The sequence below is a fragment of the Furipterus horrens genome, unplaced genomic scaffold, assembly GCF_987537825.1.
Source record: "Furipterus horrens unplaced genomic scaffold, mFurHor1.1.pri manual_scaffold_2, whole genome shotgun sequence".
In the NCBI taxonomy this organism is placed as follows: domain Eukaryota; kingdom Metazoa; phylum Chordata; class Mammalia; order Chiroptera; family Furipteridae; genus Furipterus; species Furipterus horrens.
The window spans coordinates 144,333,243-144,458,499 of NW_028327172.1; the positions used below are offsets into that span (position 1 = coordinate 144,333,243).

The window sequence follows — 125,257 nt, forward strand, 5'->3', positions numbered from 1 at the left end:
TTGTTGTTTTAGGTCTTTTTACCTTTTATGTTTCATTTTCCCTCTCTTAGCCTGGTTTTCATTCCTTGGTCTTATTATTTCTTCTTGCTCTATCCTCTCAGAATCACTTTTCCTTCTTTGATATCTCATAATTATTTTTTTCTTCTTAATCTCTTTCCACCTATATTAATCTTTGCTCATTTGCTGTGATGGATGTTTTTCTTCAATTTTGTTCCTATTTTTCACTATTTTTAAAATATTTTTTAAACCCCATATTATACCCTTCCCTTTTCTTACTTCATTTTGCCTTCTTCCTTCCCTTTTTTATTTACAATGTAAATTTTCTTTTCTTTATTTCTTCATATTGTTTATATTCCCTACTCTTATTATTTCTTCTCCCTCTACTCTCTCAAAATCATTTATCTTTCTATTAGTCATCTCATATTCATTTTTTCTTATAATAGTCTTAATCTCTTTCTACCTTTATTCATATTTGCTCATTTGTTGTTCATAGTGTGGTTGTGGGTGAGGGTTATTTTTACGGGTGTGGGTTTTGTTTCCTGGGTTGCTTTATTTGCTTCTGAAGCACCTATACAACTGCATACAAGCTATGGTGGGTGATGTAACTCTCAGCTAATCAGCCAGAGGAAAGAACCCACCAAAGAACAACCTAGCAACAACCAAAATCAAACTATAATAAGAGAACCCATATAAATGGCATAGGGCACATCCCAAGAGCACCCAGCTCAGGAGATCAAGGAGACTGCACTGCTGAGTCCCACATGTCTTCTACTGTAGAAGGCCACCCCACAAAGACAGACAGTTAAAGAAGATCAATCCAATATACAGAAAGAAACAAAAGGAGTCACCTAAAATGGGGAAACAAAGAAACAATCTCCACCTGAAAGGAGAGGAGACTCCCCAGAAAGAGGGATAAGTGAAAATGAGGCAAGAAATCTATCAGAAATAGAGTTCAAAATAATGGTTAGAAGGATGCTTGAGGAGTGTGGTGAGAAATACAAGGAACTCTATGGAAGCTACAAGGACTTACTGGGTATTGAGTGGATAAGAAAACATGACCCACATACATGTTGTCTATAAGAGACCCACCTCAGAACAAAAGATTTACACAGGCTAAAAATGAAGAGATGGAAAAAATATTCCAGCAAATAGAAATGAAGAAATATCTGGCATAAATACTTATATCAGACAAAATAGACTTCAAAACAAAGAAGGTCACTACATAATACTTAAATGGTGAGGTCCAACAAGAGGATATAACCCTTATAAACATGCACCAAACATAGGAGTACCTAAATACATAAGGAGAATTTTGGAGGACTTCAAGAAAGATATCGGCAGCAACAGAGTCATCATAGGGGATTTTAACACCCCACTATCAACAATGTATATAGCTTCCAAACAAGGACTCAACAAGGATATTGTGGCATTGAATGACACTCTAGATCAAATGGACTTAATCGATAGATACAAAACCTTTCAATAAAGGAGCAAAATATACATTCCTTTCAAATGCACATGCAATATTTTCAGAGATAGACCACATGGTAGGACACAAAACAAGCCTCAACAAATCAAGATAATTGAAATCATATCAAGCATTTTCTCAGCTTACACTGGCTTGAAACTAGAAACCAACCTCAAGGAAAAATCTCAAAAACATTCAAATATATAGAGACTGAATAACATGTTATTAAATAATGAATGGGTTAACAATGAGATTAAGAAAGAAATAAAAAAGAAGATAAAAAATCTCGAATAAATTACTTAATTCTACATCTATAAGAACTAGTGGTGTTACAGAAGGGGTTGTCTAAAAACACCCAGAGCTAGCGGCTGGGGGATGGGGAAAAGGAAGCAGCTTTCAGGATGCCTTCACATGCCTGTGGCTGGTGGCTGGTGTCTTTGTCACACAAATGGCTTGGATGTTTCCAAGGCTTCAAGGAGATGGGAGGGGTCTTGGACCGGGGGATGGTATGGAAAAAGCACTCAGAGCTGCGTGAGGTTCTGTGAATGGTCAGAACTGGGGACCATGCAGACTGCATCACAAGATGCAGTCAGGGATTTAAAAAATAAGCAGCAGACATTTTAACAGGACTGACCATGTGGTTTTGGAAAGGAAAGGCTGGGAATTCACGCAGTTCTGGATTAAAAGCTGGCAAGCCCCTTAACACAGACAAGACCTCCTCCAATCAGAGTTGAATGATTGGCAGCTACCGGTAAAGCTGAACTGTGTCTAGGAAGTAGGGAAACGGTATCTCTAATTTTTCTAAAACTAGCCTGATCTTGTAGGGGGAGGCAGAAATATGTGTTTGTGGGTGCTTTAAGGCACAGAAGACTTAACGGCAGAAATCTGCACGTAATCTAAACCTATATAACTATTAAATAAACAATTCCTTTTCTTTTCACTAAACTCTGGTATTGAGAGTTATAATTCTGGCGATGGGCAATCTGGCCCCTAACTAAACAGCCCGTGGGTTCTGTTTCAATTGGAGCAGCCCAGGGCTTCTGTAACAGTGGCATGACAACAAACAAATCCCAGAGCGAGTAGAAGGAAGGAAATAATCATGATCAGATCAGAATTAAATGACATGAAGACTAAAAAACAATTCAAAGAATCAATGAATCCAGGTGGTGGTTCTTTGAAAAGATGAACAAAATTGACAAACCTTTAACTGGACTGATCAAGAGAAAAAGAGGACCCGAATAAATAAAAATCCCCCCCCCCCAAAAAGGATGATACCATCAATACCACAGAAATACAAAAAATTTGTAAGAAATTACTATAAACAAGTATATGTGAAGAAATTGGACAAACTGGGCAAATTGGACAAGTTTCTAGAAACACAATTTTTTCAAAACTAAATCAAGAAGAAGCACAAAGCCTAAGTAGACTAATAGCAACTAGTGAAATTGAAGCAATAATCAAAAAACTATTGACACACAAAAGCCCTGGACTGGACATCTTCACAAGCATTTTTACCAAACATTTAAAGAACTAACACCTATTCTTGAATTTTTTTAGGATAGTTTGAGAAGAAGAGAGAGGGCTCCCAAACTCTTTTTATGAGGCCAGTATAATCCTATTTTCAAAACCAGATAAAGACACAACAAAGAAATAAAACTACAGGTCAATATCTCTGATGAACATGGATGCTAAAAGCCTCAACAAAATATTAGCAACCCAGATCCAGAAATATATTTAAAAATATATATACCATGATCAAGTGGGATTCATCCCAGGGATGCAAGGATGGTACAATATTTTCAAATCAATAAACATAATGCACCACATAAACCAAATGAAGGAAAAAATCACATTATTATATCAATAGATGCTGAAAAGGCATTTGATAAAATCCAGCACCCATTTATGATAGAAATACTCAGCAAAGTGGGAAATAGAGGAAGCATACGTCAACATAATAAAGACCATATATGATAAACCTACAGACAATGTCATACTCAATGGCCAAAACCTAAAAGCTTTCCCTTAAGATTAGGAAGAAAACAAGGGTGTCTGCACTCACCACTCTTATTCAACATAGTACTGGAAGCTCTAGCCACAGCAATCAGACAAGAAAAAGAAATAAAAGGAATCCAAATTGGAAAGGAGGAAGTAAAACCATTATTATTTGCAGATGACACGATAGTGTACATAGAAAACCCTATAGTCTTCACCAAAAAACTACTTGACCTAATAAGTGAATTTGGCAAAATAGTGGGATGCAGAGTCAATATTCAGAAGTTAAGGGCATTTTCGTACAGCAACAATGTAATATCAGAATTAGAACCTATGAAAAAATCCCATTTACTATAGCAATAAGAAAAATAAAGTACCTAGGAATAAATTTAACTAAGTGGTAAAAGAGCTGTACTCAGAATACTATAGAACACTGAAGAAAGAAATTAAGGAAGATACAAAAATAGTGGAAGCATGTACCATGTTTGTGGATTGGAAGAATTAACATCATCCATACTACCCAAAGCAATCTATAGATTCAATACAATCTTATTAAAATACCAATGGCACTTTCACAGGTGTAGAACAAATATTTCAAAAATTTATATGAAACCTAAAAAGACCCCAAATAGCCTCAGCAATCTTGAAAAAGAAGAACAAAGTAGGAGCGATCACAATAACTGATATACTATACTACAAGGTCACTGTAATCAAAACAGTCTGGTACTGGCATAAGAACAGACATATAGCTCAATGGAACAGGATAGAGAGCCCAGAAATAAATCGATATTTCTATAGTCAATTAATATTGGACAAATGGGCCATGAGCATACAATGGAGTAAAAATAGCCTCTTCAATAAATGGTGTTGGGAGATCTGGACAGGTATATGCAAAATAGTGAAACTAAACCACCAACTTACACCATACACCAGTATAAACTCAAAAGTATAAAAGACTTAAATATAAGTCATGACACCATAAAGTCCTAGAGGAAAACATATGCAGTAAAATTTCAGGTATGCACATAGCAATATTTTTGCAGATGTATCTCCTAGGGCAAGGGAGATAAAGGAAAAGATAAACAAATGTGACTACATCAAATTAAAATGCTTCTGCATGACTAAAGAAACCATCATCAAAATGAAAAGGGAACAAATTGTATGGGAGAACACATTTGCCAATGATATATCAGACAAGGGTTTGATCTCCAAAATATATAAAGAGCTCATCTGACTCAACACCTGGAAGACAAACAATTCAATTAAAATTTGGGCAGAGGACCTGAGCAAACACTTCTCCAAAGACGACATACTGAGGGTCCATTGGCATATGAAAGAATGCTCAACATCACTAGCCATCAGAGAGATGCAAATAAAAACCACAATGAGATATCATCTCACACCAGTCAGACTGACCATCATTAACAAATCAACAAACAAGTGCTGGTGAGGATGCAGAGAAAAGGGAATCCTAGTGCATTGTTGGTGGGATTGCAGACTGGTGCAGCCACTCTGGAGAACAGTATGGAATTTCCTCAAAGAACTAAAAATGGAGCTGCCTTTTGATCTAGCAGTTCTGTCACAGTTGAATGAGTAGCAGGGGGAGACATGTGTCACTCACCAACTCAACAGTCCTGGGCCTGGTCCCATAATATTGCCAGGTGTTTCAATATCACCAGAAACACTGTGTTAGTGTGGGAAGAGGAAAGTCCTCGGAATTCTATATGTCCTTCCCAGTATCTGGGAAGGAAAGCCTTTGAAATTGTTTATATCCCAAGGCCTGAAAGACAGAAAAGGGCCCATAGTGCCTAAAGGAAGAAGCCCATTAACACCTTTGGGTACTCATGCCCCAGTCCTGGAAAACTGGCACCACCTTTACCTGTCAATCAAAATGTAACTCCCTCAGCCCCATCCCGCCAGCTATATAAATCCTCAGAACAAAGGACTTGCAGTCTTGTCTATCTTGGCTCTCAGGGTGCTCTTGGCACTCTTGGTCTTCTGGCTGCAGGGTCTCTGGCAACCCTAGGGTGAGCTTGCCACCTTGGCCTTTGGCTACCTTTGTTTTTGCTCTCCCATTCAATAATAAACTTTATGTGCACACTAACTGGCTCGCTGATCTGTAATTCTTTACTGTATTGGAGTTAAGAACCAGGGTTTCTCTGTAACAGTTCTCGTCGTCGTCGGCAGCCGTCCGTCTCGAGAGACGATGGTGTAGCTTCTTAAGAGTCTATCTGCACCGCCGAGAATGGCTGTGCAGTCCGACTCGGGAGTGACACGGTATCTGTCTCCTCCCGTGTTGAATCGACATCTTGCGATGACGCTGGAGTGTCCTCTCCAGTGAAGCTGAAGCTACAGAGCCTGGGCAGGGTGATATGGAGGGTCTGCTGTTGCCCATGCAGCAGACCCCCCCTCTCTTCGCAGCTGAAGGGTCCAAGAGAAAGACGGAGTCAATACAGCTTGGCTTCAGGTGCGCCGCAGGAGTTGCCGGTGTTGACTACAACGTCAAACCGCCTTAGGGACTCCGGCTCCGGATTTTCTGTTGGGGTTTACTCCCTTAGCCTTTCCCCTGAAGAGGTATGCCGCAAGGCAGCGGAGGTTTTTTGGAATCAGAGTTTTCCTTCTCTGATGTGCCCTGACTGGAAGATCGAACCAGCGACACTTAGCTCGCAGGCCGACACTCAATCCACTGAGCCAAACCAGCCAGGTAGTAACAGTTCTACTGCTAGGAATATCCCCTAGGAATCTCAAATAACCAATTCAAAGGCACCTATGCACCCCTATGTTCATAGCAGCACTATTTACAATAGCCAAGTGCTGGAAACAGCCTAAGTGCCCATTAGTAAGTGAGTGGATCAAAAAATGGTGGTAGATTTACACAATGGAATACTATGTAGCAGAAAGAAAGAAGAAACTCCTACCTTTTGTGACAGCATGGATCGAACTGGAAAATAGTATGTCAAGTGAAATAAGCCAGTTGGTGAAAGACAAATACCATATGATCTCACCTATAAGAGGAATCTAACGAACAAAATAAACTAATGAGCAAAATCAAACCAGAAGCATTAAAACATGGACCAGACTGACAGTGACCAGAGGGAAAGGGAGAGGGGAAGCAGGGGAAAAGAAAAGGAAGGCACTAGACAAAAAACATATGAATGACCCACGGACATGGACAACAGTGTGGGAACTGACTGTGGGAGTAGGGGCGTGGGCTGCGCAGAGGACGGCACAGGGGAAAATTGGGGCAACTGTAATAGAATAACAATAAAAATTTTAAAAAGAAAATATCTATGAATTTACAACCATATTAAAACTCTGCACCTTGTAAAATAAATAAGATTTTAAAGAGTCCATCTTTTCAACAAAGCCTTGATTGGAATGTGCATAAAATAGTTATCACAAAATGAACTGAAAAATAATCTTAATCTAACACTAAAATCTTTCCATTCTGCAAGGTCAAACCCTTTGACTTCTATTAGCCCTTTAAAAGGCAAATGATTATAGATGATTCTAAAAAAATTGGTAATTATTGATAGGAAAAAATTAGGTTTGTGAACCACTTTTATTTGTTTTTCCTGAAAACTTGCCAGACAGTAAGTTCTCACTTTTATCCACCTTCATGGTTACCTTCAGAGTAGCTCTCTCCATAGCAACTGAAAACTTCGCTGGGCTCAAATAATCTGTTTCAGCTCCCAGCGCACAGTCAAAGAATTTTAAAAACAGAGGACTTTGCAACCACAAAATACTCTCTGAGATTTAAAAGGCCACAGAGCTCCAGATAAATAATCATTTGTCTTTCTTCTGAAGGTAAGCCTTGGGTTTAAAAATGTTTGTATCATATTCTGTCATTTTTTAAATGCTAACCCAAGAATCTTAAATTCCTTAAAAAAAAAAAAACCCATAAAATTAAGCCCAGTATATTGTTCCTACCCTACAGTCACTATTAGTTCATCTCTGGGCCGAGATTTGATATGCTGTCAACATTATGCATTCCTTCTCTTTCTCCTTCTCCTTCATCTTCTTTTTGACAGGAAGTAGGATTTATTGGTGGGTATGAAGTGGGGACTGAGACTCTAAAATTTTGCATTTCTTAAGCAATTGTTTGTAGAGATTAATTTCTTTTTTCCAGAAAGCTGATTAGCTCTAAAGTTGTCCTGTCACCCCTTTATTGACTACTGAGTATGTGGATTTATCACAGCTCATGAGGTCTTGAAGTTCTCTCTCTCTTTCTCTTAAAATTCTCACCTGAGGATATGTTTTTTATCGATTTGAGAGAGAAAGAGAGAAAGGTGGGGAGAGAAAGGCCGAGACAGAGGGAGACAGAGAGACATAGGTGTGATGAGGGGGAACACTTACCGGTTGCCTCCCATATGCACCTTGAACCAGGGATCTAACCTGCAAGATAGGCATGTGCCCTGATGGCAATCAGACCTGTGACCTTGTGATTTACAGGATGCTGCTCACACTGAGTCACCTGACCAGGGCTCTTGATTCTAAAATATTTGCACTTTTAATAAACTAAAATATAAAAACTGACCAGTGTTTTCTGAATGTTACTGTTTTTCTTCTGGTATCTTTCTTTGTCTAAAACCTGACATGACATTGCTAATTTATTAAAATTTATTTTCTCTTGTTTTATTTACTTATTTCAGTGATAGGAACCACAAACCACTGAGAGTTTAACTTAACAAGGAGATAAGTGTTTCCTGTCCCGGGTCCTATGACTTATACCACCAGCATGATGAACAGAGAAACTAACTCTTAATTTTTGACTCTAGGTTTAGTTTAGAGAGAGGCAATATAACAAAATTCTTGGCTTTCCTACAGTTTGAAAGTCTACAGCCATGATAGTTTTTGGCCACTTGGGGTTATAAATAACCTACAGACCCCTTGTTGTTTGGAAACAGCTTGTCATTGCAAATCAGCTTAGCCACCCAATTAATGAATCCTTTCAAAAATGTTGCAGGCACAATAATTAAAGCCTTTATTTTCCCCTTTCACCGCAGCACTTCCTTTGGTTACCATTTCACACTGTGAACACTAATCCACCTACTCCATCAAAGACAGGCGCAAGGTTAAGGAAGAGTGGAAATGCACTTCTGGACAAGGCTTTCGGTATTCTGCCTGCCATTGTTACTTCTCTTCAGCCTTGTTCCCACTACTGAGACAGAAAATTCCTCCACCCAGGACCTCAGCAGCACTTGGAGTCCTGGCCAACTGACGGAAGTACTCCGAGTTCTCTCTTCTGGTGACCACCCACCCCTGAACAACTCAAGAAGCCTCATCAAAACACTGTTAGAGAAAACTGGCTGCCCACGGAGGATAAATGGAATTCAAGGAGACTGCAATCTGGTTAGTGCCATAGAATGAGATCAGGTGCCAGGGCAAGTTCGAAAGAGAGCAATGCATTCTCTTGCCATTTACTTCGGTAAAGCACAATCAAGGCGAACCTTCCGGTAGCCAAGTGCGCAGTGCACTGTGTGGCATAATAACTCACATATTTGGGAGACTAAAAGTCATTCTGCATTCTGCATATAGCATTTAAAGACAGGGAATATTTTCTCTTTAAAAAGGGCAATGTTTCGTAAGCCTTTCTACTCCAACCCTTCCACAGGTTGGGAGGTAGTGACTTGTGAGCGTGAATGTAGTTTTCTCTTCTTTCTGACTTATTGGTTCCTTTTGTGAGTTTGCAGTGAACTTGGACCTGAGAGGTTAGACGGATGCTATTTCTGAGGCATAAAAATAGTGATCAGATATTTGTCTAGTGTTGAATTTTTAAGTCCCTTTTTCCTGGGTATCAATGGCATTTTCTAGTATTTTGCATGGTGGGTAATGAATTGGATAATCATCTTAAAAATAAGAAATCTGAGCTGGGAATGGAGGTGCCACGAGTGAAGCTAAAATGAGACCCAGGGCTCCTGAGTTCCAGTTCCCAGCGTTTCCCTAGTCTACCAAGTGACTCAGACTCCGGCCGCCTGTCAGCACCACCCAGGCGGGTTTCACACAGTACCCGTGTGGGGGCTTCCTCTTCCAGAGATTGAGGTTACCCTTGCCAAGGATGGAATTTAAAAAAATTTCTTCAGGCCACTTTAATGTAAAATCAGCATTAATATGAAGTCAGAATGTCTCTGTTAGGGCAGGTGGATGGCACGGTCGGGGGATTGACAGGAGCAGCACAAAAGTAAGAACCCCTGTTTTATAATGACCACAAACAGAAACACGCTTCACCAGTCCTTTCCTGACTGATGAGATTTTTCCGAATGAACCCACAAATAAATAAATAAATGAAGATGCAAAAAAAAAAAATTGATAAGAGAAGCAAGTAAGTGCCCCCCAAAATAAATTTTGGCAGACTTTCTCAATCCTGCTTGGTTCTAGGGGAAACATTTCTGACTAAGTATTTTGTTTTTTTCATGACAGAAGGGTCTTGCTCATAGAGTTTTTCTCTGCTCTACACAAACAATAAATAATTCAATAATTAATACTATTCCCAAGGGTTCCCAGAGAAAACATGTGTTCTAATAGGCAACTCATCTGTGATGACATTAATTTATATATATAGTAACATAAGACTTCCCAGTGGAAATAACTAGGAGTCATAACTTATTAATGTCCTCTGAGAATTTGCTTCAGGGAAATGTTCTCTAATGATACGATGTGCCTTATTAAGGTCGGTTGAATATTAGGTTAGCTTTGGGGAATGTAAATATGCAAAATTGTTCTCCAGTTTGGTGGGGAGGAGGAGTTGTTTTGTATTTTTTATTTTCTGTGACATTATTGAGAATTTGGCCAAGTCAGCTTCCGTTTGAATTAGTTCCATTCCTAGGAAGTGAAACACTGTCTCTAATGGTTTTACCCTCTTGCTGCTATTTCTTTTTCTCTTTGGAAGAGACTGAGCTTAAAAAAGAAAAAAAGGGAAAAAGGCAAACCTCAGATTAACTGGCTCAGAGGACTGCAGTTCACCTGAATCACCATACGCAAGGAGCCACGGCATTTCCCCATGTCATTGATAATGTGTCAAAATGAAACTGTCCTGCTGATTTTGCAGACACCCATGTCCTGGTGCAAATCACGGGACTTCAGTTGCCATTCAATATATTTTTTTTGCCTTTTCAAGGACTTTGTCCACTGAGAGGCAGCATTTGTATTAGAAATTTCATAGTGGAAAGAGGGCAAAAGGGTGAATTCATATTCCCAAATGTCTGAAAAAAGAGGAAAGTGGGGATGAAAAAAGAGTTCACCATTTTATTTTGGGTCCCAATAAAAAAAGGAAGTGTTTTAAAAAGCAATCTGAAGCATTTGAGAGCACTGTGCATTTAAAAATAAATTTATTCAAGCTGCAGCCTTTGAAAATGGGTAGTCTTGTCTGATCAGGCTTTTTTTTTTTTCTCAATAAGAAGGGTTAGAATGGAATTGTAATGAATTTAATGAGGGATTAAGTAACTCCAAAAGAATAAATTCCACTTCAGTAATAATGAGAACCATGACCCTGCATGGGTTCCAGGTGTGGTGAAGGGAAATGAACCTGGTGGTGTCTGGAGTCAGCTAGCAGTGTTCTGGCACCTTCTAGCTGTTAAGACTTGAACAATTTCAACTTTCTCCTCCATATGCCAGGTAGAGAGTCCTTCCTCAGGCTGCTTTTTGTGAGTGGCCGTGTTTGAATGAGCTTGGATACAGCTTGTCCCCTTACATTTCCTGTACCTCAGGGAAATGTCCAATCCTCCTTTCCCAGGGACACTGGAGCAGTGTTTGCAAAGTACCTGCAGTGCTGCTGAGACATTCCTTAGCATCACCCTCCTGCTGGTCCCCAGCCCCCCTCAACTGTCCCAGGGGCTTGGGAGTTTCTAACCTAAATCTGCAGGTGATTCTCAGACCAATTCCGGGAAGACAACCACTGCTTTAAGGTTCTGCATTTAATTCACACCCCTCCCTGCATTTGTCACAACTGTCAGGCGAAAAGTGCAAAAAGCATCAAGCTTTATCTTGTTTATCTAGCAAGTTTATCCTAACTCTTCTCAGTTAAGACTTCTTTTTGGCAGTCAGAAATGCCACTAAATGGAGAACAGACCCACACAAAGTTAGTGCCTGCCATCAGCTGACATCCATCCTGATCTTTGGGAGAAATTTGAAATACAATTCCCCTCTTGTATTTTACAGTCAATTGTGAGTAACCCACTCCACCTCCTGTCCCCACCAAAAAAACAAAAAAGCAAAACCTTATAAAAAGCTAAGAATTTAAAAAAGGTCAGTGGGTTTACTCATTATCCCAAATCAAATTCTAAATATCTTTTGGTCTAAAACCCTTAAAGTGTATCCTGCAGGTTTGGCAACTGCTTTGTTCATGTAGAAGAAGAAAGATTTCATGTAGCCTTTGTCTTCGAAGCTCTCATTTGGCAGACATAAACACTGAGTGAAGCTGGAGTGCTGTGGAAAATTACTACCCAGTATCTGAGTGGTCCATTTAGCATAGTAAAGAGGGCTTCTCACATTTTAACTAGCCTTTTCCCAAAGTTTATAAAAATTTTAAAACTAATTCCCAGAAACTGTGCTCTCCATCCCCAAACTTTATCCTGCACCTGACGAGATTAAAAGAGAAATATTCCTGAATGAGCCTATTCTTCTTAACAAAAGAGATATTACACTAGAGTCAGAGCTTTGGGCAGATCTTGATGCATATGAGGTGCCAGTGTTTGCAAAATTTTACTAAACATTCTCTCCCAAACTCACCTGAGCCTCTGCCAAAAGTTTAGCTAAAACTAGTGGTGATGAGCTGAAAATTCTCATCCCCTCACAACCCCCTCCTCATGGTGCTTTTTGTCATGCCCATGCTCAGAGAACTGACGTTTTCATACATCAGCTCTTCTGATGTGCCCTACAGACTTTGTCCCTCAAGCTACTGCCTTCTGAATTAAGGCGACTTGTTGAAGATCAAATATCATAAAAGAGCACTAAGTTTTCAGCCCATAGTCATTTAATTCATAGTCAAGCTTCTTTTCAGCAGGTCTCAAAAAATTAAAGTAAGGGGTAGGTAACATTGTTTATTCAAGATGACCAGAATCTCTAATCAGACAAAACGAGCTTCTTCAACAGCTATTTATAACTTTTCAAAGTCAGATACCAATTTACTTTACAGGGTGGATGGTTTTTACAGACCATTTCTGGAGAGAACATCTGCAGGGTTGCAGGTCTTATGCTGTTTGTTCTCTGCTGTCCCATGCCATATCCAACAGTAGAAAGAGACAAAGCAAGGGTATTGAGGAGGAACAGTAAATGGACTGGAGTCTCAGGCACCTCAGATGGGATGAAGGGTAGACACATGTGCATAATCTGGTGGCCTCATAGACGTCCTGTTTCTCTTGTTCTTGATGCTCTTCTTCCTACCTACTTGGCTCCATTAAACAATCTGAACAGCACTTGGAAGTCTATGAACATGACCTCATTTAACCCTCTGGTCAACCCTTTTGGGCTCAGGACTTGTATGTCTTGGTGCCTTCAGTCTGAGGCTGGTGCCCTGTAATGGTGCTTCAGTGATTCTGGAAGAATTCTCAGGAGCTCCCCAGCTGTCTCTCAAGAAAGGGAGCTCTGTCGTGCTGGGAGAACTTCCTCTCAACAATCCCTGTGTCTATCTTTTCCTCAATGTTCCACCACATTTCCTGAAACACCTTCTTTTGCCAGATTAGATAAGCCAGGTGTCTGTCTATAGGCCGTGATATGAATAAAGCATCATGGAAATATTTTTAGCAATTCTCTTTGGTAGGATGAAAGAGAGGCCGATGACATTCATGCACTCCATTTTCATACTTCCTAAGTGCCATGCATTGTGCTACATGCGAAGACTGAACTGTGCACAAAGCAGACAAAATCCAGCCTAAATAGACCAGCTGTCATCAATGGGAGAGAGAAAGAAACACATAGACAATGTAATTTTAGATTCCTAGTGCTGTGAAGAAAATAAAAAATGGTGTGTGTCAGATCTGCCACTAGTTGCATGTGACTCGTGGACACTTGATATGTGGCCCATCTGAACTGAGATATGCCAGTCAGTTTAGAATACACACCAGATTTTAAAGATTTAGTGTGACAAAAAGAACGTTAAATAGCTCATTGATAATTAAATTTTTTTGATTATTAATACATGTTGAAATGATTGTATCTTGCACATAGAAGTTTCAATAAATTATAGTATTAAAATTAATTTCACCAGTTCCTTTTTACTTTTCAAAATGTGACTACTAGAAAATTTAAAATGATATGTGTGGCTCACATTTGTAGCTTGCATTCTATTCCTATTGAAGAGCGCTGTGCTGGAGAACGTGGGATGGTGGTGTGGGCTTTCAACTTTGGACGGCGTGTGCTGGAGGCATCCGTCAGGAGCTGACATTTAAACTGAGATCAGAGAATTGAGCGGAACGAGAAGACCTGAAGGGCATTGGGAAAAAGCTTGGTGGAATTGGCAAAATATCACAGGGGCAGAAGTTTGGTGAGAAAGGTGGAGAGAAGCTAAGATGAAGAAGGGAGGTTAGGCAGGAGCAAGACCAAAGAGAAACTTAGAAAGAACTTGAATATTATTCTAAGTGCAATGGGGCATTGCTTTCAAAGCCAAAAAGTCAGCTGGTTGTGTTCAAGGTAGCAAATGAACAACTCGTGGCACTATATTTGGAGATAGAGGGACCCCTCTTAGGGAATAAAAACTTTCTGGGAGGGCATCATGTTATGTAAAAGTCCAACTAGGACTTTCTTATCTGAATCTGGCTATTGGGCCTTTTACAGAGTGGGGGGTCCCCAAAAATCCTGCGGGTTGGGGGAGGGGGAGAAGGGAACAGCTTTTAAGATGCCTTTGCATAACTATGGCTAGTAGCTAGTGTCTTAGTTATGCAAATGGCTTTGGTTCTTCCAAGGCCCCAAGGGGGTAGAAGGGCTTTTGACCAGGAAATGGTGTTGAAAGAGCATATAGAGCCTGTGCAAGGTTCTGTGAATAGTCAGAACTGGTTACCATGTCCACTGCATCAGGGATTTAAAAATAGGTGGCAGGCATTTTGGCAAGAAAAACTCTATGCTGCTTTGAAAGAGAGAATACCATGTGGCTTTGAAAGGGCAAAGAGAGATGTGTGATCCAGTGCAACATGGCACATGTTTTCCTGGACTGTTATACGGAGGCTGATGATATCGTACCCCAGATCCTGAAAGCCATGGCTGACAAATAAGGAATGGGAAACTTCTGGAAATGTTTTTGGCTTCTAGCCTTTTGGGGAGCAAGGGAAGTGCTGGATCCTGTGGGAGAACAGGGCTCTGAGCTGAAGTGCTCACTGCCCTCCCCAGGTTGGAATATTGTAAATAAAGACCTGTTTCCCTTGACAATAGTTGCTGGGTTGTACACCAAGGCACCATGTGAAAGAACCCCCTTTCTCTCTGTAACAGGCCTACTCACTTTTCCTTCCTTTTGATACAGTTATAAGCAGTGAAAACTGGTTATTATTGTCATAGGACTATTTGTTAAGCTTTGTTTCTGTTTCTGTCTTTGTTTTTTGCTTTTTTCCTCCCTAGTGCTTTGAACCAGATGCCCTGTTGCTAATAGCTGGAGGGGATTTTGAAGATCAGCTCAGAGAGGAAGTGGTCCAGAGAGTTTCTCTTCTCCTCCTCTATTACATTATTCACCAGGAGGAGATCTGTTCTTCAAAGCTCAACATGAGTAATAAGGAGTATAAATTTTACCTACACAGCCTGCTCAGCCTCAGGCAGAATGAAGACTCTTATTTCCTTTCACAGAACGAGACAGAAGATATCTTGGCATTGACCAGGCAGCACTTTGACACTTCTAGAAGCCAGGTAAGGAGGGCAAAATTGCTAACTGGCTCTGCTACTAAGACACAGTCTTGGAGCCTTTCATCAATTACTTATTCCTAAGATATTCAAGGACTTCTAAGAGAGGTAAGTATTTGGGGTTTTTAGATATGATGTTAAGAGACAAAATTAAAAAATCTGAGTCTAAAATGGGAAATGCAGTGACTAATTGTTGTAAGATGAGTTTGAGCCAGAAGTTGGGTGGGTGATTAGGTGGGCGGGCAAGCAAGATAACAGACAGGGCAGCTGTCTTCTTCTGAGCCCCACCAACCCCCAACACACACATTGAGCATGAAAGTAAGTGTGGCTTACAGCTTTTGATCACTCTTCAAGGACTGACTCATAGTGGTCGGGGCGCTGTGTCTATTTACCTTGCCTTCTGGCCAGGGAGGGGGAAGGCAGAACCAATTTGAGAGAGATGAATTTATTAGTTATTTCACCAAAGAAGCAGCTTGCAAAAAGCATGATTTATGAGACAGTATCTCTTTTGTGGCTTTTGATTCATGCTGCATATGTTCAGAAGTCCCTTCAAGAGCTTTTCTTTTCTCACAGTTCCTGCTGGTAGGGAACGGGTCCCTGCTCTCTTGTTGCCTTCATTACTATCCCAGCAAAAGCTGGCCTTACAATTCCCTCTTTTCTTTCCTCTTTGCAGCATTAAATTGCAGCAGATAAAGTTCTCTGATCATAAGAAAGTTTTTTAAAAGCATATTTTCTGAAAGAACTAATTGAGGAGCCACTGCCACATTTTGAAGAGTGCAAGCAAACATGTTTTTTTTTTCTTGAAATATTCATTGGTATGTGTCTTAGTTGACTTGAGCTGCTATAACAAAAATACTATAAACTGAAGGACTATGAACAACAGAAATTTATTTCTCACAGTTTTGGATGGGAAGAAGTCCAAGATCAAGGAGCTGGGCATATTAAGTGTCTGGTGAGGACCTCTTTCTAGTTCATAGATGCCATCTTTATATTGTATCCTCACATAATGGAAGGGCCAGGAGCTCTCTGTGGTCCTTTGTATAAGGGCACTAATCCCATTCATGAGGGCTCCACCCTCATGACTTAATCATTTCCCAAAGGCCCCATCTGCTAATACCATCCCCTTGGGGATTAGGATTTCAACATATGAATTTGGGGGGAACACAAACGTTCAGACTATAGTAACATATATAAGTGAATTTTATTTTTGGCCTCAATTCTGTCTTTCAGGAGCCCAAAGGTATTAGTATAATCATGCTGCAGCTTAATGGCCAGCAAATATGTCTCAAATTTGTTATAAGTGTGTTTAATTTCTTTTATTATTGGCAGAACAAATGGAAGAAACATTTTACTAAGGACTTTGTGAACGTCACTTTAGTAACAAATTCATGAATCTCAAAATTTGGCTATATGTTTTTGTTTTTATTTCCAATCACAAAAGCAGGGTTTCTTTATATAATTCAATATTTTTGCTTAACTAAGGAAGTGTTCCTATATATAATTTCTTTACTGCAATATCTATATAATTCAGGATTGATTCAAATTATCCACTAGGATTTTAATCATCCTTCTGTTATTGCTTTTGATGCAGATTAAATGGAAATGGAAACCCGGAACTTAAAAATCAGGTCATATATGTATATTTAATACAGATTTCTGGTTGTCCAACACATACTGCATATACCTGGGTTTCCTAGTGTTCAGGAGATTAAACATTTCTAGAAAAGACTAAAATACTTCAATATTATGTGTAGACCTACTTTATTCATCTATTTAGTGAAGGAAAAGTTGAGCTCTTATTGAATCATAACCCTTTGCTATGCCTTAGACCAATTATCTCCTGGGGCAAAGCACTGTCTCCAATTCCTGGTAAGAGTCCTTTAGCCTATTCACCTGGACTGGGATTCCTTTAGGAAGTCAGTCAATCCACACTTTTACAGGAGTCCTGTTGGCACCTCATTGCAGGATGCTGCTCTCTCCAACTAGAGGCTGTAAGGTCACAGAAGGTGCTGATAGACCAGACCCACCACTACTAGCATTTCCAGGTCTTGGTCTGCACAGGACTCAACCTTCATAGGTCAAGTCACTAATAGCTGCTCCAGGTGGGTTTTACTCAGCTCACTAATAGAAATGACTTTATACCATAGTACTCTAATCCAGTCATCCTCCCTGGTAGCCCAGAGGGTAAACATTTCTCCATTTCTTCATTCTCTTTTGTCCAACTACTCTGTTTTACCTTCCTGACTCAATCTTTAATGCTCACCTCTCTCTCTGTTCTTTCCATGGTGTGCTGTTTCCATGATGGACGAACAGGGATCTGTACAGTTCTGCACTGGCTCTGCCTCTTATATGGAGACCAGTATTATGACCACATCCTAAGGACTTTAGGGATGGTAATGGTGTTTAATTCTTTTCTTCAATGTCAGTTTAAGACTGTTACTCTTTACAATCTTCATGGAGAAAGCACACCTCTATGAGGGTCATACTATCTGTTGTTTCAGCTGGTTGTTTTCATCCATGAAACATCTAGCTACTTCTTCAAATTTATCAAAAGTTTGGTTACTGATTTAGCCTTTCAGTCTGCTCTCCACCACAGCTATGAATATGTTCTTGCCAAACTTGGCAATTACAAACTTAAAAAAACAACAACCAAATGACACTTTTCACTCCTTGTCCTATGTCACAAGAGTATGACAGATACAATAATCTTCTCTTGATTCTTATTTTGATGAACCTACTTTCTCCTTTTTCCTTATAAATGAGCTTCTCTCTCATACTTTATTTCCATACATTTTCTCAATAATCTATGTTCTGCTTTGTGCTCTCTCACTTTTGTCCAGTCCTGCCTCCACGAAACTGTCTTTTATTCATTGATTTCTGTCATCCTATATTTCATGTTTTTTCTATTTCTATCAATCCATATCTCCTAGTTTTCTTCTCACTTGTCTAGCTGGTCTGTATCAGGTTTCTCTGGAGAATACACTTGATCTGACATCCCTTAAATCTTGTGTCCTCCATGGCCCTGTTTTTCCTCTGCTCACTCTACACGCTCTTGCTGAGTGGTATGCTCTCACAGCCTCATGCACAACTACATACTGATTGCTTTCAATTCTGCTGCTGGCCCAGGTATTTCTTTTGAGCCATAGACTCATATATGCACCAATCTGGCAGAAATATCCATTTGGTTATCTCCCTGGCACTGGAAACCCAATATTAAAATTAAGGCTTATTTTTATTCTTTAACCTGTCCTTTCCTTGGTGTTGCTTATGTAGGTCTTGAAACAGCCTTTACTTTGGCTTGTATAACACTGCACATTCCTGGTTTTCTTTCTCTCTTCCTCTCTCTGGCCCCCATTTTCACCTGGGCAGGCTCTAGTTTCTCTGGGCTCCTTAAGACCTATCTCAGTCCCCTGTCATTCTGTATGTATTCTTAAGGCTAGGTCACCTATACACATTGACAACTCACAGGAGTGTATCTCCATTCCAGAATTCTCCTCTGGATTCTAGACCCATGTATCCTATAGCTGCATCCTTTTTAAAGGCTATTATAAAGATCAAGGTCATAAGTTAACCTGGCCACCTGTTAGTGGATGGCATCACCATCCAGTCAGTTGCTCAACTAGAAATTTAGTTTTCTAACTAGAAATTTAGCTTTCTAAATTTCTTTCCCTTTCACATCTAATCCATCTCTAAGTCCTACTGCTACTACCTTCTGAAGATATCCTTAACCTGTTGACTTTTCTCAATTACCACCACTACCATCTTCTACCTGGACTATTGCAAAAGCCTCTTAACTGTATGACTAGTAATCACTGAGTCTCTTTCCAATCTTTTTATTCTCCACCATGTGGCCAGAGTGGATTTATCAAAACAAAAACCCAGTCGTATAACCCCCATTCCAATCCCTTGCTCAAAATTGTCCTTTGGCTTCCTGTTGATTTTAGGCTAAGAGGTAAACTTTATTATCTTCCAACAGACCTTCAGCTTTCACCATGCTCCCCTCACCCTACCTGCTGCATCTGTTACCCTCCTTCTAGCCCTTCATATTTGCCATCCTCCCTCCTGCCCCAGAAGCTTTGTCCACACTGTTCCTTTGCCTGGAATATTCCTTCCTCTAACTCCTTCAGGTCTTACCATGTGTCACAATCTTAAAGAAGAATTCCCTGATTTGCCTGACTGAAGAGAATAGCTGTCTGTTTTTACCCTCATTGTACTGTGTGCCTCCCTTCAAAGCTATGGCTACAGTTGTCATCTTATATTTGATTACATTATTATTTTATTAGCAATACTAAACTTTAAGCCCCAGGGCAAGGAATGCTTCTGGTTTTGGTCATCATTGCATTTCCATTACCTAGAAAATTAGCAGACCTATACTGGGTGTTAAGGAAAAATTTGGGGGACGGTGGATAGCATTACCATTATATAGTTGTCAAAGCCAGAAGCATGAGTTATTTTTGACTCTGCAGTCCTTCACATTTGTCTCCAAGCCTTTTAGTCCACCCTCCTTTTTTTTTAAAGTATATTTTATTGATTATGTTGTTACAGTAGTCCCCATTTTTTTCTTTGCTCCCCTCTGTCCAGTACCCCCTTCTCCTCCAGCAATTCCACCCCTCTTAGTTCTTGTCCCTGGGTTGTGCATATAAGTTCTTTGGCTTCACCCTTTCCTATATTATTCTTAACTTCCCCTTCTCTACTTTGTACTAACCAATTATGATTCTTAATCCCTGCACCATTTTCCCATCCCCCCCCCCAGCTGACCCAACCCTCCAAATCATCCCCATTCCTATGATTCTGTTCCCATTCTGGTTTTCTTAGTTGGATTTTGTTTTTATTTTTTAGATTCAGTTGTTGATAGTTGTGAGTTTGTTGTCATTTCAGTGTTCATAATTTTGATCTTCTTTCTCTTAAGTAAGTCCCTTTGAAATTTCATAGAATAATGGCTTGGTGATGATGAAGTCTTTTAGCTTTACCTTGTCTGGGAAGCACTTCATCTGCCCTTCCATTCCAAATGATAGCTTTGCTGGATAGAGCAATCTTTGCTGTAGGTCCTTGCCTCCTGTCACATTGAATACTGCTTGCCAGTCCCATCTTGCCTGCAAAGTGTCCTTTGAGAAATCAGCTGATAGTCTTATGGGCACCCCCTTATAGGCAACTCTCTGCTTCTTTCTTGCTGCTTTTAGGATTCTCTCTTTATCTTTTACCTTTGGCATTTTAATCATGATGTGTCTTGGTGTGATCCCCTCTGGATCCAGCTCGTCTGGACTCTCCATGCTTCCTGGACTTGTATGTCCATTCCCTTCACAAAATTTAGGAAGCTTTCCTCCATTATTTCTCCACATAAGTCCCCAATTTCTTGCTTTTCCTCTTCTTCTGGCATCCCTATGATTTGGATGTTGACATGTTTAGAGTTGCCCCAGAGGTTCCCAAGCCTCTCCTTATTTTTTTAAAATTCCTGTCTCCTCTCTGCACTGGTTGACTGTTTTTTTCTTCCTTATACTCTAAATCATCAACCTGAACCCTGGTTTTCTTCCCTTCACCATTGGTTTTGTGTGGATTTTCCTTCACTTCACATAGCATAGCCTTCACTTCTCCTCTTATGCGTCTGCTGTACTCAAGTATATCTGTCAAGTCTGTGAGCATCTTTATCACCAGTGTTTGGAATTCTGCATCTGTTAGGTTGTCTATGTCCTCACTTGTTAGGTTGGTTATCTTCTTGTCACTCAGTTCTCCCACTAGAACCCCGATCCACTCACTCTTTTGGGCCATACTTCTCTGTCTCCTCATCTTGACAGGTTCCTGTATTTGTTTGGCTCTGTGTCTTAGGTAGAGCCATTGCTCCTCTTATGTTGCAAGGGGCAGAGCCTTAGGGATTTGTCAGTGCAGAGCGACCTATTTCACCACATTGTGGGGCTGTATGTGGGGGAGGGGGTCTGAGAGGGAACAACGCTGCTTGCCCATCACTCACCCGTTTTCTAGGCACTTCTCCCACTTTCATATGAGATTGGTACCTCTCTAGCTGTTGCCCTGGCTGTCCTTCCCAGAGTGGGTGGGTCTGTAGACATTCTAGAATGGTGGGGGCCCTTTAAGCAAGTGGACTCTGCTGAGAGACCAGAAGTTTCTTCTTCTGTCCCAACCCGCACTGGTTTGCACTGTCAGAAGCAATGAGGCTTGATTTTCCCCTGTGCTGGGACTGTGAGCTGTGTGGTCTGGTGAGGAGCTGGGAGCGCTCCCCAGGTGTCCCTCCTGACTTTTGAAAATGTGTAACTGTGCTTTCTGCTGGCCTGCCACTGCCGCTGCTGCCACTGATGCTGCTACCATCCCACCACGTCTTCTGTACCCCCGGCTCCGCCCCTCCTACCTGTCTGGATGAGTATTTCTTATTTATATCTTTGTTTGTTGGACTTCCATGCAGTTTGGTTTTCTGGAACTTCTGGTTGTTTCTAGTTTTGAGGTAGTTGTATTCCTTCTTAGTTGTGGAGGGAAACACAGCGTGTATGTCTACGCCTCCATCTTAGCCAGAAGTCTAGTCTACATTTCCTCAAATGAATTTATTTTTTTCAACTCTAGCTCTACTGCCTTAGGTCAAGAAATATCTTGGATGCATCAATAACTTCTTAACTAGACTTCCTCTCTTTAAATTCTACCTCTGTCCATCTACTTAATACTTTGTCATCAGAATGATATTTCTACAAATTACCTTATTGTATAATTCTATTGCTTATATAATTCAGTGGTTTCCCTGGAGTCTTCAGGGAATTTTTTTCATAGCACCAAATATAAGGCAATTTTTCATCTGGATCTTGCCAGCCTACTATCAGATGTATCCTAGACACTGGTAACAACAAGAATAGTGACTGAGATTAGTTGCTTCTTTCCTGTGTCGTCGTCGTCGGCAGCCGTCCGTCTCGAGAGACGATGGTGTAGCTTCTTAAGAGTCTATCTGCACTGCCGAGAATGGCTGTGCAGTCCGACTCGGGAGTGACACGGTATCTGTCTCCTCCCGTGTTGAATCGACATCTTGCGATGACGCTGGAGTGTCCTCTCCAGTGAAGCTGAAGCTACAGAGCCTGGGCAGGGTAATATGGAGGGTCTGCTGTTGCCCATGCAGCAGACCCCCCCTCTCGTCGCAGCTGAAGGGTCCAAGGGAAAGACGGAGTCAATACAGCTTGGCTTCAGGTGCGCCGCAGGAGTTGCCGGTGTTGACTACAACGTCAAACCGCCTTAGGGACTCCGGCTCCGGATTTTCTGTCGGGGTTTACTCCCTTAGCCTTTCCCCTGAAGAGGTATGCCGCAAGGCAGCGGAGGTTTTTTGAAGTCAGAGTTTTCCTTCTCTGATGTGCCCTGACTGGAAGATCGAACCAGCGATACTTAGCTCGCAGGCCGACGCTCAATCCACTAAGCCAAACCAGCCAACTGCTATATTAGGTGCTTTACATGCACTGTCTCATCTAATCTTTATAATCTTTTTATTGGATGGCTTTGTCACTTTTTACAAATAATGAATAAGAAGGTTAGCAAAGATAATCATTTCGCCCCAGGTCACCCAGTTAGAAATAGTGGAGAAAGTATTAAAGCCTTATTTGTCTTTCCCAAGCTCTATGCTATGCAATCTGCTTTGATGATATAAAAGTCCCATCACCATCCTGGGTTTCAATCTGTTTCTGCATCCAAGAGGAGGAGTATTGAAGAACATAGGCTGTGGAGTCAGATCTGAGTGCGTACTGGGACTCTACCCTTTATTGATCAGGTGATCTGTGAAAAGAGTATCCACTGCATAGACTTATAGGATAATGAAAATACAGCATATATATAATGGACCCAGCACAATGACTGGCAATTAGTAGGCAGTCAATGAATATTAAATAAATGAACGGGGATGTAAGGCAATATCCAAACCTTTCAGATGCTCATAAGTAAAAAAAAAAAAAAAAAAAAAAAAGAAGGGAAGGGAGACAGAAAAAGTGGGTGAAAAACATCAATGTGTGGTTGCCTCTCATGTGCCTCCAACCACAACCCAGGCATGTGCCCTGACTGGGAATGAAACCAGTGACCCTTTGGTTCACAGGCCGGTGCTCAATCCACTGAGCCACACCAGCCAGGGCCAGATTCTCATAATTTAAATGAGAAAAATTGTTGTATGCATGAAAAAGGTCCTATGGAAGTTCAAAGAACACTGACACTATGCTAGCTTTGATTTGTGATCAGCACACATTGTGCTTGAGACTAAAGGCAAGTGTGAAAGGGGATGTGCTCTGTGATGATTAAAAGACAGCAGAGCCAGTGTGAAGTCAAGGTTGGGAATATAGATTTGAAAGTCATTACTGCAGGCTGTATTTGAAGCTGGAGAGAAATAATCCACCAAATGAAAGGATGTAAACAGTTAAAACAAGAGAACTCCTTGGAGAAAACACATCTTTAAGGGATATGGCAGATAAAAGAAGCAAGTATTCTCCAAATAGAGGTATCTTAGACTAGAGTGTGATGGTAGTCACATTCCCATAAATAATTCAACCCTCATTTAGATGAAGAACTATTCCTTGTCTTTGGGGAAATCCTGGAGATGTTTTAATCAAAATAACTTCAGAGATTAAAATTTTCTTCTTACTTGGTACCTGATTTTAGTGTATGGAAACCAAAATGCTGCAGAAGAAGTCTGGAATACTAAGCAGTGATGGTGCTGATGAAAATACACTTCCTCGGTTGGCAGCAACAATCATTGCTTTGTCTCTTCAAGGTGTTTGTCTGGGGCAAAGAAAATTACCTTCCCCAGACTATTTTACGGAATATATTTTTAGTTCCTTGAATAGTACAAATACTCTTCATCTATCAGGTAAGGATGTTTTTCATGAATTTAACTTCCAAGTCTCACCTACAAAATAAATTGTGCCAAAAAGAAAGACTGACACTTTTGATGACTGTATTTGTTCAGGTACATTTTATAAGACACCTCAGATGGCCTTTTAAACAAACATGCTATGATGATAATTATGTGGTGCTGAAGCAAAAACATGGACTCAGCCCATTTCAACAGTGATGCTGAAATTACGGTGTAGAGCCAAAGAGAAAGTTTTTAATGATCTGCCACAGTTACTAACTGAACACTTTCCTATTTCATACATAGTGCTGAGCCAAAGGGTTGCAAAATATATGTAGAATGATGAAATAGTAGGCCAAATGGTCCAAGAGCCTTGGTAGCAGTTTGCTTGTAACCATAAAAGTAAGTCACTTAATTTTAAATAAAAGTAACATGAAATATCTATTTTGGCTACATTCATGACTACCAGCTTTTGGGGGGCCCCAAGATGAAATGGGATGCCAGAGATAGAATTAGAACATCTGTTTTGCACATTTCTTTGTTCTTGACAAGACATTGAAAGTTAAATGACTTATTTTTCTAATCTGCATCAAAATGCCCAACTTTGCACACCAAAGAATCCTGGTGTGTTGCGTAATAGCTAGTGCTGCTGCCAAAAACTTTCTCTTGGGAAGTCACAACATAAAGGAAGACATGAATTTACCAAGGGACCAACAATACCCTCAAAATCTGGTTCTGAAAGAAGGAATTATAAACTGGTAGCCATACAGTTCAGTGTTGATCTTCCTCTGGACTTGTTTGCACAGCAAATTTAATGGCAGATATATTTTTCTACAATTCATCTGTATTTTCTGTTGAGATGAAAGTTGAAATACAATTCAACCATATTACCTAGCTGTTATCAATAGGAATGAAACTAGGGAAAGACATGTTATTCTGATAATAATTTTGATATGGGAACCAGGAGTTGAGAAATTTTAGCAATAGAGTTTCCATTTCAGGGGAAGGCATGCAAGGATTCCACTTTTCAAGTAAGGTAAAAATGTAAGCCACAGGAAGGCTTGATCACTCTAAGAAATTAGAAGAGGCGTCAGACCACAATACAGAATATAGTTAGAGGATATCTGTGCTATAAGGTCAAGGCCAGTTTTTAGATATTAATCATCATGAATCTTGGTTAAAAATGCAAATAATTGCTCATAAGAGATGTTCAATCACTGGGCAAAAATCAGCCATTTTCTCTAATCCCTTCACTTTTTTTTCACCCAATACTCCCAAACTCCCTTCCATCTGGCAATAGTCAAAATGTTCTCAGTATCTGTAAGTCTGTTTTTATTTGCTTGTTTATTATTTTGTTTTTAGATCCAATTATTGATAGATATATATTTATTGCCATTTTATTCATTTAAAAAATCTTTTTTCCTTTTAACTTTTCATGTGATTCTGGTTTGGTGGTGATTAACTCCTTTTGCTTTTTCTTGTCTGGGAAGTTCTTTATATGTCCTTTGATTCTAAAGGAGAGCTTTGCTGGGTACAGTAGTCTTGGTCGTAGGTCCTTGCTTTTCATCACTTTGAATATTTCTTGCCATTCCTTTCTGGCCTGCAAATTTTCTGCTGAGAAATCAGTTGACTCTTATGGGAGCTCCCATGTAGGTAACTAACTGCTTTTCTCTTGCTGCTTTTAAGATTCTTTGTCTTTAACCTTTTGCATTTTAATTATGATGTGTTGTGGTGTGGGTCTCTTTAGGTTCATCTTGTTTGGGACTCTCTGTACTTCTTGGAATTGTGTGTCTATTTCCTTCACCAAGTTAAGGATGTTTCTGTCATCATTTTTCAAATAGGTATTCTTTCTTTTTTTAATTGAATTTATTAGAGTGACATTGGTTAATAAATTATGTAGGTTTCAGGTTTATAATTCTATAATACATCATCTGTATATTGTATTGTGTGTTTACCAACCCCCTGCCAAATCAGCCATTTTTCATTTGAAAATTCAATTCCATTTCAGAGTCCCATTCTATTTCAGTGCAATTAGATGTTCATTCCAGGAGTCATGAAGCATTTTCTCTTAACAGTTGATTCTGAGTTACAGCTCTACTGCAACTGATTATGTTTAGGGATGGGAAAAAAGAAAGTATGTTAGTTTTGAGTATTTAAAAATTTTATTACAGAGATACTTCTTTTTCCCCAAGAGACAACAAACAGCCTTTAATAATAATAATAATAATAGAAAGAAGAAACTTGCTTTTCTAGGGAGAGTCTAATATATTTTTCTTAGCTTTTTTAGCAATGGTGAACATATCTAATCAGTGGTGTACTGATAAATGTTTAACTACTAGCTCTTTAAAGAGATTCTTAAACTAAACAAAAGTAGAAATAATAATGTAATAAACCTCCATGTGCATAGTATCTAGCCTCAAAAATTGCCATCAATTGGGACTTCCGGCCAAGATGGAGGCTTAGACGGACACGCTAGGTCTCCCTCTACAACTATAGAGGAATACAACTACTTCAAAACAAAGGATAACTAGAAATTCCAGAAAATAAAGCTACACGGAAGCCCAACATATGAAGTTATAAACCAGCGGTGCCATTTGGGCAGGTAAGAGTTAAAGAAGGCAAAGCTGTTTGCGGAGCGGCGGGGCGGGGCGGCGAAAAATCCCGGAGGCAATCAAGCCCCTGGCCTGCGCGACTCCGGAGCTGGGGAGCAGCCGCAGCATCGCCTTGAACAGTGAGGCCCAGGGGGGCGGGAGGACGGATCCCGGTCTCCTAGCTGAATAACTGTGTGAATCCATCTTGGACCCCCGCCCCCACAGAAAGCACCACAGGGCTGCGAAATAGGTCGCGGACAGGCAGGCGCCGGCCGGTCGCTGATTTGTGACGTTTACGCAGGCACTGCCCCCTGCCCCCGACAGCCGGCCCAAGAAAACAAAACGCATCTGTCAAAATGTGGCAGACAAATATAGAGATCCCGGTGGCACAACTCACCAGACAGCAGATAGAGAACCTGACAGATGAACAGATAAGAAACCTGTCAGAGGCTCAGTTCTGGGCCATTGTTATCAGGTGGCTTACAGAATTCACAAAAGAGCAGGAAAAAGATATGAAAGAAGCGAAAAACTTTCATAACGAAAGGAACAAAACCACATACGAGACAGATGGTGAGGAATCCAGAGTCCATTTCAACAAACTGGAATATGGAGAAGGAACAAGCAGTCAACCAATGCAGCGAGAGGAAATGGGAAGCAACGATGAGAGGATCAGAAACCTCTGGGACAGCTATAAAAGGCCCAACATAAGAATCATTGGTTTGCCAGAGAATGAGGAAGATGAACTAGAACTTGAAAAATTGAGTGAAAATATAATAAAGGAGAACTTCCCAGACTTGGGGAAGGGAATAGACTTGCAGGTCCAGGAAGCAAGGAGAGTTCCCAAGAGACTGGACCCAGGGAGAACCACTCCAAGACACATTATAATCAAAATGTCAAAAATTAAAGATAAAGAGAGAATCTTAAAAGCAGCAAGAGAGAAGAAAAGAATTATGTACAAAGGGGTCCCAATTAGACTATCAGCTGACTTCTCAAGGGAAACCCTACAGGCAAGAAGGGACTGGCAAGAAATATTCAAAGTAATGAAAATCCAAAACCTACAACCACGAATACTCTATCCAGCGAAATTGTCATTCAGAATAGAAGGACAGAGAAAGTGTTTCCAGGACAAAATAAAACTGAAAGAGTTCATTAGATCCAAACCACTGTTATATGAGAAGTTAAAGGGACTGGTTTAAAAAACAGAAGCTAGGGAGATGAAACAAAGGCAAACGAAACAGGCAACGAGAGTGGAAAAGGAACTGTGGGTAAGGGAAACATAGTGGGGGGAGGTCAACAGGGAGGGGGAGTGGGGAGAGGGAGGGAGATGATATAGGAATTGGGGATCATGGTAGGAGGGAATGGAATAGACGGAGAGAGGTTGGGAGGAACTGTAAGCACAACTAATGGACATAATCTAAAAGGGGGGGACAACTGGAGGGAGGGGGCCACCGGGTGGAGGGGAGCAGAGGGAAGGGAAAGTGGCACAAATGTAATATTTTAATCAATAAAACACATTAAATCTGAAAAAAAAAATTGCCATCAATTGGATAATCATATTTGCCTCCACTCTCTTCCATTACTTGATTATTTTGAAGCAAATAATCAATCTTAAATATTTCTGTATGAATCTCTCTAAAAAAGAATGTTTTAAAGCACCTTAATACCAATATTACAATATTAATGATTCCTCATAATTCTAAATATTTCCGTTAATGTTGGCATTTTTCTGATTAAATTTTTTGTTGAATCAGGATTTAAATAAAGTCCATAAAATGCAAATTGTGGGTATGTCTTTTCAGTCTCTTCGTAGATCTCATGCCTTCCCTTTCCTAAAACCACCCACCTTTTCTATTTATTACAATCTTTTCTTACAAAAAAGAGATGGGTTTATCTAGTCTGAATTTTACTGATTGCATTCTAGTCATTTGATATGTATTTCTATGCACTGTGTTTCATGTATATTGGTTATTATATGTAGAGGCTTAATTGATTTTAGGTTGTGTATTTATTTGGAGGCACTGTCTTATAGTCAGCACTAACCACCAGAAGGTACATAACATTAGGTATCTCCCTTTTTAAACAATGTTATAAGGTATTGATGATTATTACCTAGATTGATTAATTATTTAACATTTATGAAATGGTGACTAATTCATTTCTTCATTGATTGGTATAATAATTCTATAATAGGAGAAGTTTAATTCATCGCAATTTCATTTTATTGGTTGAGGCGCATGTACGGGGCAACGAATTTATGTTTTTATCACACATTGATATTTCTCTTCCTCTCTTTTTCCCTCCCTTTCCCTTTCTCTAAAAATAGATAAATAAAATAAAATATTGTAGTAACACTGGTTTGTAATTTTTTCTACCACTCATGGTAACACTTATGAAAATAGCAGAGATATTTTATTTATAAGTAAGAAGTTGGATAAATTCAAAAAAATTCACCATTATATGTAATTATTCTCTGCATCAATCAATTTGTAAAATCTGACCGAGTACCAAGGGAAATTTAACTTCAATCTATGAACTGACAATCATACCACAGTAGCATCAGAAAATAATGTCTAGTTTGTCTCTATAATCTCAACATTTAAAAAAATTTCCTTTACCTTTTCTGCATAAATACTTCAGGGAAAGAGAATTTGATTGTCTTAACTGCATTAAAGTTAAAGTTAATCTACTAAAGATGTGTAGTGCCTCAGAGGAACACGTTTTTAAAATAAGCCAGTTTCATATTTTATTTATGTTTTTATAGGGAACACTTAGAAAAAGAATTAGTTGGCCCAATGGGAGGCACTTCATTGGGGGAATTGCTTATTTCATCTTCTCCAGGAGATAAATATGGTGGAAACATCTTCATAAAACTGGTTCAGCCCCAAAGCTTAGCCAATACCTTGAGGGAATCAATGTTTATGTGATGTATGAATGTTATTTATTATTGTTCAGAATAAACCCTTTTTAATTATATCATATTTACTTAATAAAATATCTATGCTGTGGCTATGTGAAATTGTGATTTTTATGAAATTGATGTATTTTTAATTCTATGTGACACCAGTCTTTATATAAATTTTCTAGAACTAGACCAACTCCTCAACATTCTCTGGACAAAAAGTACCTGTATCAGAAAAGATAAAGTCCATCAACTTCAAAGGAAACAAAGCAATATAACAATTCATGATTGGAGTTACCCTAATCTATCTGTACCCCTGGACCGAGAGTCAGACAGTGGTCCAATTTCCTGGGATCAGGTATTGTCATTATTCCTCTTCTACCACCATTTCCTACTGTCAAAGGAAGCCCCCAGCTGTTAAAAGTTCTACAGGAGTTGTAGAAAACTTAAAGGATAATGTGTATTTTTTTTAAATGTAAAAGTTCTATGTTCTCCGAATGGTCATGTTTTTTTTCTTCTACATAAACATGAGGTTAAGATATTTAGGAGAATGATACATATTACTCTGTTCTCCCCTGAGTCTATATTGAATGCATGAATAATTAATTCAATGTACATATACCAAGACTTTTCTATGTGCCAGTCATTATTGTGGGCATCAGGGATATGGTATTGATCAGAAATAGGTATAGCTCCTATGGAGCTCACAGGGTAGTGAGAAGATACAGACATTACATAAACACTCACAATGATGAATCAAGACTTTAAATTTAGAGTAAGTTAATTTATATTAGATTACAAAAAGATTACTTTGGGCTGTGAGCAACAGAGAAATGTTTGTATAGCAGGTAGCACTGAAATGGTGTTTGAGAAAAAATGATATGTTATCTTGTAAACATATCTACATTTCTTTAAGACGTATTCCAAAATATGTTCACTAGTATAACTTGATGCTTCTTGAAAATGGGTACTATGGTCAAGTCAGTTTGGGAAATGTCTAGGGAAGTCCTTTAGTGAATAAACTTCTTTATTCTTATTGAATTGAGCATTCCTCAGACTTTGACCTTGGAATTCTTCCCTGCCCTAATCATTTAAAATGATAAGAAATTGATGTTCTATGATGATGGCTTACATTTATTGGATTCTTACTATGTACTAGACACTGTGCTATTTCACCTGCATTGCCTTATTTATTACAACTATATGAGGTTAGGTTACATTATTCCATCTTACAGATGACGAAACATAAATATGGAGCTAATAAGTAATTTCTTAAGTTCACAGAAACTGAGCATATATATGTAGTTTGCCTGCTAGCGCATTCAGTGCACTTAACAACTATGCTATTGTTTAGGAAATGTTTATTTAAATTAATAAAAACTATTTTTGTTATTTGTATCTTCGATGAGCAGTATTCTTATTGAGCAAAATTTGTATCTTAAAAGCAAAGCCCCTCACATATTTCCAACACTGCTGAATGCTGTTCCTATGAGTTATGAAAACATGATTGGACAGTGTCACATATTTTTACTATTATATACTTTAAAAAATGAATTTCTGTTAGTTTTTTCTTTCTGCTAAAAGGCATCTATTTAAATTGATCCTTTCAACACTTATTGTATTGAACTGAAGGTGACAAAAGTTGATGTCTATATTAATCCTGTTTGTTAAGTTTATTTATTTATTTTTATTTAAAATTAAAAAAAATGTATTGATTGATTGTTAAGTCTCTTTAAAAGCTTCTTCAGGTCCAAGGTTAATTTTAAAAATGTAGGTATTTCCTACATCTTCTAAGAATAGTAATAATTATTTTCTGTGCTGACTATGCAAAAAAAAAAAAAAAAAAAAACCCAAAAACCTCTTGCATAATTCTTGTCTGTACCAACATATTACTTACCATGTGACTGTTGATGAGACCCTAAGAGAGCAGACTAGGTCTGAGGATCCTTCCTATATTACTTAGACCAGTGGTTCTCCAAGTGTTGTCCCTGGACCAGCAGCATCAGCATCACCTGGCAACTAGTTATAAATGTGAGTTTTCAGAGCCTACCCCAAGATCTTCTGACTTATATACTCTGAGAGTAGAGCCCAGTACTCTGTCTTTTAATAAGGCCTTCAAGGTATTCTCAAAACTAAAGTTCAGGAATCACTGCTTTAGAATATGTTTGTAAAGTTACCATAGAAGTCTGATGATATCAACACAGTATACATATGTATTGAAGTTTTATGTAAAGGAATAAAGAAATTGTAAACATCATTGGCTGGGTAATCTAAATATTCATGTAGTATTCTTTTTTATTGAAACATATTGTGTTTAAAATACTACAGAATATAATACATTGTCTTTAAGGATATTTGTATTAGTGATTTCAGAAGAAATGTAAAACAATGACCTAAATATCACAGAATTAGCAAATGAAGATCAAGGGCACAGAGCATATAATAGAATAATCTTACTCTATGAGAAGGCATTCTAAAACTAGAACTATTCAATTTATTGACAATGAGCTGGGGAAAGATGCATGACATTCTGTTTACATTTACCTCTCCACTCTTTCACTTACCAGTCAGACATTTTCCAATAAGAATATTTATTATGGAAGATTTGTCATCAAATGTTTGCTGCTAGTTTCTTTTCTTGTTGTCAGCATTTTTAATGTTGAACTAATTTTATTTCATTAGTAACAAATGATACAGAATAGTCTTTGGTGATTTTTATTTCGATAAGGAAAAATAAATCAAGGTTCAGTTTTCTGATTTGCATTTTGTAATAGATACTTTTGGACTTCTTGTCCAGTTTCTTGCTGAGAAATGCCTTCCTCACCCACAGGAGTGAGGCCCATAGCCATGTTTAAGCAGCATGATCCTATCTTGTAGGCAAAACTGATTGAACGAGATGTATGTTTGACCCAAGAGAGACCTTCTGTGGCTTTCTGAAGCCATCAGATCTCTATTAGGACTTGTAGATCAACTCAGTCTTTGATTTGTGGCCTGAAAGTTCATTTCAGAGCTGGGACCTATATATCCATCTGTTTTCTAAAAGAGAGAGGCCAGACTGTGAAAGATAATATATATACATGCAGAGGGGAACAGAAAAAAAGAAGATAGTTGGCACCGAAAAGAGAAGCCTTTTAAATCACTGATTAAAAAAAAAAATCCTTATTGATCGTAACTAGAAATCACAAAGACATTGTACTGGGGTCTTTTCTCATTAGAAGACATCCATTTGTGCTAGTGGAATTATGTACTATTCTTATTTACATATTAGAACTTTTAATGTAATTTTTGATAAACAAAATCAGCTCTTAACACTGCTGAGAGGGACTAATGTCTTGTGGCAATTTTTAGAGACCTGTTGCATATACTGTTAGTTAATAATGCTTCTCTTTTACAAATATGTCTATACAATATAAAAATTGCAAAGATTTAGGTAAGTATCAGTAGGCAAAAGCAACAACTTTGAGTTTTTGTGGAGAAGAGTTGTCAACTGACAAATGTTGTGTTAACTAGCTGGTATGTAAATACTAAGTGATATGGCTTCATGTGTCCATTTTAGCCAGAATGGCAATTGATGGTGAGTCTGTGTGCTGAGTCTAGTACCAATGTATGTTCTTCCATACAGACTTGCTTCTCTGCTGGGCAACTGGTGGAGATATTTCTACAGAACAGACTTTCACCTATTTCTAAGGAGGACTTTAAGCAAATGAGCCCAGGAATCATCCAACAATTGCTCAGCTGCTCTTGTCAGCTACCCAAGGATCAACAAGCAAACCTGTTACCTACCACTCTGGAGAGTAAGTTCTGATTTTTCCCTCAGAGAATGGAAGCACCTAATTTGTATAATAATAACCATGAACACAGGGTATTTACTATAAACCAGGCACCGTTCTAAGCACCTTATGCTTATCAACTCATTTCATCTTCACAACAATGCTATGAACTAGATATTATCCCCATTTTACAGATGAGGAAACTAAGGCACATAGAGGTTAAGTAACTTTCCCAAGGATACACCTCTGGTAAGTGATATCGTTGTGATTCAAACCCATGGAAGCTGGCTCCAGAGTCATTATTTTCAACCACTGTGCTATGCTAGCTTTCAATGAATATTTATATTTTGTATACCATTTATGAGTACATAAAGTGAATTTTTCCCTTTTATGGGACTCAGTTTAGACCAATTTAAAAGTGCATAGCTGAGAAGTGGCATAGCATAAGAGAAGGAACATATGCAATGTTGGAATCGTAAGTTGAGTAATGGCTCTATCACCAGCCAACTCTGTGATCTTCAGCAATCTCTGTATTTCCCTGAGCCCATCTCTTTTTCTGTACAGTGGGAAAGCAGTGATGTAAAAGAAATGAAGGCACACTGAGGTAAACCAAAGAGGCTGCTTTAGAATGGGGTGACTGGTGCTGGCATCCTGGAAGTGCACTCACCTGTCTCACATTGGGTCAGCGCAGTAGGTGGGCTCTACTGTCAGGATTAAGGTTCAAATGGGATAATGTGTAAAAAACTTTTATAATTTAAAGCACTGTATGTTTAAAAGAAAAAAGAAGTTGCCCAAGAACATCCATGATGGGTAGAAAAATTTCACAGTTAAAACATGCAATCTTTAGCTCTGGATGGTGTGGCTCACTGGATTGAGCAATGGCCTGTGAACCAAAGGGTCACAGGTTTGATTCCCAGTCAGGGCGCATGCCTGGGTTGTGGGCCAGGTCCCCAGTTAGGGGAGCATAAGAGGCAACCATACATTGATGTTTCTCTCCCTCTCTCTCTTCCTTCCCCTCTCTCTAAAAATAAATAAATAAAATCTTAAAAAATAATACAATCTTTAAAATATTTTCATTGATCTAAGGGCCTTATATACATGTTTTTTCAAAACTACCTTTCTTTTTCTCTGAGATAGTCTGCAGTTGCCCATAGTAGCTGAATTGTTCGGCTACTCACTTCTAACTCACAGTGGATTCTGCAGCATCGAGGGACTCATTTAAAGATTTTAGATGAACAAAAACATGACAGGCTGAAATATCTGTAACTCCACAATTACCGAGAAGAAGAAAGCTCTATTAAAAGTGAGCAGCTAAATAATTCAGCACCTGGTGGTCAGTGATGACTCACAAATGGATGAGGCAGACAGACTATGGCACCTAGGAGCTTCCACGAACACGTTTATGTTCCCCCCATGTGGCACAGTGTCTGATACATACAGCCCACTGGGGAATGGGTTTATGAACTGAAGATCCGTGAGAAAGCTTTTATCTTTCTAATGACCTTCTAGACCCTTCTATGGAATAGTCTTCCTAAGAAAAATTCAAACAAATCACACTCACTAAAGAACCTAGGAAAACATTACTGTCTTCAATTTAAAATATTGCATTATGTAACTAAAGGGAAAGGTGTGTAGTGACTTTTTTACAGAAATATAATATTAAGAAAACATTGTTCGGTGTGATGAAATTCAATCTGTAAGCATCACCTCCAATTCCGTTTCCAGGAAAGAGTGTTATGACCATGTATAAATCAAGTTTCAGATCTATGCAAAGAAGCTGCTCATAAGTGGCTAAGAATTTAATTATTATGTTAACTTCTATTGCAATGATGAGAAAGATTTACATAGCGCCTGTCACAAGTCACCTGAATCCAATCAAGATGCAGTAAGTCAGTAGAGTTTGATGGCCACAGAGTCAGAGATTTATGGTTTTCAGGCTATCCTTGCCATATGGAAGCAGGTGAAATCTGACTCACAGAAAACCTAAAATCATCTATAAGCTCCCAATTAGGAAATGTTCTTTCTCCTCCAATCCCACACTGTAGCTGCCCTCAGAACAAAGGGGAGAAGAGAAGAAGAATCACAGAACTTGAAACTGCATTTTTGCCTTGAGAATGTCAGACCCTAATTTGTTCTCGTACATTCTTGACATTTTATAATCTTTTGTAGCTCCCCTAAAAATGTGGCAACTTTGAACTTGATTAGGCAACCAGGTGCTTGTATTAAGCTTCAGATATCTTTATGTATTACATGAGAAGAATGATGTTCTCACAGAGAATCTATGTGTGGAAAAATGAGATATGAAACTTGGTTAAATATCCCTATGGATTTAAAAAAAAATAGGTATTTTTACTAGATTAGGACAGGATAAAACTTCTAGGCAGGTGTATGATCATTCCAAACCATTTTATAATTTTTAAACCTTAATTGTGGCTGAAAACCACATGGAGTTTATAACCTTAATTACTCTTAAGTGTAGTATCTACAGTTCAGTAGTATTAAGTATTTTCACATTGTTGTGCAACAGATTTCTAGAACTTTTTCATTTTACAAAACTGAAACTCTATATCCATTGAATAACATTCATTATAATGAATTCCTAGCAGTGAGAGAATGGTGATGAGAGTGGGAAAACAAAAGTTTGAAAGTTTTCTCTGAATGCACCACCAACTCTTTTAATATTAGACTGCTATATAATCTAGAACTTATAATTCAGTAAAGGTCATTTTAGCCCTGGCCTGTTAGCTCAGTTGGTTAGAGAATCATCCTGTAGGCTCAATTCCCAGTCAGGGAACATACAAGAACCAACCAATGAATGCATAAATGAGTGGAACAACTAATCAATCTCTTTCTCTCTCTCAATAAATTTTAAAAAATTAAAAAAACAAAGGTCATCTTAAAATCACAAGCCTATTACCACTTATCAGCTAGAATCATTAATAATATCCAATGTAGAGGGTGAACATTCCAGAAAAATACAAAAATAACGAGAATAGACTATTTTCCATTGTAAGTAACTTTAAGATGATAGTTTCTTAAAATCTACAATGGATTCTAAATAGTATGATAAATTCATTGTTTGATTCAGCTTATTATTTATCTGCATGTCGTTACTCAAGGAAATGATAGTTTAATCTTGAAATTACTTTCCTTTATTATTTACAAACCAATTTGCCATGACTTGTTAGTAATTTCTAAGTAAGTAGAAAACAAGAGTATTTGCTCTGAATATCTGCAACCAAAGGAAAATGATGGTTTGAATAACTCTTTATCTCCAAATTATTTATATTTGACTTTGAAAGTCATTTTTTTCCTCTGTTAATCTTTCTTTTTCTTGTCCCCCTTCATTTCTTCTCCCCCATACATATTTTTTTGGTTTGAATAATTTAAAAAATTATAACTTCTGAATTTTTTTTATCTAGAAGCTAGAAACATAGAATAAATGTAGACGCTATAAAATATGGTTGCAATAACTCAAAAGGTAGGCTGTCCAAATTTATTGTCAACCATTACACATTCATTGATCTGTTTTTACTAACACAATCACTTATTTTAATCATTGAGAATAATTAAGACTTTTTAACTTTACAACTAATTTTGAGAACCTTTGGGAGTAAATACTCATTTTGTACACAGACATAGCTCTACCTGGGCCCAAGCTGGATGCTCCCATTGTAGCACTGCTGCCTTGCCTTCAGAAGGTTTAAATATGGTTAGATGGAAAATTTTACCAGGTTCTCTCCACAGAAGTGGTAGTTTAAAGTGAGAGAAATCAATTTCTTGCAGGTGGAAGGTAAGCTAGGCCCTTGCTTGACACAGCAGCTTTTAAATTTTATATATTTTAAAAATATAATCTTTACTGTATTTATTCCCATTACTGTTTAGTCTCCTTATGCTACCTCCCCCTCTCTAAGTCTGTTTCTGTTTTGTTTGTTAGTTCAGTAAGGTCATCAGGGTAACTTAAAAATGTTTTTTGGTAAAAATCTTTATATTTTATTAAAAATTAAAACCCTTTTACCTCTAAGAACACATAAAACAATTTTATATCCCTATCAGCTGTACTATAAGATGGATTCTTCTGTCACTTTCATGAGCTGAGTCACTCACAGAGGGTGAGGGGCACTGACCGATTGATTGCACAATCTCCTTCCAACTTAGAATATGGCTACGGCACAGTGGCTGTGACGCTGCTCACATTGGGCTCCATGCTTGGGACAATGCCGCTCCTGTTCCACAGCTGTGAGGAGAGCTACAGGCTCATTTTACAGCTGTTTGTGGGCCTGGCTGTTGGGACACTGTCTGGGGATGCCCTGCTCCACCTTATCCCTCAGGTAAGCTGCTTTTCTTCCCATTTAGATGGAGTGTTTCCAATTTCTCTTTATGTTTAGCCATTGGAAGTGTTCATGTAAAATTTCACAGCAACTTGAGTGAGTAGATCCAGTGGCCAGTATTTTCCTTGGACATGAATATTATTTCCCCAAAGCACCTGTAGGAGAAAAGAGATCACCAGTTGTTATATTCACCATGTGTTATTCTTATTTTTGAAATAATAAAAAAAAAAAAGGTAATCAGACATAGATCCCTACTAAGAAAAATTCAGGAAGCATTACTAATTACCTATAAATCAATGGCCTCTAAGACATAGCTGTGGTTTTTCTGCAGTACTCCCCAAACTCACCTGTTTCATTCTCTGCCCTTCTCTGCTGTCTTTTGTGGCCTGGTGGATTGCAGTTCCTCAACCCCCTTGCAGGCTGGATTGTTGTTGGGGTCAGCCAATGTTAGGCACAACAGAAAAGTCAGGGCAGGAGGAGAGAGTGGCAGGGTTATTTCTTCCTGTCTCCTCCTGGCTCTGGTACTTGCTCTAGAACAGTGATTTTCGACTAGTGTGCCACAAAAAATTTTAAAACATGCAACGCCTTACTATTTAGTCAGGGGCACTGACCTCTTTTCCCATAGACTGTCAAACTAAAAATGACAACAGCCAACACAATAATCATTCAAAGTTGAATGAATCAAAATTTGCCATTTGTTTTTGTCTGATTGACAAAAAATATAATTTCTGGTGTGCCACAGAATTTTAGTAATTAGTTTTTGTGTGCTGTGAGATGAAAAAAGTAGACAACCACTGCTCTAGAAGCAGTTTATTACCTACAGTCCTACAGTTCTCATGGAGGCCTCCTCCCCAGCTCTGCTACCCACTGAGCTTCAATAACATTATTTCCAACCTTTGCCTTTTCAGCCCTGAGTGCTAATGGTTTCTTGGGGGTGGCTAGTTTCTGGGTGTCTCATTATCCTGTGTTCATAACTTTGACTCTGCCTCTACCTCTGTAATAGTTCCATCATCAACCTCTCTTAGTTGATCTTGCCCAACTAAGAACGTCTAGATTTCCCTTCAGAAAAGTGTAAGCACCAGGAACTTGGCTCTTTATTGAAGGATTTTGAGGCTCCTTATTGGTTAGAAATGAAAGGACTAGGACTAGGTGCAAAAGGGTCCAGGTAGAAGGGCCTTCAGATGAGGGTGTCTGTTTCCTCTAAAAACTCTAATGATGGAGAAATGATCTGTCCTCTCACAAAGTCTGAGATGTTAAAATTTTCCACACACCTCTGGAAATTTCCTACAGGGTCACTCTTGTTGCTTAGAGTCTCAATAATTATTAGATGTTCTGAAAATTGCAAAGTGAGCGTTGGAAAAATGAAACAAACCATTATTAGTTTTAATTTCCCCTGTAATCTAATTTTCTGGAAATATTTCAAGGCTTGTTGGCTTGAGGTGGTGGCTGAGGTCTTTTCTAGGTCACTGCCATGGCTGCTGAACTGAACAGTCCCAGGATCCTGGGAACCGGCAAAGGATCTTAAGGCTTCCTGAGTCTCCCCTGGTTGGGGGTGGCATAGCTCCAGATGGCAGGCATGTATTTGGGGTGGGGGGGACTGTCAGCTGACTGCAGAGATATGTCACAGAGGGGGACTTAAAAGATTAGCTAGGTTTCATGAAATTTGGAAGGCAGTTGTTTTACTTGAGGAAAGAGATGAGAACAAAAGTTATTGGGAAGAGGAAGATGTGATATAAGGGTGGTGGAAGCCAAAAAAAATCCAGTGGTTCTGATACATGACAAGTGTTCAAAGGGCTGCAGAGAAATGAGAAAAAATGCCACGGTCATTATTCTTTTTTTTAACTAACTAAACTTGTTCAACTTAAAGAAATACATTTTATCCTGAGATTGTGGCTTTTTCCCTGTTTTGTGATATTACAATGTTCTCTGTATTGTGAAATAATGGTAATTACAAATATTAGGTGAGTTTCCTTTAATATCTTTGCCAAAAGAAAAAGTTGACTAATATATGTTGGTTTTGAGTTGTATCCATAAAATCAGTGCATCTACTCACTCATGTACTCATGTGTAAATATGTATTTACAAACATAAATATCTACAAACATATATGTATGAACATGTATACATACAATTTCTTTTTCCTAAAATATCCTAAATGTGGAAACCACTGAGCTATTTCTTAATCTGCCTTCTCCTGTGGAAGGAATATGATACGTAATGATTTACTAGCTCACAAGAAGTCATGATATCAACCAATAGAATGAGTCAACCAAAGGGATGAGTCAACTAGAGAAAAATCCCTAATGCTTTTCCTGCATCCTCTTCTGTCTCAGGTTGCTGACCATATTGCTAGGCATAGAGTATGTACTCAGTGGAAAATGTGTTTACAGCAAATTTCCTACTTCTCTGAACATTTATTAAAAGTATTGTTTAATTGCAATGGGGCCTGGGGAGAATAAAGCACAGATGAAATATATCTTTATATCTGTTCTGGATATAAAATACATTGGCTTGCTGTAAGGCACTATGTGCAAAGAGATACTTTTGAACTCCTAAAAAATTTCAGCTAAAGAACTGAGAATGTATGAAAATTTCGGCCACTTGCTGAAATAACTTTCATCTTTATTCTGTTCATAAACAGAAGCTATGTTCTTTTCTCTTGTACACATTTCATTTGGCTGTGATTAAGTCCTACAGTGAAAGCATTTATACATCGAAAAGCAAACTGGGCTTTGAATGATTTCAGGAGTTGTCATGGGGCCTTCCACAGAATGAAAGTTGAGTATGTTCAATATTGGACCTATTAATTAATATCTAAGTGATCAGAAATTATTTCTTTCACTCTCTCTCTGTCTTTTAGGTTCTTGGTTTACACAAGCAGGAAGCCTCAGAGTCTGGGCATGTCCATGAAAGCAAAGGTCACATTTGGAAACTATTGGGACTAATTGGAGGCATCCATGGATTTTTCTTGATGGAAAAATGTTTTATTTTTTTTGTGTCACCGAGTGTCAAGGTATATTTTAAATTTTATTTAATTTTTTTTGCATTAGGACTTCATAATACCCATCTTTTATTGCAAAAGTACTCATTCAAAAGTAATTGACATCTTCATGAAGTTGTCTATGTAAGGGATGAGGCCCTGATTTCCAGAATACACAGGTCATTCTGACTGGCAGCTTCCCTGTAAGTGTGGTTATTAATCTTTTAAACATCTGTTGCTGGCCTGTTAATATACATGTTACAATCTGCTATTTGACCTTCATGGCTAGTTTAGAAACAGCAGGCTACTTCATATCTGATATTGAAGGGACCCAGAGGCCTAGCTATCACTGAGTATTTTGAATATCTTTCCTAACCAAAAGCAAGCAAAAATTTTTTTGAAAATTCACAAAATTACTCATTATTTTCTATCTTAAGGGCATTTAAAAGTATAAAAACAAAAAGCTCAGGTATGGTATTTATATTATCTATCTATTTATCAATCAACTATTTAGCTTGAATCATTGCTTTTATTTGGGTCTGTATTTGACCATTTCCTATGTATATGATGAAACATAAAGCTCAGTGTGGTTAATTTATGATTTTGTTTTCTGCTCTTACACATTATCCGATAAGAAATAGTTGAACTCCTGGATGCTGTGGCTCAGTGGATTGAGCGTCGGCCTGTGAACCAAGTGTTGCTGGTTCAATTCCCAGTCAGGGCACATGACTAGGTTGCACGTCAGGTCCCCAGTTGGGGGCGCGGGTGAGAGGCAACCACACAGTGATGTTTCTCTCCCTCTCTTTCTCCTTTCCTGTCTCTCTAAAAATAAATAAATAAACAAACAAATATATAAATAAATAAATTTAAAAAAAAAAGAAATAGTTGAACTGTTTTGTGGGATGGTTGTTAAGAAGGTAAGCATTTATGAAAGACTGTAGGAGATTAAAATAAAGCAAATTTTCTTTACAAAGTCCTGAGGCTCTGTAGTCTTCTATAATTTTTTAACTTATTCTTGACTGTGCTCAGATCAAACTTTAGTAGTCTTTTAAAATGTCAGCACTTCTTTATTATCATTCCCAAGTTTATTTAAAAATTCTATTTTATGCATCTAAAAGTAGTTTTGTGGATGGGTAGGGTGCTGCTAGATGGCTAGATGTGTGATAAAAACAGATACAGCAAAATGTCACTGGTATGACCAGGAAGTGGGTATCTGAGTGTTCACATTATAGTTCTTCCAAATTTTCTGTTTTTTGAAAAATTTTTCATAATAAATATATTTTAAGCAAAATGTTGTAAAATAATTTCTGTTTTAATGAAGCAGGCTGTGTTTTGGCCTTGGGCCCAAGAGCTAGGTTGCTATAGTAATGCAAAAGTGATAAATCAAGCTTCAATCACAACACTTACTATAGAAGTTTAGGACATTAGTCTTCATGAAAGGGGTTCTAATCTCAATAAACATGAAAAAACAATAATAACTCACCACTTATATACAATAGATTAGCATTCATGGACTGAGAAAACTAAATTACAAAGCCAACCTATCAACCTTTGTGTAATCATGAGAAATTTAACCAGGATGGAAATGAATAAAATAAATTCTGAACATCCAAAATGCAGAGTGTATTTAAATTGTCCTTGTATTTGTCAGGGAACTTAAAATAACTTTAGGAACATAATTTCAAAATTTATTATATTGAGTAAAGTAAAAAGAATGCAGATATTTAAGAAGCTACAAGTGCTTTAATTGGTTAATACATTTCTGGAGATATTAATTTAGTAGTTTTAGGGTATAATACAATTTCAGTTATAATCCTTTTGGTGTCTCCATCAGAACAAAATCAGATTTAATTTTGTAGTAAATAAAAAGACAGTATAAAAACCACCACTGTTTGAGTCTTTTTTAATTCTTGAAGTTGCATTCTAAAAGCATTCTGAGTGTTCATGGTGATGCAGAGCAGTCCTTGGCTTCTCCAAGGTGCAGCATTTTAGCAAGTATTTACCACAGTGCAATTCTCCCATTACTCTTTTTCTGCCACCCATCGCTTTGGCCAATAAACAAAATGATAGATAGAACCATGGAATTGATAAATGCTGCACTTGTGTTCTTTCGGCTTCAGCACTAATTTTAAACCATCCTCATCCAGCAGGGCATGTCATTGGTTAATGGGCATGTTGGACATTCCCACCATCTTGCACTCAATTCTGAGTTAAGTGACCAGTCAGGCAGAAGCCAATCTGCTTCAACTATCCATTTGGTAGGTCACTGATCTGAACTTTTCTATTGGTTTGATTACCTTCTTTCCTTTATTCCTTGATTACTAGATAAAAATCAGTAGGATAATAGATGTAGAATCCACTCTTGAATTCCCTATATTCTTGAACATGATAAATAATTAAGAAAACTTTGCCGAGCACCTCAAAGCTGTTTTAATGCGTAGAAAGCATTTTCCATAGACACAAATCATTGCAAAACTTACCACTTTAAAACATGTATGGATTAGATTGACATACAATGCAGCAACATAATCATTTTGTTTACAAGTTTTCATGAACCAGTTACCTTTATTTAGTTTTCCATTCTGAGTAATCCTTTAGCCATGGGTCGGTGGATACAAATAAGTTAAACAAGGAATTAATGCATCTAGAAGTGGTATGTTTATTTCACAATATAGGAGAGAACTGATTCTGCCCAATGAGATTTCTCTGTTTAAGTGCTTTCTGTTACATTGAATTTTCCATATAAAATTGTCCATATGAATTCTCAAAACACAGTCTCCAATCAGGTTAAAAACAATATTCTCATTCTAATTCTCAAAGTAACAAGTAAAGGGACAAGCAAAATATGAATGTAATATGTAGTAGATAGAAAACTTGCCTCCTATAACCATGTCCTTAGGAAGGGATTTAGAGTTCAAGGATAGATTCCTGAGTAGAGATAAGTAAGCTATTCTTGAGACATTAACACAACAAAATAGAAGCCAGGCAACAGGTTGTAGATATACAGCTAATTCAGAACAAATTTCCTTTATGAAATGATTTTGAAAGCCTTATTTTGTTTATTGCTTAGATACTTCACATGTGGTTGGAAAGAAGATAACTTCAGGCTGAGATTAGTTTTAAAATCACTCTAATTCTGCCTCTATTCCTAGGGTTCAGAATCCCAAGATGTATGTAAGAAAATTTCTAATACTAACTTAATGAGTTTGGGTTGTATTTGAATATGCTGTATTACACACAATATATTCATATACTCACCATTCCTTTTGTTAGTTAAGCTGCAAGATCAACTTAAGCAAACAGAAATAATATGAACTTCAGGGATTGTTTGTTTTGTTTACTCTTTGTTCAGGCAGGAGGGGAACTCACAATCCTTTACAATCAACAAGGAATTTTGGATGTTTGCCTCTAAATTCCTTTACAGAGCGTGATATTATATAGATTTTTGGGGGGAAAAATCCTGGAATAAATATTTGAACTTCTGTCTTTTAATGGAACTAGAGAGACTTTTGATTATAATCAGGATTTTGATGTAATAAAAAAATTAAATTGCGGGGCTAGTTTCTAGACCCACCAATTTCAGGCAAGAGGCTTGTCTACCTTATCTAACCCTGTATCCTTCAGGTATTCTTCTCAGCATCCTTTTCCAAAAAAATTGCCTATCATTATATTTTTTTAATAACCTGCAAACTTTAAGTTTACTTTCAGTTTTACATTGAAAAAGATGCTTATGTCTCACATTAAATTTGTCTCATAGTCTCTATACCTTTGGGTGATAGAATTATATAAATATGATTTTAAAATAATGTGTTTAAAAGGCAGATTAAAAGTATTCTTTTCACATAATATAATAGAGTAAGAATCCAAGGCATAGGGAGGAGAAGTAACTTTCCAGAAATTGAACTATGAGTCTGTCTCTGAAATTGAACCATATAATCTTAACTCATAGATGTCAATTTCAAAATCTCACTTCCCTGTCATATGAAAGAGTGAGAAACTTTAAAAATTGATTATTTTATCTTTTCTAAGTCTGTTGGTCTTCTTTCTTAATTGGCAAGACTCTTTTACTGACTGGCAAAGCAGCAAAATCAGAGTACTATGCCATGAGAAATGAGAGGTGTTGTGTCGGCATGGGTTATTTCTCCATCCACAGTACACAATTGGCTTAAAGATCCAAAGGTGAATTCTAGATCCACAATCAGGAGAAGAGCTAAATTAGGTCAAGAATCAAGAACCAGTGTGTTCTACAACATCTGCGTTTCATAAAAGCTTACATAACGTAGGAGTCTGGGTTACAGACAGTCTCAGTAGCTCCGAGCACTCTGTGGAAGACTGGTCTATGCAACTGCTGTCTTCACCTAAACACAGACAGTGCCAAAAGCTTGCTTGCAGACTCTCAGTTCTACTTTCTAGGTTCGTCTATAAAATTTAGAAGTTCTAACATCCTCTAGAGTATTAGAACATCTTTTAAAAATTGACATAACTTCAGATGTTTCATTTTTCAATAAAAATGATAACAGTTGCTTATTTTTTATCATTTATTTTTTAATTAAAAATAGAAAGGCCCAGAAGACTCCCAGGCAGCTGAAATTCCTATAGGCAGTATGGCAGCTTCCAACAGACTATGTGAGTACTAATTTAAAACAGCTAAACATTAAATATAGAAAGTGCCATAGAAAAAGGTTATATCTGTTTTAAAATAAATGTCATAAATTTTATATTGGGTATGTATTTCATTATTAAAAGTTTTGCAATAGAATTTTTAATAAAGACTTATTTCCATCAGTCATTCAAACATAACACCCATTAATATCAACTTTACTCCATTCTTTTAAAATGTTGTTTTCCACAACTGTTTAAAACTGATCTTCTAAAAACTTCAATTAGCATAAACACAGATGTGATTACCAGAACTCCTTTAAAATCATGCTTACATGATGATTAAGCCTATCGCTTCCTATGAAGTTTGAAGACATCATTGGTATTTTTCTGTCTTCCATCACTGTCTCCTAAAAATTGATATTGTTCACAAATGTCTATCTCACTTGTGATACTGTCATTTAAAATGGTGAAGTTCAAAATGGTGGTACCTCATTATTCACATTTATTCTATAACTCATTTATTTATATAATTTTCAACCAACCTTTTCTTTCTATGACTTTCTCTATTTCTGAATGTAATTTACCAGTTTTGGGTAGGAATTTAGTTCTTTTTGCTTACATTTAGGAATAGTTCTTAGAGGTATTTTTTTGTTTTTTTTTTTTATCTGTTTTGGTTTTCATCAGTTGTTCCTGAATCTTTACCCCATTTTTCTCATTTATATTACCTTTTTGTGACACATGCTTCTCAGTATTTTAATGTTAAGAAGCTATGATGAGTTATTCCCATTCTACAATAAGTTATTGCCCAATAATAAAAATAGCTATCGTTTACTGAGCAGTTATTATATACCAAACACAATGCTAAAAACTAGACATGGATTATCTCATTTAATCTTCCTACATTTTAATAAGGTAAGAATAATTATTATTCAAACTATACAAGTAAAGAAACCAATTGTTACAAAGGATAAGTCACTACCCAAGATTACATAGCTAGTAAGCCCCAGAATTGAGGAACTAAGTAAGTGCTAATGCATCAATGATTTTTTGTGATCATTAATGATCATTAATGCATATATTCATATGTTTCCTTACATTTCATTCATTCAAGAGATGTTTGAAGATGTGCCCTGTTTCAGGCACTGATGCATAAAAGAATACAAATAAAAATGGTCTTTATCTGTAGTTTGTAATGTGGTTGGGGGTATAAATACTAATAAGAACAAACATGATTGTACCAATCACGATTCTAACTGTGTTAGATACATTGATTTCTGTAATTTATTTGATTCAAAATATGTAATTACATAGTCTGTCCAACCAATTCTGTTTTCAGGACATTGTTAGTACAATTTTTTCTTCTAAATCTTCAGTTCCAGGAAACATTTTAGAATCCTGTCACTTTGTAGACATACAATAGATACTTATTCATTTTTATTTTTGAAAGAAAGCAAGAGGCAAGAAGGATCCTCAAATTAGGAGCAAGGAGCAGATTCTAGATCAGGGAGTAATGATGGTCTTATTCAAATATTTTGTAGGCCTCATATCTTTCCACTTCAGATATCAAGGTTGGCATACAGAAAATGGTGAACAAACCCAAATTCAATTACTCAACTGCCCTTTTGCCAGGCACATATTGAATTAGCTTCAGATATTTGATTACTTGTTTCATATTACCTCACTGGTGGGGTTCAGCTTGTGTTTCAAAAGACAGGATAAAAATATCCTATCCACAGTCTGATTGAAATAAACAAAAAGCAAAATGATATTAGGTCCAGACCTTGCTCCACCATGGAAAATCTCTGGGAACTCAGAAACATGGAACTCAATATGACTACCAGGTACATATGGAAAAGTAAATATTATTGATAATTCTGTAATGAGTACATTAAAATTACCAGTACACACTTGTTTTACCTTCTGCTGAATAATTTTAAAATTATTTCAAACAATATGCATGACATGTTCCTTGTGGCTTACAGGCAAAATGTGTATTTGCCTTGTGGCTTGTTAGGTATCCATGATTTGACATTTAGAAACCTATAATCAGAGAAAATAAAATAACATAAAACAAAAATAGGCCACACTGTTTCTTAGCAGAATATAAATTGGGTAAAAATTTTCCATTTGAATATATGCTGTTAATATCAATACTACAGGTAGGCATGTAGAAATTATACCTTATTTACATCCTGCAATATTGTCCAATGTATTACTTTAAATTACTTCATTTAGAGCTTTATTTCTGAAAAGGGGCAGGAACAGCTAAGTGACCTGGTAGCAGGCTTCATTAGATTCTGAGGTCTTCCAGATTAAGCCAACAAGAACTCCCTGAATTCAATAATTTGATATTCAGTCTGTGTTTTTATGACTGTTGCCTGGAATCTTTTCATTTTTAACAAAAAATAAAATGAATTAGTAAACCACAAGAAGGATATAAGTCAGTCTTGCAGTGACCGTTCTAAATTTTAGAAGGAATATGCATGAGAAATCTTTGCAACAAAGTCAAAACAGCTATCTCCTGGCTGATTATCTGGGATGTATCTTCTGTTCATTGGACTGAAGCTACTTATTTCATGGTATGGGATATGAAATGAGTCAAATTATACCCCTCATATAAAATAGCAAACCATATTATAATATAGTCCCCCTGTGGTCTTAGATCATGTAACAGAAACCAGGAGGCAACCTCTTCCTATTTTTATTGAGTTTACAATTATTAGAATACTATGTTCAATTCTAATGGTAACAACAGCTACTACTTAGACCTGTCACACAGTATAGAACAACTGAGTAATTAATGAAGTTTTAGACTATGGCAATCGACTTTAATGGCTTTTCTAATCAAATGGTATACTTAGGTTGTTTACTGTCAATAAGTGTTTTTTATTTATTTATTTTTTATTTATTTATTCTTTGATATGCTTTATTGTTTATGCTATTACAGTTGTCCCAATTTCTTTTCCCTTTGTCTCCCTCCACCCAGTGATATCCCTCCCTCCAGTTGTCCCCTGCCTTAGTCCATGCCCATTGCTTGTGCATATAGTTCCTCTCAACATCTTCCTGTCTACTCCACTCCCTCCTACTATGCTTCTTAATTCCTGTACCATCTCCCTCCTTTTTCTTCCTATCTCCTCCCCACTGACTTCCCCACAAAATGTTCCCCATACCTATAATTCTTCTCCCACTCTCATGGCCTACTTAGTCTGCCTTTGTTTCAATTCCCTAGCTTCTGTTGTTGGTTGTTGTGATACAGTTTTCATTTTAATGTTCATAGTTTTGATCCTCCTTCTCCTAAACAAGTCCCTTTAACATCTCATATAACAGTGGTTTGGATCTGATGAATTCCTTCAGTTTTACTTTGTCCTGGAAGTGCTTTCTCTGCCCTTCTATCCTGAATGACAGCTTCACTGGATAGAGTAATCATGGTTGTAGATTTTTGCTTTTCATTACATTGAATATTTCTTGCCAGTCTCTTCTTGCCTGCAGAGTTTTTTTTGAGAAATCAGCTGAGAGTCTTATTGGGACCCCTTTGTATGTAATTCTCTTCTTCTCTCTTGCTGCTTTTAAGATTCTCTCTTGATCCTTAATTTTTGACATTTTGATTATAATGTGTCTTGGTGTGGTTCTCCCTGGGTCCAGTTTTTTTGGAACTCTCTGTGCTTCCCGGACCTGTAAGTTTATTTCCTTCCCCAAGTTCAGGAAGTTCTGCTTCATTATTTTTTCACATAATTTTTCCATTTATAGTTCTTCTTCTTCACCTTCTGGCAGCCCTCTGATTCGGATGTTGGCCTGCTTATAGCTGTCCAATAAGTTTCTGGGCCTCTCCTCATTTTCCTCACTTTTTGTTTCCTCTTTCTGCACTGCTTGACTGTTTGTTCCTACCCTATGTTCTGATTTGTTGATTTGATCCCTGGTTTTCTTGCCCTCACCACTAGTTTCGTATGTGTTTTTGTTCACTTCCGTAGGACTAGCCTTCATTCATTCCCCGTCTTGTTTAAGATCTGCTGTTAGGTCTGTAAGCATTTTTATAAGCAAAGCTCTTAACTGAGCCTCAGAAGATTTCCTATCTGCTGAACCTTTCAATTAGATATTTGCTGTCTGATCAGCTGTGTCACTGGGATCTCTATCATGATCTGTGCCATCCTGACCATTTTGTGTTTACCTTTGCTTCCTGGGCAGGGCTGTCACACCTCCTACGCTATAGGGGGAGGAGCCCCATGCACTCATCACAACTGGGTGACCCGTCTCACCACGCTGTGGCGTTTTCTGCAGGGGTGGGGGTCCAAGAAAGATTCCTGCCATTCACTCTCCGCTGAGAGACTGGGAGCCTCCTCCTCCATCCCCACCCACTCTGGGCCTCATAGTCCAAGGCAATGGAGGTCTGCCTTCCCTGGCTTTGAAATCGCAAGCTGACGGGTGAGGTCTGCAGCCATGGGTGCTCCCCAGGTGCTTCTTGCCTCCCCCTAAATATGGGTGTCTGTGCTTACTGCTGTCCCAAGCCTCCGTAGCTGCTGCTGCAGACAGCACAGCTTGAACTCTCCTCCCTGGCTTTGCCCCTCCTACCTGTCCGGACGAGCACCACTTCTTCATACGTTGGACTTCCATTTATTTTCTGGAACTTTTGGTTATTTCTGGTTTTGTGGTAGTTGTATTCCTTCTTGGTTGTGGAGGGAGATGGAGCATGTCAGTCTAGGCCTCCATCTTGGCCAGAAGTCTCCTATGTTTGTTTGCTTATGTGTCCCAGGGAGAGCTATGGCTTCTGTTATGTTGTAAGGGGCAGAGCCTTAGGGATTCATCAGTACAGGACGGCCTGTTTCACCATGTTGTGGCGCTGTCGTGGGGGAGGGGTCTGAGAAGGAACAATGCTGCTTGCCCAGCACTTGCCCTTTTTCCAGGCACTTCTGCCACTTCCGCACTGGACTGGCGCCCCTCTAGCTGCTGCCCTGGCCATCGTTTCCAGAGTGGATGGGTCTGCAGATGTTCTAGGTCCATGGCGGCCCTTTAAACAGGCAGACTCTGCTGTTTAAACTGGCAGTTTCTGCCTCCGTCCCAACCCCCACTGGTTTGTACAGTCAAAAGCAATGACGCTTGATTTTTTCCCCGTGCTGGGACAGTAAGCTATATGGTTTGGTGAGGAGCTGGGAATGCTCCCCAGGTGTCCCTCCTGACTTTTTAAAACATGTAACTATGCTTTCTGCCAGCCTGCCGCTGTTGCTGCTGCTGCCACCACCACACTTTATCCTCTGTGCCCCGGCTCTGCCCCTCCTACCTGTCTGGATGAGTATTTCTTCTTTATATCTTTGTTTGCTGGACTTCCATGCACTTGGATTTTCTGGAACTTCTGGTTGTTTCTAGTTTTGAGGTAGTTGTTTTCCTTCTTAGTTGTGGAGGGAGACGCAGCATGTCTGTCTATGCCTCCATCTTGGCCGGAAGTCCCATTAAGTGTTATTTCTGAAACACCTTTTGTATGGTCATTCAACTTCATAATTGATTATATGAACATATAGTCTTAAGTTTTTGAAAATAGAAATTTTGTGTGTTAAAAACTTGACCCAGTTATGATCTAAATTATTTAATTAATTAAACCCATTATTATCTGAATTAGTTCTTTGACTCTTCACCAGTCAGATTGTGTATATTAAGTAACAGAATCCCATGAAAACAGTTTCTCCTTATTTTGTTCAACATGTAGCTGGTCTAGTACTGAAAGTTATTTTCTGAAAGATAAGAACATTAAGTAATTGTTCCCAAGCTAACTCAGAGATCAGCAGAGTTGGAAGTGGTTCTGTGGAGGTCACAACTGGCAAGTGAATGAGACACTTTGTCAGGGTGATTAGCAAGAACCAGGCATACAATAGCAGGAAGTGTACACTAAGGACAGCCTGACTCAGAGGGGATTGTTTTTTAAAATAGACTCCATTTTAATGCAGGGAGGATTAAAATGTTTTACAAAGGTCATTGCTGGTATTTTGGGAGGTTATAACACTATTATTTTTATTTTCCTCTTTTTTTTTATTTTTTAGACAAGGTGATAAAATAGAGAATTTCATGAACAATTTAACGGTCTGAGCTGTTAAAAAAAAAGAATCAGTGACCATACATCCACACATGTTGGTTACCATATTTGCCTCTCCAAGTCATGATTTATTTTGAAAGCTGAAGTGAAGCGGGTTACTTAATCTGATGTAATTTGAGAATGTCAAAGATGGATGAGAAGGTTGGTCCTGTTTGAAGGATTCCACGAACTATTTAGTGCTCTATTAATGCTTCTCACACCTTTTTTGTTTTTTTAAGGCAAATCCATTAGCTCTTTAGCAATAATGGTATTGGTTGGGGATAGCCTGCATAATTTTGCAGATGGCCTTGTGATAGGAGCAGCTTTCTCATCTTCATCTGAATCTGGAGTAACCACGACAATTGCTATCCTGTGTCATGAAATTCCACATGAAATGGGTAAGTCTAACAGTAGAATCACTGTTTTCTGCTTGTTGAGAAAACCATAATATATTTCTAACTATGGTCTCCAAAGCTTCCTTTTCTAAAATACTATAAAAAGATGAATATTTTTCTTCCATAATTTATTTTAAAAAGCAGAAAAGAATTAGGAAAATTTCCTTTACCTTGGGATAAAATTCCATTAGCCTTATATTTCCCAGGGCCAGAAGTGACTCTTTCAATTCTGGAGAATGCTGTATGGGAGTAAGTCATTAGAGAAATTTCCTTTTAAAGAACTTTGGCAAGAACTTTTAAATCTGCATAGTATATGTGGGAAAAAACATTAAGAGGGAATTTTAGCTATTATGTCAGCAAACAGGTCAATGAGATAAAATAACATTTAAATTAAAGCCATACCATGGTTTCATCAACTGGATTTATACAAGCTATCTAAAACCAACTGTAAAATTGATATGACAGGCATATAGTAGCAGATGCACATAAGACTCTTTATCTGGATAATCTTAATAGCCCTGTAATTCAAATCCTGCCTCCCAGAAATCAAGATGAGATAGAATATACATTAATGAAACAGACCCAGAAATAGTAGAGGCTGGCCCCAGGCACACCTGTACCCTAGAGAGAAGGCTCTGGCTGTCATTCTGTCTGCTGCCATTTTCAGATGTACCTTGCCCCACCATGGGCAACCCTGTCCTCTGTGTTTAGTGTTTATTATCAGAAGTCCTATTGCCAACTTGTCCTTGACCCACCTCTCTTGAAGCATTTTATCAAAGGTCCTTCCTGAATCCATTGAAATGTATCTTGTCTGGGTGCTCTAGCCTATGGTCCTGCTTTATGCTATTATAGTAAAATCACAGAGGAGTGTGACAGTCTGTGGCAGGCCAGCAAAGACATGTTAAGACCTGTTCATAGACCACTTACACAATGGACCTAGGAAACTCAGTCTTCAGGCTGTCTTTATCGAAGTTCAGCCTCATCTTAATCCCCAAAACTAAGAAATAGAGGCTCTCAGATTCATATGCCATTCTTCTCTTGGAGGAAAGGAGAGAATATTATGTTTTCAAACCACTAAGGCCTTAAAACATTTTCTAAAGGCAAAGTTTGTTTTCCTAGTAGTCAACTTTGGCAATGATCTTAAATTCTCATACGAAGCAGTCTTCTCTTTTCCCAAAGCAGTTCCTACATAAGTAAATAATGAAAGCCCACATAATATTTACTACCTTGTGATTTTGCTTGGCAAGTTTCCAGGCAAAAATATTTAGAAATCCGGGGACAGCAAATGCTTTATTTTGCATTTATCTAAGCTGAAAATGCCACAGGACATCAGAAACTAAGGAGTATGTCAGAGTTCTCTGTATATACTATCTTTGGGAGCAGTAAAAGAAATTGAATTCTTGAAATGTAACTTCCTCATTGCATAATGAGTTAGCTATGAATCCTAGAGAAATTAGGAAAATGGCTTCTTACATGATCATTCAGCTTAACTTATAAAATTCATTCCAGTTGCTGACATTTAAAACAACCTAATAGCATATTGCTCTACCAAAACCATCATCGGTTAATTGATTATTATATTATCTCTTTTCCTTACATTTCAGGAGACTTTGCTGTGCTGCTAAGCTCTGGACTTCCTATAAAAATTGCCATCCTGATGAATTTTATAAGTGCTCTAACTGCCTTCATAGGACTGTACATTGGCCTCTCGGTATCAACTGATCCTTGTATTCAAAACTGGATCTTGACAATTACTGCTGGGATGTTCTTATATTTATCCTTGGTGGAAATGGTAAGCTTTGTGGCTTTTCCATTTTGTTGTTCTAAACACTGAAAATGTAAAACAGAGAAAAAGCAATAAAATGGAAGGATAGATAGGAAAAAGAAAAGAACAATATAGGTAACAATATAAAAGATTAAATAAATATTCTGTGTAATCCAAGAAAGGAAGTTTTAGGCAGAAGAAACATAATTTGAGACACAGAAAATATTGACATTCTTTTAGTGAACTGAAATGGAATGAATGAAACCTTTATAACAGTCAAAAAGTGATCATCAGTTGATTCTGCTCTGGCTTTGAATCTGTATATGATGCCTATACTTCTAGATGAAAAATAAAAAAGCTTGGTTAAACAGCCAGCTATTTTATTTATACATTGAGAAATAGGTCAACTGTATTTATCATTAAATTAAATAGCTGTTTGACTTAATTAACCAACTGTATTTTTAAAAATAATTATTGTATCTTTAAGTTGTAATTGCCAGATCATTATCATGTGGTGAAATAAGAAAGATTATTTGGTCTTTAAAATTGCAACCTATATTTCCTAAAGGGGTCCTTGCTGAGACCAGTGGTAACTCAGTCATCATGTTTCATCCTCTATGATCTTAAAAAATATTAAACCTGGGAAATTTTACATTTTTTGTCCTTTCTAAATTCTGCTCTTCATTAGAGAAGCCAATCTTTTTTAAGGTCATTTTCTATTAAACTTGTTTATAACTTAAATATCTCAAGCTGAAAGTAATAATGAAAATCCCTTCTCATGAGTTGGAATAAGGTAAAAAAAATGACATAAATTATCAACAGAAATATTTAATACTGAGAATCAATAAAAACCAATTAGAGTGAAAATCAAATAAACAATCTTGAAGATAATATACAGAACAGGACCATTGGGATAACTAATGACATGGCAGAATCCAGGTACTGTCCTGGAAGTAGATGAAAATAAATGTTTCATAAGGAAAAAAAATCTAGAAGCCAGGAACCTGTGCAGATAGAATTAGAATAATAGTGCATTCTTGAAGTAAAATTCATTAAGGGAACTCTTCAAGTGAATACTACCATTTAAAATTCCATCGTAAATGCTTCTGACGTTCCAGTTGTTGCTCTTAAAATTTTTTATTTTTTACTTTATTGATTTTAGAAAGAGAGAGGAAGGTGAGAGACAGACAAACATTGGTTTCTGGTTCCACCTATTTATGCATTCATTGGTTGATTCTGGTATGTGCCCTGATGGGGGATGGAACCCTTATAACATTGGCCTATAGAGATGATGCTCTAACCAATGGAGCTATCCGGCCAGGGCCCAATTGTTCTTTTTAATTCTAATAAGATTCAATTAGATGATTAAACACCAAAATGTACTTCCATGTTTACATAAGTTCTTACATGTTATTTATGATACTCAGGAAAGTTCCTTATCTTGATAGTGAAGATAGCTAAAATTGGGGCAGATTTTACACACTTCCTCTCCTGAACCCAAATCCCTAACTCATTGTTAATATGGACAATCCTTTGATCCTTCTAGTTTGAGAAATCTGGATTTCTAGCCTTTTGTCACTTCAGAAAAACACTGTTCACCCATCATTGAATGTTGAGAAGTACCTTGTGTTCACAGTGTCTCTGTATGAGTCCTTACATTCACTCTTGAACCTCCTGATTTTCAGCTTTCTACTTTCTTTTCTCTTTATGAGTCAGTTGGGAGTAGTTGTGTTATTTTGAAGTTTACGTTTTTCTTTATTTTTTTTTCACAGTCTGAATCTCTCTTGAAGTATGATAGATGTGTATGTAGGTAGTCAATTCTTTTCTTTGTTAGGGAGAATACTCTCCTAAGATTGACCTGAGAAGATTGTCAAGAGCTATTTGTCATGTAGAACCCTGAGCTAAATATAACATTTTCCCCTCAGTGTTTCTCCTCTTGATTTTGTAAGGGTAAGGCATTGCTTGTAAGAAAGCATTGTGCCTGATATCCTATGAGATTCCAACTAGAATAAATCTTGACCTTATTAAAAATTACTATTGGCCCAGGAGAAAGCAGCATTCTGGCAAAAAGACAGAAAATAAAATACTCTGAGCTTTCTGGAGCTACTTCCTATAATCCAGGTCACCTGCTCTCACGGCCTTTTGCGTAACTTCTAAACAAATTCTACTCTTTCACACAGCAGCAAATTTAACTGTTGCTGTACCCTGAGGCTGTGCCAAAGAAAATAGTCTTTTGCATTTAAAGGAAAGAAAACAAGATTTCATGACTCTGTAAATAGCAAAGAAAATAAATAACAACAATGAAAGGGTAATGGGAAATACTTTCATACATGGGTTATTTACTAAACCCTGAAAATTTACCAGCAGGGTTAATGAGGAAAGATTAGCTAGATTTTTACTTTCCTTGTTTGTTTCAAAGAAATTGGGTGTGTTATTTCAAAGTTCTAAAAGAAAAAGAACTAGGGGCAAAAATGGGGCCATTAACACTGAAGTCAACAAGGAAGGAAGTCTTCTGGAAATCTGCCAAAGTGGTATCGCCTTATCCAAGCACACTAATTCCCAGTTGTTTTGAATGGTTTCTAAAGAAAGTTAAGAATGAACGTAGCTCTGGGTGGCCAGAGGAAATTCATTCTGTTTTAAAGATCAGTGTCTTAGACTGGGTTTTCCCCAAGCAGAGGCTAAGAAAAAGGCTTGAATGAAGGCAATACATTTGGGAGATGATCCTAGGGAGGACTGAAGGGCAGATCTACTGAAACAGAGCTGGATAAATAGTCAATAAAACAATGTGTTTTTATTAAATTGACCACCACTCTGAGGAATCCATAACACAGGACCTTTTGGAAGGGCTCCTGGCCCCATTGTTCAAGCTGGCCCCACAAGCAATATTTTCCACACTCAAGTTATACATGCCCGAGTACCAGCGGAGTTCCCATGGTGGTTCCATGCCAGAACATCAGAAAAGCCCAGGTCAGGAGACAAAGGAATGCAATGTGGGCCTGAAGCAAGGCTCTATGCAAAACAAATCAGCACCTTCTTGGAACTGGTCCCTGTAAATGTGGCTAGGGGCTGAGAAAATATGGAATAGCATGAGAATGATGATGCTCATGTTCTCCTTTACTTACAAGTCCCATCTATCATGGTGGGAGGGCAAAACTCCACAAAGACTTAATACAAAATAGTGGAACAAGCTCCAAACCCAGCTGGTCTTGAGGTTATATTTGATATTCATCAGCCTCCTCCTGTAGCACCCAATCTTGATTCTCCTCACTTTCAGGCAACACTTTGGCTGACCTGGATTTCTTTCCTCATAGGCAACTCAGGCTTTACTGAGAGGTCTGCTTTGACAGACAGGACAGGTCATGTTCCTTGTAGTTACCTGATCACTATTGTCAATAGGCATGGAAGAAACAAGAGGTGCTTCAAGGAATCCCCAGGCTTCTGGATATGTTCATTGCTTACTCCATTGTGTAACAATAACCCTAGCTTCCATGGTAACCAGTGATAAACACTCCTACCAATATTGTAACTTTTCTCTATCAGTTGGTCCATTGGTATCAGGAGCTCAAATGACCAGGTAGTAGTAAGAGCTTCACATTCAGGGGAAATATTCTCTGGTGTATTCTCTTCTAGTAAAACTTTAGCACTGTAGTCTGACAGTACTAAAGTTTGCATGAACAGAAAGCACAAATTCCACAAGTAGAAAAACTGGCAGTGATTGGCGACCATTATTTCATGATTTTCTGTTATTTATGCTCTTATCTCTTATTTCCTACCTTCTACTCACTTTGCATTTAATTTTTTGTTTATTTTTTGCTTTTTATGGTAGAATAATAAATAATTGACTTTAAATCTTTCTTCTTTTCTAATCTAAGCATTAAAAATTCTAAATTTCACCCTGGCTGGTATGGCTCAGTAGATTGAGCACTATCCTGAGAAACAAAGAGTCGCTGGTTCAATTCCCAGTTATGGCACGTCTGGTTTGCAGGCCAAATCCGCAGTTGGGAGCGTGTGAGAGGCAACCACACATTAATGTTTCTCTCCCTCTTTCTCCCTCTCCCTTCCCCTCTCTCTAAAAATAAATAAACAAATTTTAAAAAATAATGTTATAAATTTCCCTCTGGCACTGATTTAGCTGAGTCCCATATATTTTAATGTGTTGTATTTTCAATATTGACTATTTAGAAATTTTCCATGTAATTTTTTGAGCCATATGTTATATAAAAGTATGTTGCTTAATTTCTCAATATTTGGAACTTTTCTAAATATCTGTTTGCTATTGACTTTAATTCCTTCATAGTCAGAGAATACACTTTATATTTAGTTTTGAAATTTTTGAGACTTGTTTTATGGTTCAGCATATGATCTGTCCTGGTGAGTGGCCCCTCATGTATTTGAAAAGTACATGAATGCAGTGGTTGTTTGTTGTGGGGTTTTGGGAATGTCAGGCTGCTTGATAGCATTATTCATATTTTCAAATTCTGTACTGATTATTTTTCTCCATTTATTCTAGTAATTACTGAGGAAGTTATGTTAAAATATAAAACCTATATTCATGGCTTGTATATTTTGTTCTTAGTTCTATCCATTTTGTGTCATACGCTTGAATTTCTATTATTAAATGCATGCATATTTTGGATTGTTATGCCTTCTTGAAGAATCAATACTCTTGTCATGCTAAACAGTCCCTCTTTATCTCAGGTATAATTCCCTGTCATGAAGCCTTCTTTGTCTGGTGTTAATATAGTCACATCTGCTTTCCTGCTCACTATTTGCACAGAATATCTTTTCCATTCTTTTATCTTCCACCTATCTGTGGAAAGTAAGTGGTGGTGTCTTGACACAATATTTGCACTGTCATTTAATGTAAGTGTCTGATACAATTAGTAATACCTGTGATGGATAGGTTAGCATCCATTTATCTTGTTTATCCACTTTCTCTTACTTTTATTTATAACCACATCTTTTGGTTTGCTATCTTTTTCATAGTCCCATGTTTGCTGCAAAGACTTCATGAGATTTATTCTCTCTATATAATGACGCACCCCTAACCGAAATATATACATGTTCTAAGCTCGGGAACCTGTAACTACCTCATTTTACGTGTCAACAGGGACCTTGCAGATGTGATTAAGATTTAGGACCTTGAGATGGGGAGATTATCCTAGGTTATCTGTGTTCCCAATCTGATCACATGAGACCTTAAAAGTGGAAAACCTTCTCTATCAGAGGTCAGAGAAAGATATGTGATAACACAAGGAGGGTCAAAGAGATTTGTCATTGCTGACTTTAGAGATGGAGGAAGGAGTCAGGAGGCAAGGAATGCGGGCAGCCTCTAGATGCCGGGAAATGGAAGGCAACAGATTCTCTCCAGGGCTGCAGAATGGAGAGCAGCCCTGGTGACACATTAATTTTAGCGTGGTGACCCTGAAAGGTAAATGTGCATTGTTTTAAGCTGCCAGGTTTGTGGTAACTTGTTAACAGAAGCATAGAAGATGAATATATCCCTGTGCTACTTGCTAACCTTTTTTAGATGCACTCGGGAACAGAGGCAGCTATATAGGAGCATCTCATTCTGGGAACCGAAGGTCTTTATAAGAAAATTCTCAGACTGAAAGTCAAAAGGATTTTTCAGCTCCACCTTCCCTAACATTTACAAAATTTCTCTAATAGGAGGAAAAGACAAGCTCTGGAAGTACTGTTTTCTTCAGCAGTTCAGATAAGAGAGACTTTATCTGTAACATATGTGATTTATGGCTTAAAGATTAAATTAATTTATTAAAATATAGATAGGTTATGCCAAGAAAAGGTTTATTTTGGATCTGAAACAAGTTTCAAACCTTTAGGCAATGTTCCTAAAGTTTTAGATCCTGTGAGACTGTTTCCATGGCAACAGGCCCATAGAAACATCAAGGAGCTATCACGATGAATGTAACTGATTATGTCCCTAAATTTGAGGGAACAGGACAACTGCCCAGGATACAATATGTTAATAACCTCCAAGCTGACAGTAGAGGAACTGTAACTCTGAGAGGTAGGTAGTGGACAAGGATGCGCCTCACTAATTCATGCCATAACAAAGTAAAACAATCCAAAATTCTGGTGTCCCCTCTGGTATGTCAAGGCAGATTAGTTGAGAATATTATTTCCTGCCTCCACAATCACGTAGTTTTCCCAATGTTTCCCTCTTCCTTCTGTACATTTTTCTGGAGATTCTCTTTTAAAAATTCTGTTCCTCACCAAGACTATTACTAATGTTCCTTCAATCATAATTTCACTTTTATAATAAAGGGGGCAGAAACAGCAACACTGAAGAACAGTCACTTAGAGAAATTGCTTACCTATCCTCTTCTGGAAAGTGTCTCCTACAAGTAAAATCTCAGCCAGACTTTGCCTGGAACATTTTTCAATTTCCAGATAATTTTTTTTGTATTTTGTATTTGTATTTTGTATTTTGTATTTGAACTTAAGAACCTTCGCTTTTAAATTATACCCAAACACACACAAATAAGTTTTGAATATTAAGCCCAGTCAATAAATAGAATGGATTATCAATAATCTAGATGAAAACCATCCATTTGCTTCTTTATAATTATTTTAGTTCAGTAAATGTAACAGTTTCAAGATAGTGAATTAGATGAAAAGAACATAAATTGACTGATGAAAGAGCTACTTTTCTAGCTAGGTTTCACCTTGTAATCACTTGACGATAAAACTAAACTAAAATAGAAACTATACTTCTAGGATATTGATTCTATTCTTTCCTCCACATTATTTTTTTATCTTCCAATTCATTATTTGAGTGAGTCTTTCTTTCTCAGAGAAATGTAGATAAATCCAATGCAATTCAGCCAATTATCTATAATCACCAAGATGGCTCTGGTAAGTGAATCCTTTCTCCCTGCAAAAAGCTAGTAAGCTATCATCCCTTTGTAGTTTGGCAATACCAAGATGTAATGCCCTTTAAACAATATCCATCCATAGAAAGGGGATATATTTTTTTAAATGCACATAAAATGACCTTGATATATGTATTTGCTTTCAACATGTGTCATATTTAAAAATCAATGAATGCAACCGACACCACTTAAAATACTCTTAAGCTGTGAAAAAAATGACAAACATTTAAAAGCCATTTCGGGCAGCAAAATTAATATAATTTAACATTCACAATTATTTCTTCACAGGAACAAGAAGGATGAATCATTCTTACCAACAATTTTGAAAGATTTCTGTTCTCTTTCTCTAAAATACTGACCAGAAATGTTCGTATTTTTTTACTACTTATGTCTTTTTCTTCTAGCCAGTCTCCTAAATCACACTTGAGCATATACACACAGAGACAAATATCTTCTAAAGTAATCAATTTCTTAGGAAAATAGTAAAGCTGCTGATGGCTCTCCTCGCTAAGCTAAACAAGTAAAAAAAAAAAAAAAAAAATCTAACTGAATCGCTTTCCCTAAGGAAAAAAATAGTGAGGTGAAATGTTAGGTACAAGTGAAAAACAGGTAACAATTTTGTCTCTCTTGATGTGAATGACAATGATGTGGTCTTTGTCTTATAGCTTGGTTTTCAAAAAAGAAAGTTTCATTTATCTTCTGCTGCAAACTTCTTCATGATTTTTTTTTGGGAAGATACCATTAGGAATTTAGAAGCCTATAATATCCTATATTTGAATATTTAACAAAATATATAATAATGAATTTTAATAAGTAACTTTAAAATAAACCTCTAGTTTGGCAATTCCAGATGCATTGAGAGCTGCAGCCTTTGCTTCTTTGCTTGATAAGAAAAATTAAGAGTACTGTATTAAGTTGTTCTGTGAACTCAACTGCTAATTTAAAAAAGCCCAAATTCAAAATAGGCTCTACCTGTGTCAACAGTAATAAATCTTCCAAGTTCAGGATATTGTTGAGTCATTAACTCAATCTGTGTTGAGAATTTTACTATTACGTAATAATAAAATATGATAATAAAAGAAAACACACTCTAACATTCCCCTTTACTTTGCTGTCAAAAGAAATAACCAAGATCTGTATATAGATTCCTCTCTCTCTCTCTCTCTCTCTCTCTCTCTCTCTGTCTCTGTCTGTCTCTCTCTCTCTCTCTCTCTCTTTCTCAGTGTAGATGTCCAGTAATTCCAACACCATTTATTGAATTTATTTTTTTTCATTCTATTACTTTTGCACCTCTGTCAATGATCTTCTGATCATACTTCTGTGGGTCTATTTCTGGTCTCTCTGTTCTGTTACAATGATATATTTGTTTGTTCTTTCACCAATAACACTGTCAATTATTATAGCTTTACAGTATTGAAGTTGAATAATGCCAATGTTCCAATGTTTTTCTTCTCCTGCAACATTAAGTTGGCTATGATGGGTCTTTTGCATCTCTGTGTAAACTTTAGAATCAGTTTTTCAATATCCATAGAAAAATTTGTAGGATTTTGGTTGGCATTGCTTGAATCTATGGAAAAACTGACATCTTGACAATACTGAGTCATATCCATGAACATGGAAATTCTCTCCATTTAGTTTTTCCTTGATAGCATTCATTAGAGTTTTGTAGTTTTCCTCATATAGATCTTATACCTATTTTGTTAGATTTTTATCTAAGTATTTTATTTATGTTGCTAATGTAAATGGTAATGACTTTAATTTAAATTTCACTTCTTCAGTCCTGCTACATAGAAAAGTGTTTGACTTTTATATGTTAATCTTGTATCTTGCAACTTTGATATAAGCAGTTATTAGTTGCAGGAGCTTTTTTGTTGATGCTTTTAGATTTTCTACATAGATGATCATGTCAATTGCAAATAAAGGTAATTTTATTTCTTCTTTCCCAGTCTGTGTACCTTTTATTTCCTTTTCTCCTCTTTTTATTCTTTTCTTCTTCTGTATTTCTTTTCCCTCTCTTCCCTTGGTTTTTCCTTTCCCTTTTGCTCTCCCTTTCCCCTTTCTCTTTTTTCCTTTCCCTTCCCTCCTCTTCCCTCCCAGTTCCCTTTCCTTTCCATTTTCCCTTCCCCTTCCCTTCCTTCCCCTTCCCTTCTCTTCTCTTCCCCCCCTTTCCTTACATTCTTTCCTTTCTTCTTCATGAATTTCAGGATGTTTCTCTCTATCCCTAGTTTTCTGTAAGGTTTTTATCATGATGTGTATTGGGTTTTGTCAATGCTTTTTAGATATTTATTAATATGATTATGTGATTTTTCTTCTCCATCTTCTTGGTATTATAGTGTAGATTATATTAATTGATGTTTGAATGTTGAAAAGCCTTGTATACCTGACACAAATCCCACTTGGTTGTGCTGTATAATTTTTTAATATGTTGTTTTATTCAGTGGACTATTATTTTGTTGATTTTTTTGCATCTCTGTTCATGAGAGATATTGGTTTGTAGTTTTCTTTTCTTATAATGTCTTTGTCTAGTTTTTATATTCAGACAAAGCTGGCCTCATAGAATGAGTTAGAAAGTACTTGCTCTGTTTCTATTTTCTGAAAGATTGTAGAAAACTGACATAATTTCTTTCTTAACTATTTGGTAGAATTTACTAGAGAGTCCATCTGTGCCTGCTGCTCTCTGTTTTCAAAGGTTACGAAATTTATTTTATAGATATAGGACTGTTCAGATTGTCTACTTATTCTTCTGTAAATTTTGGCAGATTGTGTCTTTTAAAGAATTGGTGCATTTTATCTAGGTTATCAAATTTGGGTCATATAGTTGTTTATAATATTTCTTATTATGTTTTATTTTCCATGGAATTTGTAGTGATGTCCCTGCTTTTTTTATTTCTGATATAAGCAATTTGTGTCTTCTGTCTTTTTTCCTCAGATAGCTTGAGTAGAGGCTTATTGAGTTTATTGATCTTTTCACAGAATCAAGTTTTGGTTTTACTGATTCACTGTTTTCAATTTTGTTGATTTATTCTTCAATTTTTATTCTTTTCTTTTCATTTTGGGTTTAATTTTCTATTCTTCTAATTTGCAAGGTGGATGCTTAGATGGTTGATTTTTGTTTTTTTTTTCCTATTGTTCCCCTCTGAGCACTACTTTCCTGCTTCCCCAAAACTTTGTTAATTGCATCTTCATTTTCATTTAGTTAAAAATATTTTAAATTTTATCTTAAAATTTCTTTTTTGATCCTTTTATTATTTACAACTATGTTATTTAATCTCTATGTATTTGGGGTTTTCCAGCTGTCTTTCTGTCATTGATTTTTAGTTTAATACCTTTGTTATCTGAGAGAGGACATTGTACAATTTCTGTTCTTTTAAATTTATTAAAGTGTACTTTATGGCCACAATGTGGTCTATCAATGTGTTTTCTATGAGCTTGAGAAGAATGTTAATTATGCTGTTATTGGCTGAAGTAGTTTATATATGTCAATTATATCCAGTTGATTGATGATGCTCTATAGGTCCACTGTGATTGTACTGATTTTTTGTCTTCTGGGTCTATCCATTTTTAATAGAGAGGTATTAAAGTCTTCAACTATAATAGTGGATTTATCTGATTCTCCTTGCAGTTCTATTAGTTTTGCCTCATATATTTTGACACTCTGTTGTTAGGAACATGCACATTAAAGATTATTGGAGTATTGAGTATTTTATCCTTATCTAATTTCCATCTTTATCTCTGATGACTTCCTTGCTTTGAAGTCTGCTCTGTTGGAAATTAATATAGCTACTCTCAATTACTTTGGATTAGTGTTAGCATGATAGATTTTCCTTCATCCCTTTACTTTTAATCTATTTAAAATAGGTTTCTTATAGATAGCATATAGTTAGGTCTTACTATTTATCCACTATGAAAAATGCCTGTCTTTTAATTAGTGTATTTAGACCCCTGACATTTAGAGTGATTACAGATCTAGTTGTATAAATATCTACCATTTTTGTTACTATTTTCTAATTTTGCCCTTATTCTTAATTTTATCTTCTATACTTTTTTCTGCCTTGTGGTTTTAATTGAGCATTTTATATTATTTCATTTGAATCCTTTCTTAGTGTATTAATTATATTTCCTTTTTTCATTTAAGTGGTTGCTCTGGAGTTTTCAATATACATACAACTAATCCCATGTCACTTCCACAAAACACTATACTCTTTCATGGGTAATGCAAGTACCTTGTAATAAGAAAATATTCCAGACTCATCCTTTCCATTCCTTGTGTCATTGCTACCATTCATTTCACTACATATAAGTATGCGCACACACACACAAGCATACATAATTGAATGCATTGTTGCTGTTATTTTGAAGAAATTTGTTAGATCAATTAAGAGGAAGACAATAAAAGTTTTAATTTTACCTTTACTTATTCATTTTCTGATGCCCTTCTTTCTTCATGCAGATCCCAGTTTCTAACCTATATTACTCTCTTCTCTCTGAAGAACTTCTAACATTTTTTGCAAGGAAGGCCTACTGGAAACAAATTCCCTCATTTTTTGCTTGTCTGAGGAGGTCTTTATTTTCTCTTCACTTTTGAAGGGTAATTTTGGAGATACAGAATTCTAGTTGGTGGTCCTCGCTCAACACTTCAAATATTTCACTTCAATCTTTTTTGCTTAAATAGTGTCTAAGGAGAATTTAGATGTAATTATTTTCCTTGCTCCTTTATAGGTAAGAGTTTTTTGTTTTTTGTTGTCGGGATTTTTTGTTTGTTTGTTTGTTTGTTTTGCCCCCTTTGGCTTATTTCAAGATTAAAAAAAAATCTTTGATTTTCTGAAGTCTGAAAATAATATCCCTATATGTAGTATTGTGGTATTTATCCTGCTTGATGTTCTCTGAGATTCCTGGATTTGCAGTTTGGTGTCTGACATTAATTTGGGAGAAGTCCTGCTCTAGTAAGTGGTATTCTCTTTCTCTCTGCTATTTTGGGCCAGCACTATGCCCTGTGACCTCACTTCTCTGACATATCTAAGAGGAGTTGTTGATTTTTCAGTTTGTCTAGCTTTTTACTTGTTAGGATGCACTGGCAGAATTCTAATCTTCTTATTTGCCACACATGAAACTAGAAGTCTTTAACATTCAACTTTTAAGTATGCAGTTTGCACATGCAAATGAAAAATTACAGATTTGCAAGCCAAATGGTGATTTTCACTAACAAGTTTCCATTTTTTTCTCAGCTATGTGCCTTTTGCAAGGACAAAATTAAGGCATTTACAAATGTGAATGGGTGTCCCTAATTAAGCATACTTAGGATGTCCTACAAAATAAGTCTGAGGTTTTTTTCTCATCATATTTTTTTAGGGACAAGAATGGTTCTTCTTATCAAATGCAAATGTATACCTGACTCTTTGTGCACAATGGTCCTTAGGGTCCCTCTGAAAGGAACATGACATAAATCAGTTGTCAAGTGAGCACCATGAATGGAAAAGAAAATCATTTTTCTTGAAAGTCGATGATGCAAGAAATGTTTTCCTGAGAGAAAAATGTTAAAATTACAAGTTCACCTTTATCAGAGACATCACCAAATATCTTTAATAAATGAAAGTTGAATTTCTATATTTGAGTTGTAAATTTTAAATCACAACAGGTCTTTAAAATTTTGTGTATTTTAGAAGTATTGGATGTTGAGCTTTCTTCTTCAGTATGTACATTTATGAACCATACAGAAGGTAAGTGCTGAAATATCCAGTAACAGGTCTTTAATGACACCAGTAAGAAACCAGTTTCAGATTACTGGTGGAAATCAACAGAGCCTTGCATGGCAGAAGAGTTTGAAGCTTAGACGTACAAAGAGAGACAAAAACTTAGTTCCAGATGTTTTATAAGCCTTTCTTCTCTGTGATGAGTCCTCCATAGTATGTAGCTATTACATAGTCAATGATGATACTATTCACCCACTTCCTTTCCTGCTGTGTTCTAACATTCTCTGGGAGTATTCATTCTAATTCATTCATTCTAATAAGCTTCAATTATGGGGACTGATTTAAGTTTAAAACACTTACTTAATATCACTTTCTAAAAAGTTCAGAAATCCTAATGAGCAGTTGACCATTATAATTACATCTCAACAGTTAATAGAACTTGCAAGGACTGTTATCTGTAGGCAGGTCATAGTCAATATATGGACTTCATGAATCCCAGGAAATTTCTTTCTTGTGCCTGATTGAAAAGTGAAGAAAATAATTTAATGGCATGTTAAACGGCATTTTAGACAAAAATTTTTTTCCAGAATATTATAGTTTCTTGACTATCATGTATTGGCATCTACTGATTTGAGTTGGGGACCTTGCTAAGCATAAAGGTAAAAAGGAAGTTACTTTTTACTTCAAGGTTTCCAAGTCTCTGGCAAAAATCTCAAGAATATTTCTCTTAGTTCTATCTTTGGGCAAGGCTGTTTTGCTAACATTTACTCTCTCTTTTTTTTGTCTGACCTTTTCCATCAATGTCAACATACTCTATCCATCATTTCACCCCATCTCATCTTAGGGTGTAAATCAAGATCTGTAAAATTGTTTAACATAGGAATTTAACTGTCCTAGAGAAAAAGGGAACTTTTCTCCCTCAAAAGGCAGGGGAAGATGGTGGCCCATAAACCCCTATAAAGAATTTTAAAAAGAGAAAAAATATATATAAGCACACACACTTAATTTATCTGGGCTTTTCCTTTCCTTCAAAATTTGCTGATTGAAATGTAAGAAATATATATGGTTAGATTCAAAACAAGTGAAATGCTGTAATCAGATGTGGTTTGAGTTTTGGCATTTTATGTTTGTATCTTTTGGAAAGACTTTCTGTAGGACTCTTTGGTATTTTGGTATGAACCCAAGAGATATTATGGTTCATATGTTCATCCATAATCACCTAAGAGAAAGCCAACTATTATCTTAAAAGCAAGCTAAGCTGTGTTTTCTTACCAAACCCATTTATGTGTGTGCATGAAAAGTTCAAATAGGCCACTCAAGTTAAGATTAAAGCTTCAATATCAGGATAAGAATCTCCTTAGCCTTTTTTTAAATGTTAATTTTCATTGTTTGTCTGCTTCTATAGGCTTACAATGTTAGTCTATTGTAATAGCTTTTGTCAAGTGCATATTGTCTGCCTTGAAAACAGAACCAATAATATGATCTTTTATGACGAAGGCAGAATGATATCTGTATGTTGTAATACATATTTTCATTACATGTGGTGACTATTTTATGCATAGACATTTTTAGTGTTTCCATTTTTTTCTAATAGGTATAAATGTATTGGTCAAAATAGACAAAGATGAATTCAGACAGAAGGTTGGTCTTTGTAAGTCTTTGTGTGTCCTCTGTAGTAATGAGGTCACCTTGCTCCTTTCCTAGTTCTGACAACCCATCTATGTGACTGGATAAGTCATTTCCTCTCTGAGCCAATGTTTCCTCATAACTATAATGAGTTAGTAATTTTATTTCTTTCAGGATTATGAGGGAAAAATGGGGAAGGGGACATGTAAGAAAGGGCATGAAAAATAGATATAAATGAAAGTAAGCATTGCACAAGACCTTCAGCCAGAGAATCCTGAAGGACCTTGAGAGGAATATGAGCTGCTAGAATCAATGTCAAGTTATCATAGTCCTAATTATTTTTGGTTAAAATAAAACAGGGAACCTGCTGCAAAACTCCACAGAAGACATTGTATGTCATGTGAATGGTGGTTCTTGGAGCTCTGAAATACTCCTGTTGTTTTCTTGTGGATGATGCCATCTATATACTCAGAATAAAGGATTATTGGTTTTGTCACTGGGAGTGGGGCCGTTGGCAGAGACTAGGAGCTTTATACACACCTATTCAATTCTAGCATGTAACTACAAGCAAACAGCAGGTCTGTAAGCTTAGGCTAGTGGGATAAATATTAGATCAAACAATTTTTTAAAATAATGTGGCATTTTTGGATTCATTCAGGATAGAAACTGAGATTTGCAGGCATTATCTAGACACTAATCTTTTCTCTGTGTTCTTTTTAATCTAAAAATTTTGTCTATTAAATCTACCCTGATAAAGACCTACTTATTTCCAACCAAATATCCTGAGTAGAGGTTGAGGCAAAGAGGAGAATTAGAAAATGAGCTTACTAAATGTAGGTTCATTAAGGCAAGTTCTAGCTATTGAACCAGCACCCTTTCCACTACCAAGCTTACCGCTTCTCTGAAGTCTTTCTCTCCATGGCAACTCACTCAAAATAATCATGATGGTTTAGTAAATGATCCATATTTTATGACTCTTTGCCAAGAAAATCTTTCCAGAAACTACTTGTGCAATTTTGTCAAAAATGAGCGACAGCCAGGTGGCACTAGAGACAATGAAGGTAAGACTGTTAATTCAGCCGTATCTTATAAATGAATATTAATTATTTTGTGTGAAAAACAGGAAGGAACTATAAACCATCTTATTCCAATATTTGGAAATAATGTTAAAGTTTGAGACTTTACTTGACCTGAGAAGGCATAATTTTTGTGTCTCACTGATACAGTCTGAGATACAAATTACGAGGACAGAAGGAATCTATATTGTCTGGCCTGAGAGTCAACTATTGAAAACTGCCTACAAACTATTGTGAATCAGAGATATTGGGCAAGTGCAATGATTTATTTTGTTAATCCCTCAAAAATACTACAAATTGCAAGCTCTTTGAGAACAAATATTACATTCTATAGATTTTCAAAATGTCATTTAAAATTTATAATAGATAATTAATCATACAGGATTTCTCTAAAGTAGTATAGTTGATTAACCTCATGTTTAAATATGGCAGAAAAACACCAAAGTGACACATAATTGAAGGCTATCCATTCAAGAGAGTAGTTCTGGGTCCTATTTTGTCTTTTAGTTCACCGCTCCATGCTAGGATATGAGATAGCAGGTTGCAATGATCCTAATCCTCCTTATATCAATTGAGCTAATGAAAATGGAGAAATACCCATTTCAAGCACACACAAACATAACATTCATGATGCTTCTGTACAGGCATTACAAAATACATCAACCTGTTTTATTGTGCCATAAATCTAAAACCCTTAAATGTTTTATATGTTTAACCTTTTCCTTGCTAGATAAAATAATCCAGTAGTTCTCAACCAGATGTGATTTTTACTCACCAAGGGACATTTGACAAAATCTGGAGACATTTTTGGCTGTCATAAATGGGGGCAGAGAGACAACTGACATCTAGTCAGTAGAAGCCAGGGATGCTGCTAACTATTACACAACACATAGAAAGGTCTCCACAACAAAGAATTACTTAGCTTAAAATGTCACTAAAGCAAGGTTAAGCCTCTTGACCTGAGCCTATACTCCAATAGAGCCTATACTCCAATAGAAATGAGTATGATGCGAGAGATATACTCACTCTGACCTTCTCAGGGCACAGGATTCAAAAGAATGTGAGATAAAAATATGTTGAGGTACTTCACACAGACGTTTGAGTAAACATTTCCCTTTAAATGGTGCTATGGCATTTTGCAGATATAAAACGGCGGTCACTTGTCTCTCTGAGAATAAAATATAGCTTTAGCAGATGATAACTTGATTGTTCTAAAGGTCATGGAAACCTTGAGTCATCTTTTTGAAAAGAAACAAATATGTGCTTTGTAATAACCAGTGAAAATAGTGAATTCATAAACACTACAGTAAAAAATAGTACCTTCCATCTATTATCTATTTCACATTTGAGCATTTTCTGAAGACAAAATTAGGAAGAGCTGGGTTTGCTTTCAGTTGTTAAATATGTCATTTTAGGACTTCTGACAAGAATGGGTTCCTTCTAGTCAAAATCAAATGTCTTGATTTATCTTACTTTTTAAAATTTTGGTAACAGTAGGTATTAAGCATTTTGTAATTGTTTGGGAAATTTTAAAGGTTATGAAGTTCTGAATAACAGAGCCTCTTATGTTTTCCCATCAAACTTTTCCCAGCAGTGAGTATATCTGGATCTTATTCTGGTTTTTTATTCTTTTTTTAGCTTCCTGAAATGACTCATGTTCAAACACAGCGACCCTGGTTGATGTTTCTCCTGCAGAACTTTGGATTGACCCTAGGTTGGCTTTCTCTGTTACTCTTGGCTATATATGAACAAAATATTAAAACATTAAGTTAAGAGTCTCAAAATCCTTCAAAATGAATTTAAATGGCCTCATTTTTATTTCTTTTGTTGTACTCTATAGTGACTTGTAAATTAAGTATTTTTAAAATCTAGGTGAAGTGTGTGTCTTTTAGTTCACTAACATATTAATCTTATAATTCAATTTTGTGTTTGTATTCTATACATGTCAGTTTGTCCTAAATGAAATATTGTTATTAGTCTCCAACTCCATCATGGAAATCATACCATTTTTAGTTACTAGTAAATTCTAAATTAATTTGGTAAACTTTCAAAAAATATCATTTCCCTAATAAAGAATGTTTGTTTGTAATATTTGAAGTGGACAGATGCCTGTTGGGATAAAATTTGCTGCAACTTCCTCGATGTCAATAATAAACCATAAGTAAACTAAATTCCAAACAAATGTAATAAACTTTAATCTTAACGTGATGGTTTGTATTACCTTCTGTTATTGGATGTCAGATTCTGAATCAACTCTCACAAAGCCAATATAATGTAGTTCACCAACTGACTTATAGATGCTCATAAATAAACAGACTTGGGAGGCCTAAAGGATAATATGTCAACATTCTTCTATATAATCACCAAATGAAATCTGTTCTAGGCAAGGAGAACTGGAAACAAAAGATAAAATTAAAAAATTTAAAAATAACAAAGCTAAGTCAGGTGGTAGATGAATGCATCAGCTCACACAGATTTAGCAGAGTATGTTTACAGGAATAGTATTACTCTCACGTGAGACATACTGTATTTCTTTCTGAGGAAACAGACCCCTAAACATTATTTCAGTAGGCAAGTTCATGAAATGTACAAGCAACATAACTGATAATCTAGCAAAATATAGAATAGCCCTGGCTTTAGTCATTTTGCTTGAAAAATAGATGCCTAATATTTTTCTTATTTCATGATCTATCTTGACAAAATAAAAAGCCATTTTCCTGCCCATATGACTCATGACACTCAATCAAATACATCTCTGCTACTTCTCACCCACCAGCAGTCAGACAGCTGTGCCATGCCCCACCCAAACGCAGTCTTTTTCAACAACCTTTTTTTGACTTCAAAATGAGTTGGGCTTCTTCTGCAGTTGTTTTTAGAGCTTGATTTTAGGGGGAATCAGGATAAGTGCAATAGTTCTTAAACACTGGCAAACATTAGGATTAGCCGGTGGATTTATTAGAATACAGACTGTTGAGCTACCCCCTAAGAGATCCCGACTCTCTTAAGTCTAGGGGGGAGGGGACTGAGACCTTGATTTTGAACAACTTCCAGGTGATACTAATGCTGCTGCTGCTGGTTGGGCAGTCCTCTGAGTTCCACACTGTGTTAGAAGTCGGGCACATCTGCCTTCACAAAAGCGCATGTGTACAACTCTGTTGCCTGGGACTGTGTGATTTTCATTAAACCTCATACTAGATCTGAGTTTGTAGTTTGAAATTACCTTCTCTTGGTCCCCTTGCCTTTGAGTACCGGATATATCGCAGGAGTCACTGGATGAGGAGTAGTACACAGATATTTGCCTTGAAAGGTAAGCAGACCTGACATGCGGAGCTTTGCCTTTTTTTGTTAGAGAATAACTTGTAGTCAGACAAAAGCCCCTTTGTGTCTGTCAGAGGGACGGATGTGGAGTTTGCATAAAGTAGCACCTGGCACCCTCTGTGTTTGGATTTCTATGAGCAAGTTCTGATTTTAACATTAAGCCTTAATTTAAGCCAATTTAATTAGAGAAGCTCTAATGATGACTTTGTTCCAAGTTCCAGTTTAGAGTAGTTTGGAGCTAGTTAAAATTAAAATTTGTGACATGAGCTCCTCAGCTTTATAACCTTCCAGTTAGGCAAGTTTAATTTGCCTCCTCAGGTGAGGTTGTGGGCAGGGCTCAGAGGGGCTGGAAGGCGGCTAGCTGTTGGGAGGGTGTGGGGGGACATTCTCAGTGAGTATTCTGCAAGCCAGCCACCAGTGTTCCCTGACTGTAAGCAGAGACCTGGTCATCAGAGGTTATCTGCAGAGGTCATCCTAAAAATAATGTGATACAGTGGCTCCCAAGGGTATTTCTCTGCTCACCACTCCTCCCTCATGCTTATAACTGGCTCTTTGCTAATTAATCTACATCAGGTGGATACATTTGCTTCTCCAGGCCAGCAACCCAATAGCTAGAGCTGGATCTCCAGCCACCAACCATCTTAGTATTGCTAGAAACACTCTTTTTCTCAAAATTGAGTGGAAATAATAAAAATATTATGACAACGACTTGCCTTCTAAATATGGACAGAGTCTAAATTTGGGATGGCTGAACATCATCTTCCCATTAAGTTCTCTAAATTCTGTGTTACTTATTGAGCTTTGGGGTAAATGGTGTTTTCCTTGAAACCAGATTTCTCAATAATGATAGAGTATTTCCGTCTACTAGGACTAAATTTAGGATTCTAGTGTATTTCTACTTGGTGATTGATTTTTATTTAGTCACTGAACTAGAAGTGGTCTTGGAGAAAAATCAAAGAGCAAATCATACAGAAATCTTATTTGAACATCCATCACCACCGACAGGGCCATCTTTTGGGAAAAGGTAATTGCACCCTATTGCTGTGATGCTGAAGGCAGGGTCTGGGAAGATGATACCCCTGCTGTGCGCTGACAAGGACCACAGTGTTATGTAAATATGCCCATACTACCACCTCCCAGAACCCAGACTTTGGAGGTGCAGAGTGTGCCTCTCTCTGTAAGACAAATCTGTCAGATTACTGACATTTACAACCTTCTTCTTCAAAGCTGGAGTGAAATGTTGGATCACAAGGCTGCTAATCACTGGGGTAGACTTGAGGCTCTTGTGATATCATTAAGAATTTAGGCTCTAAACTGGAATGTTGGTTCAAGTCCCAGTGATACCACCTTACAGCTTGTGACTTATTTGAACAATAATTTATTCTCTGTGAAATGAGGTTAAAAATAGACCCTACCTCATAGGATTGTTGTGAGGCAATATGGGACAGGTGCTCATGAAGCACTTAGAACAATGCCTGGAAAATCCTGATGATTCAATAAATATTCAATCATCATCATCATCATTATCAGTAGCCCCCCCCCCCCTTTTAAGTCTCAGTTTCATAGTTGAACTCTCAGGGCTCTACCTTGGGTCAAGAAAATGTCCCTTTTTGGTGGAGAATGGATATCTAGCCCCTGTTTATAACTGTTACCCACTCCTGAAGCCTCCAAGTCAGCCCCTACCAGTCCTTCAAAGATGTCCTTAAAGTTTTTTCACCATGACTCACTTCCAGAGCCAGAGAGACCGGTGGGGGTGGCTCTTGTTGACCTCAGTCTGCCCATCTCCGAGGGAAGGCTTCATCCATGAGCTCCTCTCTCTTAATCTATGTTTCTCATAACATGCAAAGACCTAGCATTGTTCCACTCCAATCCTGCTTCTGAGGGTGTGGAGGTTGAGTAATGGGACTTGATGGAGAGGAAACTTTTTGAGATCATGGCTATTGTTACATCTTGATTTCAACTCAAGCAAAAAGTAGTTTAATTGATTCTTCTTGTTGCCAATGTACCCACTGAAGGAATGGAGCCAGTTCTGAAAAGCATCCAATCCCATTAGGCTAAACAGATGCCCTCCAGCTGGTGGCAGGCACAGCTTGCCCTGGACAATCTGGACCACAAGGGCACCATGGAGCCAGTGCTGCATCTCACCTGGGGCTGTACTTGCCTGCACTAGTGACCCCCTACCCCACGTGGAGGGAGATGGGCCTCACATTATCTTGCTTTCACTTCAATAGGGACCTCTCAAAACTAAATTGAAATTGTAGGAAGTTTGAGAAACTAAAGACACTTTCCAAAATTAAAAATGTCTTACCCCACATGCCATTTCTCCTTTGAAGGACCTCTGAATTGGATGTGCACATCCTCCCACTGTACCCACCTCCTATAATGTTCCCGCCTCAAAGACAGAAAGAGTCTCTATCATATGGACTCCTTCCTTATCCCCCCCAACCCCTAACACACACACACACACACACACACACACACACACACTCCTAACTTAGCTTTGCAGAGCCTCTTGTTTCTTGGAAGCTTTCTTTCGTTATATAATAAGTCCCTCCTAAAAGACTCCTTTTTTTTTCCCCAGAGAGGGGTGCTTTGTCTAGCTGAACCCACCTGGACTACCCTTGGCTTCCCTCATAATTGTGGAAAGTACCTAGAACTTTTTGTTTATGGATTAGGTGTATCTGAGGAGCTCAGCATTTCCCTTAAATATCAAGCTATGTAGAGTTCCCATAGATTTAGCCCACAACATTATATAATACTGTAGTGGACTGACTTCAGGGGTTTAATTCAACTCTTTAATTTTATAGTGCTGACATAATAGCAAATATTTTTATGGCACTATGTATTAGATATATTAGAAGTGCTTTCTGAGAGTCATTGTTAAGAACTCTAAGAATGTAGGTCTTTGCCCCCTTTTACAGATGAAGATACTAAGGCCCAGAGAGGTCAGTTAACTTGCCAAAACTGGCTCCAGGATCTGTGGCCCTAATCCCCATATCACACAGCCTCTACAGAGAGAGAGTGCGGTTTGGAGAGTCTGAAGGTTGCCCAGGCTCTTATCTATGTAAAGGAGTTGACGTTGGACTTAATTCAGATCTCCTGACTTCCAGTTCAGCAATCATAACAATCTGCAATCCTCTCTGGTCCTGCCCAATCAGTTTCTCACCTATAAGGTCTCAGTCATTTAAGGTTGCTTTTACTATTTCAGTTTATATTAATTTCTCTCCATGAGCATCTAGAATCTATTCAGCAAGTTTTAAAAATTGAGATATAATTGACATATAACATTACATATATGTATATGTATATATACATATATATGACTTTACTTATTTTTAGAGAAAGGAGGAGGGAGGGAGAGAAACATCGATGTATGGTTGCCTCTCCTGTACCTCAACTGGGGACCTGGCCCGCAACCCAGGTATGTGCCCTGATGGGGAATTGAACTTGTAACCCTTTGGTTCACAGGCCAGCACTCAATCCACTGAGCCACACCAGCCAGGGCTAACATTATATTAATTTTAGGTGTACAACATAATGATCTGATATATGTATATGTTGTGAAATGAACACTACAATAAGTCTAGTTAATATCTGTCACCCCATATAGTTATAATTCTTTTTCTTGTAATAAGAACTTTAAAGATATACTGTCAGCAACTTTCAAATATATGATGCAGTATTATTAACTACAGTCACTATGCTGTAAATTATAGCTCATGACTTATTTATTTTATAAGTATAGAAGTTTGTAACTTTTGGCCACCTTCACCTATTTCTTCCCACTGCCACCCCCCACCCACCCCCACCTCTGGCAACTACCACTCTGTTCTGTGTATCCATGAATTCAGTTTTGTTGTCGTTTTGGGACTACATATAAGCGAGATCACAGTATTTGTTTTTTTCTCTCTGACTTACTTAATTTGGCATAACAGACTCAAGATATATCCATGTTGTTGCAAATGGCAAGATTGCCTTCTTTTTATGGCTGAATAATATTACATTATACATTATTAATATATATGTGTGTATATTATAGATAGGGGTTTAGGGGCACTGAGTCCAATGCAGTGGAGAATTCACATATAACTTTTGACTCCCCCAAAACTTAACTACAGTTGTCCCTCAGTATCCACAGTGATTGGTTCCAGGACTCTCTACAGATGCCAACATCCATGGATGCTCAAGTATTTACATAAAATGGTGTGAATAATGCATACAGTTGGCCCTTCCCATCCATGGAAACTAACCTTAGATCAAAAATACATTTTTTAATCTATGATTGGTTGAATCTATGCATGAAAAACCCAGGGAAACAGAGGGCCACCTGTATATTTATTGGAAAAAAAAATCTGTCCACATATAAGTGGACCCACACAGTTCAAACCCATGTTGTTCCAGGTCAACTGTATACCACCTTTTCTTTATCCATCTGTCAATGGACACATAGGTTATTTCCACGTCTTGGCTATTGTGAATAATGCTGCAATGAATATAGGGGTACAGATACCTTTTCAAGTTAGTGTTTCACTTGCTTTGAATAAATACCCAGAAGTGGAACTGCTGGATCATATGATAGTTCTATTTTTAATTTTTTGAGAGAATTTTATACCATTTTTTATGGTGGCTGCCCCAATTACATTTCCACCAACAGTGCACTAGGGTTCCCTTTTCCCAACATCTACTCCAACACTTGTTATTTCTTGTCTTTTGATAATAGTCATTCAAACAGATGTGAGATGATAACTCATTGTGATTTTGATTTGCATTTCCCTGATGATTAGTGATATTAAGTATCTTTCCACATACCTGTTGGCCACTCAGACATCTTATTTGGAAAAATGTGTATATAGTTTCTCTGTCCATTATTTAGTTGGATTGTTTGGGTAATGTTTTTGTTTTTATCTTTATTTTTTGCTGTTGAGTTGTATGTGTTCTTCATATATTTTGGCTATTAACCCCTTATTCTGATTTGCAAATATTTTCTCCCATTCGGTCAGTTGCCTTTTCATTCTGTTGAAAGTTTCCTCTACCGTGCAGAAAGCTTTTTAGTTCGATGCAGTCCTTTGTTTATTTTTGCTTTTATTACCTTTGCTTTTGGTGTCAAATCTAAAAAAATCATTATCAAGATAGATGTCAAGCAGCTTACCAACTATGTTTTCATCTAGGAGTATTATGATTTCAGGTCCTATGTTCAAGTATTTAACCCATTTTCAGTTGATTTTTTGTGTATGGTGTAAGTTTCATTTGTTTGCATGTAGTTGTCCAGTTTTCCCAACACTACTACTATTGAAAAGACTGTTCTTTCTCCATTATATATTCTTGGCTCCTTTGTCACAAATTATTTGACCATATATGTACGGTATGGGTTTATTTCTGGGCTCTCTTTTTGTTTCAGTGATCTATGTATTTACTTTTAGGCCAATACCGTACTGTTTTGGTTACTGTGTTTTTGTAATACAGTATGAATCCAGAGAGCATGGTGCCTCCAGCTTTGTACTTCTTTCTCATTATTACCTTGGCTATATTTGGGGTCTACTGTGGGTACATAAAAATTTTTAGGATTGTTTATTCTATTCCTGTGAAAAATTCCGTTGGAATTTTGATAGAACTTGCATGGGAGAACGTGAGTTCGGAATCTTCCTACATCGCTGTCTTGAACCAGAACCTGTTTATTCATCTCAAGTTTTTGACCGATATGATGAGCAACTGCAAAATGTTAGATGTACAAAGTAACCTATTGTTATTACTATGGATAAAGGAACTGTCTCATGTACAGTTTTAAATAAATTGCTCTTAAAAAATACAAAAGGAAATATCTGCCTATCAAGCCAGTCTGAAAAGATGGGTGCTCTGGGGGCTACTAAGTAACCCAGCTCGGCTGCTACAGTAAAAATACAGATGGAAGTAGATGTCAGAAATTGCCTAAATATTTTTTGAGTGTGTGCTCCAGAGAGAGAGAATTCTGTGACTGTATTACCTATGATGGACCCAGGTAATGAGCTCAATACTGGGACTCACATTTGGAGAATTTATGGAAGGAAGTTTTAACTTGTTTTTAAGAAGTGAGGGCAAAGGCATATCCAGAAATTATGCTTTAATAATAATAATAATAGTAAGAGCTATTAGTTGTTGAACTTCATTATGAAAAATACTTGCTTATTGCTTTACCTTTAATATTTCTCTTGTCATTAAAGTCCCATATTAAATCATTGATATGAGTGACTTGACTTAGAAAGTTTAGGTAACTTCCTAGAGACCACATAGCTAGTACATGGCAGAGCCACTGTGATTCCATCCATGGTCCTGGAACCTTCCCAGTATACACACTGCCTCAGACCAGAGTTACAGGAACTGGAAAGACATTTCCAAAGAGGACATTCTGAAGTACTATGCAAGAATCATTGTTCTGACATATTGATATTTAACAATGAAACACATGGCTTTGGAATGAGGCGGTCCCCCAGTCAAGGAAGGCAATTAATAAAGCAAAGTGGAGCTAGGTGACCTCTAAGGCCCCTCCTCAACCAACCTGTGCACTGAGGTCTGTGCAAAGGCATTTAGCTCAGACAAATGGAGAATGACAATAATTTGTTGCAGAGACTCAAACTTTGCACTACATACAACTCAGGAAAGAGGAGCACTTTCCCATCTATTTTTGGACCTGTTTTGGGTTTGCCAACTATGTCTGGGTGTTCTTTTTTCAAAAAGCCAGGTCACTATCATAGCACTCAACCAAAGTTTTGAAGTTAACTCTTTCCCTGTCTATCTTTTAGAACTAGACTTTTTGTTCTTTCAGGATAAAATGCTATCTCATTCAATTTTATATTTTTAGAACCTAGCTGACTGCCTAGAAAATGCTAAATAAAAATTTGTTAAAATGAACTGTTGAAAAAAAAATCAGATCATGTCACTCCCTTATTCAAAATATTTTGTTTCTCCTTATTGCCTCCAGGAATATGTCCAAATTACTTAACATGAAATACTCTCTATGATTTGTCCTCTTTCTATGTCTCCCGTTGCATTTGCATCCCCTCCTTCATTGCGTTTTATGTTCCAACCACTGCTTGTATATTTTCCTTGTACTCTTGCTGTTTCTCACCTCCATGTATCTGTGTGGTGGTTTCCTCTGTCTGGTATGCCTTGGGGGTCCCTTCCTCTAGAAACTCTATTCTCCAAGGTCTCACCAAACCCAGTGTGATTATGATGCCATCTTCGATCCTCCCGTGAATCTCTGTCATGGCACCTAGGGCTCTGTGGTATACCACCATTTAGACAGCCCTCTTTCCCACCAGACACTAATCTCCCTGAGGATAACTGCACTTTGTTCATTTTGATATTTGCAGAACCATGATTTTTACCTGGCCCATGGATGGCATTTGATAAATGAGTGAATCAAACAGTCAAAGTGTTTTAAGAGTTGACATTAATAGTTATTTAACCTATATGATTTTAAATTCTTTGAAAGTCTACTTGAAAATAAATATAAAACCTCAAAGATGTGCCCAATTGCTTTGTCTTTACAAAAAAGAAACAGATCTAATTTGCCTAATGACAGTGAAAGGTAGAAACCACCCCTGTCTGCTTCACACAAGCTGATTGGTGACTTCATAGATTCATTCATTTCTGATTCACTGAGATGTGTCTAGAAATATGGCATTACAGTATTCCTTCACTTATTGCGGGTATTATGTTCTAGACCCCTCTGCGATAGGTGAAAATCCACGAAGTAGGAACCTTACATTTATTTTAGTATCGTCGTCGTCGTCGGCAGCCGTCCGTCTCGAGAGACGCTGGTGTAGCTTCTTAAGAGTCTATCTGCACCGCCGAGAATGGCTGTGCAGTCCAACTCGGGAGTGACACGGTATCTGTCTCCTCCCGTGTTGAATCGACATCTTGTGATGACGCTGGAGTGTCCTCTCCAGTGAAGCTGAAGCTACAGAGCCTGGGCAGGGTGATATGGAGGGTCTGCTGTTGCCCATGCAGCAGACCCCCCCCTCTCTTCGCAGCTGAAGGGTCCAAGGGAAAGACGGAGTCAATACAGCTTGGCTTCAGGTGCGCCGCAGGAGTTGCCGGTGTTGACTACAACGTCAAACCGCTTTAGGGACTCCGGCTCCGGATTTTCTGTCGGGGTTTACTCCCTTAGCCTTTCCCCTGAAGAGGTATGCTGCAAGGCAGCGGAGGTTTTTTGGAGTCAGAGTTTTCCTTCTCTGATGTGCCCTGACTGGAAGATCGAACCAGCGACACTTAGTTCGCAGGCCGACGCTCAATCCACTGAGCCAAACCAGCCAGGGTATATTTTAGTGTGTATATATATATATATATATATATATATATTTTAGGCTTTATAAACCCTTCCCACACACTTATAAACTGTTCCCAGTCCCTTATGAACCTTTCCCACTCCCTTATTAACCTTTTCCACACTTTTATAAACATTACTTATGTTTTTAAATATATTCTACACTCTTAAACCTACATAACTTTAACAACATACATATACAGTACTGCAAAATCCTGCGATATAGCGAAAAATCCATGATAAATAATTAAATATAATATTTTTTAAAATCCCACGATACAGTGCAGCTGTGATAAGTGAACCACGATATAGAGAGGGACTACTGTACATTGTTGTAAAGAGCTTTTGGGTGGGATCACAAATAAGATATTTGAAGCACATTTTTACTCATTGTTGTACAAGCATTAGCCTGGTGTTTTTGTGAATTATTAAAAAACATTTTAGTTACTTTTGTAATAGTATCACAAGGTGGTTAAAAACTATTAACTTTGTGATATAGACTGAATGCTGTTTGTGTACTAACTCCCAACATAATGGTATCTGGAGGTGGAGCCTTCAGAAAAAATTAGTTCCGGAGGGTGGAGCCCTCATGAAGTGGAATTAGTGTCCTTATAAAATTGACACCAGAAGTCTCCCTCACTTTCTGCCTTGCCAGGTTAATAATACATGTAAGCAACCTAACATAGTTCCTGGCATGTAATAATCAACATTCTATAAATGTTAGCTATCATTATATTGCTATTTCTGTTAATAATATTTTTATCAGCCCAGTGACAAGAAAATAAGTAAAGCAAAAATTTATTCAAAAGCAATAATAATAATTAATTATTAATAAAATTTGCCAAGTATTTTATATATTTTGGGCACCATTTTATAAATAATTTTCTGTATTATTACAACCTTTACTACTTATTTAAATTTCACTATGCAAATCAATGAGTAAAATGCATATAAGTAGTTAAAATAGTTTCTGCCATATATAAAGTGCTATGTATGTTTATTAAAATAAAAATGATAAAAACTATTAGTTCCACCATTTATCAGATAGGGAAAGTGACTCACAGAAATTAAGCAACTGGGCCAAACTTACACAGCCGGAAAAAGGTGGAACTGAAACCCAAACCCCATCAGGCCTGTTCCTGCATCCCTCACACTGAAGTGTCGTGGCAAACTGTGCCGGTATTTCCCACAGAGTAGAAGGTTGTATCCATGAGGAAAATGAGGAGAGCAATTCATATGTGGAGTTATCACGCATGTTCCGTCCTTCACTCATTGCCTTACACAATAATTTCTTCCAACTCTTGAACATCCAGTTCTCTCTCTCTTCATCTGCTTGGGTGGTCCTTTGTCTCTCAGAGAACAACTCACGCACACAGATCCCTTTTCTCTTTCTGATCACACAGGGACCCTGAAAAGTCACCATTCTCTCTCAAGAGGCTTACAGTATAAAAGAGCTCCATTTCCACACACACTGAAGGTGACAAGTCAAACCAGATCAGAAATCTACCTCTATTTTCCCTTCTCTCTGAGTTTTCCTAGGATGTTTCTACTTCCTCCTTCGGACAAATCTGTATATCTTTGCCCAGAGTCCCAGGAAACACATTCCTGACAATGTGCATTTGAGTTATATAATTATATAGGAGAAGCATGGGGCATATGTTACCTTTTACCTGCTTGCATCAAGCCACCAGGGGAGTGACAGAATGTATGCGCATCATTAGTATACAATCATTTGCCTTTCTTCTGAATAACCTGCATTGTGTGTGTTTGCAAAGAAAGCCTCGTTTTTATTGAGACTGTTATTTTGATCTACACGATAAGAAAATCACTATTCTTTGAATCCACAGCTCGAGGGGCCTGCTTTGCTTTCTGAGTACGATAGGTTCTTAAACACAAGCGAGATGAAAAACATATTGCGTATCCCTTGGGGACTATTTAAAATGTAAAATATAAATATTTCTGCTTTGAATGTACTTAACTTAGCAAGCCCGTATCTGGTTTCTGTCTGCTCAGTCATCACACTGACATTGTGTTTGCTATTCTTTCATTTTGCTGAGTCGAAATGAGCTGGAGAAGCGAAAATCAGCACTTCAGTCTTTTCCGCTGAGCAGAGCGCATGGAGGTTGCCAAGTCTGCCTTGATCACATAATGCCTTTCAGATAAGGTTAACACTGCAGTAGGCCCTGCCTCGTGTTAGTGTTTTATGGTGACAGATATGCTGGCTCAGGGTCTCCTGCTGCAATGAATCTGTTGTGAGGAAAAGCTAACAGGACAGTCAACCAGCCGGGGAGGCCACACTTCACCTCCCTGGCGCTGTGCCTGGGACTTGAGGCCTTTGCCTTAACCACCCACTCCTTTTCACCCCTACCCCTAACTTGGGTATCCAGACAAATTTCTAAATTTAGAGGAAGAGCTAAGAGAACGTCAACATCTTCCTTCCGGCACCTCCCCTCTTCGACAAGCTTAACTGCTGTACTTCAAGTAAGGCTGTGAATATCGTTTTTGGCTCCAGGTCTGCTCTTACCTCCTGGAATAGAGCTCAGCAGTCATTTTATACTTCTAGGCTTGTTTCCTCCCCTGTAAATGAGCGTTCAGATTAGAATAGTATGTGGTGATCAATGCAGTCGTCACAGAGCCTTCTGGTGGATTATTTGCGGTTTGATACAGAGAAGTCACCGTCGCAACTTCTGTTATTTCCCTTTCTCTCCTCCCAGCTCTGTCTCATTTCGGATAAGCCAGAGAAGAGATTCTGCCTGGAGTCTGATCCCATCCCCAGTGTCTTAGTCCTTTCCAGCCACCATAACACAATACTATAGTCTGGTGGCTTATAAACAACAGAAATTTACTCCTCACAATTTTGGGGCTTAGAATTCTGAGATCGAGGAGCCAGCACGAATGGGTTCTGCAAAGGGCCCTCTTCCTGGTTGCAGACAATACACAGTCTTCTATTTGTGTCCCAACGTTGGAGAAGGGGTCAGGGAGCTCTCTGAGGTCCTTTTTACAAGGGCACTAATCCCTTTCTCCATCCTCATGACCCAGTGACCTCCCTAAAGGCCCTATCTCCTAACACTATCACATTGAGCATTATGCTTTCAACATATGAATTGAGGGAGACACAAATATTCAGTCCATAATATCCAGCAATACGATATATTATGGTTGGCCAACCTCAGGCATTTGCTCTCTTGTTCCCACTCTAGGGTCTCCAATTACCTTTCAGATCTAAGGTTCTGTGGCTTATCTTCTCTTCCTGTTTACTTTCTTCATTTTCCTTTTTCTCTTTAGTTAAAAAAACAAGCAGTTATGTGAATGAGAGATGGTGATGCTTTGTGATTTGCAAAAGCTGGGAGAGGTTGCTGGAGCCTAGGGCAGTGGACACACATAAGGTGGGGAACTTCGTAGCCACCATTGCAGGTAGGAATATCAGAAGCCATTATGCCTGGCCTGGGGCCATTCTGTATTCCAGGCTCCTGTCTCACTGGGATTCTCTGGCCCTCAGTGTCCTCATCTATAACATAAGGAGGCTGAGTTTGCTGATCACCATAAAGCCTTCTAACTCTAACCTCCTTTCATGATGCTGCTGCAGTTACCTCTTAAAATGGTCTTGAGCTGGAGCTAATTGCAACATCTAGAGAAGCACAGCTTTGAGGACTGAAGCTCAGAAGTCTTGCACAGATGTCTCTGGGGCTGCTTGGCTCCTAAACTAAAGCAAAACAGCATGAATAAGATATATACTTTCAGTGAGAAAGATTGCCCTTAGTCTCTCTTTTTTTTCATTAAATTGTACCCAAAATTCATGAAAATTGCAGAAATTTTCTTTTAGTTTGGAAATCTTATTTTACAAAAATCACCTATAATCACCTGACTCTGACATTATAGACACTGAAAAAAAAAATTTTTTTTTTTTTTTGGTTCAGGGTTATCTCAGCTCCATGATTATTATATAGTTGATAAACATTTGTTCTATGCTTTATTTTATCATGAACATCTTTCTAAATTTCTAGTCTCCATAACCATAATTTTAATATTTGCAAAATCTTCCACCTACATAAGGGCATTATATTTTCTCAAAGTTTTGCTGCTATAAATACTGCTAAAATGAACATCTTCACACTACTAGATCTGACATTGATATTTCTAACTCCTTAGGTATTATGATTTTTACTCCTGGGAGTAGCACCCTGCAGGAATGGCAAATCCCCAGTGCATGTTTTCCAGATATCTTTGGTGCTAATGAGATCAGACTCTGGAGTCACTACCTACCTGTGTAACTTGGATAATGTCTACAGCATGTTTCCCCATCTGTAAAATAGAACGAATGTTAGGATTCAATGAAATCACATATGTGGATACACTTAACAAAGAGCTTGATATATAGTGATACTTATATTAGTTCTGCCCTGCCTCCCAGGCAGCTATTATTTATGATGTTTTCTAGCTAACTGAAACCTGGAAAGACATTGTGAATATATTTCTACATTTTGTTTTGCCAAAGTTTTGTTGGAGTATGATGTTAATTTAATCTAACTTATATGCACTGAACTTCCATTTTGACAGACACTGCACTTTTTACTGTGTAGAAGGTAAAAAAGCATGATCCTAGTTCTCAAGGAATTTGCCATTTTTTCAGGGAAATAAAGCAAATGTGTAAATAGCTATCATTGTGTCCAAGGTTTGAGTGATGTATGAGGAGCGTGGCCTGCAATAGGGCTTCAGAGGAGGAAGAGGGAATTTCCAGTTAGGAACTCAGTTCCAGCACAGCTCCTTTAACTGTACCCATCCACCCACCAGCATGAGCCCTATTCTTTTGGCACTTGTTCCATGATTACATCCTCTGATTTCTCCAGTTTATTTAATGTGCTTTTGTCCTTGTTCTCCATTTAAACTTCTTGGATTAGAAGTACAATTTTAAACCATTTTTTTTCATCTCTGCCCTTGTGCTCCTTCAGGACATGACATCTCAGTCCCCTGGCTTCACACATCAAATAAACATAGGTTCCAGGAAACCCACGAGGCTAGCCACAACCTCATTTCTTAGCCACACCCTGATTCATATCCCTGCCAAGCAGCATGTTCAGGAAGTATCTTTTGGTAAAGATTGATCTGTTCCTTTAAGGATGAAAAGGTATTTCAAAATGTAGAAGGGATATGTAAATGGTGGGAATGGGCCAAGCAAATTGTGCAAAGAGAGGAAATTGTTCCAGGTTTGGAGAATTCTAAATAATTGCACTGGAATATAGATATACAAAGAGGTGAGTCATAGAAGATAATTCTGGAATAGATAAATTGAGGTAAAATTCTGATGGCTGCAGAAATGTCAGTGAATAGTTTTAAACTTCATCTGAGAGATGGTATGAAATGATAGGGCTTTTTAAGATGAACATGTGTAAGCTTTCCTGACAAGGTTTTTGCTGTGTAGGAAGAATAATAATCCCATGACTGTGTGCACCAAACCTCATTTGGGCCCCCTTATGGCCCTTTGTTACCCTGGATGTCACTGATGGCACTTGCTTCAGCTGCATGGGTACTTTTTCACTTTCTGGCCTGGAACTTCTCTGATGCTGCAGCCAGGACAAAAGGGAAGACTTCTAGTATACACTTGGTCCTGTGGACCAAGGCATACAAACTCGTTAATCCACAGGGCAACCTGTCCTAGTGGGAAGAATAGTGCATGATAATTGTTCCCTTCTGGGGCACATTGTGCATAGCCCCTGTGAGGTCCAGTGGGACTGAGCCCAGAATGTACTATGGCAATGCTGCCTTAATTTTCTGTTTCGTTCTCTGTACTCTTCCCGTCTTATTCTTTGAGATTCTTCCCCCAAATTAATACCTTGTCTTAAGGTCTGTTTTTCCTTGAAAAGTTGGGATACTAAACTGTGTGGGGTTGTTTTTAATTTGTGTTCTCCAAATTTTTTTTCTTGATAAAATACATTTAACATAAAATTTGCCACTGTAAGCATTTTTAAGTATACACTTTAGTGGCGTTAATTACAGTCATAGTTTTGGGCTACCATTATCACTTACACTTCAAAATTTTTTTATCACCCAAAAAGAAACTCTGTAACTATTAAGCAGTAACTCCCCATGGTCCCAGCCCCAGTAACCTCTTATCTACTTTGTCTCTATGAATTTGCCTATTTTAGATAATTCATATAAGTGGAATTATACAATATTTTTCCTTTTGTGTCTGCCTTATTTTACTTCAGATAATATTTTTAAGGTTCTTCAAGTTATAGCATGTATCAGAATTTTATTCCTTTTTTTGGCTGAATAATATTTCTGTTGCATGTATATATCACATTTTGTCTTATCCACCCAAACTTTGCTGATGAACACTTGGGCATCTTCAACTTTTTGGCTATTGTGCATAATGCTACAATGAAATTGTACAAGAATTTGTTTTTGTCCCAACTTCAATTTCTTTGGATATACACCTGGGAGTGGAATTGCTGAGTCAAATGATAATTCTATGTTGACTTTTTGATGAACCACCAGTTTTCCATAACAGCTGCATCATTTACATTTCCACCAACAATGGATAAATGCTTCTATTTCTCTACAGCCTCACCAACGCTTGTATTTTCTATTATTTATTATTATTATTACAGCCATTCTAGTGGGTATAAAATGTTTATTTCTCTGTGCTTTGGATTTTCATTTCCCTACTAAGGATGCTGAGCATCTTTTCATATGTTTATTGGTCTTTTGTATATCTTCTTTGTAGAAATATTTGTTGAAGTCCTTTGTCTTTAAAAAATTGTGTTTTTGTGCTTTTGTTGTTGAGATTTAAGAGTTCTTTATGTATATGGGCAATGTGACCTGATATACACCAAATATATAATCTGCAAAAATTTTCCTGATTCTGTCAGCTCTCTTTTCACTTTCTTGATAATGTCCTTCAATGTACAAAAGTTTTTAATTTTGAAGTCCAATTTATCTGCTTTATCTAGTTGCTCATGCTTTTAGTGTCATACCTAAGAGTCCATTGCAAAATTCAAAGTTATGAAAATTTATAACTATATTTTCTTGAACTTTTAATATTTTTGGAAACTCAGTATGTCTCAGGAATTTCCCATATATAATCTTATTTAATCCTTGCAGCAAATCTATGTGGTATTATTGTCCCTTTTTGATTGATGAGGACATTTAACCTCAAAGTATTAATTTTCCCCAAATCATACAACTTGTAAAATCATAGGGCAGGGATTTGAACTAGTGGTTCCAAATTCCTGAGAGATACCAATTTGGGGGGTTCAGGAATAAGTGATCATTATTTATAGATTTCTTACAAATTATCCCAAATCATAAATTATTCTTCAAATGCTTCCAGCATTCTTTATATACTTTAATCATTATTATAGATACCTAAATATTTTGTTTAGTAAATAAGAAATATTAAATTTAGTAGTATTTATTAAAGTATAGTAAATGTTCAAACACTGGAAAATGTGAGAAAACAGTATTGGCTAGTATTTAAATAATGTTTAATATTTGGATCTCTGAGCAAGTTTAACTGAACTCCAAAAAATCTCATGGAGAAATTGCCAACTTAAGGATTTATTTGTGAGGGACTTCCAGTCAAGATGGAGGTGTAGGTAGACACACTTCACCTTCTTGTGTAATCATAGAAAGAATTACAACCAGATCTCAAAACTAATAACACCCAGAACTGTCAGAAAATCCAGCTGTATGGAAGTCTGACAATCAAGGATTTTAAAAAAGACAAATTCATCCAGATGGATAGGAGGGGTTGAGTTGTAGAGATGGGTAGAGAGGTGGTGTGGTGTGGAAAGGTGGCCCTGGTAAAAGGGATGGGAGGGATACCCTGGGAGTGAATGATCCCAGCCCCAGGCCAGACCACACAGCCCAGGGTTCCGGCACTGGGAAGATAAACCCCCATTGCCTCTGGCTATAAAAACCAGTGGGAGTTGGGGTGACAGAATAAACTGCCAGATTTTTGACACTTAAAGGACCAGCTTAGTCTTAGAATGTATGCAAACCCACCCACTCTGGGGTTCACCACCATGGCAGCAGCTGGAAGGAGTGCCAGTCACACCGTGGAAGGGGGTGAAGTGACTGGAAACAGGGTGAGTGCCCAGTGAACTGCCAAAAGCCAGGCAGTGGCATTGTCCCCTCCATGAGTCCTCCCTACATAGCCACAAAGTGATGAAGCAGGTTGCCCTGCCCTGACAATTACCTCAAGCTACACACCTCACAATTTATAGGTGCCTTTTCTATACTATATAGGCCACACTATTAAGATAGGGAGTCAAAGCAGCTCTACCTAATAAACAGAAACACAGGGGGGCTGCTAAATTGAGAGACAAATAAATATGACTCAAATGAAAGAACATAACAAAACTCCATAAAAAGAACTAAGAATAATGGAGATAGCTAGCCTATCAGATGCTAAGTTTGAAACACTGATTATCAGGATGCTCAGAGAACTTATTGAGAATGGCAGCAACATACAGTAAGAAATAGAGTTTACACTAAGTGAAATAAAGAATAATCCACAGAAAACCAAAAGAGAAGGGAAGGAAGCTGGGATTCAAATCAATGAATGGAAACATAAGGAAGAAATAAACATTCAACCAGAACAGAAAAAACAAACAAACTAACTAACAAAAAAACAAGCATTCAAAAAGCAAGGATAGTCTTAGGAACCTCTGAGACAACTTTAAATGTACCAACAGTCAAATCAAAGGAGTGCCAGGAAGAGGAGAGGAAAAGCAAGAAATTGAAAACTTATTTGAAAAAATTATGAAATAAAAGTTCTCTAATTTGGTAAGGAAATGGACATACAAGTTCAGGAAGAAGTTGTCCCTAAAGAGGACCACACCAAGACACATTATATTTAAAATGCCAAAGGTAAAGATAAAGAGAAAATCTTAAAAATAACAAGAGAAAAGCAGAGAGTTACCTAAAAAGGATTTCCCATAAGACTACCAGCAGATTTCTCAAAAGAAACTTTGCAGGTAAGACAAGACTGGCAAGAAGTATTCAAAATGATGAAAAGCAAGGAACAACAACCTAAATCACTCTATCCAGCAAAGCTATCATTTCAAATGGAAGGGCAGATAAATTGCTTCCCAGACAAGGTAAAACTGAAGGAGTTTATCAACAACTGAATCTAAAAAAATAAAAATAAAAAAAGCAAACAACTAGAACAGGAATAGAATTGTAGATATGGAGATCATTTCGAGGGTTATCAGCTGGGAGGAGGAAGGGAGAGAATGGAGGAAAAGGTACAGGGATTAAGGAGAGTAATTTGTAGGTACAAAATAGAAAGGGGGAAATTAAGAAAATCATAGGAAACGGAGACAGCAAAGAACTTACATGCATGGCCCATGGATGTAAACTAAGGGAGAGATTGCTGAATGGAAGGCGGTGGGGAGAGGAGGGCGGTACCAGGAGGAAGGAGGCAAAGGGGAAAAATTGGGACAACTGTAATAGCATAATCAATAAAATATACTTAAACAAGGATTTATTTGCTTCTGAAACTTGTTTTTTAGAATAGCATTCAGAGGACTTAAGCAATGCATACAAAGTGTATAAATTTATTAATATTTATTTTATGTGCCAGAATGACTTACTGTTGCAGCAGATAGGGCCAGAAATAAATACTTATAACATGGCAACAGCTACAAGCAAGACTGCAGATTAAATAGCAAATACTCCTCTCCTACTTTAATTGTTAGACTTTAATTCATGCTAGAAAATTATACCTCTGACCCATCCCCAATTTCTCAACTGATTTTTCTCAGAATTTGGGAAAACAGAAATTTTCTGAGAAAAGCCAAGAAAGAATTTCTGCATGAAAACACTAATTATGACCAATCTATCCCCCCCACCCCCCCTAAAACCCATGTTCTTCCCATTACTCTATCTGGCAGCCTCCTGCAAGAGGCTAAGAAGGAAGGAGAAAAGAAGGAGGCCACTGGGTTTTATGACTAGGTTTTCACTATAACATCTTAGACTGGTTATTGGATGTATTAGTTTCCTATTGCTGCTGCAACAAATGACCACAAATTTAGTGGCTTAAATTAATACAAATTTATTCTTTTGCAGTTCTGAAGGTCAAAACTCCAAAATCAGTTTCACAGGGCTAAAGTCAAGGTGTTGGCAGGACTGGTTCCTTCCGGAGGCTCTGATGTTTTCTTGTGTTTTTCAGCTTCTGGTGGCTGAATGTATTTCTTGGCTTGGCCTGTGGCCTCCTGATCTTCAAAACATCACCCCAACCTCTGCTTTCATCATCATTACATGATTTCTCCTCTCACTCTAATTCCTCCTTCCTCCCTCTTTTAAGGACTTTTGTGATTCCATTGGAGCCTTTATATAATTCAGGATAATATTCCTCATCTAAAAACCTTTAATCATACCTGCAAATCCCTTTTTGCTATACAAAGTAACATTCACAGGTCCCAGAGAATAGGACAAGGACTTAACTTAGGGACCATTATTCAGCCTACCACACTGGGCATGTGCTCTACTCTTCAAGTAAGAATAAAAGGGAAACAAGGAGGGAGAGGACCAAACAATAGGTGAGCCACTCAAGGCAGGGCACTGAAGAATGTGCCCAGGTGCCAGTAAAGCTTCATCTCACTAAGCAAATTCAAGGTATAACAGAACTCAGAGGCTCCTGTCCTGATCAAAGTCAAAAGCTGGAGAGAGGTCTAAGTTGAATGACAAAGGGCTTACTTAACATAGAAGGGAAGGAGGCAGGAATCCAGATGGCTGATGTTCTGAAGTTTAAGTGGGCAGCCATCATGGAAAGTCAGTCAAACAACCAGAGCTCCTGCTTAGGCTCTAATTTGGAGGGAGGTCTAGTCTCTTGGAAGGAAAACAGAAGAATCAGGTATGGCTTCAGGGCTGTCAGGATAACCAGAGGAAGCAGCTTGTGCCTGCACAAAGAATTCAGAATGTGGGGAAAATACAAAACCATAGTTCTCATGACCTGTGTCTCTTAGGAGAGTATAGGTTTTGGAAATTGTGTTATCCCAACCTGACATGTGTCATATATGGGTCAGGTGAGCTGTAACTCAAGAAAAACATGACATTCTCTATAGGTAGAATTAGGAACAGACTCGGGAAAATCTGATTTGCAGAAAAAAATGATTTAGTTATTTTTAAGGCTACTGAGCATTTGCACCTTGTATGTATGTGCTTGTGTGTGCATGTGGATTTTAGAAAGAGCTTATTTTACATGCCCACTCTCCCAAGTGATACATATGAACATTGCCTATAGCTTCCCAGTACCACACATACTTCTCCGTGTGTGTCCATGTGAGGATTTCTTCAAATGTATACCAGGAATGAAATTCCTGGGTCACAGTGTGCATAAGTGCCTGGTCACTCTCCAGAATGACAGCAGCAGTCTACGTTTCCTTCAGCAGTACATGAGGGCTCGGATATCCCTGTCAACAGTTGTCATTTCCTAACTTTCTAGTTTTGCCAATCAATTTATTAGGTGATATCTTCTTCTCATTTTAATTTGTATTTCTCTGATTACAATTGAGTTTCATCATTGGTTTTTTGTGCCTTATAGCCATGTGACCTCTGCTATAAATTACCTCTTTGTATCCTTTGTTGACTTTTCAATTGAAATTTTTTCATGGTTGATATGAAAATGTTTCTTGTATTCTCAGATAGTAATCTTTTATTGATTTTAGGCATTACATATAACTTTTCCATTCTTTCAATTTATTAATTTTGTCTGATGTTCTTTGCTGAACAAATATCTCTAATGTTTTTGTTTTTAATTTAATCTTTATTATATGTTTTCCCATTCCCATTTAGTCCCCTTATACCCTACCCCCCAGCAATCACCACACTGTTGCCCATGTCCATCAGTCCTTTTTCTTTTTTGTTCAGACCCTCTACCCTCTAACCGCGCCCCCCAAACTTGCTGTCATTTGATGTAATTAAACTCATCAAGTTTAGCTTCCTTGTTTGCATTTTTGAGGTTTTGTTTAAGAATTTTCCCCATTGCAAGTCACAAAAATGTATCTTTATATTTTCTGATAGCTTAAGGTCTTTAAGTTTATCTGTCTGGTGCTAAATGGCAATTCAGGTTTATTTTTCTTCTCATAGCAGTCCAATTTTCCTAATACCAGCTATGAAATATCTCTTCTTTCCCCACTGGTTTCTGGTGCCATTTTGCTATATATATATATTAAGTTCCCCTATATGCAGGGAGCTACCTCTGACATCTGTTTTTAGTTTTGTTGGTCCACTTTGCTGTCAGACCATACTGTGTTTATTGCTGTGACTATGGTAAGCTTTAGTAATGGATGCAAGTCCTTATAGACTTTCTTTTAAGAACAACTTTACTTTCAAGGACCTTCATTTTATTTTCTTTTAAATATTAAAATGTAAATAGAAATGTATCCTTTTAAAGTGTACAATACTGTGATTTTTAGCATACTTGTAACCTTCACCACTCTCTAATCAGAACCTTTTTATCACCCCAAAAAGAAACTTTGTACCTACTAGCAATGACTCCCAATTCTCTTTCCCCAACCCCCTGGCAACTACTAATCTACTTTCTATGATTTACTTGTTCTGAACATTTCACCTACATGGAATTATATAATATGGGCTCTTTTTGACTGGCTTCTCTCACTAAGCATAAGGTTTTCAAGGTTCATCCATGTTCTGGTATGTATCAACAGTGTTTAGTATTTTTATTTCTAAATAATATTCCACCATATGGATATACCACATTTTGTCTATTCACTCATCAGGTAATAGGTATTGGAATTGCTTGCTTTTTTTAACGGTCATGCATAATGCTGCTATAAACATATATATATATATATATATACACACACACACACACACATATACACACAGGCGTGCACATGCGTGCGTTTTTGAGTAAATATAGTTTCAGTTCTCTTGTATATATATCTAAGAGTCAAATTGCTGAGTCATATGGTAACTCCATGTTTAACTTTCTGAGGAACTCCCAAACTTTTCCACAGAGGTTGCACAATTGTACATTTTCACCAGCAATTTCTCCACATCCTTTCTTATTGTTGGTCTTTTGATGATAGCCATTCTGGTGAGTAAGAAATGGTACCTCATTGTGGTTTTGATTTCCATTTCCCTGATGACTAATGGTGTTAAGCATCTTTCCATATGCTTGTTGGTCATTTCTGTACCACTTTTGGGAAAATGTCTCTTCAAATACTTTATCCATTTTTAAAAAACGGTGTTGCTTGTCTTTTTATTGTTAGTTGTAAGAGTTCTTTATATATTCTCGATATTGGACCCTTATCAGATATATAAATTGTGAATATTTTCTCCCATTCTGTAATGTGTATTTTCACTTTCCTGATGGGTCCTTCGAAGTATTTCCCTTGTAAGTTAGTAGCAACTCTGCTTTTTCATGTTTAGTCCCAAAGTCTTCTTCTTGTTCTGCCTTCAAAGTGTCAACAAACTCTAACCCCTTCTCATTAGACTCATGTTTACCTCCAAAAGCACTATTTTCTTTTTCTGGAGGCAGGCATTTCAAAAGACATTAAGGTTAACAAGAACCCCAGGGCCTTTTGAAACTCTTCTGTTTGGAACTCAATAAAGCAGCAATTCAAAGTATTTGTCTTTCCTGTTCCCTTGGATTTGGGTATGGTCTTCCCTCCTTCTCTGTGCGGGGCTGTTTGGTGACATGCAAGGCTTTAAGATCTCTCCCCAGGCAAGTGGTGAGCTCACTTATTTTGTTTATTTGCTTTTTAAAATAAAAAAATGAATATGCATTTTGAATAAGAAAAGAAATCACTGCATCCTTAGACATCAGCTCCTTCTCTCCTTTTCTCTTTAGGCAATTTTTTTTTATTACAGTCTGGTTTCCTTTCTCTACTTAGAACAATCAACTGCTCCTAGCAGCTCCTTGCACTCATCAGAGCCCAGAGAGGTGAGGGGCAACAGACCTTAAACTTTATTAACTTCAGGATGAATTGGCCTCTGGTGTCCAGCCATCCAGCTTCCTTTATTGAGATTATTCCCTCTCACTCACACTCTTCTATTACTATCTTTTTAAATTTATGAGTACAGCACCCATACAGAAGCACACAAATCATAAGTGAGCAGTTCAATGAACTTTCACAAGGTGAACACATCTGCACAGGCAGCCCTCAAATCAAGAAACCAAACACTACTTAGAAGACGGCCCCCACCCATGGATTTGTTGCATTTTTCACTGATGAGAGAGGCCAAGGCAAGAAACAAATAAACGGACAATTGAATAATACATATTTTAGTTTAAAAACAGTCTTTTATCTTTAAAAAAATGAGTTTCTCCTGAAATATGTGCTTGATATTTCTGAATTTTTGAAATGAGCACCTACTTGACAATTTATAGTAGCATTTTAGCTTTTATCTTTCTTCTAAAATAAACTTAATGTTTTATTAAGTGGAAGCTAATTTTGAATATATGCAGCTGGTTTGTCTTTCGATGCTGTGAGTGGAAGGCCCCCAGAGCTGCAGCATGGCACCGTCAGATCTCCCCCAGAAATAGCGACACGCAAAGTCCTGTCACCCCCTGTTCCCAGAAGCCTATGCTTGGAATCTAGGCTCTCCTTACAGTAAGCACAGCAGACAAGTATCTATGCCCCAGAAATGTTGAGAAAGCCACCTGCTCAAAATAGCCCCCCTGAATGTGCTAGTTTCCTCTTCAGTTTCCTAAGTCTGAGCTTTATGCCTTTACCTTGATGCTTGTTCCCCTTGGCAAAGGCACATAACTATAGGAAGGCATCGTTTAGGACATTATTTATATTCAACAAATTCCAGAACCTTTCCTGACATAATGCTTTTGGGGGTAGAGTAGAAAGAATGATACTCTGGGTAGAAAGGGAATAGGCAGGGGAAAGTGACATTTGTAAGAATTAGGACACCTTAATGGTTGAGAGGCTAAGCATGGGAGACAGACAGGTTTCAAACCTGTGCGCACTTTGTGTGGTTGCATTCAACTTCCCTAAGGATTAGTTAGGTTTATTATCTACAACACAGTACTGGTGTCCTGAGGCTTTGGTAAATGGGAATTATCACAGTAATAGTGTGGTGAGGATTAAATAAAATTAACTGTTTGTAGTAGGCAGAATAATGTCCCTCACAAAAGAAGCCCGCATCCTAATCATAGGGATTTGTGATCGCAGTACCTTATACGTCAAAAGGGGTTTTATAGATTGACTACAGATAAGGATCTTGCCATGGGAGATGGCAAAGTGGAATTAAGGTTGCAGATGGAATTCAGGGTACAAATCAGCTGACTTAAAATAGGGAGATTATCCTGGGTCCACTGTTATCAGAATGATCCTTAAAAGTGGAAGAGCGGGACAAAGGAGAAGGTCAAAGCGATGTAAAGTGTTGTGAAAAGAATTTGACCCACTGTTGCTGTCTTTGAAATGGAGGAAGAGGCAATGAGCCAAGGAATCCTGGCAGCATCTCGAAGCTGGGAAATTAAACTAACAAAAGACATATTAGCAGGAAAAAAAAAAAAAAGAATTTTTATTGATATTTATGTGTACAGAAAAGAAATAAAATTCCAAGTGGATAGATCAAGAGCTTATTAGCTCTTTTAACAAAAGAAAGTGGGGCTGGAATTTCAAAGGATGATAAATTATGGAGAAGCAACTAGGAAATATATGGGAGAACTAAAGGCAGAGAAGGCTTATTTAGTAAGGTCTGTTTACACAAGTTTATTTACATGTTGATTTCCCTCTCTTGGATGATATGAGTTGCTTTGCTTTTTCTGGTGTTGAGCAAGGCTGGAAAGGCAGAAGAGGACCCCTTCACAAAAGAAAATTTATGCCCTTCTTTAGGCAGAGAATGGAAAGATCGAGAACTGTTCGTGCATCTGTTGATGCTGAATTGTCTTCAGCTCAAAATAATCTTTATGTCCAAGTGGCATATTGAGGAGTGCATATTCTGATTCTTTTCAGTGGCTTTCTAAGGCTGTGTTAGGTTTGGGTGTGTGAAGTTGAGCAAAAATTGAAGAAAGAACCTACTTATTCATTTATTTAGTACATTTTTATCAGAGGCTACCAGTGTGCCAGGCACTTGGCCAGGAGCTAAAAATAGACGAGGCATTTTTTTTTTCTTAAAGTCTAGCAAGTAGGAGAGAAATTTGGGAGAAAAATGAGTGAAATACAATGCCATAGGTGCTGCAAATAAGTACATGACATGAAAGGAACATAATAGCATAAACTGGTTATTTGGACTGAGGAAAACATGTAATACTGGAAAATATAAATGTTGTGGTTATTATCCATGACTTCTGAGAAGCTAGAGTGCAATCTGAAATCAGAGTGACTCTGTGATTTAGAAACGACTACTGTCAACAGCAGGCTTATTTAGCAAATTAGAACTCACCGGAAGCCATGTTAAACAAACAACTCATTTTGAGATGGTGCTTTGGTTGAAACCACATGTCTTTGAAAGTTTTACCAGTTGCTTATTTTCTTCACAGAGAAAGTAAACCAATAAAATGATGTAATTATACTCATATCCAGTAATATATCACTGTAAAAAATATGTAAAACTTGGGGTTTGGGGGATACAGTGGGATTTCCAAAGACTGTCTAAAATAAACTGTTTATTGCACTAATATGTATGCTGAATACCTGGGTCTTGACTGCTAACCTAAACTGAGAAGTTTTTTGAGAAAATGTTTTGGATTGTAATTTATGTAGTGACAGTGTTCCCCTGTGTGAAAATGCATTAGCCAGATTTGTTTAGTTATTTCTATGCCTCTGGTTAATCTTTTTCTTAGATGTCATTCAATAGCTTATATGCAAAATCTCACAATAATTTAACTTGTGTAATAAGCTTTCCTCACCTGGCTACAGATATCTAAAATCTGCTGTTGTTTTCTAAATGGCTTGATATCTTCCCACATACCTATTATAGTCCAATCTGAAATCTATTGCAAATGAACTTTACCTTTCTTAAACTATCATTCAAAGGCAGGATCTCTTCAGATTAAACCGGCTGCCCAGAGCAACACTGAAGTGCTACATATTTTGAGGAAATCAGCATGATTCTTTGAAGTAAACAGGGGTAATTTTCTTTTTCTTTCTTTCTTTCTTTTGGTTACATTGTGCCAGTAGAAAGAATTCAAACCTCTGTGTAACAGTAGTATAAATGTGTTGACTCTCAATCACAATCTGAGTCAACTACTACTAATGTCAGAAGAAAGTTTATTTTCTACAAAAATTCTTTCTGTTTCTTTTGAACAGACCAGAGTGTGTGTGGGCAATTGTGGTGGTTGTGCAGGTGGCCCTGTTAGGCGATGACAGCTGCAAATGGCCATTTATTCTGAAAGCCAAGCTGTTCACTCCTGTTTGCAGAGAACATAGCAGTTATTTGAAATTACTTTTCAAGATCTTATCTATGACTTCATCTGTTTCTCTTTTAAAGGCTAAGTTCATTTTAGCTTGTACAGTTTTTACAGAACTATATCGGAATTAATACATGTCTGGTGCCATTTTTTTTTCTTCTGGGTGCTTTTGTCAGATGGCTCTGTGATTCTTCTTGAGCATCTAGTCCACTCTCCCATTCACCTGCCATTTTGATGACCGGAAACAGATGCCTGAAGAATGCTGGCCTCAGGTTCCCACAGTTAGTAGAGTCGGAAGAAGACCCAAGGCTTCTGATTACAAATTAGAAATTAAAGTGGGACTAAGTTTTCCTTCTAGACAGTTTTGTTTAATCAGTTGTACACAGAAACCTGTCATATTACGTAGTTCTGATTAGATTCTTGAAACATAAATATATATGCATTATGTGCTTTGTACCTAAGATCACTGTTTACTCTTTCTCTTTTAGTTCTCCACCTCCAATGAGCAATGAGAATCCCTTGAGCTTTCCTTATGTTAAAAAAAAGGAGAGAGAGACACAACAGGCTCCAATGGAGTCACTTATGCTAAGCCCATGTCATTGTAAATAACTATACTTAACAATTACAGTTTCAACCTCTCCTCCCAGGAATGGAATCTTAAACCCATCAATCAGGAATTATCTGTTTAACACTAGTGACGTAATATGCCTGATAAAACCTGTCTTCCCCTAAAGGGAGTTGACCTTCCCTGAAACAGTCCACTTTTTGCTAGTGGCTTCCTTGCCCTGCCCCTTTCTGCCTATAAAAATCTTCTACTTGAAGGACAGACTTCCGGCCAAGATGGAGGCTTAGACGGACGCGCTAGGTCTCCCTCTACAACTAGAGAGGAATACAACTACTTCAAAACAAAAGATAACTAGAAATTCCAGAAAATAAAACTACACGGAAGCCCAATGTACAAAGTTATAAACCAGCGGCAGCCTTTGGGCAGGTAAGAGTGAAAGGGGGCAGTGCTGTTTGCGGTCACACCAGGGACAGCGGCAGGGAGAGCAGTCTCAGCTGCAGTCTAACCCCGGCAGCTCGCGACCCCAACCCTCGGAAAAGCAACCACCACATCGCCCCGAACAGTGAGGCCCAGGGGGGCGGGAGGACGGATCCCGGTCTCCTAGCGGAATAACTGTGTGAATCCATCTTGGACCCCCGCCCCCAAAGAAAGTGCCACAGGGCTGCGAAATAGGTCGCAGACAGGCGCCGGTCGCTGGATTGTGACGACAAAGCACCACGGCACAGCAAGAAAGGCTGCCGAATGGGCACCGGTCGCTGGGTCATTACGAGTACACAGGCACTGCCCCCTACAGCCGGCCCAAGAAAACAAAACGCATCTGTCAAAATGAGGCAGACAACTATAGAAATCCCGGTGGCACAGCTCACCAGGCAACAGATGGAGAACCTGACAGATGAACAGATAAGAAACCTGTCAGATGCTCAGTTCTGGGCCATTGTTATCAGGTGGCTTACAGAATTCACAAAAGAGCAGGAAAAAGATAAGAAAGAAGCGAAAAACTTTCATAACGAAAGGAACAAAACCACATACGAGACAGATGGTGAGGAAAAAAAATCCAGAGTTCATTTCAACAAACTGGAATATGGAGAAGGAACAAGCAGTCAACCAATGCAGAGAGAGGAAATGGGAAGCAACGATGAGAGGATCAGAAACCTCTGGGACAGCTATAAAAGGCCCAACATAAGAATCATTGGTTTGCCAGAGAGCGAGGAAGATGAACTAGAACTTGAAAAATTGAGTGAAAATATAATAAAGGAGAACTTTCCAGACTTGGGGAAGGAAATAGACTTACAGGTCCAGGAAGCACAGAGAGTTCCAAAACAACTGGACCCAGGGAGAACCACTCCAAGACACATTATAATCAAAATGTCAAAAATTAAAGATAAAGAGAGAATCTTAAAAGCAGCAAGAGAGAAGAAAAGAATTATGTACAAAGGGGTCCCAATTAGACTATCAGCTGACTTCTCAAGGGAGACCCTGCAGGCAAGAAGGGACTGGCAAGAAATATTCAAAGTAATGAAAATCCAAAACCTACAACCACGAATACTCTATCCAGCGAAATTGTCATTCAGAATAGAAGGACAGAGAAAGTGTTTCCAGGACAAAATAAAACTGAAAGAGTTCATTAGATCCAAACCACTGTTATATGAGATGTTAAAGGGACTGGTTTAGAAAAAGGAGGATCAAGACAATGAAATCTAAAATGAAAACTGCATCACAAGAAACAACAGAAGCTAGGGAATTGAAACAAAGGCAAACTAAACAGGCAACAAGAGTGGAAAAAGAACTATAGGTACGGGGAACATATTGGGGGGAGGTCAACAGGGAGGGGGAATGGGGAGAGGGAGGGAGATGATATAGGAATTAAGGATCATGGTAGGAGGGAATGGAATAGACAGAGAGAGGTTGAGAAGAACTGTATGCACAACTAATGGACATGATCTAAAAGGGGGGGACAACTGGAGGGAGGGGGGCCACCGGGTGGAGGGGAGCAGAGGGAAGGGAAATTGGCACAAATGTAATATTATAATCAATAAAACACATTTAAAAAAAATCTACTTGGTACAACTCCTCAAAGCTCCTTTCTGTCTGCTGGATGGAATGCTGACCAATCCATGAATCATTGAATAAAGCCAACTAAATCTTTAAATTTACTCAGTTGAATTTAGTTTTTTAACATTTTCTTTCTTTTCTTAAAATCCTTCCATCTTTCTCTTCCTTCAGTGCCAGTTCTTTAGCCTTTTCGACTTCCACCTCAACTATGTGCTGGCTACTGACCGAAGTGTAGCTGCCTCCATCCTAAATGGAACCTGCAAGAAACAATTTTACCATGTTTATTCTTAGGCTCAAAAATGATGAATGTCTCCCCATTCCAAAAACCAGGGTTCACAGATCTGGAGGGAGTGGGTGATACCTTTCCAGGGACCTATTAATTTTCTATGAACATTTAAATTTTTGTGTGTCTTCATTTTAATTATGAAGTGTAAAATTAAAATAAATATTGAATCATCTAGGTGCTTAGAACCACTTGTTGACAGGCAATTTTAGCCTCCACATTTGTTTCTGTGTCTCCTCGCCCTTACAGAGCTAGTGAAAAAAATTAATGCAGTTTGTGTTTAACTGTGGTTGGAGTGATAGGGGAACTGGGACTGAGGGAAATAGTTGAGCACGTATTTTTTGTTTTTTGTTTTTTTTAGAATTAAATTTATTGGGGTGACATTGGTTTGCAAAACCATACAGGTTGCAAGTGTACAACTCATTAAAATATCATCCGCACAGTGCATTGTGCACCCATCACTCCAAGCCAAGTCTCTTTCTATCCCCATCCCCCCCCCCCGCCTTTGCCTACTTCTAGCCCCCTCCCTCCTTTTCCTCTGGCTATCACCACACTGTTGTTGGTGTCTGCTACATATACAGGTTTTGTGGCTGATGCCTTTACCTTCTTTCATCCAGTCCCCCTTCCCCTCTGATAGCTGTCAGTCGGTTCCATGTATCCATGCCTTTGTTTCTATTTTGTTCATCAGTTTATTTTGTTCATTCATCATCGTCATCGTCGTCAGCAGCCGTCCGTCTCGAGAGACGATGGCGTAGCTTCTTGAGAGTCTATCTGCACCGCCGAGAATGGCTGTGCAGTCCGACTCGGGAGTGACAATCCCTGCCGCACTTGTTACAGGTGAAGGCAGATGGCTGTTGTTGCTGCTGTTGACGCTGCTTCCACCTCGATCTTTTCTGGACCGCCTCCTCGTTGCGCGCAGCCTCTGCGCGTGAGGTACCTTGCCTGACCGCGAGCCTCCAGGCTAGGCGGTCGTCTGCTTGAACTTCCCATGTGTTGAGATTGATGGAGCATTGTGTCATGTCCTTTTTGCAGATGTCTTTGAACTGCAGTTTTGGGTGCCCTGTCATCCTCTTGCCTTCTGCTAGCTCGCCGTAGAGGAGGTCTTTGGGAATACGGCCTGCATCCATTCTTTTGACATGGCCGAGCCACCTGAGGTGTCTCTCACTAAGAACTGCATGCAAACTACTCATGTTGGCTTGCTTCAGCACCTCGGTGTTGGGGACCTTATCCTGCCAGGTGACATGCAGGACGCGTCGCAGGCACCTCATGTGGAAGCTGTTGAGTTTCCTTTCGTGCCTTGTGTAGGTGGTCCACGTCTCGCTGCCATAGAGGAGAGTGCTGAGTACGCAGGCTTGGTAGATGCGCTGTCTGGTTTTCTCAGTGAGGCTGGAATTGTTCCACGCTCGCCGGTTCAGTTTGGCCATAACTGTGGCTGCCCTGGCGATTCTCCGATTGACCTCCAAGTCGACTGACAGAGAGCTCGAGATGGTGGACCCGAGGTAAGTGAAATCGTTGACAACCTCCAGGGTGTATCCATCAATGGTGATGCATGGGGGAGTCCCCGTGCCTTGAGCCATAACGTTCGTCTTCGTCAGGCTGATGGCTAGTCCGAACTCCTTGCATGCGTGGGAAAGGAAAGTGACTAACTGCTGGAGTCCCTCTTTGGAGTGTGATGTCAAGGCTGCGTCGTCGGCGAAGAGCATCTCACGGATGAGCACCTCTTTGACTTTGGTCTTGGCTCGTAGACGGGCCAGGTTGTAGAGCTTGCCATCGGATCTGGTGTGAATGAAGACACCCTCGCTGCAGTCCTTAAAGGCGTATTGGAGGAGCATGGACAAGAAGATTCCGAACAGCGTAGGCGCGAGGACGCAGCCCTGCTTTACTCCGCTGCTGACTGGGAAGGCCTCAGAGGTTGCGCCGTTGTAGGACACCGTGCTGTGCATGTTGTCGTGAAAGGACATGACCACAGCAAGCAGATGTGGTGGACAGCCAATCTTCCGTAGCAAGCTGAAGAGTCTGCTTCGACTGACCAGATCAAACGCCTTCGTGAGGTCGATAAAGGCGAGGTAGGCTGGTTTATGCTGCTCGTGACACTTCTCCTGCAGCTGGCGTAGGGAGAAGATCATGTCCACTGTTGATCGGCCAGCTCTGAAGCCACACTGGGACTCTGGGTAGACGCGGGAAGCAAGGGTCTGCAGGCAGGCAAGAGCGACCCAGGCGAATACTTTGCCGATGACGCTGAGGAGAGAGATGCCCCGGTAGTTGTTGCAGTCGCTGCGGTCTCCTTTGTTCTTGTACATGGTGATAATGTTGGCGTCTCTCATATCCTGGGGGATGTAACCCTCCTTCCAGCAGAGACAGAGTAGATGGTGGAGCGGCTGTAGCAGGACTGGTTTCCCGCTCTTTAGGATTTCTGGAGGGATTCCGTCACTTCCTGGTGCTTTCCCGCAAGCGAGGCGGTCGATGGCTTTGCCGAGCTCTGCCGCAGTAGGTGGGGTGTCTAGCTCCTCCATGACAGGTAGGTCTGGGATGGCGTTAAGAGCAGTGTCTGTTACGGTGTTCCTCATTGCGTACAGCTCGAGGTAGTGCTCGGTCCACCACCGCATTTGCTGTTCCTGGTCAGTGATGACCTCACCTGTCTTGAACTTAAGGGGGGCGATCTTGGAGGGGATTGGGCCTGTTGCCTTCTTGATACCCTCATACATTCCTCGTGCGTTGCCTATATCGGCGGCTTCCTGAATGCTTCTGCACAGGTTTAGCCAATAGGTGTTGGCACAGTGGCGGGCGGTCTTCTGGACTTTGTTCCTGGCAGCCCGTAGAGCTTGAAGTGTACTGGGAGTGGGCGTGGCCTTGTAAGCCAGTAGGGCCTTCCTCTTAGCCTCGATCACGGGTTCCATTTCTTCCCAGTGAGCCTCGTACCAGTCAGCGTTCTTCCGCTCTTTCTTCCCGTAAGCAATAATGGCGGAGTTGTATATGGCGTCGCGGAGACGTGGCCAATTGGATTCGATAATGTCATCTGCCGCCACTCCCTCGCCGAGTGCATCTTCCATCTTGTTGATGAATTGCTGGGTCTTAACTGGGTTGCTGGCACAACTGGTGTTGATGCGTGGGCGACCCTTCATCTTGGAGTGGTGCAACCTCTTCGACGTTATGCGCACCTTGCTTACCACGAGGGCATGGTCCGTGTCGCAGTCTGCACTGTGTAGCTGCGGGTGAGGAGGGTGCTGCCAATATCCGTTCTTCTGGTGATGACGAGGTCAAGCTGATGCCAGTGGCGGGAGCGGGGGTGCCTCCATGACACCTGGTGGATCTCTTTGCACTTGAAGAATGTGTTTGTCACGCACAGGCCGTGGTGACACGAAAGCTCAAGCAGTAGCTGACCATTCTCATTGATCTTTCCTCTCCCAAAGTTTCCGAGGCAGGTGGACCAGGCCATGTGGTCGGCTCCTACTCTTGCGTTGAAGTCTCCAAGGAGATAAAGAGCGTTACTTCTGGGGATCTTGGATAACGCTTCGTCCAGCGCACGGTAAAACTGTTCTTTCTCTTCGGTGGTGGCGCAGAGGGTTGGGGCGTACGCGCTAAGAATGCTGACTGGGCCGAAAGTTGTTGACAATCGGAGGGTAAGTAATCTCTCTGTGCCTCCTGTGGGTGGCTCTATGAAGTTAACAAGCGTGTTCTTCACAGCGAACCCAACACCGTGCTGTCTTGGTTGGTCCGGAGACTTCCCTTGCCAGTAGAAGGTGTAGTTGATTTCTCTGATAGTTCCGTTGTCGGCCAACCGGGTCTCCTGTAGAGCCGCAATGTCGATGTTTAGTCGTGCCAGTTCCCTGTCGATGACGGCGGTTTTCCTGGCACCATTGATCCACGGAAGGTCTGCAGTAAGTCCGGGACACATGGTCCTGATGTTCCAGCTAGCGAGGCGAAGAGCTGGAGGCTTCTTTCTTGTTTTTTGCTTGGAATTGCCTGATGCGAGTGTTTTGTGGCCCACTTTTCGAGAGACGCCTCTCTGATCCCCACGCACCCAGTGGGGCAGGCGAGCCATGGCGAGACGGCACCTAATTGGCTGGGGGCTGCCCAGCTTGAGGTGGGCGGTAGCTGTCTAGTGAGGTGCGATGACCTCTCCCACCGTCAGAGGAGACCCCTGGCACTCGTTTCCTTCGCCAATCGGATGAGTTTATAACTGGTATCTGTCTCCTCCCGTGTTGAGTCGACATCTTGTGATGATGCTGGAGTGTCCTCTCCAGTGAAGCTACAAAGCCTGGGCAGGGTGATATGGAGGGCCAGCTGTTGCCCATGCAGCAGACCCTCCCTCTCTTCGCAGCTGAAGGGTCCAAGGGGAAAGACAGAGGTCAATACAGCTTGGCTTCAGGTGCACCGCAGGAGTTGCCGGTGTTGACTACAACGTCAAACTGCCTTAGGGACTCCAGTTCCGGATTTTCTGTCGGGGTTTACTCCCTTAGCCTTTCCCCTGAAGAGGTATGCCACAAGGCAGCGGAGGTTTTTTGGAGTCAGAGTTTTCCTTCTCTGATGTGCCCTGACTGGAAGATCGAACCAGCGACACTTAGTTCGCAGGCCGACGCTCAATCCACTGAGCCAAACAAGCCAGGGTAAATTTTTTTTTTTTTTTTTTTTTTTGTTCATTAAATTCCACATATAAGTAAGATCATATGATAATTGTCTTTCTCTGACTGGATTATTTTCACTTAGCATAACAATCTCCTTGTCCATCTATGCTATTGCTTAAAGGTAAGAGTTCCTTCTTTTTTACTGGTATGTAGTATCCCATTGTGTAAATGTACCAGTTTTTTGATCCACTCATCCACTGATGGGCACTTGGGCTGTTTCCAGCACTTAGCTATTGTAAACAGTGCTGCTATGAACATAGGGGTGCATAAGTTCTTTCAAATTGGGGCTTCTGGATTCTTCGGGTATAACCCTAGCAATGAAATCACTGGATCAAAAGGCAGTTACATTTTTAGTTTTTTGAGGAAATTCCATACTGTTTTCCACAGTGGCTGCACCAGTCTGCATTTCCACCAACAGTGCACTAGGGTTTCCTTTTCTCCACATCCTTGCCAACACTTGTTGGTTATTGATTCATTAATTATGGATATTCTGACCAGTGTGAAGTGGAGTGGTATTTCACTGTGGTTTAAATTTACATCTCTCTGATGGCTAGTGATGTTGAGCATGCTTTCATATGACTATGGGCCCTCTGTATGTCCTCCTTGGAGAAGTGTCTCTTCAGGTCCTTTGTCCACTTTTGAATTGGATTGCTTGTCTTCCTGGTATTGAGTTGTAGAAGTTCTTTATATATTTTGGAAATTAACTTCTTATCAGATGTATCATTGGCAAAAATGTTCTCCCATTCAGTGGGTTCCCTTTTCATTTTGTTGATGTTTTCTTTAGCTGTGTAGAAGCTTTTTAATTGATATATTCCCATTTGTTTATTTTTTTTACTTTCCTTTGCTGTAGCAGATATATTGGCAAAAGTATTGCTGCAAGAGATATCTGAAATTTTCCTATCTATGTTTTCTTCTAAAATTTTTATGGTTTTGTGACTTACATTTAAGTTTTTCATCCATTTTGAGTTTATTCTTACGTATGGTGTAAGTTGGTTGTCTAGTTTCATTTTTCTTTCATGTACCTGTCCAGTTCTCCCAGCACCATTTATTGAAGAGACTGTCTTTACTCCATTGTATACTCTTGCCTCCTTTGTCAAATATTAATTGACCATAAGATGTGGGTTTATTTCTGGATTCTCTGTTCTGTTCCATTGATCTATATGCCTGTTTTTATGCCAGTACTCAGCTGTTTAGATTACAGTGGCCTTGTAGTGTAATTTGACATCAGGTATTGTGATCTCTCTAACTTTGTTCTTCTTTCTCAAGATTGCTGAGAATATTTGGGGAGTTTTTATGGTTCCATATAAATTTTTGGAATATTTATTCTAGATCTATATAATATGCCCTTGGAATTTTAATAGAAATTGTATTGAATCTACAGATTGCTTTGTGTAGTATGGACATTTTAACGATGTTAATTCTTCTAACCCATGAACACAGGATATGCTTCCATTTACTTGTGTCTTCCTCAGTTTCTTTCTTTGATATCTTATAGTTTTCCAAGTATAGGTCTTTACTTCCTTGGATAAATCTATTCCTAGGTGCCTTATTTTTGCTGTTGTTATTGCTGCAGTAGTAAATGGAATTGTTTTCTTAATTTATTTTTCTGATGGTTTATTATTGGTGTATAAAAATGTCACCAATTCCTAAATATTAATGTTGTGTCCTGCTACTTTGCTGAATTTATTTATTAGATCTAGTAGTTATTTTTGGTGGAATCTTTAGGGTTTTCCATATACCATATCATGTCATCTGGAAATAATGATAGTTTTACTTCCTTCTTTCAGTTTATATGCCTTTTATTTTTTCTTGTCTGATTGTTGTGGCTAGGACTTCCAGTACTATGTTGAATAAGAGTGGTGAAAGTGGATGGACATTCCTGTCTTGTTACTGATTTTAAGGAAAATACTTTTGGAGCATTTTTTTAAAACAGGCCATTTAGACACAAAACTGACAATTTTCAAAATCGAGCCTTGCTTTACAGATTTTTTTTGAGTTGAATATAGTTATGCCCAATGGTAAGAGATTGTTTCTGAATTATCTCTCTGGTTAAAAACATCAGTAAGCCCTGGACAGTGTGGTTCAGCTGGTTGGAGTGTCATCCAATATACCAAATGGTAGCAGGTTCGATTCCCATTCAGGGCATGTATGGGTGGCAACTGATTGATGTTTTCATCTCACATAGATCTCTCTCCCTCTCTTTCTCCCCCTCTCTTCCTTCCTCCCTCTCTTTCTTTCTCCTCTCCTCTCTTTCTAAAAATCAATGAACATATCTTTTGGTGAGGATAAAAAAAAAGCCTCTGTCGGATGGATGTTAGATATATTTGCAAGGCAAAATACAGTGTGGATCTATTTGCTTTATCCTATTACTTGGTTAGTTTTCTGAAGGCTCCATAAGGCTGTGACTTTGTCAAGAGCTTTGGGATCAGTGGTTCTGGATTACAAGTAGTTTCCCCACTACTGCTCTTCTCTACTGCCTCCCACTCCTGGTATCTGTTCTCAGAGTTGGTGACTATGTTTCTTGAATTATAAAGTACACTTTTCAGCAGAATGGTCACTCTACTCCAAATTCTGGCTCTTTGAGGCTGTTTCAGCTCTGTACACTGTATTTCTTCTCTCTCATTTCCTTCTGGTTTTAAGATATCTGATTTTTTTTTTTTTTAATTGTCTCTTCCTGGGAGCATTTCAAACTTTGGATTGAGGTAGAGGATAGAGAGAGTATGCTTGTTTTTTTGGGGGGTGGGGGCAGTGGAGATGGTGGTGAGGCACCACCTTTGATGGCTTGTTTATCCTTTAGCCAGAATCCTTCTCATTTATTAATTCCTATGTTCTTCCATCCTTACTTTGCCTGCCTTCCAATTCCTCCTCTTCTTTTTTCTCTCTCTCTTTCTCATCATGTCTGATAAATCATGTAGACCATTTTTGACTCCTAATTTCTCTCCTATATAACAACACCTAAAACATAAAAGCAAATATGAAACCTGTGAACTGTGTCAACTACTCTGCTTTTAATTTTCACACATTGTGTCTGCTGATACAGCTAAGAAATCCCTCTCCGCCATTCAGGCAAAAGAGGAGATTTCTTGGCTCCTACCTGCAGGCCAGCTTTATTTATCTCAAAACTAACACCTTCTGTATTTTGTACCCCAAAGTTTCAGCCATGGGAGCAAGACTAGCTACATTCATTCTAGCTGGAATGCAAAATGTCAGGGGGTGGCATGTTGGTTTCACCTCCACCTGGTATTGACACTGGAAATAGTCAACTGGGACTAGGGACAGTGACATGTTTTCTTAATGTGGAAGCTTCTGTATGGACCCAGGTCAGAAGAGGCAGGTGGCAGAAAGGAAAGAGGGGCTACCAGGAGAATCATCTTTGGTACCCATTTCACACATATCATGGTATATGAAAATGTCAACATCAAGAGGTCCGTACCATTCCCACTATACACATGCAGAAAGATTCTTGGAGAAGCTAAACCACACAGGAGACAAATGGTTGGTCAGATCAACTTCTGAGTCAAATGAACCCCGTTTGATATAATACACAACAATGTTTGGTTGGAGATAAACACTGGATTTCTTTAGCAAACAAATTCTTAAACAATTGTCATTCAGTATTATACATAGAATTTCATTAAAAGTCATCATTTACTGAATTCTTGGTTAGAGCTACAAGGACCTTGAGACATGATAATCTCCTCCCCAGACTCTGCCAGAATCCCAGGTGCCTTCAATATCCACATAAGCAACCTTATGTCCTACACCATAAGCTTTCATTCTCAGATCACCTGAATTCCAATAACCTCCTCATTCTCTCATTTTCCACCTCATAACCATACCCCAGACATCATATCATGCAAACCTCTCCTTTACACAATTGTAAATCTAAGTCTTGTGCTCTCTGACTATAATTCCCCTCATCCCAGCTCTCTGGCATCCTGCTATACCAGCCATTGTCTCATCAAGGTATGTGATCCTTTTGCCACCTCCTAATCTCCTATGTCCTTCCCTTACCTCCCCATTCAGCCAAGAACAAATGCTTCTTCATGTCAAATACTCACCACTTCCCTTGAGCCCCTACTTCCATGGTCTTCACGTCATGATTGTGCAGCATTTTACCAACTATTACCAACTGAGTTATCTGTATTCTCCATTTTTACCTACCCACTGGTGGAAAAATCATGTAAAGTACAGATTGGGGGTCTCACGGTCCCATTCTCCACAGAGGGGATTTAAAGACTTCACTGCTTTGCTCAGTCCTATTACCCTGTAGCTCCCTCCCCACTCTCAGCAGCTGACCTCACCTTCCCTACTTCTGAGGGAAAATGAAAGTCTTTTTTATGACAATTCTTTCACCATTCACTTAAAAACCTATGTTCTCCATCATCTTTATTAAGCTTCTCTCTCTAGCTTCTAGAGAGCACTTCCCCTCCTTCTCAGAGAGCACAATCTACCAAGTTTCTCATTCTCCTGAATCTCCTATGTCTTTCTAGTCTATAACTGCTTTTCACTGGAATTGAAAAGTAGTTCTACCCATAAAACAAAACAAAAACATACCTTTTTTCTTTAGACCATTTCTGGTCTCTCATCAGTAGAATATGAACTCCATGAAGAAAAAAATTATCTTTTTCCCAGCATTGTTCCTGCTCTTAAGAAAAATATTTATTAATAAATATGTGATAAAATTAATAAATAAATGTACTAGTTCAAATACTTCAGTTGACAGGTAAGGAAACTGAGGTCAGTTTATTATCCAGGCTTACATAATGACAAACCAGATTTTATTGGATATTTGTAAATCATAGGTGTTTGTGTTTGTAACACTTTGATCAACTGATATAAGCATAGATATTCAAATATATATATATATTTATAATCATGATTTTTACTTTTGTACTTAGTTCAGGGTGTTTTTGAGATATATGAGGTCTGTCCAAAAGGTATGCAGCCATGTACTATGAAAAATATAGAAATTTATTGAAAAAGATACAAGGTACAAGAAGCATTGTACATAGGTCAATGATGCTTCAGTCCCCTTCAAAGTGAGCATCTTGAAACCTCACACAGTTCTCCCAATTGCCATCAGCTATCCCATCATATTTTCCTGAATCTCATCAACAGTGTGAAATCTTTTCCCTTTCAAAGGTGATTTTAGTTTTGGGAAAAGGCAGAAGTCACAGGGCACCAAATCTAGGCTCTATGGGAACTGAATTGCATGGGTGATTTGATGTTTCACAAAAAAACTCTGCATGAGACGTGATGCATGAGCAGGTGCATTGTCATGTGAAGCTGCCAATCACCAGTTGCCCATAGCTGTGGCCTTCTGAATCATCCAAATAGTTTCTATTGAGGAATGTTCATGCTTAATGCAAAATTTGACGGAAATTTGTTGTTCTACTCATTCATTTTGAATGTGACAGCCACACAGTACACATGCTCACTCAATGCCATCTACCACCTCCACTGGCTAGTACAGTGAAGTTGTCATTGTTCACGTATGAGCATTCCAGTCCACTCTCCTTGGCTGCCAGGTTACATCAATGTTGCCGAAATTGTTCTTGTTATATTAACAATGGCTTGGCTTTTTCCAGACAGATCTCATACATTCTTGGGGTTTTTAAAGAATAACACTTTTCTTGCATGGATATAGTGAGATGATCTTGGGCTTAATAGAGTAAAGCAATTTCTAAGAAGCAGCAGTTCTTAAAAAAAAGACTATTATCAATACAGCAGCCAGAACCTTTTAAAATCTATGTCAGATCATGATACTCCTCTGCACAGAACTCCAAACCTTCCCATCCCACTCAATAAAAATGCAGGCCCTGATCCTCATGTCTAAGGCTCTCCAAGCTCTGGCTTTCCTCTTGAACCCAATCTCTGCACCCTTCATACCTGCCTGAATGTGCCAGGCTTGCTCCCTCCAAGGCCGCTGTCCTTTCTTTTGCCTGGAAAGCTCATCCCCCAGGGAACCACATAGCACACTCCCTTACCTTCCCTGGCTTAACTGTCACCTTCTCAGTGGACTTTAGGAAGCTCTATATTAGAGCTTAATTGAAAGAATAACTTCTCTGCTTATAGAAAACAATGGAGAAGAACATCTTCCTGTGATGTTCAGGAATATTTTGAGGCAGACTGGCTTTGCTTTGGAATGGCTCCACCTCCCCCTTCTGCCTCCTAGTGCCTCCTTTCTCCATTCCTGGAAGATAGTTGTAAGGAAGTCAGTGTGCTCACACTTCTCTTGTGGCAGTTAAAGCCCCATGGGTCAGCCCCCTCCCAGACATTCCACATCCAGAAGTGCTGTCTGTCTTGCTCTCTCCCATTCCCACCCTCCCATCATAACCTCATTTTCCTCAGAGCAACTGGAATTGCTGAGTGTATTAAATCTGTGGACAATGTAGGCAAAAAGTCCTCTGTACTTATTCTCTGCACAGGTGGTTTGCATCTTAAAAGATGAGCTTATGAATCAAAACAAATACTGAATTGGTAGATGATATAAGGAAACTATTTTGACTAGAGAGAATATTGTGGGGACCTGGGCCTCTTCTGGGACACAGTTCAACCTGTGAAAGAATAGCAGCAGCAAGTGGATGGATACCTTACTTTCCAGATTTGGTCAAACCCTAATGCATGAGGAATTGTTTTTAAAAGTTCCATAAAAGGCAAGTTGTTCAAATACTGAGCTTTTACTAGCTATATGTGCCAAATAGTGTTATTCAGTTTCACATTTCACATAAATATTTTTCAACTATCATTTTTGTTGTTGTTGTTGTAAAACCAATACCAATGCATTTGAGTGGTGCCCAAGTATTGCATTGTTTTTGGCTAAAACTGCTCATTAGTTTCCATGCATAGAGTTTGACGATCATGACCTCGAGAATATGTTCTGTTTTTAAAGAAAATGTTTAACCATGGAGCAGGACAACTTATCACAGGCACTTAATTTAATGTGAAAACCCAGCTGTTACTTTCTCTGGAACTTTTAGTAACGATGAAGGAAGGTGAAGTGGCAGAATTGGATCTTGAACTCTGATTCATGAGCCAAAACTCTTTTCAGAGGAAAGACCTCTGATTGGTTGGAAAGAGAGGTCAACACATGGTGGACAACCCAGACCATGAAGCCAGAATTCACAGAGCACTTCAAACAAACATGGCCCAGTCTAATCCTTGAGCTGTCGCTTATTGGCTAATCGCCAGGGGAAGATATGTGGAACTCCTGGGAAGTGTGCCCAACACAAGAGTTCAAAGCTCCCTTCTTGAACAGATTCCGAGTACCAGTAGATAAAAGGCCATCATCATTTTAGAAAATACTGGGAGGGGGGGTGCTTCATTTAATGATCTGACCTCCAAATATTTCAGAATGTGGTGGTCTGCTTGTACTTATTATCCATGTCTATTGCCTTTAATCATTGGTTTTACCCAGACTCCCTTTTGGGGGTGGGCTTAACAAAATACAATAGCCGTAGAAATTACAGGGTAGTTAGAATGAAGGTTTTACATAGAAAGGAGCAGTTGTATATAAATGCCATGAGCCAACATCAAGAATTTTGGGTCTGTGCACTTTATTACCATCATTGTTTACCATTTGCAACTCACCCAAGTGAGTCTCTCTTCATTCAGGCTTAGTGAATTGGTGGTACCTTGAATTCAGCCTGTACTTTTTAGATCTGAGCTCTGTACTTACAGTGAGAATCTGAACCTGAAAACTTGTGCATTGCCAGGGCCTACCCATGCCTTGAGGAAGGAAACTGTGAGGAGGACTGTGGGGCTGGTAGGGTACAGAATAACTCCAAATATGTGTTGACTATGTTTTTGAGAAGCAATATCATAAAAGGAGTTTTCTTAAAATGTTTTATACTGACATCCCTGAGATTTGGACCAGTGGTTCCAAAATCATTTTCATATATTGTTGTATTTGACTCACATTGGAAGAACTTTTTAAATTTCCATTTTTTGTTTCTTCCCATTTATGCCACAGAAAAGAGATTTATTAGCTTTTCAAAAAAAATTTGCTCTCTCTTAATATTCTGACTTTTACTAGTGAGTCCATTAGTATGCGTTAATAGTCTCCTCTAAGTTCAGCACTGTGCTAGATATTGTATAGACCATTATATATGCCAAATCTTGACACTCAATCCTTTCAAAGAGATTATCATCTAACTAGGGAAACAACTAACATAGGGTGACTCAAAATACAATCAGAATTCAGAGAAGAGCTCCCTTTGTAAGAAATAGGCCAGCCTGGGAAGGCTTCACAAGGAGTGGGAGCGTGGGCATGGTAGGATGAGAAGGAGTTGCAATGAGGATACAACTGGTATCTTGGGGAGCATGGCCTGAGCCCAACAGTCTAAGCAGGTGGTGTGCACGTCTTAGGGAGGAACATGAAGAATTGACCTATGTTGAGTCATGGAGCCAAAGAAAGAGTTGCTATAGCAACTCAGGCATATAATGATTAGGGCTTAGATTAGGGTGACAAGAAGAGTGGAAAACAGGTAAAGTCATTGAATTTTGTAAAAGGAAGCTAAACAGAAAATCCTTTATATTGACCGAATATAATAACTTTCAATTATTACTTCTAGTGTTTCCTTCTTAGAATTTTATGCTCCAAAGATCCCGTAACAATTTTCTGAATTCCTGAATACTTTTAAGATTACATCCTTTTTCACCAATCCACTAGTTATAGGATACAATAGAAAATAGAATGAGGATGTATGACTTACAGTCATAGAAACCTGTATTCCAGCTAGGGCTGTTAGTAATGTGATTTTGGGTAAGCTAGTTAACTTTTTGAAAATAATAACACTTTTCATCATCATCATTATTATTGTCCTTTTTAATCACCTGCAAATTGAAGATAAGAATGTAAAAATGTTCCCTAAAATAGTTGTGAGAATTAAACGTAGGTGAGAATTTCTAGGACATAGGACTCCTTTTCTTTTCTCCCTTCAGAGAGTTCATGAAACCTTGTAGAACCCCTGGAACATCTTGTCCCAAGTTTTAGGACATAGATTGCCAAATACCAGCATAGACTTTTCAGGAGGCATTTGCCCTTCAACTTGCAAAGCTATTGTTCCAGTACTTATACAATCTGTGCACTACCTCTCCCTACTTCACTTTACACATTTAATTTTTCTGTACGCCCCCCCAACTCCAATGGATATTAGAGTTTGCAACATAACAAAGCAAAAACCAAAAAACAAACAAACAAACAGGTGTTACCAGTGGTTCTTCTTCTTACTGGGCTTTGAGCTGGTCCTCCTTGTCAAGGATGTCTCTGTATTAGAGAATAGACTGATAGTTGCCAGAGGGGAGAGGGATTTGGGTGACTGGGTGAAAAGGTGAAGGAACTGAGAAGTACAAATTGGTAGTCACAAAATAATCGTGGGGATGTAAATTATAGCATAGGGATTTTAGTCAATAATATTGTAGTAACTATGTATCATGCTAGGCAGTACTGGAAATATCTGGGGGAACATTTTGTAAAGTATATGATTGTCTAACCACTATTTTGGACACCTGAAAACAAATATAAAATAATATTGAATGAAATTGTAATTTTAAAAAAGTTCAGTAAAGACTGTCTCTGTATTGGCTGCAATTATCTTAAAATGAAATTCATCTTTTCCTGAGTGAGTTTTATTTTTATTTACAAAAATAGCAAGTTTTATTTCTGTTATAACATGTTGAATGTCAGCTTATTGCATTTTGGAAATACATCAAATATCAATGATTTTTTTAATATGCTTTATTGATTTTGCTGTTGCAGTTGTCCCAATTTCTTTCAAATATCAATGGTTTAAAATATAAGAACTGTTGTGTTTGAATTATTTTTTGCCTTCTGATTGTCATTATTTCAAAATATCAGCCAAGTTTCATGTGTAACCTTGATTCACCCAAAGGGTAATGGGGAGACATACTGTTGAAAGGGTAATTGAGATGGGAGGAGAAAATGGTTTTTATTTCACGTTAATGAAGAGTGAGTTCTCCTTGGTAACAGCAATGCACCCTTCACAAAACTTAGAGTCAGGAGCCAGATCATATCTTGATGTGGAAAACTAAAGACCTAGGGTATAAGAGAGGAAGCCTTCTGAGTTCAATGAACTCTTTTGGTTTTGTTTACTTAAGTTGTAAAAGAAAAAGATTTTATTGAAGGCTCCTGTGTGCTAAGTGTTGGAAAGCCTAAGGATATTCTCAAAGAGCCTAAGTACCACGTAGCAGAAGAAAAATGCTCTTATTGTCAAAGCTGACAGAATTTTGGACAGATTGACCTGGAGGGACAGAATAATGCTTCAGTAGAAAATGGTCTTTATATGCAAAAACACCTAACACGCCCCTAGATTCTATGCAGAAGTTTTAGAGATAGTCCAAATGAGAAGGAGAAAGAGGTTGGCTTCCTAGTAATAAGAGAGGGAAAATGTCCTAATATAGAAGAACAGAGGTTGGTGAGGATGGCTTTTCTCTAGGGAAGAATATGGCCCATGAGAAAGTTTCTTTGCTACAGATGACTGGGGCTTATAGTGATGCCCAGCGTGTAATTCAAAATTATTTCCTGCTTTTCTATGATGTGCTATTGTCCATCATTGTCCCAATGTTTAATAATCCCAAGTCTCAATAAAAATGTTAGAAACAACTTTCTTTGTAGAACAAAAAAGGAAAAGACAACAAGAAAAATTATGAAACTTTTGAAATAGGGAAAAAAGATAACTGAGTGTCCTGTACCCTTCTGTCTGATCTCCAGTTCTTATGGTCTTTGAGCTATTGTGCAGCTAGACTTAATCTTGTTCCATCAAAATACAGACTGTGTGAAGATGCAGTTGATTATTTCCATGTGGTCTTGATCACTTTTGCTTTGGTCTGTAAAATTTTTTCAGCATGTATGTATGTATTTTTTAAAATTCTCATTTGAAGCAGTGGTAACATTCTAGTGGTTCCTGTGTTAATTAATAAATTAAATAAAGTCTTTGGCATATGTTCTTTTTATGTTTGTATAAGCATCACCATATAATCTTAAAAATGACCTAATTTTACATTTTTTATTTACAAATTTTTTTCAATTACAGTTTACATTGAATATTATTTTGTATTATTTACAGGTACACAGCATAAAAATTATCTTTTCACAAAGGAGAAGAAAGAGGAGAGGAGGGAACACAAGAGGGAAGATGGGGGCCCTGCTTTGAGAAAATTTGTGTAGACTGAAGAACAGGAAAAGGTAAATAAGCAAGGATCCAGAATATATTAGGAGTTATTGGGTTGGCCAAAATGTCCATTTAGTTTTTTCCATAAAATAAAAAACACATTTTTCATTTTCACCCGTAACTATTGATTTGGATATTTTGAGTACATCAGCTATTCCCTGATTGGTATAACATTTATAATTTTCAATTAATGTCTCAATTTGATCACTACTAACTTCAACCAGTCTACCCAATGGTGGAGCATCATCCACTGAGAAATCTTGAGCACGAAGCTTCACAAACCACTTTTGACACATTTGATCAGTCACAGCCATTCTCCATACACTGCCTTTCAGCTGTGTTTTTACCTCTCTTGAAATAATAAAGCATAACATGCCAAAAATGTTGTGTATTTTCTTTCAACTTCAGTATTAAAATGGCTACACAGAAATTCACCAATTCTGATTTTTTTAAATGCATGCTGATATGACAGCTGTCACAATATAATCTAATAAAATTGTTTTGAATGAAGTTAAAGACAACTAAGCACTACTAGAGCCATCTTACAGGAAAAAACATGAGTTTTTTGGCCAACCCGATATAATTCATAAGAGGAAATGACCATAAAAACAATCAACCTCCACCTGGAGAGTCCACAGAATTCTTTTAATATTCTTTGAATATTAAATAAAGAAAGGTGGAAAGCCTGGATAACAGCAAGTAACACTGCTAAAACAGATAACTGTAACACAATGTGATGATTGTCATACTGAAGACATTTACAAGTTGCATGAAATCCTAGCAAAGACTCCTAAATCTGCTGATTATATCACCCATAGTTTTATTTAGAGTTCCATTACTATTATAAAGTTAAATCAATTTTCAGAAATAAATCATAAATATTTATATCTACATCTATCTGCATTTACCTATGTATCTACCTATCTTTCTACCATCCATCCATTCTTCTATCCAATCCATCTACCCATCATCTATCATCTATTTCTATAATGATCTACCTAACTACCTACCTACCCACCCATCTACCTAGCAGGTCTTTTCTTCTCAGAATAACTTTTTTCATATATTGATGGACAGTCCAATAATAGCTTTCCAGGCATAGTCCAATATTGTCAGAGTAATTGAGAACACTTTACTTGCCTAAAATGAAAAGATTAAAAAAAAAAGATTAACAATGTTACTCTTGTGTCAACGGAGGGAAAGATGTCCCTCTCTTCAAATAAAACCTTTCAATAGACAAGACACTGACGAAGAAGGAGGGGAGGATGGTTTCGCCTTCCAAGGAGCTCTCACCCTCCAAGAAGTGCCAGTGAGGGCAGGGCTAGATGAGTAGGGGTTATGGTATCTCTTTGCACAGGAAACCTCTGGTCTTCTTTCAGACTTCTTTCAGACCTCTTTTCTCTGTGCAAGACTCACTCAATTTCCTCTGGGAATTACCACCCCAAGGTTCTTTTACCCTAGAGGCACATTGGTGGGACCCTCACTAGAAGGAGCTCAGCCACAAATACCAAAACCAGAGGTGTCCTTGTGGGTATAAAATAAACATAAGTATGAAGTCAGACTCATACTTATCATTTTTATCCTAGCTCATTAACTGGTTAGACTGCAATAAACTCATAACTTCCTTAGAGATGTCTCATACGTGCAGTACTGAAATAACAATGCAAACCTTGAAGTTATTGATGGATGGGTAGACAGATAAATAGATATAATAAACACACAGAGCTTGGCACATGGTGAATTCTCAGCGCAATTTACTGTCCCCTACATGCCAGCTTGGAATGAACTAGATCTGAGATTCTACAAAGGGACTTTAGAAAAAGGAAAGATAAGATTATGAAACAGTAGTTTTTTTTAGGGACATAAAAGAAAGAAAGGATTTGGGGATTGAGTTTTTCTGTCTTTCTTCAATTAGGTTTGTATGTGTCCAGGAACAAATTTGTGGTTCTTAGCAGCGATGGATTTGGTGTCTCTTCTGTAACCTGTTTTGGCCCTGTTGCAATAACAAAAGCATCCTGATTGATCAATAGTCTGCCCCCATTGGTCACTGACCAGTTCTCTGGCAATGGTGCCAGGCTGCTAGAAGTCTAACCTTTGAGCATCTATGTAAAAGAATCACCAATGAAGGGGGAGTACGCAGTCTTTTGTACTCACTCCTCAACACCAGTACATTCTGACTTTGTGGCAGGTAGACTCAGCCTCCAGACTCTCTCACCCCCACAACTAGTCATCTACTTAAGTCTTACCCACAAAATTGCTTCAAGCAGGGAATAATGCCTCTTTCTAACAAGTGACGATGACTCAGTGAGTTTTGGTCCCTGATTGCTTTCCTATTATTTTGACTTACACAGCATAGTACCGTGGCCCTGGTAACATTCCTTTTGACACCACAGCCCTGTCTGTAAACATATGGCTATTTCAGAGAGTGATATTAAAGCCAGGGCTAGGAAAAGAATTTCCAGAATGTCCCTAAGAAGATCACATTTTAAAAGGATTTTCAGGCGTGACCAAGAGCACTCAGTGTTTTGAGTCCCTTCATTCTTCACTTCAACACTGCTTGAGAGGCCACTCTACCTCCCTACTTTGGAGGGGTAAGAAGGGACTGGGCCAGCTGTGCTGTGGCGGTCCCTCTTTGTGAGACATTTTAAAAACTCTGAAATAGTGACATGATTTGACTTCGTGTACTCTTCATTTATCTGTTACAACCTGAGTGATCTGTGGCTATGAAAATATGCTAAATGAGGTTGTTTTAAAAAGAACGAAGAAGAAAAAGGCAGGTAAAGTCAGATTCCTGTGAGACTAGGTCTTTCACAAACAAGGTGGGTCAAAGACCAAGACTGGATGCTTTCTTGCACTAGAAGAAAGACCACAGAATTTGCTCTGATCTTGTTAAAGAGCTGACAGTCCTTTGTCCATGCCCTGCTGGTGAATATTTTAAATCACTGAGATTTAAACAGTTGCCATAGGCAACATATTTTGCAAACTATTAAACTCTGGAAGGAGATAAAGATTGCAGAAAATCGCGTAATTGCTTTTTCTTTGCAAAATAGAACTATTGTCCTCATATCTGTCTTGAAGAAATGGTAAAAGCTTTTTTATTCTCATAAAATATTTTGAGTTCTTCAGAGAGAAGCTCTGGAAATACAAGAAGATTGTTATCTTTTTAACATGTTAGCAAATTACCCTTTAAAAAAAAATTAAACATATTTGCACATGTGGATTTTCTCAGACTTTAAGGCATTCCTCTCTTGATTCTGACCAATTCCCTTTACACGAATCTTCATGTTTGTTGTATTTTGTAAAAATGCAAAACTGAGTTACGAATATGACTACTATTTTACTACAGCTAACAAATGGAAACAGAAACGGTAGTTGTATCCACTAGAAATTGTCCCCTGAGCTCATGTGAGTCATCCAGGTTTCTTGCAGGTTGATCAGTTTCTTAGTGGTTCTGGAGAACCACACCTTGCTACATCCTTGAATGAATGGTTTCTGTTATAATAGCCAAGTGAATACTCGGGGTGCAAAGCAAATATGAACACACGAAATTGCATAACCTATTATTTTTTAGCAGGATTTCCATTAGAAAGTGCCCAGGGTCCTTTAGAGAAGCATGTGAACAAGTTATATTTTATTGGTGCACCACAACCACTAAGATTAGCTATTGAGGTCTTTCAAAGGTGACTATGTTATCTGACTCATTCCAGAGTATCTACGTACAGTCCCTATGAATAGTTCCTTCTCTAGATTTGGAGCACCTGTTGTATTTCTCTTGGTATTTAATTTTTAAAATTTATAGGTAACACTGTGATAAATTATGATAATAATTATAATTATAAAGTCACCTTTTAGTGAACACTCAACAGCACAAGAAACACTTGATGCATATTATCTCATTTAACCCTCACAATAACTTGTGAAGCAAGTATCATCCACATTTTACAGATTAGAAAACGAAGCCTTAGAGAGAGGAACTAACTTTTCCAGGACACACACATCCAGACAGTGGTGAAGTTAGAGAGTATTTATTACAAATATTTAGGTGTTGTGGTTTGTTTTATTTAATTTTCAGTAATCCTACATAAATGGACAGAGTAAAATGTCTATAAGTTTTCTGCCTATGTTATTGTCTTTCTGATCAACTGTGGGTCCACAAATCAAGTGAAGAGCCTTGACACTCGTTGATAAATAAAGGTCCAGTTGAACTGGTGATATATTAATTAGTTCAAGCATTTACAATTGTTTCTTGTATGAGTCTTCTTACTTTATTCACCCTGAAGCTCCTGGTCAAATCTACTTCCTGCACAAATCCTTTCTCAGTTACTGCTTATCTGCTTTTCTTTACAGACACTTATGTGTTATTCCTTTATTCCTAAAATATCATATGTGGATGGTTGGGGAGACATGAATTGCCTTTAAGTGATACCCACACAAACATTTTTAGTTTTATGTTGTTTATTAGAGAAAACCTAACTTGCACATCAAATCTGTGATTTTACAAATATTGTTTCTGACAAAGCTGAATTTGTCAATTAACTTCTGAGGTTAAAGAATATAATGTACTATAATACATTATCCAGTTTTATTAGATTGTCTATTTATTACAATAGGATGTGTAAGCTTTATTTTATAGGCAAGGGCATGATCATTAACAGTTACTGAATACTTACCACATGTCTACTCCTATACTGAACATGCAGATATGTCATCTTGTGCCCCGAGCAGGTCCACCTAGGGCCAGCCAGTAGTATGTGGGTTTTTGGCTTCATGTAGGAAAGGTTTCACAGCATGAGTCCTGGTGACTAGGAGGGTACACTTTAAAGCTGGGACAGTGAAACAAGGAGGGGCTCATCACACAAGAAGCAACAAGAGAGCCTACGCGCTGGGCTGCCTTAGCTCACAGGGAAGTCAGAGAAAGGGGGCCTCGGGACAGGTTCAGGGGATTAACCTGGGTCAAGCTGCCAGCTGCCCATTGCTTCCCTGATTGCAAGCCTTGGGGTCCCTGAGAGTTTAGGAGACGCGTGCCTGTGGGGAAAGAGAGGGAAGAAGAGAAGAAAGGAATGGCTGTGCTGCTCCCTAGAGGGAGCGTGTGTGCTGGGTCCTTTGCTTTGAGGCTTTATCTCCTTCTTCAGGTGGGGATCTTAGGGGAGGTCTCAGGCGAGGGTTTCAGCAGAATAGTCATCAGTTTTCCAGGTGTGCTCTTTCAGGGTCATGGTCTCCACTATAGGTCAGCGCCAGGGCAGGGTGTCATTAGTCAGTGCAACTGGTCCGGATCTTGCCCACCTGATTTTGCTGCTTTTGGGCCTGGAGCTGAAATATAACTGAGGCCTAGATGTTACCTTTAGGGAGGTAACCTTCTGTATCTGGCTGTAAGTTTGTTCAGCTGTGTTTCCCTACCACTTTCCAAGGAATTTTTCTAGCTTCTTGCTATCCTACCTCAAACTCAATTCTTTATTTTAACAACTCTGTGAGGTAGGTACTATTATAAATTCATTTTATAGAAAAGGAAACTAAGAATTAAAGAGGTTAGGAAGCCTGCTCAGACATACACAGTAAACAATAGAGCCAGGATTAAAACTCGAGGGCATTTAATGCCATAAGTCCTTTTATCACTAAATATATGTCCCTCTTCAAAAAAGGATTTTCCTCTAGGTTAGGAATTGTCAGTAGGCATTGTGTCTGAAATTACTGCTGGAGTAGCTTGACTTATTGATAAAGGTTTAAAAGTCTAGAACTTCTCAGAAGCAGGGATAGGTTTTTTTTAAAGAAAAACAGGCCTCTGTTTTAGAAGAACATAAAATAAGTATCAAGAACTGGAATAACATTATGGACTTTCCAGTAACAAGCAGAGTATGTGTAAGGGCTAAGATAATTATTAGTGTCTTCATTTATTTTTTAGAGACTGCTGATTGGGCAAAGGAAAGCCTTCCAACACCTCTTTGCTCCAACATATACACATACACACACAATTCACACACACTGCACACATACACAAAGATATGCACAGATACATGATTTTGTTTTTTTCTTAGATGTCAAGTCAAAGTTCTGTTTCAGGCAACCTAATTTGGGTATAACTGACTTTGAGGGGCATCATTAATTTTGGGATCATTAGCTGACTTTGTTGAATACATTCACTCTGCCAAGTTTTCCATTCCATTGCTTGAACCAAGACTATCAATTTTCTCTGCACTAAACAAAAAGTTCAGAACATCAACCCGTTAAAATCTGTGCTGGTTTGAAAAACAAAATGAAACAAAACTCCTAAAGCCAGATTGACTTCACTTCAAATTCTTTTAGTTTTCAATAGAGAAAAATCTCCTTTATATTTTATTGATGAACTCTAGAGATTGACTTGGATTTTGGTATATAGCATTCTTAATTATTAAAGCAGGTTCATTATGGTAATTATGGGAAGAAAACGCCATCCTATTTTCCGCAAGTCATTGCCTTATTCAATTTTAATCTGAAACTGGAATGCCGAGTTCCTCTTGCATAGGTGGAAAATGGTCTAAACCCTCCACCCTAGATACATGTATTGGTCAGGGTTCTCCAGGAGAGGCAATGATCTAAGTGCAGTCCACAAACCAGCAGGCCTGAGACTCAAAAAGAGCCAATATTTCAGTTCAACTCTGAATGCAGAAAAAAACTGATGTCTCAGCTTAAAGGCAGTCAGACAGAAAGTGTTAGCCTTTTTGTTCTGGTCAGGCTTTCAACTGACTGGATGAGCCCACCCACTTTACAAAGAGCAATCTGCTCTGCTCTTGGTCTACCAATTCAAATATTAATCTCATCCCAAAGACCCTTACAGACACACCCAGAATAATGTTTGACCAAGTATTCGTGTTACCTGTGACCCCATCAAGTTGACATATAAAATTAACCATCACAGTATACTTTCAATATTGTGGAAAAGCAACTTTAGACTCCACATCTCATAATTCCTGGCCTTCAAGTTTGCAGAATTGCCCTAAGAATTAACAAGTTCTAAGCTCCCTTTAGCCACCTTCAAATGCTAGGCCCTTAGTAAAGAATCAATAAGTGTTGCTAAAATTTTATTTTGTAAGTGTCAAGGACAATAAAATCTTGAGGGAGGAAGAGGGTCACAATGGACTCTATCAACTCAACTTCTATTTTCTGTAAACTCATTATAGGAGTTAAGAAACTAGACAGAGTTCCTTGAAGACAGTAAAAAAATGGGACTAGTAGAGTACATGATGCATCATAGATAAGAAGTAAGTATTTATTGTATTGAGAGTGCCAGGGAGTGCTCTAAAAGGTACATTGTCTCCAACATATCAGATTTTTAAAAACATTTCCATAGTTATTAAAATGAAATGGTAAAAAAGCATAATCATTAGGAGTTGTTATAAATTAATAATACTAAAATTGAATTCTAGACACTCAGTTGCTTTCAGAATATCCTTCAGTATACTCTGTTCCAAAAATGATGGTCAAAATGCTTCCACATGTTCTAGAAAATGAATGAGCATGTAGGGTTAAGAGGATGAACTACATCAATGATTTACATTTTCTTCCCTGTTGCCAAAACATGTTAATGCCTTCTGGTGTTTGTGGCAGGGAAAATAAATGCCCTTTGTCTTTTCTCTAGTCAGATACACACTCCATCATTCAGGATAGTTTGAAGTAACTTGCTCTACTTTTGGTTCTGTTTTCATGAGCATGGGATCTCTCTTCAGAACCTAGGCAATGCTTTCTATTGATGACTCACACTGCAATACGTTAATTTGTGATGGCCATTTTTATGGGCATCTTATATTCCTGAGGGACCCAAGTCTCTTTGGGAAAGCAATACCCTCCCCTTGAGGTGGACATCAGCCGGAAACTGAGGGTTCCCTCTTTCCCGAACATCCTACTGGACACATGGCACCAATTGTCAAACAATTTTTTTAATGAGTGAACACTACATACTCTTACAGGCCAATGACAATAACCTGACGTCTCACAATGGCACAACCCCTTGCTATCCCAGTGTCTTATAAAAGAAGTTTTGTGTCGAACTAGTTGTTCCATAATCTGCCATACTGCCCTCTGCTGGCCTGGCCTGTACTTGCACATGTAGAAAAGGAATAATCCTCTAAGATGTTAGGAAGGAAAATTTCAGAATCCTTCTCTGAATTTGACCATTGATTACAGCTTTTATGATGTAATCCACAAGTCTTTACCAAAAATATGACATTTATTCAATACTTATGAAGCATTTACTCTTTTCCAGGCAATATAGGCACTGACAATATAACAATAAAATAATCAGCTTCTAAAGAAGTTACCAGTCTAGCAGGAGGAAGAGTCTGGTAAACTAGAATTATAGAAAAGATCAAAATGCCAAAATCTGGATAATTAAAACGTTGGTGGTCTTCACGATTGTGACTACAGATCCCACTTCTTTTTTTTGGTATGAAAAACAGAGCACATCCAGGCCTTGATGCATTTACCACAAATATTTGCTATTGTAGAATTGAGATACCAGATTTCCTTTAGGTGCAGACCTATACCTAAAGGAAAGATTAATGCTGAAGGATGCCTCTCTAACAATTTGGACATGTAGATACCACGTGGTGAATGGTTAGGCCTAATGTTTCAGTTCATAGTTACAGAGACATTCTACATCATTAAGGTGTGTCCAGAACAGCAACATAACTTCTGACATGTTTGTATTCTGTGCCTTCTGACCAATATTCCTTGTTTGAATGAGCCACGTTAGCAATATAACTTAGTTGGTTAAAGCTTAAAAATATAAAATTAATCATTTGCAATAACATCAAAACCATGGCCATAATT

General features: G+C 38.2%; 1 protein-coding gene across 1 annotated transcript; it reads left to right on the forward strand.

The window, feature by feature from the left end:
• The first annotated feature begins 8,554 nt into the window (after positions 1–8,554).
• SLC39A12 (solute carrier family 39 member 12) lies at positions 8,555–70,780 on the forward strand. Its single transcript, XM_090268025.1, has 12 exons — positions 8,555–8,815; positions 15,008–15,289; positions 23,906–24,113; positions 29,774–29,946; positions 33,211–33,382; positions 37,517–37,689; positions 40,550–40,702; positions 42,817–42,927; positions 45,229–45,295; positions 51,569–51,727; positions 53,329–53,516; positions 70,416–70,780. Exons 1-12 carry the CDS (start codon positions 8,555–8,557, stop codon positions 70,548–70,550), a joined length of 2,082 nt encoding a protein of 693 aa, XP_090124151.1. The 3' UTR covers positions 70,551–70,780.
• Positions 70,781–125,257: the final 54,477 nt, after the last annotated feature.

Bases quoted from the DNA above. Each gene is read 5' to 3' on its own strand.
- SLC39A12 (XM_090268025.1), top strand. From the start codon at position 8,555: ATGCACTTCTGGACAAGGCTTTCGGTATTCTGCCTGCCATTGTTACTT. The intron at 37,690-40,549 runs GTAAGCTGCTTT...TCTGTCTTTTAG, and splicing joins TGCTCCACCTTATCCCTCAG to GTTCTTGGTTTACACAAGCA. The intron at 53,517-70,415 runs GTAAGCTTTGTG...TTCTTTTTTTAG, and splicing joins ATTTATCCTTGGTGGAAATG to CTTCCTGAAATGACTCATGT.